At 40.5% G+C, this 124,653-nt stretch overlaps 1 protein-coding gene and 1 long non-coding RNA gene across 12 annotated transcripts; one reads left to right on the plus strand and one right to left on the minus strand.

The window, feature by feature from the left end:
• Positions 1 to 4,681: 4,681 nt before the first annotated feature.
• On the minus strand, positions 4,682 to 14,328 carry LOC120502016. 3 transcript variants are annotated; one of them, XR_005627433.1, is made up of 5 exons: positions 14,078 to 14,328; positions 13,931 to 13,977; positions 8,318 to 8,429; positions 7,389 to 7,659; positions 4,682 to 4,993 (listed from the first exon to the last, which is right to left on the minus strand). It is a non-coding gene; the product is annotated as an uncharacterized LOC120502016 (long non-coding RNA). The 3 variants fall into 3 exon arrangements; XR_005627432.1 differs by having other exon boundaries at positions 8,318 to 8,434; XR_005627434.1 differs by lacking the exon at positions 4,682 to 4,993 and adding an exon at positions 6,569 to 7,113 and having other exon boundaries at positions 8,318 to 8,434.
• Positions 14,329 to 17,550: 3,222 nt separating this feature from the next.
• On the plus strand, positions 17,551 to 120,538 carry RBM20 (RNA binding motif protein 20). Of its 9 annotated transcripts, XR_005627428.1 has the most exons (15): positions 17,551 to 18,242; positions 93,470 to 94,646; positions 96,276 to 96,337; positions 96,491 to 96,582; positions 96,927 to 97,024; positions 100,907 to 101,050; positions 101,559 to 101,690; positions 103,524 to 103,603; positions 104,409 to 105,093; positions 106,933 to 107,031; positions 108,440 to 109,106; positions 111,481 to 111,600; positions 112,294 to 112,415; positions 116,289 to 118,036; positions 118,620 to 120,538. XR_005627428.1 is itself a non-coding variant. In XM_039708948.1 (14 exons), the coding sequence occupies exons 1-14, from the start codon at positions 17,566 to 17,568 to the stop codon at positions 116,397 to 116,399; spliced, it is 4,263 nt and encodes a 1,420-aa protein (XP_039564882.1). In that variant the 5' UTR covers positions 17,551 to 17,565; the 3' UTR covers positions 116,400 to 116,532. The 9 variants fall into 9 exon arrangements, 8 of the variants coding, with proteins under 8 accessions (XP_039564882.1, XP_039564883.1, XP_039564884.1 ...); XM_039708948.1 differs by lacking the exon at positions 118,620 to 120,538 and having other exon boundaries at positions 104,412 to 105,093; positions 116,289 to 116,532; XM_039708949.1 differs by lacking the exon at positions 118,620 to 120,538 and having other exon boundaries at positions 96,927 to 97,018; positions 116,289 to 116,532.
• Positions 120,539 to 124,653: the final 4,115 nt, after the last annotated feature.

Raw genomic sequence — 124,653 nt, forward strand, 5'->3', positions numbered from 1 at the left:
ATAAATTTAAAAAATTATTATTGGAAGAAGCTTATTAGGTATGAAATACTTAGTATCACATCCACAGACAATTTATGCATTGCATAAGTGCATTGTTTATAAATAACCTGACATGTCACATCAGTCCATAACTTCTGCATGCTGTTTTTCCACTAGGGCTTGGATGATCATTTTATGAACCAATTTCCTGAGATCTCAGTACCCTTCATGCTTTGCAGTTTCTCCTGAGCTCACCTTTCAGGAGCTATACCCAGTGACTGCAGTATGGGTATGTGTATAATGGCTTGGCAGGTCACCACAGTTGTGGAATTTACAACCATTGCTGTGCATGTAAAGCTTGGAACAGCTTTTTTTTATTATTTATTTCTGGTGTATGATGAATTAGGCCATCTGTCTGCTGACCCTTCTCCCCCACTCTCCTCTTGCCTGGTATGTTGGCACTGTCACGCAGTCAGCCAAGGTCAAGGTCTGGAGGCTGGGTCTGTGACCTTCGCTGCTGAGCCCTCGAGGGCTCAGCCCTCAGTTTCCCAGGGTAATTCTCCAGTATGTTATGCACCCACTGGCCTGAGATGCCATGCAAGGAGGAGGGATCTGTTTACAGTAACATTAAGAATGCGATAATAGGAACTTCCTTCATGCACAGAGCAGTGCTTGCAGAGTACTTTATTTAAGCCCAAAGTTAACAAGAGGACTAGATCTTCAAATCATAAATGGGACACTTCCTGGTTTGCATCTAAAATGGCAGAGGACACTTGACCAAATGAACTGAACATAGGTCTTAAAATGTTAAATGCAGATGCACTTAGACATACTGAGACAGAGGCAAGCTTTGATGAAACAAAAATAGAAAGCCAAGTAAAATTATCTTGGCTTATCCCATTGTGCTCCTTGCCTGAAATAAAAGTATATGATAGTGACATAAGTATCAGCAGCCAAACAGGTATGAAGGTCAACCCTTATAAACTGGGCTAGCATGAGTAACTCTAGAACTTGATCCAAAGATTTCTGAGATTAATGGAAATTTTTCTATGGAGTTTAATTGTGCTTTAGATTAAGTGTGTAGATGCAAAAGACTTTATGTAACAGTAAAATGTCTGCAAGCACTTGAGGAATCTTTTGGAAGGTTTCCTGTAAAGAGCTAGATCTTTTGCATGAGCATAAGACTGGAAAGTTTATTTACTGCTGTTGGCAGCCCTCAAGTGCATGGGCAGCTCCTTAGGGAAGTTACTTTTGTAGTATTGCCAGTGCTGTTACAAGATGATGAGTCAAGTATTAAAAAAAAAAAGTGAGAGTGTATGGAAATGATGGGGCTTTGTTTTTAAATAGAAGCTGTAATTTCTTTTTGTTTGATGTTTTCTTTTTGGCCTTTAAAGGTGCCTGCAAACCATATTTCAAAGCAGCTATATGTATCCAAAAGGGCCAGGAACAACTTTCCCATCAGAACCTGAAATTGCCATGCAGTGATATGACTAACAGGTGGTACAGAGCATTGTGGATTTCCATTACCACCTCTGGAAGAGGTGATACCAAGCTAGCAGAGGGATTGGTGGAATGAGATTTAATGAAGTTGACCAGCAATGAGGAAGAGGAGGCCATTCCTCCATGTAGAAAGTAGATGACAGAGCAGATGTAGCATGCCTGGAAAATAAATAACTCTTGTGTTATTCTAGATCAGGATTACCTCTGACAAGGAAAAGTTATGTGTAGTGCTATGTGAATTCTATGCATGATATAATTTAACCCAACAACTCCAAAGGATTGTTAATTTTCAGCTCTTTTTTTTTTCTTTCAGCTTGACTACATGTTCTTGCATCTGTTTTGGCTGCAGTGTTCAGAGGTTTGCCTTGTGGGCCCAAGCAGTCCTGTCTGGATGTGAAGTAGCTGAAGAGGTTGATGCTGAAGGCTGATAATTGCAAATACAAATAGCTGTTCTTACCCCTGGAGAAGAGTCCAGCTTCTTCTAAAAATCAGAGCCTTCCCAGGCTCAGCTGTGTTTGTCTATTAACAGATGAGATTACTGCTCTGAGATGAGGTCTTGCTTATGCTGCACTAAAAGGTTGGTCTTAGAGCAGTCACAGGTACGTGAGGCCACATGACTGCCTGCCTTGGCACATGAACTGGATGCTGTGCCACCCCCTCACATGTGGCCCAGAGTGTACATTCACAGGCACTTGTAGGACCACACTGAGGAGAATTAGTAGATCTGCTATCAACTAATGGCAGAGGAGCTCTAGGGGGCTTTGGCCCTCTTGTAACAGGCAGCCTTGTAACAGACATAGCCTTGGTTCTTCCTGCTGGAATTTAGCTTAAAAAAACCCCTTAAGGCTCTCTCTGTGTCTTTACTGGGAGTTATTATGGAGTGAACTACAGGAAGAGAAAATGAATCCACTGCATGTAACCTCACTGTGAGGAAATGGGGGTTTGGTGGTGGAGTGACTGATAAAAATTTTAATGTGTTTTCCTGGTGCCTTTTGTAGTGTTGAAGTGTTAATGAGCCTTAGAGACAATTTTTGATCAGTTCTCAGTGTATGCCCCAGCATAAGGGATCATAGTTTCAAAAACAGAGATGGACTTATGAGTTGAAATGAAAATAAAACATTCCCTTCATTGTTGTTATAATAGTTCCTCTGTACTAATAATCCCTCAAAGACCAAAGCAAAAAATTGTTTGCTCCTTGTAAGGGAGAGAAATTCAGAACCATAAAATTCAGATTACTTTGAGACTTCTCTCTCTCTGACTTTAACAACTGGCAGAAAATTAGATGACATCAAAGAATTACTGGAAAAGAGCTTATTTAATTTTGAAACTAATTGGAAATTGTCACATGTGGTTGTAATGCTAACAGCTGTTTTCATGTCATTTTACTGCAAAAGACAGCAGCACTATGCCTGGATAAGGATATAGAAGATGAAGCTGTGAACGGTGATAGAGATAGAAGTCAAACGTAATGGGATGTACAGTCAGGTAATTCTGCTGTCTGTACTTCACCTGTTAAGTGTTTTGTTTTCTTTTGTTTGTTTTGGAGTTTTTTAAAGAGTTAAAATGAATTAAATTCATTCTTACATTTAAACAAATAATTTTACTTCAAAACCATTAGGTGGAATACGCAAATAACAATCCTGCCCTAAAAAGGAGTTGGAAAAATACCTAGTTTTTCATGGTTGTTTTTGTAAGATGGTGAAAATATCTCTATGGAGAGCTCAACCCTTCTGTAATTTCTTACACATTGATCTAGGTCATATGTCTTTAGGGAAGGAGCCAAAGAGGGTTGCAGTAAAACTCAGCTGCAGGCAAACATGGATGAGCTTTGCCAGTGAAGTCTACTTCAGTCGTTTATTGGTCCTTTGCTGCCTCTGCTTAGTGTGGCTTACTGCACAGCTATTGGCTGTCTTGAAAGATTTTTGGAAAGCAGGTTGAGGAAGTATGGTTCTAGTGAAGCAACATTTGATGCACAGTGTACATCTGAAGGATTATCAGAGGCCTTGGGTATACAGTGAGATACAAGCCTGTGGGCCAAGTGCTTTCAACCCCTATCAGTGTAATAATTAAGACAAGATGTGCCATTTAACTGATCTAATTGTAGAATTTGCAGGGAAATGAATAAAATCCAAAATAAAACTATGTAGGGTATATTAATAGCTGAAAAAGCAAAATTATTTTGAGATTTGCATATCTGCTCTGACCTAAAAACCCAATTCCTTAAAAAACAATTTAAAGCCAAATAAAACTTAATAGAGGCTAACAGTTCTTCCTGCAACAAGACTGACAGTATCCAGGGTTCATTGGTGGGATCCCAATTGTAGTTTCTGAGATGGCTTTTCTGGGTTTGGGACTTGGGTGTTCTGTTTGTTTTAACCTTCTTTCCACCAAAACTGACATCTTTATAACAGCCCCATAAACTATGTCTTTATGAAAAATCTTATCAGGATCATTCAAAAACGTTTTAAGGCTAGTTATTTGTTGCCCATTTGAAGGAGTCCCATTTATAACAGCAAAAGTCCTGTCTTCTAGCCCTTGAGCTGGTGAGAGGAAAAGACCCACTGCTTAGACTGTCAGGAAAATAGTCTGGGTTGTGGAGGACAAATACAGATTGAGAGCAGCCTGGGGGAAAGCCTTGCAGCCACACAGTGCATTTGTCATCAGTTTGTAGGTCTGCCCATAGGGTGTTGTTAGGACTACAGCTTCCCGTTATATTCGGTGAAGATGCTGAGAAAAACAACTTTCCTGAGTGTATTATGCAATCTGTTATGCAGAATTAGAGGTGAAACAGCCCATTCAGTGGGAATGGGTTTGTTTTATGTCATTCTTCCACCTCTTCCAGCACATGTTTATCTGTGAGGACTGGAAATTTTGTGTATTATCAGATTTAAGTTTTGTCAGTATATTGCAGTCTGGGCTTCCTGCTAGCACAGGAGCTTCCACTGCCAAGGTTTTCAAGCACTAATGCCTGGAATTACAAAAGGAGGAATAATAGAAGAGAATGTTTTCTCTGTTTCAGTCCTTCTGCATGACAATGACTATTAAAAACTTTTGTACTTCTCTCACTTCCCTCAAGCATTTTCTTTTAAGCTTCCCAGCTGAAACAAAGCCATGGCATTTTTCTACCTGAGTAAAATTGCTCAGTTTTTTAAACATAAAGACACAAGCCTTGGATACCAAAAAATTATATTTTTAATGCTGCTTTTATTTTCCTTTCTCCAGATTTACACATAAAATACATGTACACAGAAGATTTGAGATGTTTCAGATATAGAGTGTATCAGCTTCCTGTCCTGAGCTGAGTCAAGGACGGTTATCTGCAAATGAAGCTGAGGCAGCTGCACAGCTGCTGCATCCTCAAAGTTTGAGTTGCTTGCTGTTGCCACCTCTCTTTTGCTGGGTACAGCTCGGCACATTCAAGGTCAGCCTTTCTCATTCTTGCAGGGCATGTGTGGTTGTGAGCACTTGCATCTGATTCCTGTAGTGCTGAGACCTGTCCAGGGGTGCTACAGGTCTAATATTAAAATAGATCCACCAGATGTTTAGTATCTGAGTGCAGTGTGATTATTTAGTGAGAATTATATTTCTTTAGGTTTTAAACAGTAATGCAATTGTGCTGTGTTTTTAATTATGTGTTCATTTCAATGGCTGCAGCTGCTGCTGCAGTGGTGGAAGGCAGTGGTTTTGAATCCATGTGATGCATCACCACCACGTGCTTGGTGCCTTGCTGCTGGCCTGATCTTGTGAGGTGTTCATCACAGTCCAAAAATAAAACTTGCTCACAATGTGATGTATGGAATAGTCTTACAGGGGAAGGTAAGGGAGAGTTTTATTGCTTGTATCACTTGACATTAGGACTGAATGGAAACTGGAAAATATTATGCCACAGCAATAAACTTTCAAATTGCCTCTGTATTTGCAAGAAGCAATTACAAGCATTTATAATCCATTATATAGCTTTCTTTTCTTCATTCCATTAGCTTAGTTCCATAGAATTTCTTTCTTTTGCTAAATGCCTAGTAATCCCAAATGGTAAAGGATTTTTTTGGAAAAACTGTTGCTCACATTTCTATCTAATTCTGATGTTTTGTTAAAAGGTTATATTATTAAACAAATGATTGTTATAAACAAATGAAATTCCAGCACCTAACTACACAGACCCAGCATTTCACTGCAATCAGTTTGAGCTACAGCTAGACCTCTTCAGTCTCCCTTGCCTGAGGCTGCAATCCTCCCACTATAAAGCAATTGGTCACACCCCATTATTGAGGTTATTTGCAATAGTGTGCAAAGGACCAAGTAACAGATGTTTTGAAATGGCTAATCAATTTTTATAGATTTCATTACATTGATGCCTGCACATATTTCCAATGTGCTTTTTCACCAAAGCTAGGGAAAGGATCTTAATCACAAATTCAGTCAAGCCTTTGTGGGGCTCAGGCTTCAATGTTAGAGCATAAGTATTACTTGCATGCTATTGCAATATTCTATTTTGGCCACTTACACTGGAGATTCTTGTCTCTGAACTTCACTCTTAGAAAGTTACATTTGGACTTAGATGTATGACACTTGTTGTTTGGAGTGACACACACAAATCCCCATATACCAGAATGAAAATTCAGCCCTAATCATCAAAGGGAAGTGAGGACTAAATGAATGTGTCATGCATATCCAATTTCTCCACTGATCATCCAGAGAAAATAAATCACAGTGGATGTCCTTCCATTTCTTCTTTGTTTCAAAAGCTAGAAGGAGTTCTCTGTTAAAGTCACCCTGGGTTTCCCCAGGGAATACTAAAATAAATTAATATTGTCTAATTAAATATTTTGACCCATATTTAAACCACTGGAAAATGATAGGCCTATTTTATCATGGCAGCAGGCCAGCTTTTTTTGGTGTGCTACTGGAATCAGACGATAAAACTGGATCACGACTGAACTAATAACCAATTTGATTAATTTTTAATTTTTTTTTTGTAACTGTACTTTCCCAGATAGATATCTCACGTATCAATCTCAGCAATGTTTAGTGTCCATCTGTGCTAAGATCTCCTGTCTTCTTCCCATTATACATCAGAAAAGACTGAAAAAGTGATTCACAGGAAAAAAAATAGAAATAAAAATGGGGAAAGGCATTGTGGAAAGGTCTGGCCTGATTAAGTGGAAAATTTTAAATGGCACATATTGCAGATAGGTATCCGAGTCACATTGATTTCAATGAGAATAAGATAGCCTACAGTCCCTCATCTCTCTGAAATGTTCCCTTGCACCCTAAGGCAATTTAATTTGGAAAGAATTGTTGGGAGAAATATGATAGGTGTATAAAATGAGCAGTATAAAAAGCATGCTGCCACAGCAAGGGCAGTGCCCTGAGATTCAGAACCTGCTCAGAAGTTAATTGAAATCAATTGGAAAGACTTCTGTTGACTTAAATAAGCTCTGGATCAGCCCTTGCGAGAGCTACTTTCAACACCTAGGTCTACCACAAATGTTTTGAATGGCTCAAAGCAAGTCATTCAGAGCCATATCCAGAAAAAGGGCCAGATACTGTAATGGGGTTGCTCCAAGTGAAGAGAGTATAAAAGATTCTCTGTGCAGTCTCACACTAGGACTCTTTTCAGAAATGTGTTATGAGCTGCAAATGTAAAAAAAAAAATTAAAAAATTGTATTTAACCTGTGATGCTTACAGTTGTAGGATGCTGTCAAGACAATTTAAAATCACTTAACCTATTAGAATTAAGCATTTAGGATTTAAAAACCAGCATCTGTAGTCAGATTAGTTTTGATAAAATGTCACAGGCCACCAATCCTCATGTTTCCCAGCATAAACTCACAAGCAGCTGGAATAATGAAGCAGACACCTCAAAAGAAGAACTGGTTACTGTTAAGCAATTTATTGTACTACTTACATATTTTGTTATCCAGCTTTTATGTGGATCAAAAGGGGATCTGTTCTCACTGCCTGGAGAATGGCAGAGCTGTTTGTAACTTGTGTAACTGGGGCCATTCCATTGAGGTGATGGAAGTTCCTGGTGAGTTCTGCACCCTTCAGACCCAATGAGCTGGGTCCTTCTGGCTGCTCTAACCCTTCACAAGCTTTAGCAGTGTTTTTGGTGCAGTCAAGAAAACTCTGCAAGCACAGGAGCTGGGGAGTACTCTGTGGGATGGATCCTTAGCCATCTGAAATGAGATCAGCTCACATGGTCAGAGCATGGCATTAATAACACCAAGATTGTGGATGCAATCCCTGTATGGGCCATTCACTTAAGAGTTGGACTTTTAATGCTTTGTCCTCTAGTCATATCCTAGGAAAGGACAGACAGTTTAGCTGGAGATATTATAAAGCTCATCTGGAAGCAAACATTTCAGCCAAATAACTTCTGATCATTGTTCAAATTCCATTTTGTTTATGCTTAACCCAAACCAAATTTTATGTGAATATTTTGAGAATTGAAGGAATGTTTATGTTTACATGTTTACTCCAAAAAAAAAAAAAGAGAAAGAAAAATAATCACTGATCTTGTGAAACCTTCACCAGAGTCAGACTTAGGGAGAGGTAACTTGCATTTGAACTGAATTCCTATTGTTTGCCTCTTATATATTCACATTAGCTAAAGTAGCTTCCATACAAAAGGAAGAGACCAATCCCAGAAACTCAGAAGTCTGGAAATTAAGGTAACTTTGGAGAGATGGGAACATGCAGTTCAACCTCTGAAAAGGCAGAGGAATTTGAACTTTCCTGACATTTCTCTTTATTAAGAATTTATTTTCCGTTACTTAGAATTTTAGTGAACTAGAACTACTTATGTTTAATTTTTCCCTTTGGATTCTGTCTTACCTTTCTCCTGCCTGTCCTTATCAATGGGCTTTCTTTTCTTTTTTTAAATCACAGGTGTCTTGAGAAGTTTTCTTGCTTCTTTCAAGCACGTGACTCACTTGTAAGGACACAACTGTGCTTGTGAGAAAAATCAAGACAAATTATGTCATTCTTTCAGGAGTATTACCTTTCTCCTGGGCTGAGTTCAGCATGAGCTTATTGATAAAGTTTGCCTGAGGCTACATATTTTTTGGCAATTGATCAGCTTACTGGAAAAGACTGTGTGAAAGATCAAATTCTCTATGAAAAAACAAGTGGAAAGGGGAATAAAGAAAGAGGAAAGATATTATTTTAAAAGCTTCTTTTTCTTTTTTAGAGCTTTTAGTCCTGTTAAAGGAAAAAAATAAATTGAATAGTCAATATATTGTAACTACAGCCTAATAGATTTCTCTGTGACCTGTGAAAGGCAAGGGAGCTTTCAGTGCCTAAGATGGATTATGTGTTCTTTGGTTCAAGGAGACCACTGTGAGATTTCCAGAAATGAGCATTTCCAGAAAGCAGAATTAATTGCATATGTGATTTTAGGTAGACTTTAGGCTTTAATCTTTTCCTGGCTGAAGGCTGTTTTTGTTTTCCTTGTATCCCAAGCATGAAGTAATCAAATGGCTTTGCTCTGGTCTGTTTGCAGACTGCATGGTAGTCCTTGCATTCCAGATTGTATTTGTGCAATGTTTGGAAGATTAGTAATGATGTGCTATCACAGCCAAGGGCAGTCCAAGTAAAAACTTTGTGGACTGTGGCTGATGGGTGAGGCTTATGCCACTTCTTTAACCTTGGGATTGCTAGCCACAGTCTAATCACACGTCTTTTTTTAACAGTGGAGGGAAAAGAGCCTGTGTTTATGAGTGGATTAAAGCATCTGACTTTTCAGACAGGATTCTTTAAGTGCAAACTATCCTGATATGATCATATTTTTTTATGTTTTGTATGTAGAGACATGTCTTCTTCAAGACTCTTATTTGAACTGCCTATTAGCCAGCCAAAATATTTAATAACTTGGATTTAAACAAGCTTTAGTTAAACTAAGATTTCCTTAGGCTCTGGTTCAGGGTTTCCTGGATGGGGCTGAATTTAAGGGTCACTTCACGTGTGAAACCTTATTTTCTGTTTAGAGCCTGTGTTTGCAACAGCTTCTGTGTCTGGGAGAGTGATGCATTCATTCCTTAGAGACACTGTGTGACTTCCCTTTCACTAGCAACAAATACAAACATTCAATATATTTGTGTGATCTCTGCTTCTGTCTCTCTCTCTAAGAAAACAGCCTTTTTTTCTTCCCTACTTTGACTGTATCACTTTCAAGACCCTCTTTAGATGCATGGTCGTGCCTTTTATTAATATATATTGCTGGCCATCTTCAAGCCACCTGAACCATGGACATGTAGGGACTTGGTGGACCTGCAAATTACTTAAGTTATATTAACTTTTGCACTTCTTGCTTTCCAATGGATTTTTCATTGCCATTCCAGAGTTTGCTTGCTTCAATAATCATGGATGATAGGACACCTAGATGCACCTAATCCTTCCTCTTGACCCAAAATTGGATCATGTTTAATTCATTCCTGATAGATGGTTTGTGCAACCTATTTTTAAAGTTGCTACATCAAGTGTTTCAAAATTTGACATATTCTCTCATTTGTGATCAGCAGGTTTAATCTGAACCTCTCTTTCTGTGACTCAAGTCCACTTTCCTCTATCTTCTTCACCCTGGGGATCAAAACCAATTTATTCCATTCTCTTTAAATGTTATTTTCTGCTTTCAGTCTTTTCATTTCCTGACTGAACAATGCCCTTTCCATCATCCTTTTTTTTTTTTGTGATTCTTCTTTTGTAGGCTTTTGGTTAGTCCTGTCCTTTCTTCTGAATTTTTCAGTCAATTTCCTAGTGAAAATACCACTGCCACAGTGGATGTAGTGTTCTTACTGAGGCCTTATCACCACCAAGAAAAATAAGGGAATTACATCAGACAAAACTCCTATTTATATAGCTTAGGTTGATGGATGCCTTCCTTGCATGATATTGTTGACTCATGTTCAGCTGTGATCCTCTGTAATACCCCCAAGTCTTGTTCAGAACAACTGTTTTCTGTCTAGTCATTCCTCATCCTGTACTTTCCCAGCAAATATTTTCCTCTCCTAAGTACAGGACTTAACACCTGTCCTTCCTCAGCTGAATCCTGTGTTCTTCACAGTTTCTCTGATCTCTCCAAATTGCTCTGAAGACTCTTTCTGTGCTCCAATTTGCCTATAGCACTTTACCCCACATGCACATTTCAGACGTGTGATCTGTTCCGTTAGCCAGACCGCTGAATAACAATATAGGAAAAGGAATTAACCCTTCCAGATTTCCAAATTATACGCCTTTCTAGTTTGACAGCAGACTACTCATACCAGCTGTGAATGAAGGTTTCCAAGAAGCTATGCATTCATCTTCTTGTAGCCTCATCTACAGTATGCTACTAGTTGTCTTTTAAGATAATTTTCTATGATGGAGCTTTTGCTGTGTTATCTGTGAGCATGAGTTATTGCTCTTTAATTCATGTTTCTTTTTACCCCAGTATTTATCTTTGCTGTTTGTTTTCTATGCCCTTTCTCACAAGCTGCTGATAAAGAGGTAAAACTCACTACTAAAGTGGGAAGTAACAAAGGAGAAGCCCTCCAGAGCTCAAGTTAAAATGTTTTTTATTCTTAGTCTTTCCCTACCCTAGATGGCACATTTCAGTAAATTAATTTGACATCACAGTAATAACAGTTATGTGTTTTCCTCCATGGTTACAATAACATTTTGGGGTTTTTTCCCTCCATAATTTTCTTTCAATACCACTGTTTCATTTTTCAGTCCCTGTGATAATAATTTACAACATTTATTTTACATTCCTATGTATTGCATATTCTTCAGCTTCCTAATAGGGAAATAACTTTAAAAATCCTTGTAGATTTTCTAGGGGGAAGGAGCATATGAAAGGTTTGCAGCTGTGGTAGTTCAGTGAAACAAAAAAGAACTGTAGGTTCTAAACTGAAAGGCTAATTTTAGAAGATGACCTCAACAGGTGAGCAGATCATTTCAGGTAACTTCAGAGTCCTTTGCTTCTCTGCATTAAATGTCAATGTGCATTTCTGTGTTGACTGTTACCCTGAATATATAGATTGCAGGAGCTGAGTTAGATTCCAGATCAGCAGGATCATGTTTTCCACTGGAAGTATTCCAGATGATGATAAACATCATCAAATAACTTCAGGCTCACCATGAATGTTGATGAAAGCATATCTCAGACTTCAGGGACACATAGTCTCACCTACCTTATCTAAATGCCATGAGAGTTGTTTGAAATCACTGGAGTATCTACGCAGCAAATGCTACATGGATTTGGCACACTTTGACAAGACTTCTTTTCTTTCAGCTGTAGAGCTGGCCTCGCTGCACTAGACTGCCCATGGTTACATGGCTGCAGGTTAGAATGTCAGTGGATTCCCCACTCTTGTTCAGTCGGCCCACGGTTCCCTCAAGAAGGTTGTCTCAATGTAATGGCTCAGCGCCACTGTCTGGCATGCAGAACATTCCTGGTTTGTCTCCGGAGATCCGCACTGCAAGTGCTGACATGTAACACCACAGCTGTGCAATTTGTCAGCGGACAAGGGGGAAGGAGCCGTGCCTCGCTCCGTCAGGAGGCAGTGCAGCTCTGGCCTTGGCTCTGCGCGGGCCCCGCAGCCTCCCGGAGTCACGGCACCTCGGCCGCTCATGCCAGCAGGCGGGGCTCGCACATGCGGTCTGTCAAAAACAGTCCTGCAGAACATCTTTCACGAGCGAGAGGTCTCAGGAACAGACCACCATATCCTCACTATAACCAAACATTGTTTATAGGGGCGTAAATTGTGCAGTCTTTGGTGCTGTTCTACATAAGCAGACTTCCAGAAATCACTTGTCTTCACATAAAATGTTAAAAGACCCTGCTTTGTAATCTAATTTATACTTAGTTTGTCTTTGTGTGTCAGTAGTATTTATCATTATCAAATGATACTCAGCAGTTATGCAAAAATCAGTGTTTTACCATGGGTAAAGAAACCATTAAGTTTAGACTTTACCTCCAGCTATGCATATACCCTTAGAACTTGCATACACATAAAAAAGAGTTAGTATTTAAAGGCTTGACAAATTAAGCTTTTTAAGGTGTGGCTATTACTTCTAATATTGTATCTTTAAAATTAAAAATTAGTGAAGTAAAATCTGTCCTAAATATAGTATGGGTATTTTAATTAATAGTGAAAATGTCAGAGTTATTACCTACCACTTTGGTGATAAGAAAAACTCCTCATGCACACATTAGAAAGGAGTGGGGTAAACAAATAAATAAGCAATTATTGTTAATTCTCTTGTGCTTATGGGGCCATGAAGGATGAGAACCAGAAGTGAGGATGACTGGAAGCAGACCACTTACACCATGATATGAATGGAACTATGTAATAGTGAAGGCACAGAAAGATAAGTCAGGTTATTAACATGCATATTTTAGTTATCTGAGATAACTGAATATCAGTTATATTCAGTTATCTGAGATAACTGAAGAGATGAGAGTAGTATCAAGGATTTTTTTTCAAAAGCCCTTTTTTTTCCTCAGAGTAGTTTAACATGCATTTTTTACTGTTGCCACTATGTTTTCTTTAATTACATTCAGCTGTTCTTTAAGCAGTTGGCTAAGATAGTTAAAATGGTAAACATTTGCCATTTCTGCAGCTAGAAAAGAGCATGATACAAGCCATTAATGACATAAGCCTGTATTCTGGGATCAAAGAGTGTGTATACTTCCTGGGTATGATCAGTTGTACATTCCAATATTTTCTAAATTTATAATATGTGGATTGAGGATTATACTGTCACTGTCTTAAGGTGCTGAGGGAATACACAGCTTATCACAGTACCTGCAAAAAGACATAATTAGTTTATTCTACATTGTTCTGCATGGGGCTTAAAATTCTGCAGTGTTTGCCTTTCATTAACTGGATGTCCCAGCATATTTGAATGTCTCAGCTATCCATGACTCAGTGTCTGATAGCTTATTTCCAAAGGTTATCCTTTAGCATTTTGATCTGTTTGACTTTTGAAAGCACATGATCTGCACACTGCAGCAGTCAGTCCAGCTCCTGAGTTTTGTTTTTCACCTTTCAGAAGTCTGGAACCAGGCTGTATCTCTTGGTGAATCATTCGTGAATCATTCATTTTCTGGTTACTCATGGGTTGATTATTTTGCTCCTAACCTAATGTGTTTAATCAAATTCTTCAGGTGATTCTGTTTTCCTACAAAAACATCTGTTCTATAACCATCTAATTCTAAAGGACTAGATCTCACCTGTATTTTCCTTTCAAACTATTGGGAAACTTTATGCTTTCAAAAATTTTGAAAGAAAATTTTGTTTGTTTGCTTATAAAGCAACTTGCAGGCTTGAGCTAAATTTTACCTGGTCCTTTATAAATGTATCCTGGTTTCTGAACACCACCATTTCAATGACATGCAGTCATGAGCAGCAGAGCCCACACAGGTGCAGGAAAATGCAAAGCCAGAGTAACAGCAAAAGAACCTACCAGTTGTGGCCACCTGTTGCCATTCACTTCCAGTGAAAAGAAAATCACTGAAAAGAAAAAAGTCAAAAGTGGTACTGACTGAAATATTTTTCAGAAGAAGCTGATAGAAGTAAATAGAGACTTACCCAGAAGGTGAATTTCACATACCCAGGCACTGGAAATTTCTGCTTCGGTCTTCAGCTTCTCTATCCAAACAATGATCGGAGAGAACAAGAAAACATGTACAGCAAGCTCCAGAAAGAGGATTTGGGGTAACCTGGGAAAACCTCATACACTGGTAACCATAAACTGACTGAAGTGTTTTTCATTTTTTTAACCTGAATTTTCCTTCATTAGTTTTGGAAGTTGAGTAAGAGAGTGCTTTTCTACCTCTCTCCACAGTCTGTTAAGGAGTACGATGTTGCCATTCTTCCTAGATGAAGTCTTTTATTCCTGCAACTGGATACTTATGTTACTTCAGTCCTATTTCAGAGATGACATCTCATTCTACATGAAATCATGTTTGTATTTTAATGACTATTGCTTCTGCAGAACCGTCACAACACCATCTAGATCACACTTTATAAATATGAATTGAAGTACCTGTGCACAGTAGTAACAGTAAAAACAAGAGTTTATTCTCCATTGTGTCTGGGTAGCCTTACCCACTTTGGGAATAAACCATGTTAGACACACAGTGGTACCTAAACTGGTGCTGCTCATTGCAGCTTAAGTGAGCAGGACATTTACACTGGGGCACAACGTGCACGGCTGGGCCAGCCCTGGCCCTGAGGTACTCACGTTATCTAGGTTTTCCATCTTTCATTTTTTTCCAACTGATTCTTTTCCCTGATAATGAAGAGTTGATTATATATATTTGTTTTCAAAAGATTAAAATTAAGTCAATTAATTCTCCAAGGATTAAATTTCAGGTCACAAAATAACAGATTTAGGTATGAACCAATGAAAGGCCGTAGTCAGACTAATAGACAGATTGACGTCTTTTATTCTTAGTTGTGTTTCCTTGCTACTGTGTAACTCTACAGTTAAATAAGCTCTTAAGGCAATGAAATCATTGCTGTTTTTGTTGTTTGATGCTGAACTATTTGGGGACGCAGTATCTGTGTGTGCCTAGCTCCATCACTGTCCTACTTTATGATCCCTTTCTTTTCCTCCAGGTTCTGCCTGTGCCTTTCTTGATCTGCTCCTAAAAATGGAATATTCTGGGTGTGAGTTCATTTACACCAGAGAGCTGCATCTGATTTATCCTTATGCAAGTTACAACAGCAGTTTTATCAGGATTTCAGTTTTAGCATGCAGGCTGCTACAACTGGAAACTCCAAAAAGGCATTACAAGAGGTGAGGATTGTATAATTGTATTGGGAGATGCAGTAAACATATTAATTTCAGCTGAAATTATTAGCCAGGAGTGTTTTTTGCATAAGCTGTAATTAATACTCATGACATAGATACTTAAAAAAATCCAGCAGTTTAAATCTAAAATCATAGATATTTAATACATTCGAAGTCAGCAACGGGAAAGTCACTGTTTTGCCAACATTTTAAACAAAATTTCTATTGGCTGACAGTTACACAAATACAGAATATGTCTCTAGCCAAGTGGAAAAAACCGACAGTTCTGATTTCTCCATGCGCATAACTATTTTCCATATTAGGAGAATAGGAACTTGTATAGCTGTTAGCACTTGTTCAGTTCTGCTGCCAAACGCAGACCCTAAAAGTGTGGTTTTTGGACCAGCCACTGTTGTTTCTCTTTTATGGCAGTGCTCCAGAAATACTGTAAGGCTTGGCCAGAAAACTGCTTATATTGATTTCTTGAATAAGAGAGTCCATGAACATTGGTCAGTCTGTGCCTGCTCATACCCACCCACTGATTTCCCTGTAGGACAACCTCTGAGTGAGCTTTTGCTACTACCTTATGGTAAAGCAGGGACCAGGGGTCAGTGCTCTTGTCACACCAGTTCATGCCAAGCCAAACACTGGGATATGACAGAAAAAATAGAAAAAAAACAAACAAAACAAAACAAAAAACCCCAACAACAACAAAAAAACCGTGACAAGAAGCAGACATAGGGATGAGAACTATTAAAATAAACGGAGAAAATCTTTGCAGAGCTTTAGGACCCCATGCTGAGACTGAATGCTGAGTTGTACAGTGGATATATTAAGTGTAGTAGTGCTTAGTAAAACACACTTGATCCATTATTACAAGTGATGTAATATGTCTGTGCGAAGTAACACGTTCTTGTGACTATCCACCTCCTAATCCGGGGCCGTGCATTAGTGTCATAGCTGTGCTCCTGTTGCCCTCTGAGCCATGAGTCACCATCTTTCACTTCCTCAAATAATTACAGGCAGCAGTTAGCTGTTGCTTGGTCTCAAGGGCTTTCACTGTTACTCAGGAAATTCACACAAAGCTACTTTTCTGTGGATGATCAGTGGACACCTGGATTTGCTTTAAACCTTGGGCAGAGACGGTCCCACACGTTAAACATTTTTTTCCCATGAGTTGCCTCACCTGTCTGTGAGACGTTACCTTTCCTTTGTTGGAAGATCAGGCATCTTGTAGCTACACAGTGCTGACCACTCCCTGGCCCTCACTGAACCAGAAAACACATAATTTGCAAATTGTTTTTCCTTGTGGGAAAGGATGTGAAGCTCCATTTTTTTGTATTTCTCAGAACATAATATAAGTCAATGTGTCTAAACAAGTACTGATGGCTATTCATTTTTAGAAGGTGAATTTGGTATTACATTACCGTTAAGTAAGTGTGCAACTGAAATGTGGCCCAATGCTCCACTGCCCTGCACCTGGTTGGTGCTCTCCATCTGCAAAGTGTAAAGTACGTGATTAATGCAACTAACTTAAAATTTTCCAGTCACCGGAGGTGGCATTTTGTTCCCATTTAGAAGGCTACATATTTATAAATGACTGTGCCAGGTGCAGGGGAGGAGAACCTGACCCCTTCAAAATTTGTCTTCCTGAATTAGGATTAATTTTTCAAAGAAGCCAGGATGTTTCTGCTTTCCTCGGAGTGTATGTGTGTGTGTGGGTGCTGGGGGGAGGGTGTGTGGCAAGCAGAGGTAGTGCAGGAGCAAGTACTGAAATGGTCTTTGACTTGTCCCTCTCTAATAAACAGCACGTTACAAAGGGAGCAAGAGCTGGAAGAAACATTCTCAGTTACTGGTTTATTGCAAGAGTGCAATTTCTGCTCCATCAATCATCTGAAATTTCTTCCCAAAATGTGTGCAGGTAAAACTTATTTTGTCACGTTGTATCATCAGGCAGCAATTCCACTCCTTAGTCCTGTTATTCCAGCAGCAGGTAAAGTCTTCCTGAGTAGGTCTTGACCGTGCTAACGTGTTTGGAAGCCAGGGGAGCCCAGGATCGACATCCTTTATTAAAAGCCCATCGTGGTTGGGCCCAGACAGGGGGTCTGCTGTAGAGATTATTTGCTACTCAAGAAGGTTTATTAATTGACTCTCCTCTCCCATTTCATATCAGCCGACAGAGCCTATGTCTGATAAATGACTGATTACATTTCTTCAGAGATGCTACCAGTGAGGAATTAGAAGAGTACACACGCTTTTCCCCTTGCCCTTGGCGTTCGCTGATTATAAATTATTGCCGGAGTATGAAGGGGCTGGTACTGCTCACTCTTTGCTGTAGAGCCTGTCCTGTGCCAACTGCGGTCCCCGGGACCATCCCGGGCAGGGCCAGGTGCGTCCGAGCCACTCTGCCTCGAACAGGTGCGCCCGAGCCACTCTGCCCCAGCTCGGGCACAGGGCAGAGCCGCCGGGCTGTCGCGGGGCGTGGGTCCCTCCCATCGGGCAGGTGCGGGTGGAGGAGGGAGGGAACGGGCCCGGCGCCCAGGTGGGGCCGGGCCGGGCCGGGGGCTCCGCCCGCCCCTCCCTCCGGCCCCGGCAGCGCCTCTGGGGCTCCGCGCAGCACCGGCCGCCCCCGCCGGTGGCCGCAGCCCTCCGGCAGGGCGGGCTCAGTCGCAGGGGGTTGCCTGTCCCGCCGTCGCCAGCCCGGCGGGGGGGCGCGGGGGGAGCGCGGTTGTCTCCAGGGCCGGTCCTCTGCCCTCTCCCTCCCTTCTCTCTGCCACCCTCCCTCCCGCCGCCGCGGCCGAGGGCTGCGCGGCCACCCGCGCCTCCCGCCGCAGGGGCCGCCCCGTATGGTCCCCGCCGCTGCCATGAGCCAGGCCCCGGCTCCCCGCGGCGCTGACCCGCCGGAGAGCGATGCCCGCAGCGGGGCCCCCAGCCGAGGGATGCCGCCGCCGCCGCCCAGCCTGCCCCAGCTCCTCCACAAGTAAGAGCCGCCCCGCGTTCCGCCGCGCCGGGAGGGCGGGCGGGCAGGCGCGGGTCGTTCTCCCTCCCCGGTGGCGGTGCCCCTCTTCCCTCCCCCCGCGCCCAGACTGACAGCCGGGCGGGCGGAGGGTCGGCCCGGCACCGGCCCTGGCCCTGGCCGTGGCCGAGCGGTGCCCGGGGCTGAGCCTCGCTTCGCCCTGCGTGTGGCGGCGGGCCCGTCCCCGCTGTTAGGGGCACGGGCTCCCCTAAAGACCGGCAGTGGCCTCGCTGCCCTCAGAAGTTTTCTGGCCGAAAGGCCGCTCGTGTCGGTTCCCGACGGTGCGCCCCGGCACCGCGTCCGCCGCGCCCGGGAGCTGGGCCGGGGAAGTTTCCGAGGCTTGCCCCGCGGCGGTGTGTGCCGCCTGCCCGGCCGCCGTTCCGCCGCTGCCGTGCCCCGGGCAGGCCTGGAGCGACCGGCTCGTGGGGTGCCAGAAGCGATCGCATCTCTGCAAAACTGTCACGGAAAAAGTAACCTGTGCGGGTTTGGAAGTCTAATTAATGAGTGCAGTGATGCGAGTGGCGTTTTGCTGTTTCGTTTTCCACCCAGAAAGAGGGGAAAAAGCAGTTCTGCTACACGGATGTAGTGGTGCCAGTGATACTTATCTGGCTAAATTAGAAGCTTGAAGACAAACCGAATGCTCTGTAGCTAATAGATGAAGCATGAGTAAGGCCTAAGCTGATGTTCTGTGCTGATTCAAGGTGGTTAAGTGCACTGTATCTGATTTTTTCCCCAGTCATAACGTATTAGAGGAGGTAAGGGCTTTTAATCTGTTAACAGATACCCGGCTATGGAGCTATTAGAATTGCCTTCTATTACTTTAAGATTTGCTGCTTGAGTTGACGAGCAGGACACTGGGTGCTGCGCAGTGGTGAAGGTTGAGAACCGCTTTCGATATCACGTCCCAGACCGCCAAGTGGACTGAGCCCGTGTGCGGCCCTCAAGCAAAGCGCGAGTATGACAAAGCACTGAGGAGCTGCCACGGCCTTGACGCTGGCCTTGAGCTGCTTTTCTGCAACCACTCCTTCAGCAAAGGCGCTGGCTTAGGCATCTCCGTTATCACCTTCTTGACAAAACCCAACAATGTAATTAATGGAGGAAATGCTTTCAGTTCTCTCACATTTGCAAAATACACACATGTACAGAAATACTGAAGGGCAATGTGTTGATGTTACTGCAAATTTAAAGTATGAACGTTGAGTTGGGAATCACATCAGTTTTTATAAATATGTAAATAACTGGACTTGCAAACTTTCAGCGGAATGTGGTCCATAAATTTGATGCTTGATTTTCTTTTAGTCTGTTTGCTTTTAAATCATTGTTTGTAACTTAGTCATGAAAACGTTCAAGGTTCTTATTGCCTACATTTTTATTTCTGATTGGAAATACAGACTTGGAGATTTGCACCGAAATTGAAATACTAATTGTCTCTTCCTAAGTCCACTGGCCTGTTGCTGTGGTCCATGTGAATTATCGTGCAACCACAGAGTAATTGACACTTACTCAAAATCAGTCTTAAATTTTAAACTACAGTCTCTAAAGTTGACCCCTATTTTCTCACAATTACCAAGGCTTTGTGGCTGCTTATTGCAAGTCAGATAGGTAGATCTCTTGAGAATACTTCACAACTGTATTTCTGATGTGGTGTGTGTTATGTATGAGGGCATCACATTCTTGCTAGTCATGCTTCCTAGCAGATTATAGGTAGAAAAATTGGTTTCCATTTGACCCTACCTTTAATGGAAATATTTGAGAGAGATGCTGTGTTCTGAGTGTTCTTTGTCATGTTAATGTGACGTAGGGTGGCAAACATCGAACATCTCCATCTAAGGTCTTGCAACTTGATCTTACAGTTTTGTAACCGTGCGGCGTAATTTGGTGTGCCCCTCTTTACCTGTCAATTAATAAATGCATTGAATTGGAAATGCAGGCAAATTGTGCTTTGTTTTTCTGATAATAACTTGGTATTTTATAATCTAAACTGAATATACAGTAAATAATTGAAAGGGAGATGTTAGGGAATATCCAGAATTGCTCTTCCAAATTTATTTCTGACATGCTAGAACAGGTATTACAACTGGTAAAATACAATGTAATGAAAGCAGTGATTCTTCTACAAAAATGAAGTCATAGTTTCATTACAGGAAAGAAAACACTGATCTTGTTTTCTGAGCATTTTTTCTTGACTTTTTTCAACAATTGCCATCTTTTTGCTTTCTGAGCTGCAGTAAACAAATGTGGAGTTGCAGAATGCTAATTCAGAGCCACGTAGATCAGAATATTCTGTGGTGTTTAACAAAGCACCTCCCTGTTTGAAGTCTTTCATTATAATATCATATAAAATATACATTTTTCATTATCCCATTTAAACTTTGAAAGCTTTCTGGACTCCTTCTTTTTTCCCCTTCAGTAGCTTTGTTAGGAAGGTTTACAGATGTTAGGTGAAGAGCAATGTAATTTTAAAAAATGGCTTCCTACGTGGGCAGCTGATAAAACTTCATTGTGAATGCTGAGCTTTGAACAAGGATTAAAATTTAGTGAAACTGGAGATCAGAAATATCTTAGCAGCTACATTGGCTGAACTCATGCAGCACAGGTAGCATGTTCCAGATTCTTTAAATGCCACTCTGCTTTAACATTTATAATGTAATTCTAATATAAAAGTATTACTAGTATTCAAAGTAGGTTTGAAATTCTCTGCTGATAGTATTCAACTACAACAAAATATAAATTGAAATGTGCTGTCTACATGTTGTACTTTTTCCCCCTCAGTGGCTACGTCAGTTGCGTTGATAGTAAAGGTCCAATGATAAGATTTACAGACTTAAAGCATTCTGTCTATGCAGCTTGTTGTGATGTTTGATGGGAAAATACTTCTTATTTTCCAAAACTAAAAGCCTTATTGCAGTCAAAGCCCTCAAGCTGTAGAGCTGAGAATGAGAAATTGCTCGGAAAAGGAAACCTGAATTTACATGCTTCTGAGGATGACTTACAAAAACATCCCCTTCTGTATGAAATAAAGCAGAAGACTGACAAGAAGAATGGTTGTAATGGTGTTGGCTAGTGTTTATAACTGATTTCTGCTGCTGTTGTGTGGAAGAAGTGGAAATGCAGGGTAGGGTCTGTAGTGTCAGCAAGTGAAACACGTATTGGATATCTCTGCAAAGACCAATGTGTGTTTGGAGCTGTTTGTTGCCTTGGGGTTTTCCCCCCTCTCTCGGTAAGTCTGCTCTTATGAGAAAATTTACATGGTTTGAGAGTTTTGTTTATAATTTGCAGTTGCATTGCAAAATGTAAGTTTTACATGACACATCCTTGTGTGATGAATTTTAGTACCTGCTGTTAGATTGGCTGGAGTGACTAAGCAGCATGAGAGAGTGGAGACTCCTATTAATAATTCCAGATGTGTGATTCATTGCAGTCTGACAGAGCAACTAGCTGGAAATAACTGAGAGAAAGGACTGAGTGGTGGCTATGGGTTAACTATAGATATGTTGCATGAAGAGTGCTTTCTATGAGAGTTCTTGCTGAAAACATTTGCCATGAGTAAACTCTGTGATTATAGGAGACCTCATTGTATTGAAATCCAACTCTTTGTGTGCTTTTGGTTCTAATAATTTGTCATAGATCATATCTGTCCAGTGGAGATGGGGCAGTTTTTAACTCCCTGTTTTGATATAGGAATATACGTTTAGTTTACAAATTGAATAAAAGGCACCTTAAAACAATGGGGGAAAGGCAAAATTTATTTTTTTTCCTAAGGGGCTGTGCCCTGGAGATTTTAAGCTCCTCTGGAAGGAAGATGGAATTTCCAACATCTGCGCCCAAGTTGTCATCAGTTTGTGCCAGTTCTGGGGGCAGAGCGGAGGAAGCAGGCTGGTGCTGATTGCTTTGAGTCCTTTATTTCCCCATAGCAGCAAGGAGAAAACTTGTTGAGAAAAATTATCTCCAGTTTATCTTTTTTTTAAACTGTAGCCCATTATGTTAAACATGTGGGGTTTTTATTTGCATCATCTGTTTGCTTTGAGTAGTGTGGGATTTTCTTTTTTTTTTTTTTTTTTTTTTTTCCTTCCCCAACTCAAAGTCTCTCAGGAGAGATAAAATATGAAATGTACTCCCATTATATACATTAGTCATGGCAAATAGTTTGGCATATATGGCAAAGGCTAAGCTGATACTTAACAAGGAGAAACACTGGTTTTACTGTTTCTCTTCTTACTGTTACTGATACAGGCTTTCTATACTTACTTGCCTTTTAAAGTACATCTCCAAAAATCTCAGTTTCTTCTCTACCTGATAGGGCTCTGAAAACTCAGAGTTTGTGTTGAAAGAAATCTAACAGGCCTGACTGGAGATGAAAACAAAACAGAGCGGGCTGTAGTTGTCTTAGCTGATCAGCTTTACCAAAACAAGGGACAAGAGCTGTAAAAGCAGCATGGTGTGGGACTCGCCAGGGAATGTGGGAAGTAAACCCACATTGTTAAGCTCCTCCTTGTGTTTGCCATTTATTGTCTTTGTATATTATGAAACAGGCAGTGGGGGAAAATGCAGTTTTTCTGGAAGTGTCTGGCTTCTTGCTGTGTAATTATTGAGACTCTTCTTACACCTCACTTGAGATTAGAATCAGGACTTAAAATGCCAAATGTGTGTACCAAATGGGTGTGAATGGAGGGGATAGGGACAAATGGAGGGTGCTTCAGTTTTAAGTTTAGTTGTTTTCCAAAATCAGCATCTGTGTTTGTAATTATCTTCAAGTCATGTAATTAAAATTTCTATTTTATTTATTTCTTTTAAAATTTATTTTCTTTTTTTGATGGAAAACAATGACCCCCCCTCCTTTATATCAGCTGCGACTCAAAGATTTAAGATTACCTAATCATATGGAGGCTCTCTGTATTAAACAAAAATGACTGAAAATGTGGACTTTGGGACTTGGGTTTGTTCGGTTTGGTAGATTTTTTTCTTTAATCTCTGACTTGAAACTCAACAGCTTACTGGCAGAAAGGCAAAATAAAAACATTGAACAGAGAGCACAGAGGTACAAAAGCAGAAAGGTTTTGTTTGTCAGAACAAAAGAATTTAGAAGGAATGTGTTGCATGCAAACATTTCCAAGTAATCTGACTTTTATTATCAGTAGTCAATCAATTCTTAGTTGCCCAGAAATGTCAAATTTTAGTGGACAGAGACATAAGAGCAGTGATGCCAACTTTAGCGAAAACTTAAATAATGCGTAATTTATGAGAAGAAATATACTAAGTGACTTTTGGAACACAACACATGACAATGGAGTCCTCTTTAGTAAAACTCGGTTGCCTGGATGTTGCTTTTTAATGGAAATTTAATATACTGTTCTGATCAGTGGGAAGGCTGGAAAATATTTTCCTTTAGTTTTCCTCTTAATTCACCACTTGTCCTTCCAGAGCTGTGTGCACCTAACAGTAAGAGTTGTGTGTGACCTGCTGAGCTACTGCTGCTGCTGTGGTGCTAAAATCGTGCAGATCTCATTTGGAGGAAAGTAGAATGGAGATGGAAAAACCTCAGTAACCAGTTCTGATCCCTTCTGGGGACTATCAAAATGGGAGGAACTAGATCTTCAAAGATACATTTTTAGTTCATAGCGACTGTAGAAATTTATTTAATAGGGAAAAATGGGTTATTTGCATGAAATAATAATGTAAATCACTTAAAAATACTCCTTCAAATAGAATCTGCTCAGAAGAGTAAGTTGTCTTGATTTTTCTTTTATTTAAATGAATTCATTTCATATGATTTGCAGCTAGACACTTTATCAAACTGACTTTATTCCCCTGAATATACTCCTCCCTTTTTTTCCTCCTCTTCATCCTTTGTAACATTTTGTAGTTGATTTAAGGATGTAATCGCTCTGTTAGCCTCTGCCCCTCTCTATGTCCAGCTGCTTTCCCTTTGTCACGCTAATGACCCATCACAGTGGAGCTGTCACTTGACACAGAGGGGGAAACCAGAAAACGTCTTCCCTTGGGCTTTAGAAACGTTTAATATCTGTCCTGTTCTGACAGCTCAAGCCTAGCCTGTTTTACAAATGCCTCTTGCCTATTTAGAAGAAATGCGGAATAAAAGCATCGGGTATTCTGTTGCAGGAAGGGGGCAAAGGCTTGTTTTCTTAAAGGATCAGTAGGTAGGAGTGCACAAGCAGTTACTTTGTATCAGGCTAACTGCATTTCTGGGTGTGTCCATGCAAACTTGCGAAATGGGAGTTTAAATAATATTGACTATGCAGCTCGTGGTACAATTGTCTTGTGCATCTGAGGAACTGCAAGGAGGATGCATTTGTTGTTAGTTTTCTCCATGTCTGTGTTGGGAGATGAGCTGAACAGGCAACGAGCAGGAGCAGGGTGGAGTTGCATGAATGATGCTGCATGAATGATGAAGTTCAGATTTGCTCTTTGTCATCTCGGTTGTTTAAAGATGTGCAGCTGTCTCACCAGCCTCTGCAGAGTGCTCCAAAGATGCCATGAGCACTGCCTGACTCTGGGGGTGACAGGAATCTGTAGCTATGCTGGTTGTGTAGTCTATCTCCTCCATGCTGTTAACTCTAAAGCCTCTGTTACATGAAATCTTAATGACAATCACTCCTTGGAGAGAGATTCCACTTCTGGATTATTGCTTCTTCTGAAGAAGTGGCAGGGACAGGATAAGGAGGTCTTTAACTTGTGTTCCCTTGAGTAATACCTTCTGCTGGCCAGGATGAACAGAGAAAATGTCATTTTGGGCAGGTTATGAGCAAGCTCCCTGACAGCTTTCTGATCACCTGGTCCCTTCTCTGACTTACCAGCTTCTGACACAATAAAAGCATCTGGTGTTATCTAGTCTTAACTTTCCTCAACTTGCCATGAAACTTGCGATTTTCTGTAGATTGGGATGCAGAGTTTTAGAATTCAAGCAATGTCAAATGTCTTGAATTTGGTAGTGTCAAAAGCTACAGTTTTATGTGTCATGGCTTTGCTTTTTTCCTGGATGTGCAGACATGTGCGAGTTGATGGTGTCTGTGAGTTAGACCACTTGGGAAATGTGCAGGAATTGCAGTGCATTTTTACTTATATTTTAATATTTTAGGAAACAGGCTTTAAGTACCTCTTCAGCAAGTGGCTTGATGGCTGCATTGATTTACTGAGATAACAAATACCGTCAGTTTCTGCAGGAACAAATCTTATTTTTGTCTCTGCTGATTAACATTTTCCCTCTAAGGGAAGATGCACTAAGTAGTTTTATTAGGTTGATGACACATGCAGTTCCTTACACTGACCAACTTTTAATGTTCTATTTTTGGCCTCATTTTTAAGAAAATATTTTAATAATGTCTTTCTCACCCTTCTTTCTGTTCTTCTTGGAAAATAGAGTAAGAGCAGGTTAACTTCTGGTACAGAGAAGGTTGTTCCATCCCTGCAGAGCTGGGCACAGCTATGGGTATTTGCAGTTTGGATGCTATTCTGATGATTGTCAGAGGTTTCCTCTGCTCCTCCACATAAAATTTTGTCCAAGATTATGCACAAGTCAGACTTAAGGATGGCACTTGGAGAAAAGATGACTGTCATCTCCTGAAACCATAGAGAGAAATATTAATGAACTAGGATGAGATTTTTTTTCAGCCCTAGACTCCTCTTATCTTTCAAAGTCTTCCATTAACACATCTTAACATTCACACCCTTGCTATCCATGCACTCTTCACCATCCATTTGTGTTCCTCTCATGGCACATTCTTTTAAGGTCACCTACAATTTTCCACCGTCCTGCCAACTCACAACCAAATATTGGCTTCTTTTCTTTATTTACTGCTTCATTCAAGGTCACTGTTGTGTTGTGTAGCAACACCTTCTCATGGTGCAGACAGGGCTGACCCTGTTGTTGGCACCTTCTGTTGACTCTCAGATGAATCAGGAGGTCTGCCTCAGGTTACTCTGCCATGCACTGCACTCAGCAAAATGTCATTGTTGTATCTAGAGGTGGACATGTTTGTAAGAACTACAGAGAATAGTAACTGAGATGCTTATATAGGTACCTCTGTGGGTGGCATGGGCAAACAGATTCATAGGTAAAGTGTTGTAAAAAAATAATCAAAGTTCTGTGGTACTTGAATTCAAGTCAACTAATTTTCTGCACTTGAACGTAACTCCTCATTCCCAGTTTCTGGTGAATAAAAAAGTGCTAATTAAATATTCCAAATTTCACAATGAAATTTAAATTAATCACATGTCATGTATCTTTGGTAGATCAGACTTCTACAAGGTTTGGGATCATTATTGTTCAACCTAGGTTTTGTGCATTGCAAGTTACTAAAAGATTGAATTTCCTTCCAAATTAAAAAAATGAGTTAAGTCAAAATTTGCAAGGGCTAGAAGTAACTTCGTCATCTTGTGTAGATGGTTAAAGTATGTCTGTGCAGAATAAAGCAATATGTCTTTACATCATAAATACAGAACATAATTTATAGCATAACAATATTATAAATAACATAAATACTGTTAGGTGGCCAAGAGTTTGCTTGTCAGTGGTAAATAGGACTTGAATTCCTCTTTGGATATAGTGTATATACTATGATCTTCTAAAGCCTTATTCATACACATGAGGATTATTTATGTGTATAAGGCTTTAAAGGATCAGATCCTATCATCTAAATTTGCAAGGCTTCCTGACTCTTCAGTGTTTGTTTTTTGGGGTAATTGCTGACAGAAGAAACCTAATGTAGTAGAAGACAAAGTAAATAATAGAAAGTTAACTTACGTTGCAGCATTAAAACTTCCATTTTAAAAGAGTATGGATCTGTGCAGGGAGGAGTACGGATCCATGCTCCTTTGTGGTGCTTAAAGGCGTATTAGAGGTCTGACATGTTTTCAAACCAGTACTCTGGAGTGTTGAAGCCTCACCAGCTGCAGGGATTTGCAGAGTTGGAGGTGGAGAGGGGTCTACAAAGAGCCCATCAGCTCCTCTGCACAGCTCTGCCCTTACAGGAGGCCATCACTGCTGTCCTCTCATTTGTGCCGAGCATTTGAGAGAAATAAGGCATGGTCTTATGCCTCTCATCAAGCTGGCTACTTGCTTTGCTTTCTGTGTAAGTTCTCAGGATTTTTTGTTTGTTATTTTTGCTGCCCTTTTAAAATGGAATAACATGAAAATAGCAGATACAATTTCAGAGAAGCTTTTATAAATTTTATATCCCCATCCATATGGCAAGAACATAAAATATCAGCATATAATACTATTTTCTGGATTGCTGGCAAAATTTATGGAGGGAATCTGCTCTTAAACTGCAAGACAGCAGTTTGTAGTCTTTTCTGTGCAACATACTGTCTCTTACTGTGTATTTTGGCAGCACTTGTAATCTCCTCCTGCTCTGTAAAAATATAAGACGCTTTTATAAAAAGATACAAACATTCAGAAGGAAGCCTCTACATGGTTGCCTTACTGGTCTGTTTAGTATGATAGATTTTTCTCGTACCCTTCTCTGAAGCATTAAAACCTACTGTTTTGCTTTGACATTTCTGTAATTTCAAACTGTATTATGTAGAAGTTGGTAGCAGTGTTCAAAGCCAAGGACTTGATTGGCAAGTTTTAGCTGTGAGTAAATTTTCACAGCTGATCCATAAATCCCCAACAGACCATTAGGAGCTTCAGAGCGGCTCTGGCAAACTCCCCTACAATAATTGTAGTTTTAAGTTTGTTATATTTAGTTTTCTCACCTCTTAGCTGGATGCCAGGGGGACCTCACTATAAGTAAACCAGCTCTGTATTTACTTTTTTTCCTCCAAGCTAGCAGTTTGCACAAAATAGCACAGCGTGGGAGGAGGGCTTGCTGGTTGGCTCCTGGTGGACAAAAAGACTGACCAAGAGTGTGACTTGTGACAAATGGACCTCAGATATGGGGTTAGACATTTTAGTAATTCAAGGAGACTGAAGTACATAATTTTTAGCACTCCACCTCCAGCCCCTCTTCTTAAGAAATTACAAAACCATCAAGGAAACAAGAAAAAAATGCATCTTCAAGCTTGAGCATGACAGAGTTGTATATAACTGTGTGAGACAGAGAGGCCGCTCTTAATTTAAGTTCCCTGAGGTAATTGTACTTATTTATCTGTAGTGAAGCTGGCAGAGTGACCAGCTTTTAGGAGTCAGCACTACTCTAAGAACAGAACTGCATGGGTGGCAGTGGCAGGGGCAGCAGGCGTAGATGGTGGGAGTGTTGCTGGGTCACCTGGAAGCCTGGCTTGGAGAACACATCCTCCTCATATGCAGGAAAGCCAGTGCTGTAGGGACTGCATTGCATCTTCACTAAGTCCTGGAGAATGCTTCTTGTATAGTACTGACAGCCTAAAAAAGCCAGAGAGGTTCCTTTCATTCCCCTGCATTTGGATCCTACTGGGCAGGCTACGAAGCAAATTCAGACTTGAATGCTTGTTTGAGCAAGCAATGAATATTTTGTATGTTTCCTTCTGAAATTGGAACTGCTTTGCCAAAAATGTACTTGCCCCTTGATGGAGTCTGGTGTATTACCTTGCTGAAGAGGGCTGTGTAGAAGGAAGGTGTCTCTGCAGGGTAAACTGTTTCAAAAGGTATTTTTCCTTTTTCAGAAGATAGAAAAATAAATTGCATGTTCTGTCTTCTGCCACAGAAAACCAACCTCTCATACCTAGAATCCATGAAGGATTTGTTTACCCAGGAGGGTGAAAGAGAAGCATTCTGTGCATGATTTAGGAAGGGAAATGAAGAATTGGTCTGTGAATTTTCAATATTTTTTTAACTTTAGAGCAAGAAAAGCAGAAATCTCATTTATATTAAAAGCTCTTTCAAACAAAAATGCCTTCATATTATAATTTTAATTTAGGAGGATCAGAGGCTTTGTTGATTAAGGTCTTGTTAGGATAACGACAGAGTAACTAACTATAAATAGTGATGCAGTGAGTGATGATCTCTTCCTGCAAACTTTGTGTTGAACTTAAGCAGGAGAAAGTAAAAATATCAGCTGACAACCTTCTTGCAAGGGAGCATCTCTAAAATAGAGGGGTCTGCAGTAAAACAAAAGGACTTGGTCATCTCTTCAGTCTTTAGTTTCAAGTGCTTTAACTTCATTTGATGCAAGAAGTCAAGTGGAAGTTGTCATTCCAATGGTGGGGATAGAGTGCTCTTGATGCCTGGGCCTGTTTTGGTATCTGACACTTAAACTAGAAATGCGAGGAGTGATAAGAGTAAATGAGCTCATTTCATGTGTACAAATGAAATGCAGAGCATACTTCTGCTGGGAGAAAAGACAGTGACCTTCATCTGAACAGCATAATGGAAAATGTGTTTCTGAGCTGTATGGAACTGCTAACATAAATTGGGATTGGATTAGGTAGGATTGTGGGAAAAAAACCACATTGTGGTAATTAAAAATGCAAAACTTTGTGAAGATTAAAACCAAAAGATATTGGTTATATGGATGCAAACAAACTACACATGTCTTCCTAGGGTCAGCTGTCTAAGTGTTGTGCTCTGCTTTATTTCCTCAAGAGCTGTATGAATGGGAAGCAGGTCACTAAATGGGATGGCATGGTCCTTCTGTGCTTTTGGGGACACAGTTCACTAAGGCAGTGCACCAAATACTATAATGGCAGGACATCCTCACCTAGGAAGTACTGAGCAGCAGGTTGTTAATGCAAATTTAAACTGGCTTGTATTTCACTTCCCTGGCAAATAAGGTTTGCAAATGCTTGTTCACAGAAGGTGCTGGAGTGAATCAATGACCAGTATTAATGCATGTGAAATTTTACAGGTGGAACCTCAGATGAATGTATAAATAATGCCAAGTATAAGAGTGGGAATCTTTCTAATTGTTGCTTTAAAATACACACAAGGGAATGTAACTGTGAAAAAGGATGAGAGACTTTAGCAGGCTTGTTTTCACTGCAGGTGTAACTCGGACTCCTGTCTAGGTTTTAACCATTGTCATCTATCAAGAAAATTAGTCTTAGTTTAAAATGTGCTTTTGTGACACCTTTTGTGACACATTTGGGGGAGAATCTGACCTTCACTTGCATAGTTAACACTTTGGGAAGAGTATGTCAGAAAAATAATCTACAAGCTGGTTAGCCTTCATTTCTGTAATTCCCTGAAGGACAGAAAAGTTTTCAATGTGATGCTGTTGAACAAGAAGAATTTCAGTCCTGCCCCACTGTCAAAATTTGCCAGCCTGAAACAGTGTTGGATAGGCAGGGACCCAAAATGGGGAGCTTCTGCTGTGATTAAGTTAATCAGAGAAGTGTCAGCAAGGTGAAATGTATGAGGGAGCCATACCCAGAGGAAGAATCTTCCTTTATGTGGGAAAAGTGTGTACTTCTCCCAGCTTCTTTGGGAGAGCCTAGGCATTATGCCAGCATTTAGTCAAACAACATTTCTTCCCTCCTGCACCCACCTACCTTTCTGGTTGGTGTTGGCATTTTTTTTCCAACTCTTAATTAAAATGAGAATGTAGTTAAGGTGCAAACTCAATCATTTGCTGTTCCCTCCTCCTGAAAGAAAACTACAGCTTTAGTAATTGCAGTGGGTGACTGATGGGAAACAAAGTGTCTATTCCTGCGTGGATGTTATTTACCTGTGCAGTGGCCAGAGCAGTAGGGACGTTCTCTAACTTCTGTCTTTGTCTTTGAAAGTGAAGTGATTTGAAGAAGCAAACCAGAACTTTTTCCTGGTTGAAAGGGTGCCTAGGCTTATGTACAGCCACAACAGGATATTAATAGAACATACTGCATTTCCTTCACATAAAAATACGAAGGGCACTTTGCTGAGAAAAAATCCTGCTGTCCCTTTCTGTCTTTGGGACCAGCTCATCACCCAGCTAAAATTAAAACATGAAGTCAGGCAGTTCTTGCTCTCTATTTTTAAACTGCTTCAGCATATGAATGTGAGTGTGAAATCTTTCTTTAGGCCTCTCTTAACTTAATTACCTACTTATTCAAAATATTCTCTTCTCAAATTGCTGAGCTATAATTATATTAATCTTTTCTGTAGACACACTTTTGCTACTTGATGTTTGTTTAATTAGTTTTATGCTTAATTTGTAGTATTGTTATTATTTACAGTGATGGAAACCTCATGGTAAGTGTTTAAAATCTATTTTGATATGTTAAAATTTAGCAAGTAGATATGTTTTTTGTATATCTGTTCCATGTGTTCTTCTGGAAAATATAATGAGAAAGTGCACTTCAAAAAAAAGTATTCATATTAAATTAAAGGGAATGTCTTTTTATTCTTTCATTTCTTCACATCTTTTGCTTTGTGCGAGCTTATTCCTATTTTATTTGGTTTTATGTATTTTCTTTTGTTTGTGTGAAAGCGGTGATGTGATCCCAGAGCAGGAGGTGCAGTGGAACTACATATATACCATATATTTGTAGAGTTTTTCTGTTGATTTAGATATACTGAATTCTTCCTGCATTTCAGTGATTTTGAAAAAAATCCGTGCAACTTCCTTTCAAACTGAGCTGGTTCTGCTTGCCTAGAGCACTGCTGTTTTCCAGCCTGCAGTCTCAGCCTGCAGAGGGTGTGCTTCCTCCTGCAAACCCTCCGCTCCCAGCTCAGCGCCCATAACACCCTGTCCATGAACACGGTGTTCATGAGGTACCAAGGAAAAGGCTCTCTCTGTTCCCTGTGGCATTTGTCCCTTGACTTCTTTGACTTTCAGCTGTTTGGAGCACAGGCTGTGTGACTTATTCCCAACTGACCCCTGTCACTGGAAAGGACACTCCTGAGAGAACACAGCGCTTCTTTGCATACTCGTGTACCTGCTCTTGATCCTAACCAAAGTGGAAAATGGAAGAAACCTTCTCAGTGTTTTCCTGGTTCATTTGCTTTTGTCAGTGGGGAGTAGCTGTGGTGTCAGAGATTTTGGGAAGAGTTTTCCCTGCAGTTTCCTGTGTCTGGCAAAGCAGTGAATGGGCTCCACTGCGCAGGGTCCTTTGTGTTGTGTCAGGTAGATGAAGTTGGGTGAGGTGTTCAGTTTTAAAAGGCATCACTTTCAACATCCACCTACTCCTGCAGCGTGCACATGGGAGTCTATTTGCACTCCTTGAGAGCCGAATGAGTAAATGGCCTGCTACGAGCTGTCTTTAGGGTGGCTGGTACCTGGGCATGGCAGTAAGTGTGATTACATCTGCCCAGCAAATCCCACTTTGGGATTCAGCCTGTTCTGACTGCTGGACTTTCAGGCATCTTCTGCTTACCAGAAATACCGGAGATTTCATAGGTTTGGGTGTTGGATGACAGTGCATTTCTGTCACTGGTGAGAAACATGTTGCTATTCACAGTGGTTAGAGTCAGTTTAGTTAGATAGCCAGACAGTGATGTTAAGTAACACAAACCTGGAGTCACAGTCTTTTGGACACGTCTTCCTGTGCCAATCTTGGTGCTTGGAACAGTTTGCCCATTAATTTGTTCCAAGCTTCCACCCCCTCCCTGCCCTCTCCAGAAAACCATTGGCAAGCCATCTCTTCTGTAAATCCTCCTGCCTTGGCTGGCTGCTGTCTCTCTGTTCATGCTCTCCTGTACTGCTGCCCATTTTTTACTTCAGATTGAAAATTTGTCAGCCCAAAGATTTATGTGAGCATATTACATCCTGTAAAGAAATACACAGACTTATTCTTTGAGAAATGTAAAATTTAATTTTCAGACTTCAATACAGACCTAGACAATTAAAAAAAAATGATGTTAATTACAGTAATAGATTGTCTTGCTCCAATAGTTTTTGGAGCAACTGAGACTGTAGTCCAATGTTAAAAATGTCAAACTAATAGTAGCTGCAGAACTTCTGCTTCTGTCATCTTTGTGTGCACCTTCTGCTGCTTAGCTTTCTAAACTGATTCGTTTTATATGTTTATTTCTGTAAATGAATCAGTGAAACACATGATTGACAAAAGCATCTTGGCAAAATCACTGGGTTTTAATGGTGTTCGCATACTTTGGTGCTGGAAATGAAGCCTGAAAAATGTGTCCTCTGGAATGTTACATTATGTTTTGGCCACTGGAAATGAAGCACCTGACAGCATTAAGCTATCACAAGGATTTCAGTCATGGGCAAGCAGCCATTATGTATATGTTGATCCACAGTAGGAGATCTGGACAGCTTTTGATTTACTAGCGCTCATCTGTTCAATATGAGCCGGTGATCAGGACAGCAATTACCTTCAACATTGATTGAAGAGTACTGAAAAGGAAAGGAGAATTCTATGCATTCAAGTCTAGAAGAATTGCTGATCTTCTAGATTATCTTAAAACTGCACTTCTCAAGGTGGCAAAAAGAACTATTTTTGTAATATCTATGCCTGTTTAAAAATATCTTACCAGCTTTATCTTATTTTAAAGCAGACACTTGGAATTCTCTAATGTCCTTTTCAGTAGATGGGGTTAAACAACTGGAGAATTAGAAACTCTATCTGTTTTTTAGCAGCTTGAGCATTTATCCATTTGTTTGAATGCTGCAGAGTTCAGATGAACAGATTTATTAGCTGAGCTAAATATTTGGTTTTAAAAAGACTATAAAAATTCTAACATTTTCTTCATATTTGGGCTTTAAATAGTTGTAATAGTAGACTTAATTTGAAGAATTTGAAACATCCTCCTTTTTATTCCAAAAATGGCAAATGAATTGTATTTATTTAAGTGGGTAATAAAACTAAGGAGCCAGGTCATAAAGCGCTTTTCACTGAAATGAATAAAAATAATGGCAAAATTCCTGTCATGTGATCTGATAATGAAAATAGACTTTCTTGTGTAGCATATCATGCAGGTGGAATAGAAAACATCTATATCAGTGTTAGTAATATAGATGTGTGTAATACATTAACATTTTTACGTACGCATGGCTTTTTGGGATGTGTATGTTTGTGCACTCATGTACAGTTTTATTTTTGTAAGGATCTCTTGTTTTAGAGATTATGCACAATTTTAGCTATTAATATTCCTAACCTTTCCCAATGTATAAATACTCCTGGTCTCCCACACAGCTGCTGTGTCATCCAAAAAGGCCTGTGCTCCTTTCACCAGTCACTTGTGTAAAATCAGTGTTGGAAAAATGATGTGTATGATAAACTACATTATCCAAAAGATCTCTTGGTTTCTTACCAAATTTCTGGGGCTGCCTGAGTTAAAGCATTGACATGGTGGAAACTGTCTTTATATTTCTAGGGCATAATTCTAGAAACAAATGGTTTGCTTTTCTCTAGTTGAGATTTCAGATTAGTGCATGACCTGTCACATGACCTAATTTACAGTTACTTCTAGAAAGTACTTCTTCTATAGGTTTTACCATATTTGTAATAAATTTGTGACAAAGTTAGCCTGACTTGATTGTTTGAAGAGGTGGAGATCATGGAAGAGTTGAGATTGTTGTATGAATGTAGCTTTGTATGGAGAGTGGTTTTTTTATATATATACACACACACACAGACATAGATATATATTCTTCAACTGTGGATAATCACTCTGTTGCATATCTCCTTAGGGATACTGAAGTTTTGGAAGTAAAATGGGAATGACTGCCTGGGAAAGCCAATCCAGAGGTTTCATTTACTGAGCTCTCTGCAGGTTGCCCTGTTAAGGGCTTGGCTTTGTCTTACTGGAAAAAATATCTTAAGGAGCATGGTGGGATTTGTCAGCCCAGGGCTATTTGTAAAGGGGATTCACTGTGAAACTAAACTGCTGCATGCTGTTGACCCCTGTTGGCTTTCAGCCGTGGAACAAGTTTCACAGAAGTGGATCTAAGGGCTGCTGTGCAGACTTTGCTTCGCAGTCAGAAGCTGTGCTAGTCCCTTGCTGGCAAGGAGCAAGGCTGGCTTCTCTTGTAGTGAGAGCAAGCCCTGCAGTACGTGCATCCTGGGCCAGAAATTAGGTAGGATGCTGGACATTAGTCCTGGGAAAAGTGGGTGATGCTAAAGGCACCTATACAAAACACAGTGTCTGCTGAGCTGCTCTGTGGTGCATTCTTAGGGCAGCATTTCTCTTCAGCAGCTGACTGTGAGCAGTTTTTTCTGTCCATCAGCACAGGAGGAGTGGATAGACCAGGAATGCCCTGTAGCCCCTGGGACTGCAGTGGTGCTGCCCACTGCCAGCCTGTCCCACCCACTCCCTGAGCTGTGACCCAGCTTTCTGTGTTGTTGTCTAATGCCATCACTCTTTAAAGTCTCTCTGTACACCTAATAGAGGGCACTGGGGAATGTTCAAATCACCTTGCTGGTCCTGGGCAGCTCTGTCCCAGTATGGATTCTCTGAGCTAACTAATCCACTGCAAGAATGGATTTAACAAGAAAACTTACCAGTGGAGATATGCATTGGTGCATAATTGGTTAAGGATATAAGCTGAAAATCGAGTTTGTACTTAGGTATGGTTTTTATTAAGAACAATATCCTACTTAGGATTTCAATAACATATTTTACAAATCACTCCTCAGATGCTCTTTCTGGAACTCAAACAGTCGCATTATAAATGAAGAACGGATTCAGGAGGCTTCACAGTATTAGTGATTATATTGTAATGCTTTCCAGATGGTAGAACATGATGTAATCCATACTGCCCAGTTTGTTTCCCTGCACTGGATACTGTTATGCTCAGTAAGTAACCAAGAGACTCTAAGAAGCTCATCAGGCTGTTATGAACAATAGCTGGTTAATCCATATGATCTTTATTATGTTATGAAAACTGCAGATTAACAAATCACTTGGTGAATGCAGGAAGATTGATTGCTACTCAGAGCTCTTCGAGAACTGGATATGCAACTCGGATTAGTTTAGCTCAAGCTACACATTGGTGAATGAATTCCATTTTCCTCAGGGCTATGAAGTAGTTTGCATCTGTTCAATTGCAAATTCCCCTAGCTGCAGTGGGTAGTTTTGATTCCTCTTTGGAGAAATGGCAGGAATGTTGATTTGTTGCTGTTTACATTGATCTGAAATAAAATCACAGCATTAGCATCAGTGGTTGTGTGGGCATGGTAGCTAAGGTCAAATTAATTGCAGCTTGCAGTTGCTCATAATTCTGCCAGTGTTCGTGCAGTAATGTTGTTTACTAACTGGTGCTTTTATTAGGCTGACAGACCATCATTTGAATGGCAAACCCATCAAATTTAAGTAGGCACTTAACTCAGGATTTTCTCAGCATTAATTGAAGGCGCCAGGGGTACTGTGCTGGGACAGGTGCAGTGTTGCTGTGAAGAGGGAGGATTTGAGGAGTACATTGGGAAGGAAAACTCCCTGTGCATCCTGACATTCAGCTGTGTAGGGTTTCTCACTTGAACCCACATACAAGAAGTGTTCAAGGGAGATTAGGGCTGGGGTAGGAGGTTTCAGTTTGTTGGCAGTTATCCTGTAGAGTGGGTTTTGTAGCCACTTCTTTAGGCTATCCTACCCTTTGGTTAAATCCAGAAAAGTGGGATGGAGAGAAGAATAGCAAAAGACACAAAAATACATGATTTTAACTAGCTTTTGGAAACAAGAAAATTTCCTGAGGTGGGTTTCGTATCTTGTGGTTGTCTAAATATCCATGGATCATCTGCCCAAAATTTGCCATTGGCAGGCTCAGATCACTGGGTTAGTTGGTCTGATCTGGCATAACACTTTCTACCCTGTCTGTAGGCTCTCAGGCAAGGAGGGTTGGAACAGGAGCTGAGAAACACCAAAAAGAAGAGCAGTTTCCAGCACAGTTGTTTTTTTGATGGTTTTGTGATGCTGTTTTACTCAGTCACTCCCTCATCTGGTTTCTATCATGCATGGCATTGATTAACTGGTATTTGTTTTTATTTTTCCTTTATCATGTCTCTGGGGAATTCCACAGTTCAGTATCAGATCAACGCCTTGTAGGGAAGGATGGAAAGAGGAGAGGTTTGCATGCTGCACGTGTCTCATTTTACAGTTTCCTGATGATCTTCAGTTTGGCTGCTTGTGAGGAGCATTTGTTGTTTGCAGTCACTCAGCCAGGCTTGTTTATTGACTTCGGTTGTCTTTGCTTACTGCAGTGTTGCTGGTGATTGAAGTGCTTTGCCATTCTGATTGCTTCAGCTTGTCCTCTGAAACAAAGTTAATGACAGTGGCTCTGGGAGACTGAAGGGTAGCAGACACCTATTTACAGTTTACATTAAATATTCCTCCAAGCCCAGGGGAAGAGCTGTGATACTCAGTTTCATGTAACCTCTTTGCTTCTTTTTGCAAAGAGTTTGTGGTGAATGGGCTTAGCAGTGATTTAAGGGCTGAGAGAGGGGACAGAGGTGGGAAAAGGTCTTGAAAGGATGCTGTTTTCATGCCCTTCTCCCTTTCCTCCTCTGCTCCTCAGCAACTTTTTCATCAGGTTTTTTCCCCACTCAAAATCTTTTTAGTCTTCCTGATGTCCTGCCCTGTCCATATCTGCAATATTCCTAGTTTCTTCTCCTTTACCAAGCCTTCTTTGACTTTAGTTTTATTTTTTGGGGGTTTTTTTTGTGTAATAATTGGCTGCTTCTTCCTCAACAGCTGAACCTTGTATGTAAAGCACAAGTAGAAATATCCATTGCTTCTTCCTGTTTGTAAGAAATGCCATAGAGAACCACAGCAGATTGGACACCTGGAAGAGTTTTTGCACAGAAATCCAGGCCACTGAATTGGTTTAAGGTGGAAGGAATACAAATTCAACATTTGTTTGACTGAGAGAGACCAGAGATTTTCAGGCTTGATGAAAAGAGAAAACTTTATGTTCTGGAAATGTAACATTTATCTAAAGCCTGAAAATGCTCTATTAACAGCAGCTTTCTAGCATTACAGGGTCTCCTAAAAAAAACCAAAAACCAAAAACTTTCTTGATCAAGGGGGGAACAACTGTAAAAGACATTACCTTTCTGAGGAGGAGTAGGGAACCTTCTGTGATTCTAGGAACTCTTTGGTGTATTTTAAAGAGGCTATAAACTGAGTGGGGATCCTGCCTGGGAGGATTGCTGGTGTGCAGAGCGCTGCTGTAAGCATAGATTTTGTGTTGGCTCAGCGCACAGACTGCAGGGCTCGCAGCCGTAAGCGCAAAAGGTCAGGATCACATTTAGCCCATAACTATCAACTCTGTGATACACTATTAGTCATAGAAACTTGAGAAATTTGTTAGATACCCTGAGTTTGATTTGGATATCTCGGGACAGTTTTTAAAATTCCATCGCAGTTTAAAGTGGTACTGCCAGTAGGAAAATCAGTTGATCAAAAGACATTGTTTTTAAAAAAATTTACCTCTCTTCTGCTTTTTGTGAATTTACCATCATATTCTAATTTTAAAAGAAAAAAGTTATATGTCAGTGTAAAAGCTGTCTGTCTAGAAGTAAATTCTTTAGGCATAATATAGTTAAAATACTTTCATACATCTACTACATTCAGTTGCAGCAGTAGTACAGGATCATTTTAGCACAAACTGGTTAAAAAATTGTTCAGATAAAAGTGAGATTTTTTTTATGATGTACGTGTTCCTTTAACATTCTTAACTTCATTTTTCTTCCCACCTCAGCTCTCAATTTCTAATTAATCCAAATTAGGCAACTTTTGCCAATCAGCAGTGCGGTACCGTATTTTGTCGTTGTTTCTTAGGAGCTGTGTTTATCTAAATCCGCCATGCCAAACTATAACTTTTATAAGAAAGTTGCAGAGAAAACCATAAACCATTTATCCTGCATAAATCACTTCAGTCATTAAACATCACGTTGTGCATATTAACCCTTGCCCTTTTTCTGTTTAAAGGGAGATGCTTTTATGGAGCAGTCACAGGACATGGTCTTTTGTTCTACTTACACAAAAACCTTTTTTTTGCAGAAATCATAGAACAGGATATCAAACTGTATTGTTTCTTTATTTCCCATTGATAATATGTAAGGTCATCAAACCAATAGCTATCCTGAAGTGTTGTCCTATGCAGAGACTCTTTTGAGCAGGTTATGGAAGTGATGTACGACTGCCGTGTGAATGGTTGTGTGATGCTGTTTTAAATGGTTGTGTTTGCTGGGACGAGCAAAATGGAAAATCACTTAAGTTTATCTATCCATCAACAGTAACATACTGTGGCACATCAGACCATTTTATTGTAATTAAATATTTTCTATTTAGATTTAACAAAATAATGTCTCACATTTGTTCATATTGTATCTTATTCTTGCTTGCTCTATCAGTGTATTTCTTCCTTCCAAGACAACTGCAGAAATGTCCCATTTTTGTGCTTGTTCTCTAGATATCTGGAGCGCGGAAGGTGAAATGATTAGCTCAAGAAGCTGATACTTCTTTAAATTGTTTCCCATTCTTGGATATATATGTAGTGCAGAAAGAGAACGCATGTTTTTATTTGTATCCCATCAAGAAGACTGTGTGTCACTGAAAACACCTTCTTCGAAAAGTCAGAGTTAATTTTTCAAGCAAAAGAAATTTCTGTGGGGTTAGAATCTCAGATTGGAGACAAACAGGTCAAATTCTTTATCACTTCTAAACGAAACATATGTAATATTTAGCTGAGAATTTAGTTTCATTCATATAATGAAAGCTATTTAGTCATGTATGAATCTCCTTAGTGGTATTTTGAATTATTTTTTAGAGTATATACAGGAAAAACTTTTTTTTTCCATTGAACGATTATTCTTTTTTAGCTTAGGCTTGGATATAACTCATTAATTTAATTTAGTTCAAATTTGTGAATACAAATTTTTACATAAGAGGAAGTCACCTTCAAGAACAAATGCAATTGAATAATGTTAATTTCATTGGTTTAGTGGGTGTTTTTGTTCTGTTCTATACACTGGTACTTTTTCAAATGTTAAATACTAGTTAATAATACCTGTGCTTTCAGTTACTATTTACGCATGATTTCCCTGCTTTATTTAATGAAATTTTTGTTCTCTTTGCAACTATTCAATGTCTTAGAATTCCATTATACCTGAAGATTTTGAAAGGCAAATATTAATTATTTTCTGAAGCTTTCTGATCTTGAATTTAAAACACATTATGAAATATATGTTTGTGTATAGTATTGGAAAACAACATTTCAGTACTCAGTCTATAGAACAGACGATTTTAGAATCTATGATTATAAATAAAAGCAAAGATTTTCCTTAAAAAAGAAGAAAAAAGTTTTTTATGCAAGAGAGCCTTCCACTGGAAAATGTTTTTTCTTCTGTCGATTTGCAAGGAAATCTGCATGTCTCAGCTAAAATGCATCCCAACACCTTTTTATTAATCAAACTGCATATATCAGAATCTGGTTAATTTTATTATTAAATTATGAAATTCTGGAGTGGAGAAAGTGTGGATCCAAAATCTGCCTAGATAAAATGAATTGATTTGTAATTGGGAGCACTTAGTGGAACCTGGCAGATAATCTTGTTCAATGCATTTACTAGGTCCTTCATCTACAAATTCTAGTTTACATTAACTTACAGATTGTCCTGACCTTAAGTTCTGTTTCAAGCAGCCTGTTCCCTTTCAAAAGATAAATTTTCCGTAGGCCAGTGCTTATCTGCCTGGCTTCCTGGCTGACTGGGATTTAAGCTATACTGGCTTGGACAACACAAGCAGTTGAACCGTGTGAACTCACATGAGTGCTCAGCAAGAACATGGGGAATTACTGAGTTTTTATCAGAGGAAAGCAGATCAAATTTTATGAGAGGAGAAACGCAAAAACAAAGATAATGAATCAGAAAAGGTAGTGTATTCATTTGACTTGATGATATTGGTTTCTTTAAATTGCTTGGAATAACATTTGGTAGTTAATGCTATTTTTTCCTTGGTAGATAAGAAGGAGAACACATTGTATCTCACTGCTGTGTGTGGCTAGCCAATCTTTTGTTAAGTATTTGTGCCTTCAGTGTGGGATATTTTGTTGAGTAAAAAAGGCAGAGGGTGGTCTATGGTGTTTTGGTTTTAATTTTCAGTGGAACAGGTTAGTGGTGGTTTGGTGAAGACATCTATTTAAAGCATAATGTACAAGAGAAAGGACTTCAGGGTACGATTTATTTTTTAATTGCTTCTATTGCTCTTGAAAAACATGTTTTTTATTAAATATCATTCAGAGTTGTTCCCAAATGATTCCATAGCAGATATGGGTGCTGTTTTTCTGAAGTGCCTAATGTGGTTTGCAAAACAACTAAGAATGAGATAATTGTGGAAATGTTCTCTGCTGCTTTCAGATGCAGACAGTCTATTTTTGACCTGGAGACCAATATCAAGCCCTGGGTTTTTGTTAGGTCAAGGGGGTGGGTGCAGAAGGCCTTATCTCTTTTTTCCTTTGTTGACAACATACCCTTATCCTTCCTGGGTCCTGGGGTGTCTGCTTGATAGTGCTGGCATTTAAAAGACCTAGATAGGAGAAGTCACAAACTTTTCTCTATTTTTAAGGATGTTCATTAAAGTCTCTAGCAAGGCTCAATGAGCTTCAGGGCTGTGGGAGAATACTGCTAGTGAGACCAGGAAGCCATAGGAAGCCATGCTTCCTTAAACAGAGATCTGTTAAAAGTATGAATTAGTGTAAACAATTTGGAAGTATAAAAAAATTTTATAAACATCTTTATTTGTTTATTTATTGGTTTTGTTCAATAGGTGTACTTTCAAAGTGTATTTTTCTGGTGCATTTGGGATTTTTTTAAAAATTGAGCAGTTAATTCCTGTTAATTCCATTTAAAAAGGGACACTGCAATTACATAATGTTTTATTTAAGGAGAAGTTATTTGCGTGCATTATTTAAAAGATTTTTTGTTAAATAAGTGGTAAAAATTTAATATAGACCCTCATAAAGGTAATGCATTGAAGGAAGCTTTAGAAGGAGCACATCAAATTCTGTGCAGACTGTTAGAATACATAAAAAGGTGCTTTGTTGGTGCTGGAGTGTGGTAGTGGGCCCATTCACTCACAGTGTGTTAAATTATGGGTTTTCTTGAACCGTTTAGTGTTTTGGCTTGACACTGCCCCCTGCCCCAAAGTCTTGTTGAAAGAGCAAAGCAGCTTAACTGCAGAGTTGCTACTCTCTCTGTGGGTTAATAATAAAGAATTATATCTCTGAGAAACTTTATTTTGATTGGTTTTATGTTGGTATTTAAAAACATAGAATAGAATAATGTAAATAAACTGTAACTGTGAAAATTTATTTTTATCTATAAATAATGCACACGAAGAAAATCACATAAGAGACCATGCATTGTTATCACTATGGATAAGTATAGGTGGCAAAGTGGTAGTTTTTTCTCTGTTTTGAGTATCTGACATATTATAACAACTTCTTTTACTGGAAGGAAAGGGACAAAGACAAGAAACAATTTATTCAATATAGACATTTAACTGGTGAATGGTTCCATATCTAAAGACACATTTGCAAAATTTAAGCAGAACTTTTAAAGCGGAAGTGAAAATTCATGAATTTCTGTGTTAACAGAAAAATGAAATGTTCTTTGTGTGTGTGTTCAGACTGTATAAAATGCAATTATTAATATTATTAATTATTAATTAATTATTATATTATATTAATAATCACTAAGTTGCCTTTGTCTCTTCAGCTTAATCATACCATGGCAAATACATTACAGGAATATTTTCCTCATAGTAAATACAGAATACACTTTTGAGGGGTTGTGGAGGCTATTTTATGCCAATTGTTGACATGCCTACCAACATGAACAATTGTTGTGTGATTAGCAATAGAGGTAAAGTATACCTGAAAAAGAAAATTAAGGTGACAGATAATATATATTTGACCTTGTGTTAGTGAAATATTGCGGAAACTACTATTTAACATCTGCACCTATATAATTTTATTAGTCAGTGGGCAAAAATCTCTGTATGAGGGGAAAATACTGTTGTGAACAAAGGAAAACTGAAATTCTTTCAAAATGAGTTGTTAGAACAAACACAGTTATCATAGAGGCAATTCACACAGTCCAGTAGTGCATGTATAAGGTCTTCTCTGAACATCTTCGATGTATTAACTGCTTTCTGTCTAAATGGTATTTATTTGCAATATTAATCTCATGGACTGGGGTGAACTATTTTAAAATAGTTAGAACAAGTTTTATGAAATCTAGCTCAGAGTATTTTTGTACCGAATGAAAAAAAGTGCTGCAAGTTGATATTCAGTAAGTTTTAAAAGTAACTAGAAGAGCTGAACGGATATTTCCTTGATATCGTACTTCTTACTTATGCCACTATAGATAATTTCTGAGTGTCAGGTGAAAAACAGAAGTTTTAATTGAAACCACAGAATAAATTGTAGGCTAATTATGTCCCCGTTGTTCCCGAAGCAACAAAGGTCATATCCTTCAGGAGAAATTTGTTGGTGTATCTTATTAATTACTATTACAATAAATGGTTTCTGTTGCTGTCATCCCCACAAGTGATACTCCTATATTAACTACAAACAGTCCTAGTTATTCACTAAAAAATCCGAATCAGACAATGTGGTCACTCTTTGTCCTGGGAGTTTGTAATTCTGACTACACAGATTTGTGAAATGCTCTTATAAAAAATTACAAAGGTAGCAGCATAGGCTACTCTGAAGCACTCCCAAGTCCTATGGACTGTAAAAGTAGATTAATCCCCAGTGCCTCCTAGGACTAGATGAGCAGATACAAAAGTGTTTACCTGTTAAATACTGTACTGTCAGTTTTTCCGGTGGATTGTACGCGGCTCCTTGGTAGAGATCTGCGGAGTTGCCGAATGAAAGTGTCAAGGATTTTTAGTGTCATTTACCCATTTTGCAACTGTCAAAAAATGAAAAAAGTTTAAAAGTTAAAAAAAAGCAAAAAAAATGAACTGTGGTAAGAATGAGCTGCGTTATCTCAGCCAGGTCCTCTCCACCTCTGCAGTTGGAGAATTGGGATTATTTATATAAACCACCTATCTTCAAGGATTTAAACAGCCAAAATATTCTGCTTGACTGGTAGAAATGGCTTAACATCTGCAACACATTGGTGTTTTCTATGTTAAAATTTGTCATGGTGACTTTTCAAATTTTCCAAACCCCAGCTTTCAGGCTCTTCATGTATCAAACAGGTAATACAAGTCAGTGGAGTATCAGAAACAGATTCCTTCAGTGGTATTTTGCTGTCCTTTACTTGGAGTTTGCTTTCTAAAGCAATGACCCGTGTGTTTTTTATTTTAGCTGGAGTAAAAGCTAGAGAGGTTACTTTTTAATCAGATCTTACTTCTGGTCTTCAATATGGTTTGAGTAAAATGCTTCCTAGTAAATGGAGTGGCAAAGAAAACTCATAATCTTGCCGCTGTTGCAGCGTGTGACTGAAAAGTGGAGCTGCTAAACTGCAGCAAAACTTTTCACTACTGGCAGTGACCTGCTGTGTACAGCACTGGGAGCGTACCTGTGAAGGAGTTTAAGCTGCAAATTAGTCATTTGCACAATATATGAAATACTTCATTGATGTGACATGAAATTTGTTTATCTCAAATACTCCAAAGCCATTGTTAATGTACATTTAATCAAATCAGAATGGAATTGTATTCTGTAGGAATAATTAGTTCTGGAATAGTTCTTTCCATGTGTACTTAAAAAGTGCCTTTTTACTCAGTGCATATATTATAGGCATATAACTAAGCAAGTCATGCTGTTCTAGAACTCCAATAAATTACTAAATTATCTAATAAATTATACCAATAAATATATCCTGCCTTATTACCCTCAAAGAGCAGGAAGCACTATGAACCTTTCCATTTCAGGAGCATGAAAGTACATTTTTTATTCCTTTTATTATCTTCATCATATCTCTCAGTGAGATTGTACCAAAAATTCATATTTTAGAGACTCCTGTTCAAATCTCTCAGAATTTTAGTTTTATGTTTCCAAGATCAGTTGGCTTGAGGTTTTCTGTGTATTATTCATTAGTCTCCCTGGAGTGTGAAAACGTCTGTTTTAGAATTAGCAATTCTTTCTCTGAATCTTTGCTACAGGAAACCTCCCAGGGAATCCTCTGCATGCTCTCTGGTATCTAAGCAAAATAGGTGTTAATATCCAGTATTAAGATTGGTTAGAGAACCAGCAGAGGGAATAAATTTCTTAATAAAATGGCTAAAGAAAGAATGGGAATGTTGGCTTTGTTGTGCAGGAAAATTATCTCATTGCGTTCAATTAGTGATTTCAAATACTCCTTTATGAGTAGATGGCATGAAACATAAAGCCCAAGGCAAATTAATTTTCATCAGTAGATCTTCAATCCTACAGATGTTATTAATGAAAATTTGTTAATTTGTATTTTTGGGCTTAAGAGAAAAACAAAACAAAAAGCACCTTAAAATGAGCCAACTGTCAAAGCTGTGGAGATGTTGGTAACCTTGACCACTCTCACAGAGAAGTGCCTCCTAAAGAGCCAATGGAATTAGCAATTTCCCTTCCTTCATAACAACTGGGACAGAGAAACCCCGTTTTCTTTAGCGGGAACGCTTGGACGCCCTCCAGTCAAATGGGAACAAAGAGTTGTCTGTCAGGGTCCAGGGAGCCCCCACATCTGCTCTTTAAACAGGATGTGGGGAAGGGTAAAATCCTCTCCATTTGTGACGCTGACATGGCTTTGAGAACACCTGGAATTACTGGACCCAGCATTTGAATCTGGAGCTGATTTCTGATAGACTAAATCTCTTTAGTGGCCAGGTTTCTGTGTTGTGTAGGAGATTGGAGTTCGGGCAGATTTTCCGCAGAAGGTCCTGAACCCTAAAATCCAAACCCAGCACTCCCTTGGAAAACTGTAAAATAATTTAAACAAATAACTTCTGAGAGATGTTTAGCCTGATTCTAGATTTTATTTTTAAAGCCCCCCCAAAAATGACAAAACAAAATAATAAGCAAAATCTTTACAGTTTTTACTGCATTTCATTGTCCACTCAGAATTTAGTAAGCAAAAACAAATTTATGCTTTTTTTTGTTATTGGTTCCTTTCTGGTTTAGTTGATTAAATTTGTGTGAGTGTTAAGTGAAGCAGAGAACATTAAACACAGTCAGGTTGTTTAAGGAAGTTCTTTCTATGCTTGAAAGAATGCTAAAAAATACCTGTGCATTTTCAGTAGAGCATGAAAGTGTTGTCTCTGATCAATGTGCAGTGAAAATGGCCCAAGTACGTCATATTAGCTGTCAGCTTTTAGCAGAATGTATTTCTACAGTTTCTAAGATAAATGGCTAGTTAATAAAAGGCAGAAATATTTTGGTGGACAATTTGTATTTCTGTACTTCTTCATATTAATTCATCTGCCTCTGTTTCAAAATAATATGCTGTCAGAGAATGCTGTCAAAATTTTACACAAGTAGTGCTATTTACTTTTATTAAATTCAGGTTGGTTTTTGTGTATCATGTCAAAAAGATTTGTTGGGTATGTATTGTTTTGTTTGTTTCATTTGTGATGGGGAAGCCATAAATGGGCTTCTATGGCCTGACTCTGAATGCTGCTAGATTTAAGCAATGTTGTTAGAAAATTTTTCTGGAAACTTATAAAAACTCTACTTTCTATTTAAAAGATTTTTTTTAAATCAGTGGCCTAATTGCCTGCATATTAAGTAGTAATATAAAATAAATTTTAATATAAAAATGAAGAATCTGCTTCAGAATACATGTTGCAGTGAATTTCACAAAGCAGTTGAATAAAAAAATGTGTTACAGTCATCTTTATTTCTGGAATTTTAAAGTTTGTAGGAAAGCTCTGAAAGTTAAGGGTTGACAACCATAATTGAAATTGTGTTATTGAATTATATTAATGACTGCTTTTTGTATTCATTCATCATCATATATGATAGCATATAATCTTAAAAGTATATCAACTTGTTTTTGATGTTTTTAGTATTGGAAAAACCCTGCAATTAAGGGGGTGATGCAGTAGTTGTTGAGGGGCAGTTGGATGTGTTTGTTCTTGCTGTTTCATTTTTATGGTAAATCCCAAAATTTAAGAATGCTCATAGATATTTCAATCATCTGAGTGTCTGCTTGTTTTCTTTTCACAAGTCTCAGTGATGTGCTCCGAGTATTAAAATTTGTTTGTATTCAGCTTTGGTTCAATTTCATCTGTTGTATAGTTGTTTTCTTAAAAAAAAATCATTAAGAAGCCAAATTACAAAAGAGTTAATGCCTTAGATGGGTTTGTTACATCCTTCTTAGCAGAGAAGTCTGCAAAATACTGAAACTATAGCACTGGACATATTATAAGTTCAAATAAAGATAATGATAAGATTGTTCGAAGGACTGGTTTCAAAACTAAAAAAAGAAAGAATATTTTAAATGTAAAAAGTCAGGCGCTGGAAGGAAAATCCTGGTGACAGCATTGGTGTTAATCTGGCTGGTTCACAGTTTGCCTTCACTCTTTCTTCTGACAGTCTTAATGCCATGTAATCCTTCATAATCTAAAACTGGCTATGCACTTCCTTTTGCTGTGAAATTAAATATCACCTAGAGGTAAAAAGAAAAGAAAGAGTAAGAGTTATAAACAAAAACCCTGATGTAAATAACAGATGTTTTTCTAATTACTTGGGAGCAAGTATCATAGTTGCTATATCTTTTAGAATAATTTTCCATTTCTATGCAGCTGGCAATCGCTTCAACATTTAAGAAATTTGTTTTTCTGAATTGCTGTTCTGAAATGATTGAGTTGCACATACAGCTAGAAGCTGCTATGCTGTTGGCTTGTTGAATAAAGCACAGTGAAAATAATCCTAGGTGTTGGCTGTCATAGTAGGAAAATGTTATTCAAAACATCTCATTCTTTGTGAATGCTCTAATAAGAATTTTTCTTATGTTAGAAACTTGTTTTTAAAAAAATAGTAATACCTAGCTTGAATTGATATTTTGTTATCTTTTTCAGTCAAGTATTTTAAAACGTTTTTTTTAGTAAATTTTAACTATATTTCCCAGAAGGGCAGTATAAGGAAAGTATAGCAAATATGAAGGACCATTTATTGGTAATAAGGGAAAAATAATATGTAAAAGTAGTTAAAATGTTACATAATTTCTGTTTCGTCATTGACACATATATGTGTGTCAATACTGGCAATGAAGAAGTTTTCTTGAAATCCCCACTGAGCTCAGAAAGTTCTGTGCTGTCCAGAGTGCACAGGAAACAAGTGCAAAAACATTTTCATATTATAGTTAAATATCAGTGTACTACAAAGATTGAATAATATACGCTTTTTGTGTCAGAAAATTATTTTATATGTTTGGCATTTGATTTTTGTGGAGGATATATATATATATGTGTAATAGATCATTACATAAATATTTTTAATTACTACTAGTCCATGTTATAATAGAGAAGTCAGCTAATGGTTATGCTTAACTATTACAGTGGGTTTAAGGGTGCATTTTAAAATTTTTAAGGCTATAAATTTGTTTTTCTTTGCATGTGTTTAAATATCTTGAAGGTAGATTAGTTTTCATTCAGTTGTTTAACTGCACTTTTTCTTTATCGAGCCATTTCTGTTCTTCTACCTTAGGGTAAAGTGTTTGCCAAAGAAAAATTATCGTAGTGTGTTACCCACACACTTGAAAACAAACTGGAAATAAAGAGCAGTCATGTATATTATGAATTCCCTGTTTAGAAACACACATATCCTGTGTGATATGTGTTTCTAGACACACATCTCTTATTTCTTTTTTTCTTTGAGTTTAGAAGGCTTTCTTTGAGTTTAGAACTAACTGGTTTTTTAAAAAAAATAAAGTTTATATTAAATTACTTTCAATTTTTATATCCAAACCAACTATCAGTGCTTTCTTTTCAAGTACTTTTAAGGAACATACAAAATAAAAATACCTGACAATTATTTTGTAACTTCTGTAATATCTGTAAAAAGTAACGGAATATAGGGCAGATGGAATTACAGACATCGCAGTCATCTACCACGATACTGCAAAAATTAATTAAAAATGTAATAACTAAGCAAAAGCATGAGGGTGTTATGTTCCCCACGATGTTTAGGGCGGGAGCAGCCTGTCGGGCTAGGACAGGAGCGGGCACTGGCAGTAACGCTGCGGGGTCACCCGCCTGCCTCGGCCGTGCGGCTGCTCGCCCTCGCTCGGCGGCCCCGGCGGGACGGGCGGGAGTCCCGCGGCCACCTCGGCACCGCCACGGCACCCAGAGCTCCCCGTGCCGTCCCCCCGCCGCGTCTGGCAGCACCGGGTGCCTCCACCTCAAAGAGTTTGTTAAGGATTAGAGGGCTTTAGCAGGGGTTCTGTGGTTTCATTGCCCCGAGCGCTGGAAAATGCAGTTGCGGCTTAGGCGGGTAGAGGTTACAATCCGTTTTGAAAAATGAGCTACTAGAGGTCCCCATTACACTGTGGATTAAATAATGTGAGTTGAAGTGCCGAAAAAAAACCAAAATAAAGGTGGAGAGAACAAAGGGGAAGAATAACACTGACAAGTAAACTGGGCACATGGACTATGTCTGGAAGTACTTGGGTTGCCTTGACACAAGAGTAAATATCTTAATAGTTGTTTGCCAGTATATATTTGGCTAGTGGTAAGGCTCTGGAATATCTTGCTTCCTTTTAAATTTACATATTAATTAAAAATGGAATGTATCATTCTCATGTGTATGAACTGGGATACTCTCTGAGTGCAGTTTAAAAGATCAGTATTAAAATTTAAGCCATAGAAAACACAGGTGCAGAGAACATAAGTAAGATTGCACATGTTTTAGCCATTCCATATCATGAACTGTTTAATTATCCTTCTTTGCTTGTAATTGAATATAGCCAAACCAGGCTTGTGTTTATGAACAGCAATGGGTGATATTTCTTACAAGGTTCCTTTATGAGATTGTCGTCTTAACTGACACTCTTGACCAAAAGTCATTTTATTACCTTTAAGCCTGTCAAGATCAGTAGGTGATTCTTTTTTCACAGCTTGATATCAGATGAGACTAGTGTGGCACATGGAAATATTATTTGTGCTAAGATGTAAATGGTAAAGTTTTATAGCAGAGACTTAAGGAAGCTTGCAGCTTTTTCTTTTTAAATGGGCATGAAAAGCATTGATGTGCGTCATCAATGGTAATAGTCATCTCTAAGGAAAAAGCACCTGCCAGGAAACTTCATGGGACAGGGAAAGACTGTCTGTGTTCACACCATGGTTTTTAGTGTAAAGCCCAGTTGGAAGTATAAGCTTGGATGTTTTTGTTGACATCTGCACAGCAAGCTGATATGTCCGATTTGTATTCCCAGTGAATAAACATCTGTAGCATCAAGCCTGCCTGTTGTTCTCAGCAAATGGACACTGCATTACTTTAACCGCTGGAAGAAGTCAGCATTACCACGGTGTGGGAGCTACATGGGTTTACTTTATCTAGTTCTGGCAGTGTTGCTGTTGCTTGGTGCATCAGTAGGATGAGGGTGGTTGGGATGGCTGTATTTTCCAGTAGTCTGAAGACCTCTGGATTTCAGCTTTCTTGACAACTGGGATTATATGTGGCTTTTGGTGGCCTTCTCAAGCTTCTAAAATGGCCATATTTTGCTGTGAGCTTGGCCATCTTGATCATATAGAAAGTGTTGGACAGAACGAAAATATGAAAGAGGGGTGAAATTCAGTGTCAGAATTGCAGTCAACGTGCTTACTAGTAATTAAGAATGACACTTCAGAAATAACCATCCCCCAAAACAGACTTGCCATCACAAACAAGAAAATAAAATATCACTTTTTTTGAAGCTCACTACATGGAAGCAACATACAGGGTTTTATGTGCATTTTTCGGTTTGGGGAGGAGCTAGGTTTTTTCAGGCCAGTGTTAGGCTGGAGAGAGGTTTTCAAAGAGGTCACCAAGCTGTTGGAAGAATTACTCTGACATTACTGCAGTTAGTGGGTTTGTCATGTTGGGGCACTGGAGTGACATTGAGGCTGGTTGATCTCTTCCAGAAACATCTGAACTCTGAGAATAAGTTTAGAGGTGATTATAGTACGCTGTATCATTTACATAACTTATCTATCAGTAACACTTCCCATATTGTCAAGTGTGTGTGTTTATATATATGCCTGCTGAAAGGATTGGTTCAAAGGATAAACTCTGACAGTGATGTGGACTCTATTTGACCTTGTCAAAAGGTAAGTACCTCCTCTTTGGTTGTACTGCTTTTCATAAAAGAAAAAATAAATGCCTGCATGAGCCATTTCTTCTTCCCCTACACAGGTTATGCAGGACTTGTAAGAAAAAGGAGCAAGTCTGATCATAACCCTAAAGCTTTTGATGACAATCTATTTTAGTTTTTGTTTATAAGCATTTTATGTTGTTAAAGGCTTGACTTGAGTTTAGGATAAAGGACTGAAATAACAGGGATTTGGGTCACTGTTGATAGTCAGCAATGTCTCTAAGTGTGGCTTTTCCCCAGTTTTCATGCTATATCAGTCACAAAGTTTGAGAGCAGTGGTGGGACCTGTCTCCTTGCCATCAGTCCTCAGCCTGTGTGCCGGATGTGTCAGCACAATGCCGCTGGCAGATGCAAGAGTTGCAGTAAATATGCCCAGTTATGGTTTAAATGAAAAAGCTGTGGGAAAGGAAATACATTAATCCACTGGGGCTGGTTTTGCTTTTATGTAAGCCTCTGTAATAAATTGTGAGTTTTTTCTGGACTTACCCTTTAAATTTCTAGATTCCTTTCTTGATTGGAGGAGGGAGTAGAGTAAAAATTGAACTATAGCATTAAAAACCTCCCAAAAACCAGAAGCAACAGGAAATTAATTAGGTTGTGCAGGTGGAAAGAAGTCCTCTTCCATGTGGCCATTTTCTTGAATACACTTCAGGAAATCTTGGTGTAGCAGATAATAAAACGCACTCTTGCATACAAGTGCATTGTTTGTTTAGGTACTGTTGTGGAAGTGATGTTTAGGAAGTGCTTTAATGCCAGAAAAGATCACATCCCTGAATCTGGGAAGAGATAAACTTGATGAACAATTGAGTACAAACTTGATATTTGAAAGTATACTAAATGTTTGGTCTTTTAACTCTTTGGGGTTTTGATACTTTCTTTCTACATAATCAGGAATTTTACTGAAAGAGTGTATCTGATTCTTTCTTTGATATTTGCAGTTTTAATAACATTTAGCATATAATTGCTCAGGCCGAAAAGGAGAGGACATTGAAAATTTTACAAAACTTTTTTTTTTTAATTCAAAAGTATTTATATAGTTTTGTCTCTCAGACACCTAATTTTTGTTTTGATTCTTATGTCATCATCTTTGTTATTTTTTCAGTCACTACAATTTTTATATCCTGAAAGGACTTGGTATGTTAAGAAGGAAATTTCATGTGCCATACAAATTTGGAGGAAAATAGCTTTTCCTGTTCCATTTCCCCTTCTCCACTTGTTGTAAATCACCTTTGAGGTTCATGAAATCTTTATTCCTTACTTTTGCATTGACCCCTGCCCAGTGTGGCAGCAGTGCAGGATACCACGGTGGCTGTTCCAGTGCAGGGTCTCCAGTGTCCCCATGGGGTTCTGAGGGAGGGGTTTAGTTTCCTGCTCTCTGCAGATGCCACAGCTGCTGTTGTGGCACATGGCATGGCTGGTGTGCCTGTTTGATGCTGGTGTGGGTGTTGCTGCAAGGGCTGGTGACAAATGGCTGTGCACGGAGGACATGAGTAGCAGGAGCCTAAGCTTTCTCTGCAGAAGTGCTGCTAACATGGAATAAAATGCCTGCTCAAAAAGGGGTAGGAGCAGCAGAGGTTGGCACTGATCCAAACCTAATGTATCTGCAAGCTGTGCCAGTTGCTTTTGGTACTTTTTGGGATGGATGAAGCTGTGGGCAGAGCTCTGTGTTGTTACATCTCAACCCGTTTCTTGTGCTCAAGCCAGTTTATTTTAAGCTATCTTGAAATATCTCTATGCTGCACCATAGTGGGTAATGTATGCAAAGTCATGCATCTCAGTGCTATCAGTTGCAAATTACTCTCCTGTCACATGGAAACCTTACAAGGAAAAAAAGATAAACACATGTAAATAGTGTAAGACTCAAATTAAACTGTTGCTGACTTTTAAATATTGCTGTCTTGCTTTCCAGAAACTTTTGTGGAAGTTGGAAATACTCTAGGAAAAGGTGGCACCTAAGGACACTTCTGAATTAAGCCATGGCTTATGTGTGTTCTGTTGTGTCAGTAATTTCATATCCTCCTAAGAGCTTGTCGATCTTCTTACAAGGGTTTGATGTGAACAACGTCAGGGCAGAAGTTGATGTAAAATATGTATTACACAGCCAAGTCATGCACAGTGAAATGGGTAAACCCACATGCATATGGCCTGTGGGTGCCTCCGCACTGGTAAAATGCTATTTTTGTCAGGTCTCTCATGGTACTTCTATACATGATCAGTTTTGTTCACCTGTATGTGGCTTTTCACTGAAAGTGCATTAAAAAAATGCAAATATTACCATAATAAGCTAAAGATCAGGAAAACTGCATCAGAGATAATTTTAAAAAATGTTATTGAAGTACATTGTGAGCAGAGCAAGTTCATCTCTCAAAGCAGCTTTTTTCCTTAGGAAAAAATCCTTTCCAGAGGAAAATTTTGTATTGGCCAGCACTAGCTCTGATGCAGCTGGGGCACCTAATTCCTTTGTGAAGGAGACATTGTAGCCATGTAAAAAGGAGAAGATGCAGATGTTTTCCTTGTTCAGATCCTCTCCTCAGTTAATGCCATACTATGCACCATGTGTGAGCCGTGCCATGTGGATCCTGCAGTTCTAAGAAAGGCTTTCTTTAAACATACACTGCAGCATTCCAGAGCTCTGGCAACACAAATCCCCATCCCAACCTTTCTCCTTTTCTAGTGCTTGGCCTATGCCACATACATAAGTATCTTAGGAATTAAGTTTTACAGACTAATTGTCCTTGATGCTTGTTTTCTCATATAAGATGTCTTTTCCTGCATGAGTTGCATTTATTTGTTGTTAGATAAAAGGTACAATTTCTTGTTCACAACCACAGGATAGCAATCTGAAGTTTCATCAGTGTTTATACAACTTTCTGCCACCTTTACATTTTGAGATACAAAATGTGAATCTCCTTTACCCCCACAAGCTGATGGATTGCTTTTCTTCTTAAGTGTTTAATTGTTCTGTGACTTGTCAAAGTGAAATATCCCAGATGTTTTCATCCTACTAGAGTAGGGGACAAGTTTTCTTGACCTCAAGAAAACAGACTGAAGAACAGCCTAATGTTTTGTTCAGGCAGTAAATTGTGGTTCCAGCCTCTTATCTGAGTGCCTTGTAATCAGTGTCCCTAATGGAAATATCCACTGGCATATGTGGAGACTGAGAGGAAGGATTATACCTGTTACTGAGTCTATTTCAGCATCAAGGAAATGATCACATCAGCTGGGGGAATGAATTCCTCAGTCTATTGTGTTTTAGAAACAACCTATTTAATTACTTAAAAGCATTTTTAAAGTACCTTTTGTTGCATCAGAGGATGATGCTGTTTTTCTGATAAATGTCCTTACACAGACTACCACAGGCCACGACATTGCTCTTACCCCATCTTGATAATCTGAAAATCTTCTATGCTGGAGCATCTGCTCCAGGGCAGTTACATAGAAACATCAAATAAATTCTGTATTTTGTTCCCTGGTGGATACATTTGCCAGCAAGTTGTACAATAAGATTGTGTGAGAAAAAGGTGTTACATCAAATCCTAATGGGATCTCTTCACTTGGAATAAGAAAATTAAAAATATATTAATGACAGTGCATAAAGGTATTGGTGACTGGAAGAAACAGGACTGACTCTTGAGGTAATTATGTTATCTAAGAAAGAAATCTTACACTAATCTTCAGAAAGAGTATTGAAGGCCACTGTTTAATCCCTGTACATTATATCAGAACCCTAGGTCTGCTGCTCTTGAGCTGGAGAGTTCCCATTTTCCTGGGTTTGTAGCAGCTTTTATTGGGCTGTCCTGAAATTTGGGGCCTGACTGCATGATGGGATAAACCTTCTAAATTTGGGGATTATCTGCTGTTTTGTTTCCCAAAACACATTGTTTCTCTACCGTAGTTTTAATTCACGTTTTACTGGTTTTTTTTGTTTTTATATGCACATGTGGGAGTACCACTATTTTTCTGATCCTACCCCAAAAGCAGCAGGAGTCGTGCGTGTTCACCTGTGTAGCATTAAAACCCCTTTATCTTTAGCTGAGCAAAACAGAAAGCTTGCAAATTAGTTTAAAGGGGATAAGAGAGGCAGGAATCTGATGTGCAGGAGATACAGATTACCCTACACATGCAAAGGTCACACTGCCAAAGGGGCTTTTAATCCTTCATCAAGACATTGTGAGAGTCTGAGGGATGTATATTGGCCAGTTGAACATAATCTTTAAAGAGCCAATTTCAGTTTCTTCCTGTTGGTTATCTTGGTGTATTTTAGCATGTTCGTCAGAGGGCTGTGAGGCTTTCAGCCTTCCCCTGAAGAACTGATTATTGCTGACAAATGTGGTGGAAGGTTTGTTCATCAGTAAGTGAATATTCATCATAATAAATGACATTAAGTATGCTGATTAAATAGTAGTGGCAATCAGTAAGTTCTAACAAAATTAGCACAAAGTGCCCTTTTTTCCTCTTGATGACTCAGATCTCTGAAAACCTGTTAGAACTCAATCTCTTTCTAAAGAGTTTCCCTGATTGTTTATTAAGGTGTACCTCAAGGCATCGGCGACATCTTGTCCTTGTTCACCTCCCCTCTGCTCTGTTACTCTTCAGAAGCTCTCCAGAGCCCAGGCATGGCTCTTCAGGGGGTTGTTCAAGCGTGCTGGAATGCAAAGTGACCTTTGCTATTAACCAATGCTATGGAGATCAGTGGGAATGCAGCAGAATATCCCAGTGGTAAATCTGGAATCCTTAATTTCAGTTGTGTGTGTTTTTCTAAATCACTTGTGCAACCAGGCTGAAGTTTGGGCTCCATGTGGCTCAGCAGTGTAAGCTAATTCAAGAATTGTGAACAAGTGTTACTTTTCAAAGTCTTCTGCAGTTCAAGCTGCATTGTCAGGAATATGAATTGGGAAGATAGTTAATGGCATCAATAAGCAATTGAATGAAACCTCATAAAATTTAATTCACTTCAAAGATTTTTGTAACGAATTTGACGTCTCGCACAAAAGCTTCATAGCACAAAGTATGTGACAGTGATGCATAATGAAACATAATGTTGTTGCACAATCCAAAGTGTTTGCCAAGGAGCAGAGAACTATAATCTTCACAGAAGAAAGGGATAATAAGTTGTTAATCTATTTATTGTTCTAGCTACTACTATGAACAAACATCAGATTATTTTGAGAAATACATATGTATGTGAATATTTGTAATAAATAATTTCTCCCACATTCCATTCCAGGGCAAGATTATTATAATGTGCTGACTTTGGCACGGAATGTGAAATCATTTAGAAGATAAAGCCAGTGCAGAATGTGTCAGCTTGCTTGTTAAAGCAGTGTCCCTCTATGAAAAAACACAGCAAGTATTGTGTGATCTTAACTACTGGGCTGCTTCTTGCAAGCATTGAAGATATAAAATTTCTGACTTCTTATTATTTAATTCTCAAATGAACCAAGTAGGAGCTCCTTTTTGAGAGAGGCACTGGCTCTGAATCTGTTGCTGCATAGCATCTGAGGTTTTTGCTCAGGAGGCTGAGCTGGAGGAGCTCTTTACAGAGAAGCAGCTTCCTGGCAGTTTCAGCAGCATGTGCCTGAGTTCCAAGGATGGAGCCCGTTGTGGAGCCAGTGTTTCACGTTCCTGCATCCACAAATGCAAAATGCAGTCATGCACTGCCCAGCACCTTACTAAGATCCAGCAGACCAGCCCCAAAAGCCCTGTCCACAGCCAGCTCTCCCAGGGCCTGCCAGGTTTGTGGGTGATGGTGGAGGGGCAGAAGCCCAACCTTGCAGCCTTTAGTGGTCTGGCAGGAAACCCCTGGAAACCTGCCAGGGTTGCCTTGCCCTGTATTTTTGCAAAGAATATTTTAATTGCAAGTTAATTAATGACTCAGAGGCAACATTTTTTAAGCCATTAGTCTGTAATTAAAATAATATATTATTTTTGGAAATAAATAGAAATCTTTCTATTGGCTTCATCAAAGTTTGGAATAACAGCAGGATAGTTGTTTCTAATTGCTGTGAGTGTACTAAGGACTGACATTGAGGAGGTCATGGTAGTTATTTACATGATAGATAATCACTGTGTAAAATTATTAGTGTTAGTATTCATCTAGGCATGACAAGTGACACAGACTAAGCTTGGGTTTTCGTGGACATTAATTGCAAGAAGACTTGTGTTCACCCAAATAAGAAATGAGAATTCATCCAGAATAATTTGTGTGGTGAACTGGAGTTGATGAGGAATGGAGTGATCATTCTGTTTTGAAAGTCAGATTTCAGATTTGTTTTCTATGCTTAGAGGATGGATTCCAGGTGACACTGTGCACCTGGTTTAGACACAAGATTATTTATGCATTATTTTTCATTAATTGATTATAAAGAGGAGAAAAAATGGGAATCCATTTTGACTTCAAAAGCTCTATTCTATTCATTAGGCTTATTAAAACAGTACTAAACTTGTTTTTGTTTATTGGGTAAGAAGTCATACAGAAATGTTACATTGTTCCCAATCAGGCAATCCAAAATCCAGATTATAAGCATCGTGTGATTTTATTTGTTGCCCACCAGTTTTATCTGCTGACTGTAGAGGAAACCAGGGGTGATTACAAATCTAAGCTTATCATATTTGTATTGCAGTAGGTAAATATAATAATGGCAGCATTCCCAGGGAGAACTTCCTTGATTTGAAAAACCATTAATTCATTATTCCATCCTTTGTATTATTACAGGGCTGAAATATAGAGTGGGTTTTCTGGGCTGAGATGCAGCCACTGTTTAATAGAGCAGAAAAGAGCCACCATAGGACAACTGGGTCCTGATCCTGTAGATCAAATCTGTCTCTGATCAAATTCTTGTATTTGTCTAAACCTGATCAATTAACATCGTGTTGCCCTTTGCAACTTCCTTCAGCCTCCTACCCTGAGCAGTCAGCAAGGGAGGGGTGGGCCAGGAGACTCTTTCAGAAACATCTTCAGGAAATTGCCATAGCTACATGGAGTGACAGTGGCAGACAACCGGAAACTAATACAAACACAATAGGTAATAGAGGCAGTAGAGATAATTGACAATACTGTCAAAGTGGCTTTGCATTTCATATCTGAATATTTCACAGGGACTAATTACCTGCAAAGTTAATTTGAGATGAATTAATACTGAAATTGATAAAATGTGAAGTGGTAGATATACAGTACCATATGCAGTTCTCAGGTCTGAGTCCTCATGTTCTTTCCACTGTCTTCTGCAGATGGGCTTGTTTTGCTTTCCAGATAATTTGCCTGATGTTTCTCAGAGGTTTCCTGAGGGATTTTGGCCCTGCATGTCCAATTGGGGCTTCCCTTTTGATCTGAGCAGTAAGAAAAGCCTCTAAGGCTGAGGGCAGAAAGTCCCCTGTTTGTTTCCAGAGGCACAAGGATGGAAAGACACACTTGAGAGACACACAAAGGTCACTACTGCAGTGTCCATTCAAGAGCTTTATGGCTGATAGAGAAGGGTTAAATGTATTTGCCTGTTGGAGAGTAATACACACTTGTCACTGATCATAAATAATCTAAACTGCAGGTGGTCTTTGGTATCAACAAATGCAGACTTTATGACCTATGTTCAAGCTAGTAAACACTTCGGTGCATCTCTGTGCTAGTTGGGCTAAAAATAGCCCCTAACTCCAGTGAAATCTACTTTAAGGATTTCTGTGTTTAAATAACATTTCTGCTTACTATCTGCACTGCAAGAGAGAATGAGTAAGAGGCCATGATCAAAATAAGTAAAATCCTTATGGAAAATAAAACAATTTAGGAGAGGAGTGATTACAGCAGCCGAGCGTGAAGGCTGAAGGCCAACACCATAAAGATGAGTTTAGATTTGTGTCTTAAAATTATGACAGTGCTAGAAGCAAGAAAGCAATATTCTTGCAATATCTGAAAAATTTCAGTCAGCAAGATTGCCATTTGCTTGAAATTGTTTCTCTGTGTTTAGATTAATTTTATGCTGCAGGATAGTTACTTTTATATGATCATAATTCCAATTAATTACTAGAAATCAGGACTTCTGCATGTAGTTATGAATTGTAGCTGCAAGACAGAGAAATGCAACAAATCTTAGAACAGACAAGCAGTGCACCCTTCCTGGCACATTTCTAGAATTTGCAGTTATTTAATCTGTGCATTGTTTTAAACAGTAGCTACCTAAGATCCAGTGAGCAATGAACCTCTCTGCTGTAGAGCACTATTGATTTAACTTGTGGAAGGCTTACTGAAGTCATGTGTGTACACCTCCTGCTCATTAAGTATGTGTGTTAATCTGTTAAGATTTATTTAAGAAAATGTCAGTGTCATGGTCCTGCTTTGGGTGGGTTTGCTCGATTCCTGTCTCCCTTCTCCATGCTCAACTGTAAAAAGTAGATTGCACTCAATAGCTGACAATCCAAAACAACAAAACATCATTAAGCAGATGTACTAAAGCACATAGAAGTTCTTGAATAAAGAAAAGATTTTGCAGATTGAAATACCAAAAGGTAATTATGGGGAAACAAAACCAGCCAATTGAAGTCTTTAGTGAGGTAAATCCAGATTGAGGTAATTTCTCCAGCTCTTACAGTGTTGCAAGATGGATAGGGAGCTGAACAGCAAGAATTGATTCTGTATACTTTTGCATAGTGCATACCAAAACCTCTACATTTTGGGGTGGTTGCCAGGCAGTAAGATATGATGAAATATTTTGCCTGGAATTTGTAGCACTGCAAAGTGCTCTCCCCATGCAAGCAGACATGCTAGTGGAAGGGGTGGGATTCACTTGGCATAATTTTTCAACATCTTGAGGCTGTTGCTTATTCCTTGGTGGGAGTGGAAGGAATTATGAATTATGAATTTAGATTTATCAAATTGTTTGGCCTGACAGGTAGGGAAGGAAGAAGGAAAATTACTAAAGACCAGTATGGAGAAGTGCTAAGAATATTTCCAAAAAGGTTGTTGGTTTTGTTTGTTGTTGGTTTGGGGGTTTTTTGCATTATTATGAATTTAGATTTATCAAATTGTTTGGCCTGACAGGTAGGTTTGTCTACTCACACTTATTCTGAAAACTCTGTAGCTGCTAAATTGACATTTTATTCATTCTAGTGCCCAGCAGAACCAAGTAGGAGCTTCCTTTTTGAGAGAGACCCTGGCTCTGAATCTGTTTAAATCAGATATGATTCACAGTGCCTTTTTCTGAAAGCACGTGTGCATATCTGCTCCAAGAAGGACTTGTAAGAGAGGTTGTGGTAATAAAATTATTCCTGTGTTTTTATCTTCACAGGGTCTGGCTCTTAGTATTGAACCATTTGCAAATGTGTTTAAAATAACCCAGAGGGAAGGAGGGAGGTAGAGTGTTTCTATTGTAAGGTTGGCTACAGAGTATTTTTTATTAGGGTTACTCATACTAAATTGTAGCACACAGAGTATTTTCTCTTTCTATAACTACTCTGAACGGGGAGATGGAGAGAGAGGAAAAAGGTTCCTTACATACATTATTGGATTTATGATATTTGGTGTATTGAATTAGGTTCTGTGCTACACTCTGCGTCTTGTAACAATCACCCCCTTCCCTTCATGGAGCAATGTACAGCCCAGTTCTGCCGGAACTGTTTTGACTCCTGGGAAGCAAAAAACAATTTGCATATTCACACATAAATGTTGCAAACTGCAAATTGCACAGGAGCAAATGAATCTCTTTTTGCATCTGTTTCTGTGAAAGGTTTGATGTTCACATTTATTTATATTCCGCAGTCCTTGCCAAGTGTATGATGTAATTTCCTAACTTGTGGCCTCATGACTACTTGCTGATGTTATTCCATTTCAGAAATAGCATGAATGAAACACAAACTTTGTACACCTAAAAGAAATGTTGTCTTGTCTGCTTCTCCCACCTGTCATGTCTCTGTATCTATAGAAGATGCTGCTGCCATTGCTGGCTTCAGAGATCATGTGGTGAACTGCTGCTCCAAGGACAGTTCCTGTCTAAATCATTCTGTGAGAAATACAGAATACCTTTTCTCTTTTGTGCATAAATATATATGTCATAGCTTCAAGGTTCAAATACATCCCGAGACACTGGTGCATATGGTTTCATCCATTTACGTGTGCATTTAAGTTGGTGCAATAGCCTCTCATTTCTTCAGTTGAAGGGCTTACGCAATTTTAAATCCACTGCCCTTGTAAAAACAATAATTTTATGGTTTGTAGCTGTGTGGCGTGTGCACAGTAGGCTAAGCTGATTGGTAACACCAAGGTTTCCCGTGAAGCTGGTGGGATTGACAGCCACAGCTTGATGAAGAAGACAGATGGAAATCTGCTGTGTCTGCAGGCTGGCATGCCCAGTAGATCTTAAGGCTGCAGCTATGTGAACACCAGTCACAAAGCAAAGCCAAGGCCCCAAACCCCTGGTCCCTGGAACTGGTGGGATAAGGAGGAATGAAGACAGTTTTCCCTAAATGCCTGTTGTTAAGCTTCTTGGCTTGCTGCTTTGGAGAGCTAATGCTGATATTAAGACAAGCCATGATTAGTGCAGCAATCCCATGGAGGTGAGGAGCTAATCTATGTATATTTCTCATGCTTTCCCCAGGGAAGGTCTAAGCAGCATCTACTTCACTGGTGTTGTTGATGCATCTGCTGAGTATGTGTCAGGTAAAACTGCTGTCACTTGACATTGCTTGTGTGGAATGACTGTTCCCTCCCTCCATCCAGGGCAGGTGATGGCCAGGGTTAGTCAGTGGCTGGATTTGGCCTTGTATTGTGGTTATCTCTCCTGAGACACTGGGATCTAAGTGCCAGTTTTAATCACTATGAAGAAGGTTTCCCTTACTTCTCTGTATCTTTTATGTCAGATAACCAGAAATTACGCTTTTTTTCCAACCAAATATAGAAAAAAATTTGTTTCATGCCCATCACTCATCTGCAAGAACATTTAGAAAAATATGTTATTCTCATTTTTCTTTATGTTTCACATACTTTTGTTTATTTTTTCCTTTTTACCAGTTTTAAATCCAGATATGGACTATGTAAATAGGAAATAAGTGTTTAATTCCTTTATATTATGTCTTTTTTTTAATCATGCAGGTGTATTTACTAAGTATGAGAGTGTAATACAATCGTTACCTTTACACACTAGTATCCATGTTTTGGTAGCTGGCTTTAGCCTCTCCATCATAATTTAAGTTTGCAGTGTGGACTTTCTTATATTTTTACTCTTACTTGTACAAGATGTATTTAGATGTAGTTAGGAAAAATACTCCTTGTTTTAATTTTAGTTTGGAGCTATAACCAGAAAGCAATTTGCAAAGGAGAAAGGAGGAAAAGTAAACAGCACCTTTATGAGCTTTTCTTATAAACCAGTAGAATTTACCCACAGCAGAGCCCAGGCACAGCTCTGGGCTGTGTTCCAGGGAGCTGCAGAGCTCTCTGCATGCAGCAGCCTGTACCTCACAAACTGGAAGGCAAAGATGTCTGACATTACAAGAAGCAGCTATAAAGGCACTGAATTAACATTTAATTTACTGCATTGGGTGTTATTGCTAAGTCAAGTGCACAAGCTGAGCTCAGTTTGCAGTGAACAGATTGATCCCCTAATACAAAATATGCGTGCTCACATAGCTCTGACGGGCTGTGGGAGACCAGCAGGAGGGAACAGATATTCTCAGTGATTTTAAGAAATGTGTATTACTAAACCCTCGGGGAACTATTTGTGTGATGAGGGTCATAAAACTCATGGGATACTTCAGTGGCTGAACCAGTGCCAGGTCAGGCTACTGTGAATGAGCAGCAGCTTTGAGTACTCAGTGCAGCTCTTGCAAGGGATCTCAGCAGCCCCAGTGGAAGCAGGTTTACAGAGCTCTGTCACTGTGCTTTCTGGTCTCTGCCTTGCTCTGTGGTGCCTGTTCACTTCTCATGCTTTCAAAGGCCCTGGTAGTGCATGTGTGTAGTGCAATGCAGTTTGCTGGGGGTGTACTCTGTGACTTCCCTCTCTGCTCATGTGCTCATCCAGACTCTTAGAAAGGATGAGCACAAAAAAAAAGAAATCAAGCTGGATGTTATAGTATTAAAGAATTGATGAGTAATTCATATCCACTGAGTTTTGACTGCATGAGGATTAATTTGATAATCAAGGTCTGGAAAAGAATCCATTAAATAAGGCCAGAGACCAATGGGAGCTAGTCTGTTGTATGGCAGTATGTGGGAGGAGAAGGAAAGCAGATATGGAATATTTAAAAATGGGCCATTCAATGTGCCAGAGATCTGATGCAGCCAATAATAACTCACTTAGCATTGCTAAAAACAGATAATAATCTTTTAATGCAGAAACCACAGCACACAATACCAGCTGAACCCATTTCAGACGTCATGAAGAGGGATGCAGATGAATTGATCAAGGGAGTGAGATTTGGTGGTTGCCTAGGGACCAGTGAGCCTGACCTACTTCCCAAAGAAGAGGCATATGCTGGTTTGCATGGCTAACACGCTGATGTGGCATTTCAGAAATGATGAATTTCATCACTCTGGGGAAAAATCTTCTGAGCAAACTTGATTGAGAAGAAAAAATTAGAAGTGAATAAATTAAATTGAGACTTTGTAAAGAAACCTTGCAGAATATTTACTGCACTCTTCCCACTCATATGACAGAAAAATCAACAGGGACATTCTCTCTGGGAAGTATAAAATAAAATCTATGGCTGATGGAAGAATTTAGATGTTTCAGAAGAATGACACAAGAAAGGACTGAGACCCAGTAGCACATAAAGACTGTAAAGGAGCTAGAATTAATGCAAAAACATGTTTGAGAAATATCTCGTTTTCCAATAAATACTTCATTTCTCTTTGGAAAAGAGCAGGATAACCTTGTTGTATCGAATCAGAAGGATACAGTACACTGAAGTCAATATTTAGTGAGAATATGGTAATGTTTTTCCAAGTAGAACCGATTTAAAAATCAGCCCATCTGGTTGCCTGCACCAAAGAATCTGAAGTTGGATCCAGAAATTCCCAGACATTTTTGCCATGAGAATTTAATTAAAAAATCGTGGAATGTGGCAAAAAAATTCAAACTGAGGAAGAAGGGATAAGTGTTGGAAAATGATGGGTAGAATTGTTTGTGTAGCTCTAGTGTGATTAGTCTGATACAAGCAAGGAACAATATTACAGGAATTTTTAAGGTGAGTAAAATTGATAAGGACTGAAGAGGGTAGAAGTGTAGCTGTTTCTGTCAGTGTAATCTTCTGTTAAAAGGAGTTAGTTGATTGTTTTCCCCCCAAGATTTTTAGTTTTCTTTGTTTATGTTTGTCTATAGATAATGAGATTTCATGTTTGCCATGTATTTTGTTCATATCTCCCAGGTCTTTTATTTTTAGAGAAGAACCATGTTATCTTTACATCAAATTCTTACTGTATTAAAAGCCCCAAACTTCAAAATGCCTGAGAAGCATTGGCAGTAGTAAATTTCCTTCAAATAGAAATTTTTTCACAGAGACTTGGAAACAGTCTTATTCAGCAATTCCACCAACAGTTTGGAGTAAACCTAGATGCTGTTCACGAGAGGCATTTAAATTGCTGCAGTTTTGAATAACAATGTTGTAACCTCAGTTTGTGAAACAAGCTGGGCCTTTGTTAACACAATATCTTCTAAAGCCAAATCCAAAGTAGTAAGTTCAGAAAAGGACATTTGAGTTCAAATTGCACTGCAATAGTAAGGGAAATGAGATCAAAACAGTGGTGTTTTGCAGAAAGTCTTGCTTCCACTCAAATACATATTACTGGGTTAACAAGGTGAAGCCTCCCAGGCTGTGGCATGCAGGGTAATGTGGGGTGAGCCAGAGGCATGTTCAGACTTGAACTTTGTAAACCTGTGATTTTATGCAGCATAGTAAGAGGGGGAGTTCAAAAAGGCAGATGAGGCAGTGTCAGGATTGAACCAAAATTTGCAAAAGGAGAAGATTGAAGAAGCAGTTTTCAGGTAAAGATAAGAACTCAAATTGCATTTTTCCAGTAGGGAGGCAGTGAAAGCATTAAAAAGCTAGAAGTGGTGAAAAGTAAAATCTCTCATCATTCCCTACTGCATTGCTCCCTCCCCCGCTCTGATTTCTGGCTCATGAGCAAACACTTTTGCTAAAATCCTTTTTCTGTTCCTTTATGTGTCATGGCAATAATCTGATCACCAGCAGTCAGCTGTGAGTACTGGCTCCTCATACCACGGCATCATTTCCTTTTGTGCTGCCCATACCTGTGTTAGAACTAAAACCAAGGCAGGTTGAGGATAACCCTGACTTGTCTGTCTTGCTAGAGCAAGCTGAGCACCATGTGAGGAATGCTGAGATATTTGATGGTTCAGGCATGCTGGGCTCCAAGCTCTCAGACAGGGGATAACTTGCAGGGGGTTGATGATGCCATAAATAGGGTTGTCCACATGCTGGTGAGCAGCCTGTGATGGGCTGTGATAAAGGTCACAAGTCTGTGAGTGTCTGGATCCTGTGTGTTCACTGTGGCAGTATCGCAGGATTGCCTGTAGTTCTCACTCAGGCTGAAGATATTTAGGCTCTGTAGGGGCATTGTCCACTGCAGAAGTGGACATCCTGTAAATACTGCACATGACTCAGCTGGTTTGTGTTGTTTTTGATGTGAAGGAGGCTCATAACTTACTGGAGTGTGAAGAGATGTTTATCTAGCTCATTTGGTTCATACTGAAAGATTATCTTCTCCAAAGTGAGTGTGTACATTTCACCACTAGGTTTTTTGCTTTCTTTTCTTGAACACTTCATCCTATGGTGAGGGTGAAACAAATGCTCCTTTGCAGTAATGTGTAAATATAATTCCATACTACGGGGCTTCATTGATAGTAGTGTTTGGGGCTTAAACTGACCAAAGAATTCCAGTATTGCTTATACTGGAAGCAACAGAAATAGTTCATTGATTTATTCCACTGCCTTAAATCCACCAATAACCCACTGAAAGTTAGACATATGCTTCAGTGGCTGGGAAGAATTAGTGGGTAAGAAAAGAATGACATAGTGTCACTCTTTTATAGTGTATAGCCTTTTCTTCAGCAAGTTTTCAGTTCTAATCATGGATGCCACTTTGAAGATACTAGATTATCTTGTGAGGGGATTTTATCAAAATGTGACCAGGAAATCTTAAGTTTGTGGCCTGTTAGGTGTCCAGTTCAGCATTTGAGAAGGGAGATGTTAGTACACTGTGAAACATCAGATTACAATTGATAACATTCCTCTGTGTGTCACCTAAATCATGTTATATTGGGCTGAATGAGAGTCTTGGGCTGAAATTGCTCTGGTGGTGTAGAGGATCCTGTGCTTTTGCTGAGGATGTAGATGCTGTGAAATAGTGTGAAGCCAGTGAGCTTTACCCAGGGGCTGGAAGGTGAAGCATTTGCTGTTGATAGACCAAAGAGGTAAATTTTAATTCAGAGCTTTGAAACCTTTCATAGGTACAACCTCCATGTTCTTGTTAGGCTTCTTGAAAACACTGAGATTTTTCATACCTCACTAAATTGTTAGATTTAAAGCAGGTTCTTCCTTTCTTCTTCTAACAATGCTGTGAGCATCTAAAGGAAAATTTCCTCTTAACTTTTTTTTCCCTGGGTTCAAGCAGTTTCAGCTTGAGCAGATACTGCATTGCATCCAGCTCATCTCTGTGGTGACTGGTGTTTGTAGGCAGCTTTCTCTTTGCCTTCTCTTTCAGCAGTAAATGGCTGCTAGGCCTCCCTGATGGGGTCTTTTAAAAAGTAGAAAAGATCAAATGTGTGTACAGAGTACTTCAAAATTACAAGAGAAATTAATATACAGCATTATTCTGTTGAAGAAAAGTTGTATTGTTGGTAAGCATTCCCCACTCCCTGCAAGAAAGTCCCACGCTGGAACAGAGAGGGTACAAGGGCAGTATTGTTTGTGAGTCCTGGCATGAATCTCTGTCCTTGCTGCCCCAGCACACTGAAGCAATGCAGAGGCAATTGCTTTAGTGCAGCAGGCAGATTGCTTTGTGCAAGCAATTCAGCTGCTGCTCATGAGAAACAGAGCTGCAGGAGCCGTTTGACTGACTTTCATATAAATGAAGCGTGATCAGAAGATGTTTCTGGTGGAGTTTTGAGTCCCAAAGATTTCACACTTCTGCGCTGCCCTGTGCAGATGCCAGGGTACTGATCTTGAATGCTAGCCCAGAATTCCCAGAGAGTCAGTGTTCAAGTGCTGGATGCAAGCTAAGAGACCTCCACAGATGGTTGCAAGGTGGTTTTTTAAAACACTTTTGGGAATGTGAGAGCTGGCACCAAAATTATTTTGGAATGCAGTCCACCAGAAAGATGTGATGTAAACCAGATTTCTGTGTACTGTTACAAGTCAGTACAATATTAATCTGGTTGAATTAGTATCATCATTGCTTTATAAAGAGAGACTATTTTATGGCTTCTCACTGATTTTTATGGAAGTCTCTGAAACACGACAAGGCATAACAATATTTTTTGGAGATGACCTGAATTTGTACACTGGAAGAGAAGGCACTTAAAGGGCTGCCTTCCTCACTGGCGTGAATTTTACAATTTCACTGGAAAAATGGCCACTTAACTGACTGTGAACTTGATCAAAATGCTTGTCTAGCAAATCTTCATTCATTTTGATGATGATCCAAGAACCAAGGCAGGGAACTGGCAATACCTCTGCCAATTCATGTTCTGGATAAAACCCTCTATGAATACAATTTCTTGGCTCAATTTTTATGGCTTCCTGTGTCCTGTAAATTACTCAGACATATCTGTAGCTGTAAAATATTTAGCAAATGTATCTTTTGTGAACTGGGACATGGAGTGTTTTAAAACTTGAAATAGCGCCTTTGGTAGAAGAGGTTAAATTATGAACATTAGAGAACTTAAGGGAGATTCAGAGCTTTGCAGAGGCTTGGCAGGAAGAGGATGCTCTTTTATGGCACAAAATCTAAATCAAGATGTATTTCTGTGTCCCAAGGTGCCATCCAAATCACATGCTGCAGCTTGTCTCTTTCCGGTAATGCTGTTTGACATATTGTCAGCAACACCGAGTATGTTTTTTCCCTTCCTCACTCTCTGTGTGTCAACACATTTACAGCTGTGATTAAGAATCCTCTGTTTAACGTTTCATAAGTTTTTGGGTTACTGTACACTGAAATAGGCCAGTCTTCATCTGAGAGCACTAAACTGTGTGTACATTTGCTTTTTCAAAATAAAAGAACTGTTGAGAATGAACCATGTGTGAAATAACAGAATCATGTGTGTACACCTAGGGAAACGGTTGGTGAGAAAGCTGAAGTTGTGTAGCTGAGTGGGAGTTTACTTCTACAGTATGTTGAAAAATGTCATAAATGTATTCATAAATTGTTTAAATTCTTAAGGGAGGCTGGAGGGTTTCTAGCATGGCATGTGAAGATTTACTGCCATCTACTGTGCAGTTGAACACTGATTGTGCGTAACAGATAAAACAAAAGGAATGAATTGGGTTAGTGTACATTTTTTGGAAGGGGGGCACGGGTTGGGATTTAAGGTATTATCCCAAACAGACTGTGGGGTTTGAAGTTCTGGCTGAGCAAGGGCAGGGTGGTGATGCAGAGCAGAATCCAGTGCATCAACTTCCAGACTGTGTGTGTGACCAAGTGGCCAGGCACAGCCCTGGGCTTTCCCACCCGGCACTGCAGCTACAGATCCGAGGGGTTTCTTTAAAGATGCCCTGCAAGGGTTAGAAGAACCTGCAGCTGTTTCCAATGGATCTGACTTTTGTCTTCATAAGGTAGGTACTTATTCCTAAAATCCCTATTGAAGGTGATACCTCTTAGCACATTTGTGTGAAATAGACTCTTAACCAGAGATAGAGATTTTTAAACCCCAGGTAGGGGGGTTAAATTCCTTAAAATTTCTGCATGTTTTGTTGAGGTAAAAGGCAAAATGCTGAGTGAGAAATAGTTGAAGTGTCTCAATGCTCTGGCAGGGAGGGGAAACCTAGTAAGTGGATTCTTGTTAGTTACTGCCCTCCCACCTGTAATAAGGAGCTTTTGAGCTTCTCTCACAAACATTTTTGCCATGATTGTGACTTTTTCCTCCAGTGTGAATCTCTCCTGAGTACATAACTGAACGGGCTTCTGAGCTCTTGCATCCTGCAGCTGGGGCTGTAGGTCCCTTCATGTGGGCCAGGAATGCAGATTACTGAATTCCTGTGTCACTCTCAGGCCAGCTGTCTGCCTCCTTAAACCTGCTTCTGGCTCTGCCCTGCCTCCTGTTCATGCAGGCTTGTTCCAGAGTTTGGAAGATGCTGGTTAGGTGTCTGTGCTGGCTGCTGAATCCATAGCAGCTTGGCAGTGGAGGGAAGCAAGCGGGTGTTTAGATGTGGGTGCTGCCAGTGAGACTTTCCTTTCAGGATCATTATTGTGCTTCAAACTTTTGCTAGACAAGTCTTTGTAAGCTAAGACAGAGATTAAATGGTCCTCCAGCATTAGTGTATCTTTTCTTTACATCAAAGCCATGCATTTCTTTTAAGAATTAATTAAGCCTACAATTAGAATTGCAATTTAAGGCAGTTCTAGGCAATGAGGAAGCTGTAGTGAGCTGATCAAGAAACTCAGGCTGTTGTTAAATCCTTTTCTCTCCCAAGCAGAAAAGTGCCAGGCCTTCTTTTCATGTCTTCACCTATTTAGATTCAATGTTATTTGGGATAAAAACTTAAAACTGAGCTTAATATATAGAAAACAAATCCACACAGGTTTGTATTCCTGCAGTAGAAGGAATAATTTAGGGAAATAATCAGAAGGCTTCTTCTACCTTTTACTTCTTGCAAAATTGTAATTTTTTCTGAAAAATTACATACATGTGGGCTTGCAAATGTGCTGTACCTCAGTGCTGTACCTTGTAGTGTTTTGGCAGTGTGAGGAGTTCTAATTTTCTGTTGTATAATTTTCTTCTCCTACTGTATAGGATCAGTGTTGTTGGTCTTATTACAGCTGTGTACAACCACAGGTCTATGGCATCCAGTTTTATGTCCTTCACTGTAACAGTGCAGTAAATTCTGATTGTAATAATGCTGATTACATCAGGAAGGAAAACAAACAGGGTGGCATTTTCACACTTCCAACACTCCAACTTTTTCATACTTTCATTACAATGATCTGAAATTTCTTATTAAAATGTCTGGTGAAAAATTGCAACTCTCTCCTTTCCCTCTTTCTACCATGTTGTATTATCTATTCATCATCATTTTTCTTGCAGTTTGCTACAGTTAGGAAAGATTTCCAGAAAGATAAAATTGTCTGATCTAACTGAGGCTTTTCCCTTCTCCCTGCAGAGAGTTGATTGATGTGGATATATATGATCTTTGTAGCTCTGTTGCTGAATCTCTGACAGATACAGGTGCATGTTAGTTGTTAATTTATTTTCTCTGAATTCGCTATCAAGTTTCTGGATAGATCACCCCTTAGGCCTGCATGTAAAGCATATTTAAAAAAATACCACTGCTTATAGAAAACGGGTCCTGGGAGACTGATGACACATTCAGATCATTGTGAATCGTGATGTGGAAAAATAGATTTTTCTGGATTGCTTTTAAAAGTTCTGCTCAGCTTTATCATAATTAAGGTTTTTCACTGTAGTGTTGGAGTTCAGTGTGAAACTACACAATAACTAGTATATTATTAATGCTGTTTGCTCTTACTGCATCAAAAGAACACCTCATGGTGCCTACTATAAATGAGATCCTAAGATTGTGGTAGGGTTTGTGCATTTTCATTTATAACCGTGAAGGAACCAGATGTACTAGAAGTGCCAGTGTGTATTTTTTGCTGAATGGCTTAATATTGTGCTACTTCAAATAGTGCTACTTAAAATTGATGGGTATTTTTAATGGCATTTTGGGTTTTCACATTTAAAACACAGCAGTGTGGAATTTGGTCATTTGTGGGGAAGATCTACAGCATGTGCTTTTCTTTTCACCCTTGCTGTGCACCCTGCTGCTCTAAAACCTGTGATTCCCTGGAGCAAATTGGGGTTGTAAGATCCAGATGTAGAAAAGGGACAAGGATTCTAATCCCGAAGGAATTTGGCTTTTTGGCAGTCGTTATAGGCAGACAGGTGTGGATGACTTTGGAGCTGGCTTTAGGTCTGTCACTCGATAGGGCTGCTAATGAGCTGTTTTATGCTTCCTTGCTGTAGTGGATGATGTTGTAATTCCGAGGATAGAATCAGGTTTCCTTTCGGGAGTATTGTCTGCAGCTCCTCAAGAGATCTCTGCTCAGGATCTTTCATGGAGCTGTAGTTAAAGTCTTTTCTTATGCACACATATAGTTATTCTTTTAGTAAATAGGAGTGCCCACCCAGATACTGGTATGCTCAAGCATAATGCAGTGAATTACTTTCTTCATGCCTGATGGGAGTGAATTCCACAGCCTAATTGGCTGCACAGAGCACTGAGCAGGACCAGAGCATGGGGAATGCTGTCTTGCAAATGACAAAATTCTCCTTTACAGTCAGATGCAGAGCGTGTCAAAGTCTGTAATGAGCCTGACTGAATGTTTAGCAGTGCAAAGGCAGGGAAGTTTTAGAATTACATTGAAAAATTTAATTCTGTCACTGTGCTGTGACAGAATTGCATTGTAAATGCACTGAGGCTCCCATGTGACCATTAACAGCATTTCCTCAGATCTCTAATCTGTTACAGCAAATGCCCAAAGGAGGCTGAGTCTGTACTGCTGAGATCAATAAATATTTTATCTTTGAGTGAAAAAAATGGTAGTGAGGAATACAGCCTGCAGTGCTTTTTGTATTTACCTTTGCTTTCCAGTATTTGAAAGCTCTGACAAAGCATACTGGGCATTGACTATTTCTTTTGTTTGTTTACTCAAGAGTTTGAAAGCTTGACTAAATGTGTGTCATCTGTGAAACACAGCTTTAGAAATAAATCCAAGATTTTGCCCCTTAAGTTGAAGGAAACTTTTTAATTTTTTTTTTCATTTTGTGCCATTTTTCACTCTTACACAACAGTGTTTTAAAAGGAGATGGCCAGCTACTTTCAAAGCATTAAACAGTGGTGTTTTGTTTGTAACCTTTTACCTTGGGACAAGAAAAAGCAACCAATGAAAAGTTTAAAGGGTTTCATGTGTTTTTTTAATGTGAATAAATATCAACTAGAAACCTTTTATGTGAGAACATAGTTTTAATCTTTGGAAAAAGGAAGATTCAACTTATTTGGAATAACCCCAAATCTGTCTGTATTCCTAACAGGGCTCCCCAAGTGCCTTCTGTAAAAGAATCTGACTTCAGAATGAAGCCTTTTCTTGACATATACTGGAATTTTCAAGTGATGTATGAAATATTTAAGTATCTCTGAGTAATCCGCCACTGCTCTGTGATTATTTAGCCGCTGGCTGGGGAGGAGGGTGATTTGAAGGTGGAAGAGAGGATTTGAAGGTGGAGGGAAAAGGGACCTTGGATTTTAGTGCAGAAGACATTGCACTCACAGGGAGAAAGAATTGCCTGTGCTGTGAAGAGTTTGAGGGTGAGGACTTTTAGGAGAGGCTTCAAGCCCTGGGATCTACTGAACCACTTGAAGACCTCTGTCATGGTGGAAGGGATGAGGGCCACATCTTATGAAGCTGTGGCTCCCATTCATGGGAGCATATTCAATGCATATTGAAGTTCTGGCTGTAACCTGATGAAAAGACATGGATGGGGGACTGGCAGGATTTGGCAACCAGGAGGGAAGAGGAGAGGATCCATGTGAATCCAGGGCAGAAAAAAGGACAAGCAGCTGGAACTGCAAAAGATCCCTTGCCAGAGAAGAGAGATGGTCAGAAGTGGGAGAACCTACTAGAAGTTGGGGAGATACACCAGCAGTTTGCTCTTACCTGGATATTTGTTGAAACTATTTTCAGGTCAGTTTGGAAATATCCACATAGATCTGATACTGTTTTCTACCTGTTTTCTCTTGTCTTGTTTATCCCTTGCACAATATGAATCAATTCATGGTCTTTCACTCAATCCAGCAAAAGACATGGAGAAGGCAATTGCATGTGTTCTCTGTTCCTCTTATTCCTTTTTTTTTCTTTCCTGTCAATACTCTGAAAAAGCTTTATTGCAGGGTTTCTTACACTGATTTTAACTCTTGTCTCTGTAACATTCTGAAGCCAGACATCTCCATCTAGTGGTTATTCCACCTTCACTCACCAAGTACCACTTCAGGAAGAAGGGTGCCCTGTACACACACACGGAGCAGGAAGAGCAGCTCTAGCCCCTCTGTTACTTCAGTGCATTCCTTGGGTGTCTTAAACTGCTGTGAGCCCAGAACAAAGTACTTACATTTTTTTTCCCAAAGGAATTCTTTTTAGTACTTAGTGGGTAAAAATTTGCTGATATATGGAATGGAGTTATTTTGCTACTGCTTATGACACAGCAAATACATATGAAGATGCTTGTCATCATAACTGCGTGCAGAAAATAAAGCAGGATCAGTCTTGTTTTTTAACAAGAAAATGACAAGAAGAAGTACTTACTAGACATTGCTTTGTGAATCAAATTATTGCATTAAAGTAAAATTGTTGAGACCTTGTAGCACGTATAATAATGCAGAATAATATTTCTGCTGCATGTAACCGTTTTTAACCTTTCAGAGAAAAATAAAATCTCTTACTTTTCTTGTTGGAGTCCTGCTTCCTGAAGGTCTGACCATAACTCCCTGTAGAGTGGCTGCTGGTGGTGGTGGTGGCTGTGAGTCAGGAGCAGTTCAAGGCTGGTCTTTGTCTGAGAGGTGCCCAGGCTGGGGCTGTGGTGCAGCCATCTGACCCTCCTTGGCATGAGGGAAATGGTGCCAACCAATGCAGTCAGCCTCACAACCTGGGATGGGGAGACATTTTCAGGACCACTTGGGATGGGAGAAAGAAGGGAGTGCCCCTCTTATTCAAAGACAAGGTTAAAGGGTGCACCAGGTGTGCACTCCCATCTTCTTCCTCACAGGAAACTTCATTGTGCTTTCCCCACCGTGGGGTCTCCTCCACCTGTGGGCAAAGAAATCCCTCATGGACTTTGCTGCAGGAATGGAAGCAGAGTTTTCTATTTCTCCTCAATCTTTAATTAATTTTGCTTCTCTTCTTGAAGGCCCTTTTATTTTCTCTACATGCATACATACATACATATTCAGAGATCATAAGATAATTTGTTGGATCCCTCTCCATGCCCTGAATTAAAAAGTTTTGAGGGCCAGTAAGATTTGCTTTATCTCAGGAAGGGCTAAAGTGTAGCCAGAGCTAGAAAGCCAGAAAGGAGAAGGAGAAAAAGGCTCTTTATCCCTTCTCCTGCAGTGGGGGAACATCTTCAGAAGTGCCTGGCTGAGGACTGGGTGCAGAAGCTGCTGTCCATGTCAGCTGAATAACTCACCCATGTTTATTGCTGGAGATTGTAGTAAGAATATTCAGCTGAAATTCTGAGAATTTGCTCCATTTCCACCATCCTCAAATGAATATTTTTAACATGCATTTTAACTGGTCATTTTTCAGAAGAACTCTTTACTGGAAATGTCCTACTATGAAGGCGCTTTCTGTTCCTGTCGCTGAAGTAGAGCTGGTTCTGCATTACATCTGCTTTAATTGTATTTTTTTGTAATCTGTTAATGACTAAAGAGCCATTGGGTGGCACTATCAGCCAGTGAGCACCTCCAGTAGTTGCTGAGCTAAATGCAAAAGTCTGGGTAGGAAAGATGAGAAATTACACGTTTCTTAAGATGGAAAACGTACATTGGTTTCTGTTTGAAGTGGTTGTGTTTAACTCCACACCACATGTGTTTTGAAAATCTTTTAAAGTTAAGTATGATCTCTTTGCTCTACTTTCTTCAAAAGTAGAAGTCTTCATTTGTAATATCAAGATTTTTTTTTTTTAAGAAGCATCTATGAATGGAGAATAAAATTAATCCTATGCTAAGAATAAGGGAAACTGCAGTGCAAGACTTCAGGTTGGTGTGTGCCTTTAGAGTTTGCCTACACAGAGGCTTAGATGCTGTTTGGGCTTGGTGTTCCTGAGCTGAGCACACACATCAGGGTAATAGCATCTGGGATTCACATCATACATTTATTTCCATCTTATTCAATTTTTTGGTTAATACAAAGTTTACTTGTGTGTTCAGCTTCATGACTGGAAAATAGCATTTGTGGTGACCTGCTATTTAATTCTGCATTTGGAGGCAGTAGACTTAAAATACCAATGTATTTGTGATGATGTAAAACTTGCAAAACTGACTAAGAGTGCCTGCTTTTAGGTTCTATTTCTAGCTAAGTCTGTGTTTTCTGTGATAGGAATTGTAGTTATTTTTGTCATGGAGATGGTGTCAGTTCCATTATAGGCATTTTCACAGAATTATTGTTTTGTACATTCATGCTGCTAGCTCCCAGCACTGTCTCCTAAGTTCAAGGCTGGCAAGACTACGAAAGCTGCAAGCAAATTTTAACTTGTTCATAATATCCTTCACTTCAAAAACACCATCCTGATCCTGAACAGGAGCATTTTGAGAGGTACCAAAAAAAGCCCCCATGATCATGTTGTTCACATCTTGCTTTCAAATGCACCAGATAATGCCACTTGTTTAAGCTTAGTCATGTCTGGGGGAATGTCAGGAGTCTGCATCACATGAGCTGCTCCTCAGATTTCCCAGCCTGCATCAGCATGTTTTCCTGGGTAGAAGCAGAGTGGAGATGTTATTAAAATGGTTCATCCTAGATGTTAGTATTAATATTAAATCTCAGGTTTATTCTGTGATTTTCATGCAATATTTCACATTTACATTTAGCTGATTTATGTGAAAATACTTTAGTAATCTTCTTTTTCCTTAAGGTATGTGCCTCAGATGGAAGAACATACATTCTAACCAACCATTCCTTTTGTGTTTTTGCTAACAATTTCATCTTCTGCTCAACTCCCAGACTTACCACCTTGGGGCATCTTCGAGCCAACATTTAGCTGAATTTTAAACGTGTATCTTTTCCATTATCAGTTTATAGCCCTAGTGTTGCTTGTCCTCTTTCCCTCCTTGGAGGCCAGAAGGGCCATTGGCATGTTCTTGCTCATGCTGCAGTCAGCAACCTTCTCCTGAGCAAACCCAGCATGCGACAGACAGGGAAGCACCCGGTGCAATCTGGGTTTGTTCCCTCCTGCCTTTGCAGTGCTGGTGATAAATGCACCCTGCCTGGAGATACTCCAGACTGGTGAGATCTTTGAGCCTTTTCCCCTGAGCATCACTTCCGATGCTCCAGGGCTGCTGTACTCACCACACCAGCTGTGCAAAACCTGGAGAGGGTGAGAGATGAGGAACCAAAAAGGCTGGCAGCACCAAAACGTTGGGTTGTCTTATGCCTTTCCATCAGGTGACTCATATTCAGGACAAAATCTGCTCAGTGTGTTCAACTCCACTCCAGGGCTCTGTTCCCAGGGTCTCTGATCCTGTTTCAAGAGTCAGGAGTAGATTGGCATTGCTTCCTAAGGCTTCAAGCCTGTGTTTTGTCTGTCCTCTCCCTTCAGTCCCTCCCCCTGGTGCTCATGGAGTTGGATGCCCCACATGTGCCCATATAGGGAGGGGTGTAACTATCTTGTTGACACTGGCTAATCCAGGCAGGCATGTGAAGGGGCAGCAGAGTGTGATGCTCACATGTAGAGTGGCAGATGGCACTTGGGACTGGCTGTCTCCATCACACCCCTCAGGACAGACATATAAGACAGGGAAAGAGCTTTTTTGCGTACCTCTGCATGCTCCTGACAGAGTTGCTGAAGAGCTGGGCTGTCCAGCTCCATGTACTGAGCCACACTCATTCCTAGAGGAGAAAATTAATGAATCTATCCTGTGCTGCAAATTAATGGCAGTTCTGCTATAGTTTTAATTTCCACAACATCAGTGCATTGTGTTAGGTGAAAATAACTGAGCAGGATCAGATATCTTGCAGAAAACACCATCCTGTATTGGTGAACGCCTAGCTGACCATGCCCTTTTCCAAATGTATGACCAAATAGGACAAAACTCAACTAAATTATTTGTTACTGAGTTTTCATCAATGACATCTAGGTAGCCCTCTAAGTTATTTGTATGTTAATGCTAGAGTGGGCAGCTGAGCTTATTGTGTGTATTATTCTCTTTGAAGCTCCAGTGATGAACAAAGGCTTTGCTTTCAGTAGACAAGTCAGATGGTGAAAGTGTCTGAAAGTATTACCAACACAGAGAACTCAGGCTGGATCATAGCTGGAAGACCTGACTGAAGGCTTACTAAATGTCACAAGAGACTTTTAGACTGATCTGTTGTGCAGGAGGATTTTAGGTAATCCAATTAAGTAACTGCAAACCAATGCACCTATGGAAACTGCTCAGGATCTCTTTATAACAGTGCTGAGCACTGAACACTATCTTCACCTGCTGTCCCATGCACCCAGTTATTTCCCTGTGTGATAATGAACCACTGCATTCACTGTGGACTACAATACAAAGCCTAGTAGTAATAACAGAAAAATAGGAAAAAATATCTCTAAAGCAGGTGACTGTGCTCTGCCCTTAGGTGGAAGCAGCCAGCAGTAGTGCAGGGCGCCAGCATTTCTCTGCAGTGAGAAGGCTTCAGCCTGTGTTACACGTATGGATGGCTGGGGATTTATTGGTCCCACTTAAAGTATAACTATCTTCTCTTCTAAATTGTGTTTTATGTGCAGCAAAAATACTTGTTAGATTAGCACAGTCTTTGGACTTTGGACCAGGTGGAGAAGAAGGGTGAAGGCTGGACACGTGAGGAAATCTCATCTTACTAGAGGTTTTCTTAGCTAGAAAAGACCACTAAACAGTGGAGTCTGACTTCAGGTGTAACACAGCTATTTCATACTGTGTGATCCAGAGGGTCCTTTATCACCCCAAACCCAGGTTTTACAGCTCATCCCCCCTCATCCCAGGATTGACCTGGACCCTGGCAGCAGTGCTGCACTGTGATTTCAGTTGTATACATTGGCAGATAGATTTGGTGTTACCAATTTTTGAAGCTTCAATCTCTACAGGCACTTAAGCATCTAAAAAAAAATCAGAAATATTGATGTGGGCCTGTTTTATTATTGAACAGTGGTTGCACTTATGGTCTGTCAAGTATACATTGGCAGATAGATTTGATGTTGCCAATCTTTGAAGCTTCAATCTCTACAGGCACTTGGGCATCTAAAAAAAAATAAATTAGAAATATTGATGTGGGCCTGTTTTATTATTGAACAGTGGTTGCACTTATAAACCCAGAAGGCTATGGTCTGTCATTGTTTCTTGATGTCATGTTAAAAAGTATTTATGAAGTTTGAATGGTCTTGCTAGTGGTTGTTCAAAAATGTCAGTGTTCAGATACCCAAACATTTTGGAATCACAGTTGTGTGGAATATTTCTGGTCTTCAACTTACTTGTTTAGATATAGACATTCAAGATATATGTTCAGTTTTCCTGTCTATCATAAAGAAGTTGTAGATGAAATTGTCTGATTCCAGTCCCAGTAAGGAAGGTGGTTTCTTATCCTAGTCAAATTAGGCTGTAATGCTGGGTACAAAAAGAATTGTAGCTTTCCTTTTAAAAATAATTTGTTTGAATATTGCTATATGGAGCCAGATGGGAGCTCTGGAGGAGTGACTGTCTCTGAGTAAAAGCAAAAGAAATACATATGAATTTTCTGCATGCACTGTGAAGACAGCTTTTTAAGGTTTTTTCCTTGGGTGAAGAAGATAATCTCTGTTTTACTGTGCATTACATTGTAGAGATTGAGATGGATGAAACACACTTAATTGAAAAAAAATTTGATTGTTTTAGAAATATGGGAATTTTTACAGCAGATCCAACCACAATTCTGTCTGCCAGCATCTCATTTCTTGGGTATTATAGAAGCATGACTCTAAAGTTCATTTTTGTGGAATATGGAGATAAACTTCTTCCAAACCCCACTCTGTAGAAGGTGGTTTATGCCAAGAGACTTTTAGGCTCATATTCCATCCAAATATCAGGATATGTTCTTTATTCAGTAGTCTTCTCTGAGTGTGGATGCTCCCACATCTGGAGATCTTGGTCCAATTCTTTTTCTAAATTCTGCTGTTTAAATATTCAAATTGATCCGTCACATTTCTGCTTGGCTTGCGTTGATGCATCTGACTTCTCAGGATGTTTTCAAAATGACGTACTGATGGTTTTGTAACAGTAATACTATGATCCAGAAATTCTGGAGATAAGGGTAGAGTCTAATTTTTTTGATGCTTGCTGCAATAAAAAGAGATTTTTAAAAAAGTGAAGAGACTTCGGAGCCCAAAACTTATGCTCAGGTGATTTATATAAAAAGATTGTCTGCTAAATTACAAAGTCAAGTCTAAACAATCCCAAATTAGAGAGTTAGAGAGAAAAATTTTCTGAAAAGCTGCATCACAGGACTTACAGCTCCTCATCAAATATAATCTTGCCTTTGACTCAATATCTCTCCGTGTGTGCCAACTGCTCAGCTAAAATCTGTTCTCAGCTACATTGCTTCATCTACGCTTTTTCATTTTTTGATCTAAATGGTTTGAATGGTTATTTTCCTTACTCTCACTGATATTTAAAGACTGCCCGTGAGCCTTTCTCATCTCACCAGCCCCAGAGAGCATCATATTACCTTAGCAGAGAACATCAGACAGTTAGGAGGCCTTGCATGTGCCAGAAAGGTGGGTATTGGGACTATCTGAAAACAATGAAGATGCTCACAGCTGAAATTGAACCAGCTGAGAAAGACTTCATAGTCTCTCTCTGAAGTGCATCCACTTTCAAAATTAATGGGGGTTTTTGATCCCTTCTGATCACTTTTAAGGTTGCAAAAAAAGCTCAAATGGCACATAATAGTGACTTTTAACTGATTTATTCTGAACGGCACATCTTTCCTTGTAGGCAAGAAGGGAAAGGACTATCTGCTTGTTTTGTTCTCTTTCTTCTTTCCTTCTAACTTAGCAGATAGATGAGGTGAGGACATGCCACAGGGATGAGACTTGCCAGACTGCCTAGAACACCACAGTTTTGGGGCACGTTCTTTCTCTGGGTGTGAAGGAAAACTCAAGTATCTGATGACAGATAAAAATGCATGACACATCTTTCCTTGTGGGCAAGAAGGGAAAGGACTAGCTGCTTCTTTTGTTCTTTCTTCTTTCCTTCTAACTTAGCAGATAGATGAGGTGAGGACATGCCACAGGGATGAGACTTGCCAGACTGCCTAGAACACCACAGTTTTGGGGCACGTTCTTTCTCTGGGTGTGAAGGAAAACTCAAGTATCTGATGACAGATAAAAATGCAGGTTGGGGAAAATTGTATAACTGAGAGAGTGAATTTTTTCCCTCTTTGGAGAGATCAGCAGCCGCGCAGCCTCTGTGTCAGGCAGTGTTTTCTGAAATCAAGCTGCCTGTGTTCCTCTCCTTGCTTTCCTTCAGCGCTGGCCTGCTCTGCCTCGGTGGAAAGAATGCCAGTCCGCCTGCTGACAGGGTGCAGTTGGCTGGGCCGGCAGCTGCGGGCAGGGAGAACCTGCAGCGCTCAGTCACATGAACCTCGTGCGGGCAGCGGTGGGGATTAGCTCTGCTCCTGGCCGGAAAGGTCCCCGTGCGGTTCCCAGGCTGAGCTCGCCATATGTGCTTCACGTGATTGTCCTGAGGGTGACACGAAGTGGAGAGTTCAGATCCGAGTGAAAGTTGGTTTGTGTTTCCTCACCCCGTTTAATGTAATGCAGATGCAGAGCAGAGCATGAGGGCGCCTGTGCCGGGGGGAGATGTGACAGGCTGTAGAAAAGCCCTGTAGCTTTTATTAATTCCTTCTCCTTCCCCTGAATTTTACGCTGTTTCCTGATGGGAGTTGTATGTGTGAAGGAACCCCCTTGGACCACCTGTTAGGTGCCTTTCCCTTTTCAGTCATGGTCTTTGCCATCTTTTAAACATTGGGGGTTTTGTATTTGGAGAAAAGCCAAAGACTTGAACAATAGTTTTCTCCTTTTGAGGGGCGGGGAGAGCTCTCTGATGCGGTGCAGGAAGGAAGAAATAAGGCAAGAAAAAAATTAGAAAATATGGATGGAGAACCTCCAGTCTCCACTTAGAGCGAGTGTGAAGTATTGCAGGATTATATACTTTTTTAAAGGTAAGAGGTGTGTACTCACAGGCTGATTTAATTTGTGGTTTGCCTTACTGCAAGGTAATTTTGGAAATGGCATCTTCCATAGAAGGATCATGTCACATAGAGAGTGCCAGTGCTATTGCGAAAGGTTTCCAGACTAATGCTGGAAAAAGGAAGTTTAACAAGCTCTTGCTGTAAGAAACATTGTCTGAAGAGCTGAAGAGGCTTGTGTCCATGTGGCAAAATAGGAATATTTGCCTTATTTTGATCTTTAGATATGAGAGAACAGCTCATTTTTTTATTAATAATAGAATTTTTTTCTTAATTGACGTATATATGTCAATTCATATTAGAATTCTCTGCTTGATGTTAGAAGCAGAGACAGCAAAATAGACGGTTTTCTGTCTGTTAATTTTTTAATAGTGTGAAATATGGAAAAGATCATTGCTTTTGCCACCCAGATGTAAGGTGTAATATATTTGGGTTTATGAAAGTGCAAAATTTGTTCTTGGAAAGCTTTGGTTTTCAAGGAGAAGGTGGATCAGCAATAAGAGGAAGCCTGCTGAGATAACTTGCCGAAGGCTGCATGCGGGTGTGCGGGCTCTGCGCTACCTCTTGCTCTTGCTTTGGGGTCACAGCAGAACCTGTGGCACAGGTCAGCGCTCGTACACTTTTGGGGCAGTGGAGTAGTGCTGGATGATGAGTTTTTCCTTTCGCTGAATGTTTCTGGGTGGGCGGAGAGCTGATTTGAGCGAGAATACTGCTTGAGCTAACAAATATCAGCAGTGTCTTTCCTCAAAATCTCAACTCTCCTTAGGAAGCAGCCAGCCCGAACATGGATAAATTGCTCAGGGGATAAGATGTGATGTATTTGAGTGTGTGTTTTAAGAAACTGTTAAAACTTCAGCTGGGTTATGCCTGTTGCCTTCCAGAGTAAGGGCTTGCTTTGTAAAATTCAGTCTCCCTCAGTCTTCATTAGTGAGCCGTGTTTTTTCTGCAGTTTGCCTAATTAGACTGTGACGCTCTTCCCAGTAGGATCCTGTGGTATTACACTGTACAGAAACAGGATTTTGGTGCTGATACTTGAAGAGATCGAGAACATATGGCATAAACATCAACCGATATTGTTTGCCATCCACACTTGCTGCGTGTAATGCAACAGGACCGGCTCCTGGTGGCCACGTGATCCGCCTTCCAGTCCTCCATTTGGGGTGGGTTTTTTTGTTCCTAAAGTTGTGACTTTCTGGAAGGAAGCTTGTAAATAACTGGGGTGCAGAGAGCAGGTAGAATGTCAGTGGGATGTTACTGGGAGGCATGTGCGCAACGCTGACATCGGCTCCTGGCCGCGCTCCCTCCGCACCAGCTCGCTGCTCCCGGCAGCCCTTCATGTTGCAAGAAGGTAAGATCATGTCGTGTCACCCGTGTCCACCCACCGCCGTGCCGAAATGCCTGTGTCCCCGTCCTCTCAGCAAGGAGGGACACTAATATGCCAAGTGGAGTATCTTACCAATCTTTAAAATTTAATTTTCAAGTTCAACTCTTTCCGTAACGAAGGGAAAAGACAGGGAAGTGCAGCTCTGGCGGCAACAGCTAACTGGGATTTCAGATTAAAGATACGGTCTGCTTCTTATCGTGCTTAGATTTTTGTAATAAAGGGCTTTTAGACTTTAAAAGACATTCCACACCCAATTGTATCCTATTGATTTGCCATGGTTAACCACCCGGTAATAAGTCTCATAGTCTGTGTTAGTAGGCACAGAGCAGAATTACATTAGTGCTGTTTACAACCAGTGGGCAGGAGTTATTTGCAAATCGTGGAAGAACTCAAAATACCAAAATTTTTCAAAGATGTTTGAATTTGGAAATTCCTTCATTAGTGAGCTATGAATAGAGTTCTTTGGAATAAAAAAAAGAAAAAAAGAAGAATCAAAGCATTATTATTTTTTGTTTGTTTTGTCATGTTATTGTTTGGGGGTTTTCTAATAACTGATACTTTAAACTTCAAGATGGCTTTTTATTTTCAGAAGTAAAGGCTGGTAAATAAATACAATAATATTAAATAAAATAATTTTTTTTTAAAAAAAAGGCAATAGCAGTAATAACTTTCTTGGATGTCTTCCACACAAAAATGAATCTGGTTCCTAGGGTGTTTTGCAGTTAAAAGATACACCTTGTGTTATTGATGTAACATCTACTGCGCAGGCCAGTGGGATAAGTAAAAACTTATTTTTCTTCAGTCATGTAAGCTCCATAGACATTTAGACAATAGCTATTCAGCAGAGCATATGCATTATAGTAAAAATGGACAGACCATCAAGCAAAAATTAAGAGGAAATAAGGCAGTGCTTCACCAAAAAGTAGTGGCCAGCCATCTCCATTGACAGTTCTGTCAGCAGGACTGGGCAAATGCCCAGCTCAGTGCTGGGGACAGGTTAATATCTTCACACTTTTTCCTTCCTCACAGCTACCATATGCAGTGCTCTGAAACCTGATATTTTTCATCAAAAACTGATTTTTATTTTCTGTCTTAGTATATTAATCAATTTTACTGTGCAGAGCTTGGAGCATATTAACTGTCAGTTACTCCTAATTAATACTGAAGGCAGACAGAAAGAGAGAACAAAATAATTGATGTTATTTAATACAAAATGCCTCTTCCAATTTTATTTCCTTTGTGGAAAACTCTTTTGGTTCCTGTTCAAGATTTAAGCACAGTCCTGTTTTATGTTTTGTTTCACAAGGTTGATTGAATGGCAGTTTATTATTCAAGACAATAAATTAAACTTCTCAAAGCCAAAGAGTTGAAACAGTTCTGGCACAGGCTGTTTTCTGCCAGAAGAAACATGCTCAGGTCTGATTCATACAACTGTTGCCCTCTAACATAAGAAAATTAAAGAAAACCACTTATATATCTTTTAAGATTCACATTAAATTTCTTTAGCATAGAAATTGGAATTCACTAAAGAAAACAGCGAGTAACATTCATTGCAAAACAGATAATGAAAGCTTCTAGGCTAATATACACTGCGCATTACTTCAGTGTAACAGTATGAATACTGTAGCCTGGTATTAAAGGCTCATTTCAAAGAGATCATGGAAAGACAGCAAACTTCTTTGATGTTTATGCTTAAATTAAATATAACTGAAAAGGGATAAAGGAGCATTGCTCTTGTTACAGTGAAATCAGGAAGGCTGTGTAACATGCTTCAGTAACAGTTGATTTGGACTGGGGCTTCACAAGGTTCATGTATAATTTATGTACACCAGTAGTATGTGTGAGTACCTAAACAATAGGAATTTATAACATTTATGTTGTTTTAAAATATGCATGAAATGAAAACCAAAAAATAGGCTAAAGTATATTGTCATGTTATATATATGTGTGTGTGTGTATATATGTATCTCTTAAGAAATTCTCAGAGGTTCTGGTTTTCTAATCATAAATCTGATTGAAAAATAGCTGAAGCTTCAGGGGCTTTGGGGTTTTTTTTGTGGGTTTTTTTTTTTACCTTTTTTTTTTTTTTTAAAGTTTATTACTTTAAATTGCCAACATTACAACATTAGCAGTAAAGAGAAAGTAAATCATCTGGGCCACTACATATAGGAGCTATTCCAGCATTTCTGCTCCTGCACTCATGTGCTATGTTGGTTAGTAGCTGATAGCATGTAAACAGCTTTTAGGGGAGATGGTGATACTAGATTAATTCTGACATGATTGTGATGTTCCTGGGTGGCTTGTGGTCACAAGCTGTCACTTTTCAACTGACCTAGGGTACAAAGAGAAGAGCTTAGGTCTGCATACACAGATTTCTGTAGCCTGTGTCGGTGGTGTTCTGCTAGAAACTTAGTTTACTAATATGCTTTTTCATTAAACTTTTCAAATGTATCATTGACAATAATATTTAAAAATAGAAGGAGAGTTTAATTTTTTTCCCTCACAAATGGCAATCTTTTCTTTGAACACAAATGAAGCTACTTTAGAAATAAAAATCCTTCTTTGTACTCTATGCTTTCCACAGTTATATGTCATTTTCCTGTCTACAAACTGAAGATATTACCTTGGTAAAAGGGCTTTTATATTGTCTTATGTTACTGTGAAATAGAAGTAGCTTATTCAAATGAGGAATTATCTGCCTACCACATTATGGCTCCTACTTTCAACATACACATGAAAACAGCTGTGCCTCCAGGCACTGCAAGATATTGATACATTCAAACTTATTATTATTGTAGTGGTTAACAATGTCATGCAGAGAACACATTAGCAGGAGGTGTGGTGAGATATTGCTGTAATATCTCTTGTAGTAAATACTATATGTCAAGGATTATTTTTCGGTTGGGCATTTGTCTATGCGCTCATGTAAAAACATTTAAAGGGTTTCTGACTTGTGGTTTTTTCTATTTTAAAGTCTGCATTTTGTTTTCTTTGTTACATTCAAATAAGCTTTCCAGATCCTTTCCCCCCAGAATTCTGTTCTTTCCGAGGGGAGGCCGGGAGCAGCGCCGGGAGCGCGGAGCCGAGGCAGAGCAGCCGCGCTCCGGGGCAGGGGTGCATCTGCTGCAGCCCTTGCCCTGCTCCCGACAGAGTTACCTGGCCCTGCCTTTTTGCTCACCCTATGGATTTGCATTGTGGTCCATACCACCTTTTCTCCTGCTTCTCATCCCCCAAAACACCTTCTGTGCTCCTTGGCCCCAGGCAAGTCCCCAGGGCCACTCTATTGGCAGCCTGGGGCAGGAGCAGGAGGGGTTTGAGCACTTGGCACCCCAACACCACCCTCTGCACAGGGCCTGTGGCTGTTGGGGTCCTGAGTTATTGGGGTCCCCCAACACCCCTCCTACAGGACCCCTACTGGTTTGCAGGGATCATCCAACCAACCAGGACTTTGGTCAGTAAAGGGTATTTGAAGCCCAGTTGATAAGAGCTGTTGCAGGAAGGGTGCTGGGGAGGGAGGCACAGGCAGCATGGCGCTGCCAGACTGTCATAGCAAGCCCTGAAAGCTCCACAAAACTGTGACAGGATTTCTCTGCTAATTTAGAACTTTGCAAAATGTTACTGAGAGCACTGATCTGGTGCTACAGCTATTTCTGAGAGATTTTAGCGTAAATTTAAAATAAACTTTGATAAATATTCTTCTTTAATTTCAGTAAATAAAGGATTACATTTCCTTGGGAAGCAGTTGCAGCTAGATGCTTGCAGTATAGCTAAAGGAATTAGTATGGCTGCCTACTGAAATTCAAAATATAGACTATTGCTCAGAGACATCTCTGACATATGGTGGCACATCACCAAACCCAAACATTTAAATATCATGAAACAATACAATAACTTTCCCAGCTTTTAGAAATAATGACTTAGAGCCTTGGGTTTATGTAGTACCTTTGCTAGACTATGTACCTTACTTGAAAAGAGCTGAACTTTACCTAAATATTTATGGAGAGATGCATTGCATGGGGGAAAGCAGAAAGAGGCCCAGTATGCAATCTGGAGTTCCACACAATATAAGAAACATATTTTTAGGATAAAACCTGTACTGAGTAACATATACAGGAAATGTGATGGCCAGTGTAGACCTCAGTGGTACCTGGTATTATTCTTCTGTTGTAAGTGCCAACTGTTTTCTATGGCACTGGATTCAGCAATTGAAAGCAGCTAGAAAATAGAAGCAAAATGTTATTGCAAAGAAAGCAGAACATGTGGTTGATTTTAAACAACAATCTGAGATAACTTCCCAGAAATACAGAGCGAGAGTTGTTAATAAGAAATCAGTCTCACCAGAAGTGATCCACCCTTTTATTCTTGCAAATGCAAATATGTTTTGTTGGTTTGTTTTTTTTTTTTTTAGCAGAAGTGACTGTCAGGGAGGAAAAAACATGGTCTCCTAAGCATGCAAAGCAGAGTTTCAATGTGGATAGCATGTCCTTGAATTACTGATGTTTGGAGAGCAAATGGAAAGCGTGCCACGCTTTCCTTATTTGGAACATCCTTAGTTTATTTGATGCCTTCATTGATAACTTGGGTGAGCAAAGTGTCCATTAGATCTGCAATTGGTGCCTAGAGGACAGGATTTACAAGTGCTCTGGAGCCCTTGGGCATTTAGAGTAATCCTGACAAACTAGATCTGCCTTAATGTGGATGCAATATTGATGAGGATAAAATGAAATTGTGATACAATTAATCCTTTGGACAGTCAAAAGAAGCAAGGACTGAGCTAGTCCTTGCTGTTGGGAAGTCAGACCAGCTGAGCTCCCAAGATTCCTCCCAACCAGCGTATCTGGGCAATATCCCTTCAGGAAAGGGGTTGGGTGCAACAGGGAACCACAGAGCTGTGCTGTTATAAAGAAAAGCAATCAGCCTGGGATTGCCAACAAGTGCAGCACTCAAAATGTGTAGAGAAAGGAGCTGGGGATTGCAGAGAGGATGTGACAGCAGCAGCTACAGGTAAGAGAAAACCTTCTTTGTGGGCATGGCATGATGGGCTTAGGGTGTAAGCAGACAGCCACCATAGGCTTTTGATGAGTTTTATAAAATTAAGGGGATTTGAGCAGTTAATTATCCCTGGAGGTCATGAAATATCCGCCAAAGAATCTTCCTAAAAGCAGATTAAACAACTATGCCGTGAGCAGTTGAGTTCAGCTTGATCCAGCTTCAGGAACTGGTCTAACCATCCTAAGATCACTTCCATTTTTATTTCTGTGATCAAAACAAAGAACTTTTATCCAAGACAAAGCTACTGTGTTTTGTTCCTTTATCTTGTTCCTTTCTCAGTGAAAATTGCCTGGCAAGAGAACCTTTTGGCTTGAAAGTTTCACAGGAGCAGAAGGACTCTTGGTAGGAGGCAAACACTTAACTCCCATTAGCTTTGTAAACATCAGGGTTAGCAGCTCTGTGATAACATTTTACATTTCATCTTCTAGATAACTGTTAGGCTGGATAATTGTCTGGTTAGTAGAGTTTAGCATTGCCAAACATGCAAAACTCACTTGGCAAAGCACATGTATACATTGGCTGATGTTTTATTTTCCTCTCTCAGTAGTGTAATGGAAGGCTTTAGAAATCATTATTTGGGATAAGAAAGGTTTTACTTGCAGCTTATACATGTATTAAAATAGCTTAAGGTTTTTAGTGCTCCCCGTCATTAGCTGAACTTACTCGGAAACATGATCTCTTTTTTTTTTATCATTTTTAACCAGAACTTAGGAAAAAAAATTGGTGATAGATGATTTCAGAGCTTAAATTATGAAGGTGAAGGTTTTCTTCTTTCAGCAGTCTTTCCAAGCTTTTATAACCAAGAAATTCATTTACTTAAAAAAAAAAAATCCCCCAAAAACCAAAACAACTTCTTATGGAGCTGAAGGGAAAATGAACAGTTATTTAGTATCAGCCAGAAACAATCTAATGGTATAGGAGAAAGTTCCAGAGTTCATTTTTTAACCAGTGCTCCAGTATTTTTGGTAAAAGTGCTGGACTTATTCAACAAGCAAAAGTGAATATAGACCCTGTATTATTAATAAGATCAGCAAAACAGCATTGTATTAAATGTAATTATAATAATTAATTTTTATTATATTAAAATTTTTTAATTATATTTCATTTATGTTGTGGAGTTTGCTGAACTTTGTCTTTACTCCTAACTGTGTTTGAAATATGACATTGTATTTCCCTTGTGTTCAAGAGGCTGGATTATGTCCTCACATACAAACATGCAATTTAAATGAAGTACTGTCAAATTATGCATTTTAATTTGAAAACTACATCTACCCCTAATATCTTGCCAACTTCATCATCAAACAGTTGATTTGTATATTTTTAAGGCATTTTTATTTTCTTTTTTAGTATGGTGTCAATTGTTTTGGATGGGTTTAGAGAAGGCAGCCCAATATATTTCGCATAAGCAGTGCATTACAGGGAAGGGATATGTTCACCTTTCTGTATAACAGAATTATTTTGTGCTTGCATAATTAGGAAATGGTTCTGTGTGATGTTTTCAGGGGCCCTGGATTATTAATTTAAAGTTTGCTAACTGAATCAGAAGGAGCTTTAGGAAAGCCAGCATGCCACTGCACACATTTAAATCCAATACTGTACTAGTGCAGAGTGATGTAATGTTTAAGACACTTGGGCACATTAACGTCCTTGTCATTTTAACATAGTAATACAGACTGCTTGGGGAAAAAAAAAGGGCACACTCTGGAACAAAAATAATTAAAAATTTCTCATGCGAATATTTTGACAGGTAGGTGTAATTATATGTAAAGACATGTCTCGGGGAGGGAGTGCAAAAATCTTAGAATATATGAAAGATTCATGGAAGATAAAAGAAAAATTCTGCACTGCTATGAATTAGGGGTTTTTTTTAAGTATTCAAATTCACACCTTATGCAGCATTTCAAAGATTTGTGAATATATAAATAGTTGCAACTCTGATCATTAATTTATTAGTCCAGATTTTTTTTATTTCTTTCCTAATTTTGAAAGGTGCTGGACAGCATTTTGAAACCCTTTATTTTGTCAGTTGAAAATCAAGTTCCAGATTGTTGGTCTGTTCTAATAGACATGTTTTGTGGTCAACCTTTTCATCACTCTTGTAGACAGGATTGCTCAAATAATCCAGCCATCTAGATACCTTACCTCTGACACTGTTCCTGGATACTAAAAGCATAATAAAGATTACAGGGATAGCAGGTGGGCTGAATTGATTAATGGTGATATGACCTTGCCAGCGTTTGCAATCCCATTGTGAGTGCTGCGATATCAATGTACAATTTCAACTCCTGTCTCTCAGAGCTGTGTGAAAACTTGTCCGGGCTATGGATTTCTTTGTTCTAACTGTGTGGCAGCACTCCTGCCTGTCATTATTTCAGCAAGAAAGACCATTTCTGGCCTTCCTAGTGGTGCTGGTGTGGGCCAGCTGTACAGCGGGTGTTAAATAAATAATTGCAGAGGACAACTTCTGTTTACTTTTTACATTGCTGACCTTATAATCGGGAATGTTTTGCACAGGATAGAGCTAACTCTGTCTGACGTAGGTCAATTCCCTGAGCGCTTGATGGAGAATGAGAGCTTCATTCAGCTGCTTTCAATCATCTTGTGGCAGAGACCCCCCACGAGCAGGTGGGGCTGCCTTTTGGTAACCTGAGGATGAGCTGGGGGTGGGAGGTGTGTCCAAATTGGGAATGGCACCCACAAAATACCTTAGCTGAGTGCTATCCCCACCTTGTGTTTGCACTTTCCAGTATGCAGCAAGATTATTTACAAAATTATGTTATCAAATACATAAACATTGGGGTAGTAGAATAGAAAGAAACTTTCAAAGCTGTGCATGCTGGCCCAGTGTTCCTCTTGTACTGTGTATTTCACAACAGAACAGAAATCCTCAAATTTGGGTATCTCTCTAAAAGATGCTTTATGTACAGCTTTTCTCCAACCTTCTGTCTGCATATCTGCTTTCCCACTGACCCAAGAACAAGCACTTCCTTCTTTGCCTTGGTTAGATAATAAAATATTCTGTTTCTGCTGGGGGAGGATAACCTTTCCAATCCAAAACACCCTGAAATCTGGAAGTTCATAATAGACATGGATTTTGAAGGTTTGGCCATTCCCAAACCTATTGGAGCATGGGAACCCTCTTATTCTGTTCCTCTCTAAGTGGACTGGAGGCTGTGGCTTCTTCATGCAATGTTCATTTTCAGTAAGGTTTCCTGCAGCCCCAGTCTTTCCTTGGTTTGGACTGCTGGCTTGCAATCCAGGGATGAAGCCAGCAGGCACAGGGAGCTGGTGCTGCCCTGCTCCACAGTAGGGTCCAAAGGCTGTTGGTCTGAAATGGCCAGAGCATTTCCAGTGTAACAGTACAGGGCACTCCTGGCCTTGCCTTCCCCATACCCAGCAGCAGATCCCAGGAGCAAGCACAGATCTGGGGAGAGCCAGCACCCAGAGCATTGCCCCAACCAGGAATGCAGATCCTTGGAAGTAGTGTTCCAAACTTGGTCAAGTTATGAGGAGGCTGAGGCCGCTTCAGGGCTTGTGGCAGTGTCAAGTGAGATGGTTTGGAGAGGGATCCTGTGCCCATGTCCAGCAGGTAGCCACCAGAGCTGGGAAGTGGCTGCAGCTGTTGGGATAAGCACACTGCTGCGTAGGCTTACAGCACAGTGGAATTAGATTGCTGGGAACAGGAGTCATCTGTGGCTCCTGAGCTGAAAACATTATATGCTGCTGGCTTTTCTTTTTGAGACCACTGGGCAGATCTTATTTGCCTGTTTTGTAAAAGTTTTTTAAAGAGTTTTGCAGCTCCTTAAAGAACAAAGGGTATAACTAGCTATAAAATTAAAACAGTTGTCAGGACTGTGGTAAATGCCAGAAAATGCGCCATGAGTCAGGACACTCCAGGTGCTGGTGGCACATACAGCCTAGGGACAGGGCCATGCCATGTCCCCTGGTAGCAATGACAGTGCTGTGGCATTGTGGCATCCCCTGCTCGTGCCACATGCACTCCTCAGCAGCTTTTGTGGGTCCTCAGGATCTCCTGGGCTGGGGTTTGTGAGGCCTCCATGTTGTTTTGACTGTACTTGCGCCTGACTCTCATCCATAATCAAATTTACAGCAAACTGGGTTGTAAGTGCAAGTCAGAGAGTAAGTGATGGAAACCACATGGGGAAACAAAAGGCACCTCAGCTCTGAAGCTGAGCACTGGTGTCAGGCTGTGCTGGCAGGGAGTCGTGTCATTACATAATGATGGATTTATCCAAACGGTGTTTTGTGTTTTGGGAGACAGATGTGCCTTGCAGTTGCTAGTGGAAGTTAAATGTTAAATATGAAACCCATTCATTTTCTCTTAGTCATACTTTGGATTTAAGCAGATGTTTTCCTAATTTGTGGTTTTCAAATGTAGCATGCTGACAAGACATTTATCATTAACTACAGCTTCATCCATGCAGTTTAGCAAATTGGCCAATTATTAACAGTGAGGGTTGCGTGGTGGTTGATGCATAGTTCCTGCTACTTTGAAAGGCCTCAATTGAAACTCAATACATTTTTACAATATAAATTAATTGAGCTTTGGACCACATCCCTGTTGTGTGAGTGTTCTCTACTCTCACTGTCAGAATGAACAGCCATTTGTAATGCAATGAGTAGCTGTGCTGTCTGTGAGCAGAGGTGGAGGAAAGTGAAGGATAACATTTTTTCAGTAGGAGCATGAAAATGATAGTTTGGTGGTGGTGCTGTGAACTGATGAGATGTCTCAAAGGTGTTTCCCAAAGAAAGGAACCACCATATGCCTGAAAAAATCATCTCCTATTTTCCCAACTCTAGAATTCAAGCAGGCAATTCAGTAATTTATTCATCTCATATATGAGACTTGAAGGACAACACTCAGTGCACCTCTTATTTCTAGGAAGTATAAAGACCTTGATTTTCACCAGCTGGCACTGCAGAAATTTTGTCTTACATTCCAGCTGAACAGGGAAAACTCTTGAGGACAGCTTGTTTGTAGTTGCTTCTCATTCAGTTTTTTTCCTCCTCTATATTTGCATTTGCAAAACTATAGGCTTTGTTACAGAGCAAGCTGCTGTGCAGATGAATAACACAAGGACTGTAAACAATGTGGAATATTTTCTCTTGTTTTATGCAGCCAGATGCAGCCAGGTGGGAAAAATACCTGTGGGCCTGACTTTAAAATCCTATTTGATGTCCTCTTCTTCGCATCTGCCTGCTTTGTAGGAAAAGGGAATAATGATGGTATCACAAAATCAGTCAGGATCAGTGATGTATCAGCAGGGAGGCTGGAGGTTGCATGAAGTGCAGAAAATGGGGGAAATTTCTGATTCGGGGATGGTGTGGGAGGGCCTGTATGGCCTTTGCTTTCCCTGAGTTTGGACACACTAAACCTCTGGCAGTGGGTGTGTATCCCATGCTGGGCTTTAACAGGAGGTGAGCGTAGGTAGGCATGGGGTGAATTTGGCTAACCCAGATGCTGATCCTTTGCAGCGCTGCCAAGCTCCTGGAGAAGAGTCCATTCTCTGTCGGCGCCCCGAGCCCCCTGCTCCCCTCGCCGGCGAGCCTGCAGCTGGCGCAGCTCCAGGCACAGCTCACGCTCCACAGGCTGAAGTTGGCTCAGACTGCTGTCACCAACAACCCGGCCGCTGCCACTGTCCTCAACCAGGTGCTCTCCAAAGTGGCCATGTCGCAGCCCCTCTTCAACCAGCTGAGGCACCCCACGGTGATGAGCGCCCCGCAAGGCCACTCTGCAGGCCCACCCCAGGGGCCCGGCATCGCCGGCACGAGGTTCCCCTCTGGTGGCATTGCCTTTCCTGCCCAGAGCCCGGCCTTAGCTGCCCCAGGGGGAGGTCTGGGAGCCGTCCAGGCCCAGACCAACGCAATTGTCATGAGTCCCTTTGGAAGTGTCATGGCTCCGACCTCCGGCCAGCAACCCGTGGTAGTGGGTCTCAACAAGGCAGGTGCTTCCACATCTACTGCTGCAGGAGGCTTTTATGAGTACAACAAGCAGAACGCCATCACTGGCGCCTCTCAGGCATTCGCCTCGGAGGGGGAACAGTCCAGCCAGCACGGCTTCCTTGCTGGTGGCACCCACACTGCCAGCCCAGCAGCAGGGCCACGCTATGAGAGTCACTTTGGGGCTCCCGGCCAGCTGCAGCACGAGGCAGCAGCAACATTTCCCAAGGAGTCCTACGGGACAGCAGCACAGCATGGTGCAGCACGGGCCTTCCCCGGCGATCCACACACGGGCTCCCATCCGAAAGGAGATCCTGGCCCTGTCTTGCATGGCAGCAGTACAAGCAACCAGTGGGAAAATATCCCTAATTTCCCCAGCCAAAACAAGCCTGACCTCATGCCCGGCGACAGCCTGTGGCCGTCAGCGAGTCAGCAGCAGTATGAAATAAGAAACGAGCTGTACAACCCCGAAGAGCCGACACCTGACACAAAGTTCAGCACGGCCGCCCCCCCCGCCTTCGGCCGCCTCAACCACAGCGCGCAGAGCTTCGGCAGCCCTCGCATGAGGCAGAAGGAGGAGCGCAGTGGCGGCACGCCCGAACTGCCCACCCGCTCCCTGCCGCCGCACCAGCTTGGCGACCTGCGCGGCGTGGCCCCTCTCCACTTCCCCCACATCTGCGCCCTGTGCGACAAGAAGATCTTCGACCTGAAGGTGAGTGGTTTGAGGGCGTCCCTGGGCACGGTTCAGACCCTTGAACAGGCTGTTAAGTGACTGATCTGTCCACCAGCTCCTGCCACCCCTCACTGCCAGTGTCCATCACCACAGAGCTGCCCTGAGAGACGCAGAAACAAAGGGCCATAGTTTTGCTGAGGGCATGGTACAACATCTGTTTCATGGCAGTTACTGGGGCTTCGAGATCCAGTTTTGTTCCACATGCTGCTGTGAAAGACGGTGAGATTGCAGCACTGATGTGGGAAACGTGAGGTCTGAGCCGAAGTCCTAGCTCACCTCATGGGCCTGGAGTGAGGTGGGGAGGAGCTTGAAGCTGATCCCCCGATACTCAAGCCAGTGTTGCAGCCCCAAGTCTGTAGTTTCATCTGCTTCTCTTTTTCTGATCCCAAAGGCTTCGTCCTAACACAGCCTCATGGAAACAGCTTGCTTAAACAAACCAGTGCATTTTTTGATAAACTTATTTTAACTATTCCTCTGTAGGAATTTTTTCTTCCTTGTGTCTCACAGGATAATTTAGGGCTCAAAGTCCCCAGGGACTTTGATCTGAAAGCACGAAGCTGGTCAGCTCATGTGGTACAGACTGTGCTCTCTCTCACTTCTCTGTTCTTACTGCCAAGGGAGCTCCAAATTCAACCTCACCCTCAAGAAACAGCTTCCCAGTTTCCTAGGCAGTGTGTTGGAGGTCACGTTATTTAGGTCAGATCTGGAGAATGCCACTGAAGTGGCCCTCTGAGCCCTACAGCCATCCATGGTTGTTCTGGCCTCCTGGTGAGCCCTGCTCAACAAGTCCTTATGACCTTTTCTGTCACATCACAGGACCAGCACCTAACCACAAAGGCATGTGTTCTCATGCTGATGGTGGCCTGACAATAAAATTATAACAGCATGTATGTAAGAAGGAAAATGGCCAGCAGATTAAATAGTACCTGATCCCTACACACCCTGGGGATTTGGGATATTTGAATATATTTGCTTTCATGTTTACCTTTCACACTTTTAGCAACTGCTTGCAAAAGGTTTTGTTTTGGTTACTGCTGCTTGTGGGGCTGGGCTGAAGCAGACCCTGTCAAGGGCATGCTGGGCATTTCTTGTTTTCATTAAACACTTAAAAAGTGCAGGGGGAATGCCTGTGAGTTTCGGGAGATCTGTGAGTTGGTGTTTAATGCGCTGCCTCAATTGGAGTATAGAAATGTAAACAGCTGAATGTACTTCAACAAATGTTGCTGATCTAGTGAAATAATAAGCACTGTCCTGGCTGCCTTGAATACTGAACACATTCTTTATGGACATTGCAGGAATGGAGGGTGCTTAGCACCTTGCAGGATGAGGTCTTGTCAAGAGTGAAATAACTCCCTTACTAAAAATACACTGAATTCAAAAGCTAATACAGAGAATGTTTCCTTTTGTAAAATAATTGATAATTTAACATTCAAATAATGAACCAGTAAATGCATTAGTTGAAGGTGTGCTTGGCGCTGACATCATATGGTTTGATCTTCAGCATTTCAGTATTGTTTTTAAAGTAAGGTAAACTGAATGGAAGAATAATCTTTAGTAAATTTGTCTCAGGATTTTTCCTGTGTTCATTGTCTCTTTGTTTCAACATAGGACTGGGATCAGCACATTAAAGGAAGTCTTCACATTCAAAAATGTATGGCTTTTTCAGATAAGTAAGTATTATTTTAAAGTGAATTCTTCAAACTGAATTGCTAACAGAGTATCTCTTCAGTGGTTTTCCACTGGGAATTTACTGACTAACAATGAAGCTTCAATATTTTTGGTATGTCATGCATGTCCCTAAAGTTCTTTTCTTTCTTTTCCAGCACTGGTATCCGGTGTGTGTTAAGCTCAGCAGATGGAACCTTGCATTTATCGCCAAATAATGCAGCAGTTTTCAGTCCATCTGGTATCGAAGGTGAATGGTTGTATGTGCAGTAGTTAAAAACATTTCTTTTAGTTGAAAGGGAAATCAGTCTCTGAGGAGAACTGTGTTTTTAAAATAAAATGTGATAAAAGTTTCCAAGGAAAAATTTTGAGAAGTTGTGCACAAAAAAAAGAAAGCCAATACTGTGCTCTTTGAAATATGACTTTTTTTCTTTCAAACAATAGCTTGTTTCCATAATACAACAAAACAGTGCATAATTTGGTGTAGAGACTATGAAATTATTTACTATGTAAATGGGGCATTGCTTACTCAGCACATTAATGTAATTAATATGAGCCAAGATTTTAATGAAATGTGTGTAATCCATTATTTAGATTATCCACCAAATGTTGGCGCATCTTTTATTGCTACACCAGCAAGATCCTTTGGCCAGCCAGGTCCTACATTTTCTTCTCCTCCGTCAGGGGTAAGAGTGAGTACCTAAGCAAAAGTACTTAAGTGTCTGTGTTGAGATTCTTGTAGAAGCCACTTCTGCTTACTGGAATTAAAACTCTGAAGGCTTTTTTTTAGACAGTAGTCTGAATATTCACTCTGTAATTTCAACTTCCCTGCATTTCTTTTATGCTTTTGATTTTGGCTGAATATGAACTTGGTTGTAGTTTTTGTTTTGCCCTTTTTTTTTTTTTTGCCTTTTTTTTTTTCCCCAGTGCTAACATTTGTTTCCTTGTCAGAGTTATTTGGGGAGGTGGGTAAATAGGTTTGTGTGTGTTTTCCATTGACTTTTCCCCCCCATTGTCTTGAGTCTTTTTGACCCAGGAAGGTCAGCTCCAGCTTGGAATGAAGATTTGGATTAATTTTGAGTTACCTTCAATATTGAGCCCATCAAGCAACATTCTATCTCTGGTTATTTGTAGTAATTGCTCTCTGCTTCTCTCACACTGAGATCCTTCTCCCAGATAGCAACAGTGGCAAAGACAGTGGCTGCAGCTTCATTGTTGTTCTCCTGGAGGTCCCAGATCAGTTCATTATACTGGATTAACTTTTCCTTAGTTTATTTTAGTGTAGTATTTATAGCCTCTGCTGTCACTGGTAGCCTTTCAGCAAGTTTGTTTTGATGCAGAGCCTTCCATGGTTTAAGTTGATTAGTCCCTGCCCTGCATTCAACACAGGTACCTAGTTACATTGCTCTAATGCACACTTGAGTTCCTAGCTCTATAATCAAAAAAAGCCAGAAAAAAGAAACAACATTAAAAGGAGTTCTTACACTGAAAAAGCAGGAGCATTTTAAAAGGGGGGGATAAGGGAAATAAAAGCAAACCATATTCATAATGAAAATACAAAGTTGTTAGGGTTAAAATGAAACTCATCACATATCAGAAAGCTACAACTAGAGCTGGACACACCAAAGACTTATGTTAGGGCGTTCATGGAATAGCAGCAGTAATCCAGGGGTTCAACTTTTCACCTTGTTAACTTTTATGTATATATCTCTCCTGAAGTGGTATCAGGCACTCTGAAAAGCCAGGCTGAGTTGTGTCCCTGTGGCACTCCAGTTCACATCAGGCACTGCTTGCAGAAAGTTCACCCAGATTTCCTTAATCCAACCAATTTTCTACAGTGCTGTTTTACTGTGCAAGAGGTTATTTGAAGGGGTTTCAGCTTCTGCCTGTCACAGACACTGTGAGTGCAGGCCAGCAAAGAGCAGAGCTGCTCATGACAGCTGCCTCCAAGGTCAGAGGTGGACTAGTAGTGGGTGCAGAGGAATGTTCCTTTTCATCATGTCTGTCAACTTCACAACAAATGAAATCACTGCTAATACCAGTGTCATTTCTCTTTAGAATCTGTCACTATTTATCATTTAAGCTGCCTGAAGAAGTCCTCTTCTGAATGACCTGCAGTATTTTGAGACATAAAAGAAACAATAACTTTGACTTTCCTGGATGCTGTAAATCCCTTTTTTCTTCAGAAGCCTATTGGATGAACAGGGAGCTATATTAGAGGTGTTAAGACTGAGTTTGCCAGCTGTCATTCACTCTGCAACCCAGGTGGCTTATAATTTATTACACCTTTGCATGGTAGTATTCACTTTCAGCTAAGCTGCTGCCATTTAACTGAGCAGTAGGAGATTACACTTGACCCTGCGTGTAATCATAAACAAAGTGTTCAGATTTCTGGAAGAGCTTGCTCTGTGCTGTCCATCTGCAAATAACTCTATCCCTCTGTAAAAGGCAAGTGCTACCAGTCTTCACTTGGGCATGGTGAGCCATTAGCACAGGAGGGATGAGATTGGCAGTTTTTTACTATCTTTAGAAAAATTTCATGTTAAGCTCAAGAAAGGGATAAAGAATTTGAAAAGCAAGAAGCAACAACAAATGTAAGAAAGCAGCTGTAATAAAAAATCACCAAATTGGATGGGTGAAATAATATTGTAAACAATATGAGGTGCATTTTGCTGTTGTACATAATTTTTTTTAGACTTGTTTTTTTTTAATAGCCATGCAGCTACATTGATAACTTGTAGTAGACATTGGTTGCCAAGAAAGTTAACTTTGAGTCTTACTGGAAATTATATTCAACACCTGTCATACAACAGCTCCTCTAACTTCCTGATTGTAGATATGGAAGGTGTATATTCCTTTTCTGGCCATGATTTACAGCTCTGTTTAATGAATGGATCCAGTTTAACTGCAATCAGCTGACAAGATTATTGCTTGGTACAGCCTGTTGACTTCTGGCATGAGTATGTGACCACTTCTTAATCAAGAGCTACAGCAGGTTTATGGCATAACATTTTAATTCAAGCCATTGCCAATTGTGGGGAAGTGGCAATGTCTTACATTTGTTTGATTTAATGTGCTGAGGGCTGTGTGTGGGAACATGGGCTCTGCAGCCAAGGCAGTGAAGAGCTGAGCCTTTCTAGTCCAATAGACTCTTACATACCATCTTTTAACAGATCTAACAAAACAAACAGAAGGTGACTGGTGACCTGAGGTGTTCTTACACTGGGACTGTATTTGATGTTTCCTTTTCCTTTTCCTCTAGCTGTAGTAGTGTTCTTCTGTTCTGTGCTACATGCTGCCTTGCCAGATGTGTGCAGACATCACTACCTTTTCTGTTCAACTGGTGTTGAATTGCTTCATCTTTTTTCCAGGATCAGGTGTTTTTTATTTTTCTGCCAGAATAAAAACCTTACTTTTGGACTTTTGCACTTCATTGACTTACCTTATGCACCTGAGTGCGCTGTGTGAGATGCAAGCTCAGTAGCTGATCACTGTGTAATGTAGGGTTCTAATGCAGCAGAAATACACAAATGGTTAAGTGGTGAAGTCTGGAGGGAAGGCAACAGGATGGAGGTGTAAATAAGATAACATTAGCTCTGTAACTTGTGAACTTGCTGACAAGCCAAACATTTGTGATGGCTCTGGTGAACTTGATCCCACAAGATTACATGATTTGCATCTTCCCTTGAATGGCACAATTTTAACCGAAGGTAGAGTTACTTCTTCAGTAAAATCCTAATGCAGAGGTCACAAACATGGAGGTAGTCTGGAAAGATTTAATCCTGTGTGAGTGACGTTTTTCTTGTCATTAGCTATGGTAAATTAACATTCTCTCTGGCTGTACCCTGATGCCTTTGCACAGGGAGTGTAGAGGCTGCTTCCCATGCCAGGGAGATGGGCACCTCTTTCAGAACTGCCCCAGCACTCCAAAATAGACTTCCACCCTTGGGAAGTGATCACCACTCCAATGCCCTGTGTCTGTGCCAGCCCAGTTTGGGAGCTCTGCCTCTCTGCATGTCCAGTGCTCACTGTGCCCCCAGAGGGAAGTCCTTCCTCCTGTGTGTTGGTGCAGTGAGAGGGAAAAGTAGCAGGTTTTCTAACCCCAGGTACAGCTGTGTGTTCTCTCACAAGTCAAGTGGGATCGCTTTTACCCCAGGCCCAGTCCGTTCCATGAAGAAGGATTTAAATTTAGTCCCTACTATCCTGAACATCCATGTAGTCACATAAACTGATCTCCTATATCCATAAATTCAGCAAGGACTGCAGTGAGCAGTTAGTTTTTGCAGGAGAATTGATCCTGTTTGCAGGACAGTCTCCCTTCTAGAAATCCTCTCTGGACTTTGCAAAGTCCAGGGATGGAGACGGCATTGCAACCTGTACTGCAACTAAGCATTTCCATTTCCATTTTTACTTCTAAACCTCTAAATTGTAAAATGCAAGTTTTAAAGAATATTTTTTTCTTAATAGCAGGTGAGAAGAGCATTTAATTTTTTTTTTCAGAAATGTAAGATGTTATCTAGTGAAGAGAATATCTAACATAAAAACATGGTTTGAGTTGGGCTTTTTCCCCCCAGTTTCCTCAGAGGAAATCTACACTGGGTCGAGTTGTTCACATTTGCAACCTCCCCGAGGGAAGCTGCACAGAGAATGATGTCATTAACCTGGGCCTCCCATTTGGAAAGGTCACCAACTATATCCTCATGAAATCTACTAATCAGGTACTGTACATGTGGGGTTACCAGTGTTGACATCTGTTGGCATAAAGACATAAAGATATGAAGACATAAACATAAAGGCAGAGTCTTTGGGGGAAAACCTCTTATTTAGCAATAGAAACTTTAACATTATGAAGCCTGCTCTTGAAGTGAAAAAAAAAGTTGGTGGTCACTGAATTAGGCGAGGATGTAAACATGACCACATCTAAACAAGTTCTTGTTTAAAGGAAGATTAGATACCAGTCATTTAGTTTTTAACTGAACCATCTTCTAAGGTGACATATTGGCTTTAATAGCTGGTTTGAAACCATTATTGTAGTTAAAGAAAGAATGAGAAATGGACTGAGTATTATAATTTCAACTTCAGGCCTGGAAAGCTACCCAGTTTTGTACTATCAAGACATTTTGCATGAGAAGCATCCAGAGAAAATGTATTGTGCTACCTTTTCTCTCTTGTACTTCGTATTCTTAATTATGTCATAGATTGTAAAGTTCTCTCAATTTGTGCTAGGCCTTTCTGGAAATGGCTTACAGTGAAGCAGCTCAAGCCATGGTACAGTACTACAAAGAAAAACCTGCTATGATAAATGATGACAAGTTACTTATTAGGATGTCTAAAAGATACAAGGAATTGCAGCTGAAGGTAAGATGGTCATTCTTGATCAATTCATATGAGTTTCCATGACACATCTGGAGAATGCATTTTAAAAGATTCTTGCTAGTTACTGATTTCTAATTAATGCTTTAATATGATGGAAAAAGAAATAAAGATAAACTAAGGACTGTGTATTATCAATATTTTACACTTGCTCTTATTCTAAATTGTAACTCTTGGAAGAGACTTCATTTTCTCTGATCCTTTCAATCCATTATTTCAAAAAATCCCTTCTGAGTTTCCTTGTGAGCAGGCTCCCTACATCGCTTGGTCTAACAAAGGTCTAAAACACAGCCATGTGTAAGATACAACATGTCAGCAAAAATAAGATGGGTCTATACTTTTAGTCAGGCATTAAGCCCAGAACAATGCTTTTTTCACTGCTTCCATGCTTGAGACATAGTACGGTCTTGACACCAAGTAGTGGTAACAGGACTAAGCAGCATACTGATTTCTTTTTATTTCTTGTGCATTATCTAAGTTATAAAGCAAGTTTGTGGGTTTTTATTTCATTTTTTTCTTTTAACACAGAGTCAAAACAGAGCAATATTCTTTAGACTTTCTGTAGAGTGTGTGACACTTCTGTTCTGGACACTTGAGTGATGTCCAGAGATCACTGCTCTTGTGAAAGTATTTATAGAGGCTTATATACTGCCATGTAATGCTAAGAGAGTAATTTTATTTCATGGTGACTTGGACCAGAACTGACAATGCAGAGCTTAAGAGCTCCATATTGTATTACCTAACACAGCACAAAGTTATTTTGTAGAACAGCTCTGTAATGTTCCCATTTAATGTTAAGAGTCCCTTTATGAGCCTTGGGGAAAAAAAAAGTAAAGGAACTCGGATGGTTTGGCTTGACCTTTGGAAAAGCCTCTTTCTCTCCTGTATGTGTATACTAGCTTAAGGAGACTTAAAATGAGCTGCCAAAAGTTCATAAATCAGGGCAGACTTTCCTAATGTGGTACAGGGCGGGGTTCAGATGTTAGGTGGTGGAGATTGTGTATCTTGACAGAGAGGCAGGCGTTACCCAGGAGAATTTGGTAGTGTGCCTAGATTCCAGGAAGATTTTTCTGCTTTTCCAATGGCAGTTTGTCAGGTCATGGAATTATTTTGCTTACAAAAGAAAGCAAGAAAAGAAAAATAAAAAGAGGGAAATATGCATGAGCTAACATATACTGCTACAAACTGCTGAGTTCCTGCACAATTATGTTGCTCATCTGTGTGTGCTCCAAGTGTTTGAGGAACTGTGAGCACTGCAGCCTGTGTAGGGCATCCTACCTAGGAGTAATCAACACCCCAGTATACATCTTGCACTTAGCTTGTCTGAAGCTCTCCTTTACATAGCTCTCCTAAACATAGTCCTTTAGAGCTACACTCCAGAATGAATAACTCTGAGATCAAGAGAACGCAGTTCATACCTAGAGGATCAGAGATAGGCTGCTATACATATTTGATTCTGTATCAAAAAAGTTGTCTGGTTTGTTTCCTCTTAGATCCAGTTGCTAGAAGATGCTCTGTAGTGATTGTGTAACAAGGTTTGAAAACAAGCTAGTTTTCAAAGCCTGTTAGAGCAGCCAAATATGAGATGAGAGTGCTACAACGTAATGGAGCACATTTTCCATTTGTATCATTTTACTGCTTTGATCGTGCTGTTGCGAAGACAGCTACAAAAGCAAGTGTAACCACAACACTGAAACGAAGTATTTCTAGTTAGAGTATAATTGAAGGAAGCATGGATACTGTTTCTTGAAGGGCAAATCACCTGTATCAGTTTGAAGAATAGCGTGGCATGCTAAACAGTGTCTTTGTTTTTATTAGAAACCAGGTAAGAATGTGGCTGCTATAATCCAGGACATCCACTCACAGAGGGAGAGGGACCTGCTGCGTGAAGTGGACAGGTAAAGTGTCTCCAAAGTTTGGAACTGGAAGTCTGTAAACTTACAGGTAGAAGGAGCGTTATCTGTGTGCTTCCCTCTTGTATTTAATTTGTTTTCCTGATTTGGATTTCACTTATAAAATAGTATATATTTTCATATTGTTCAATAGTTGGTACAGGGCCTGTATAATGAGATCCAATTGAAACTGTGCATCTTATGAAAATAATTCTTTCCTACTGATTATGTCTTAGAAAGTATGTCTGGCATGTGAAGAGCATAAAAATGAAACTGTTCCACTCTCCTCCCTGTTGACTGAAAAGCATAAATGCTGAGGGTGCTTTGAGACCTAATGGGAAGGAGGCAGTTCAGATTAAAATGTATTTGGGTACGTTTCTGTTCTCTCTGACTTCTGGAACTTTCAGCAAAATTGGAGAGGAATCACAGCCCTAAAACATCTCTTTTAAACAGGTGGCCTTTGTCACTTTTGTGTCAGTGATGCCCTAGCTGAGTGAGTATTAAGGGTATACACATTAGGGTCATTGTAAAGGTATTAAAATATTATGAGCTTTTAATGCTAAACCCCTATGAGATGCTTTTAAGAATGAATGAATATATTCTTGACAGTTCTGTAGGGATTTAGTTAAGCTCTGTGGCTATGACACTGCCTTTTCTCCTGTTCACTGTTTGCAGCTGTGCAGTGCATGTCTGTGAAAGGCCTGGGGTCTCAGGTTCGCAGTCCCCAGGGCAGTCCCCATGAGCTTCCAGTGTACAAGAATTGGTAGACAGCAGTGGGTCAGCCAGTTACAGCTGCCTTTTCCCCCTACAGCAGGTATGGCCCTGAGAGGCCCCGCTCCCGCAGCCCCATAAGCCGCTCGCTGTCACCTCGGTCCCACACGCCCAGCTTCACTTCCTGCAGCTCACCACACAGCCCGCTGGGGACCAGCAGGACCGACTGGGGAAATGGGAGAGAGGCATGGGATCAGTCCCCCTATTCTCGACGGGAAGAGGAAAGAGATAGCAGGGAATGGCGAGAGAATGGGGACGAGAAGAGGGACAGGACTGACACGTGGGTACACGAGAGGAAACATTATTCCCGACAACTGGACAAGTTTGATTTGGATGAACGGCTTGAAGGAGGCAGAGGACACCGAGAAAAATACTTAAAGACTGGTTCCCCTGGATCACTTCACCCTTCATCTGGCTACAAGAACAGGGAAGATGACTATTACCGAAAATCCTCTAAGTCAAAATCTGACAAGTTTCAGAGGCAGCTGCAGGATTTACCTGGGAGATCTAAGAGAAAGGAAGAGGCAAAGTTAAGGGAACACAGGCATTCTTACAACGAGGACACTGCCAGGGAGGAGGCAGCTGAACAGAAGCACAGCAAAGCATCTGAGGGCTCCAGGCAAAAACAAAGTGATAAGAATAAAGTGAAGAAAACTGAAAAAGACCAAGAAGATGCTACTGCTGAAGGCAGTGATGTAAAGGAAACCAAACCTCCTGAGAATGAGGTAAATAGAGATCTAAAAGTATATGTAAGAAGAAGTGTAAGTGGTGAAGTAATACATTTTCTGAAATATCTTAGAGAATTTGTTGTAGGTGTGATGCCAGCAGTATGAAATGTTTTTCCATTATAAAATTAGGGAATGTAGTAATAGAAGAAGTCTTGGGAAGCCATCTTGTCTGTGTTTTTGCCCAGACCATGCAGACCTATTACACTCTTGTGGTGTTGGGTATATGGACATTATAATTTTGTGTCTATAGAACCTTTGGGTAGCAAATGAGGGGATGGGGTCAGACAGCTGGAAATGAAACCAAGTGACAGTCTGCTATTTGCATGCAAGTTGTGTATGAAGAGGCAATTGTCCTCCTGCTAACTCTGTGCAGAATGCCCCATAGCTGCTCTTTCTGCATCCATCACCTGCTTCCGCTGCCAGTGTGGAGGATTGAGTTATCTGGAAATTAAGTGATACTTTACAGAGGTGCACAGTGTCTATACAGGGAAGTGGTTGCTATGCTTTTACAATGGGGAATGGACTTTTAATGAGAAACATTTCTTTCTGGATAACTCAAGACAGCAATTGTTTCTATTAATCATATATCCCTACCCTCAGCTGTGGCAGGGATAATTCACACCACTCCCTTCAGTGTTCTGGCAGAAATCTCTTCCCATGACAGAAACCACTGAATCAGCTCACCTATAAAATTATGCAATCTCTGGAGAAATACTTCCAGTGGTAAAGTGGCAATGTTTGTGGATTTCTGGGAAGAAGTAGGGGGGGAACCCATCCAGATGCCTCATTTGCTCAGTCTCACTACAGCCCATACTCACATCCCCACCCCTTGGGGATCTGGTTACTGGCTCTTGGCCACCTTGCTGCCCCCGGAGTCCCCCAGGGATAGCTGCTGCCATCCACCCCCAGGTCTCTTGGCACAGGAGGCTGCAAAGGTGCTTGGCTGACCAGGGCTCCATCTCTTGCTTGTGCCTTTGTGCTGCCAGGGCCATTGTTGGTTGTTTCCAGTTGACCTTCTTCTCCTGTGGGGCTAAGTTGGTGGAATTTCCTAGATTTGTAACTCACTAGTCTGTAACCACTAGCAGCACTGCCTCATACCATAGATAAGCATGTTTGTACCACATTTTATCATCTTTTTCCTTTGGCTGGTATTTTACTATGATGTGTGGTTCCTTGGGAGGAGACGTCAGAGAGAAATGTCAAGATAGCATCCTAAATCACACTCCTCTGCATGTTTTCCAAGTTGTTTTACAGTGGCTTTGCTAAAGACATACCTCTCTGGGGACTATTGCTAGTAATTTATTTTAAAAGGAAGAAATAGTTTTGTATGTCTTGGACTCACTTTTGCTTTGTCCTTCTTTTACTAAATATGAGGTAGTACTGTGGTTTTGTTCTTCCCAAGTATGAACTGTACAACCAATTCCATTTTCAACTGATCCTGTGTCAATAAACAAAACAGTCGAGGTCTTCTGCACAGTTTAACACTGCTGCTCTTCTTACCACATCTGAGCCAACATAACAAATGTGGGTAGAGAACAGAAGAGTGGAGGCTGGAAATTTTAATGAATTGACATTCTCCCCCACCTGTCTGTCAGCCAATTCGGTGATATAAATTACACCTCTAATTTTGTTTAAAATTCTTTTTCTTAATTCTTATTTGTACAGCTCTGCTAATGGAATTTATTGTTGGGTCTTTTCCCACAGCCTAGTTGACTTGCATAAACTTTAGAAATAAAGAATGTGACCTTGTGAGTGACTTTGCTTCTCTAAACCCAGAATAGAAACATACTAGAGCACCACTGTGTGTTGCTATACGTGTATATGTATTTATTTTAGCTTGAAAAAGAGGAGCAAGTTCCAGTGAAGAGCTCACCTTCAGATAATAAACAAGGAAAAGAATCTGGAGATATTCTGGAAAACACAAGGAAAGAAAAGGTTGGTGACACGTTGTTGGTGTAGTTTTTTTGAGAAAATGATTGAAACCTCAGGTTTGGTAGAACTTTCTCTCAAATGAAATACTAACTCCTCATGAAAAACCACATAAAGGGGTTGGAGAAGGAGGTTGTCTAAATTAGCTTGCCCTATCTTGACCTCTGCTTTAAGGGACAGCTTTTCCTGAAGTCTCCAGAACTCTTTTTTTAGTTACTCTTTGCTCATGTACGTTGCTTCACATACGTAGTGCTTGGCAGTGGCAGCTGTGAGGAATGTATGCCCAAGTGAACTGGGTAACTTTGCAAACCGTGCCCAAAAATAGGAGATGTGGTCAGTTAGTGGGGAAAGAGGGGACTATCATGAATACTTTTTAGAACGTTGGCCTTATGAACTATAGATGGCAGTCTCCTGATTGTTTCTGGTTTTAATTAAATAATGCCTTTACAGAGCCCCTGCTGCTGCATTGCAATTGGGGACAGCAATGTCCCTGGAATTCCTCCAGCTTCATTTCTGTAGGGTCATGGGTTGATGGTCAAATATGGAAGATATTGATATCTGTTGCTGCAGAAAACTGATCTCCTGGCAAGACCAGTGCCAGCTCACAGAGTTTTCATGCTGTTTTAGGATTCTAGGAGGGGAAGTGTGGGAATGGCCAAAGAGGAGGAGAATACAGATTATTAATAGATTATGTGTACACAAGGAGTCTGGGAGTTGAAATCTAAGATGCAAGTGTGTCTTAAAAGTAAGATATACCTTTTAATTCTAATAGTTCTCAAGTCCAGTATTAGTGCCCAAGTCCTGTAAGTCTGAAACTGCATGTATGATGTATTTCAGAATATGTGCTTTGGCTTACAGTTGTAAGCCTGCTTTTTCCTAAGGTTTAGGCCAGTGGCTCCCAGCACAGTCCCTGGCAGAGGGATCTTGCTGGTGGAAGGAAATGACTGCAGAAGAAAGCCATGTTTTCTCAGTCATCCTGTGAATTTAAAGGACCTGGTCCAGGAAAGTGAAAGCCACAGTGGCTCAAATGGGGTTCAATATACTTTCATTGCACTGAGAAGGAGGCAGAGGAAGGGGATCACATCGTAGCATCAGTTGCATAATAAAGTGTGACACATTGTGCCTTGCTCTACTGCTTACAGAAAAGCAAGAAGCGGGGGACTGGAGATACTGCAATCCCCAAAGCAGTTACAGAATCTTCACAAAGACAAGTTTATGTGATAATTCAATAGAGGGTTTTTGTCCTTGTGCATAAGGTATAAAATCACAGCACCAAGGCATATCACTCTTTGAAACTAAAACACAAGAAGAGTTAGACATGGCCATATCAAGGTTCTTCCTGGTTTCAAGGACCAGTTTTTAACAATGATTATCTGTAATCACCAATCTCTCAAATGTTTTACATCTGTGACAGGACCGAGACTGGGAGAGTGGAAGTGAAATAGAAGGTGAGACCTGGTATCCTGCTAACATGGAGGAATTAGTGACAGTGGATGAAGTGGGAGAAGATGATTTAATTATGGAGCCTGATATAACTGAGCTTGAAGAAATAGTCCCAGTTGATCAAAAAAATAAAGCTTCTTCAGAAATATGTCCCTGTGTGTCAACCATGTTAGAACTGAAAAATGATCACAGCCACTTAACAAGAAGTGAAGACAAATTTGCCCATAAAGCTTTAGAAACAAACTTCAGAGCAGCAAAGGGCAGTGCAGCTTCTAGTGGCTGTCAGGAAGATGATGAGGATGATGATAATGATGATGCTGCAACTGAAGCATCAAGCCTAAATCTGGACCCTGAACAGAAGCCAGAGGAATTGAAAGACCAATCTGCTAAGGAGTCTGATTGCCAGCAGAAGGAAGGAAAAATTGATAAGAGCTCTGACACTCATTTGGAGCCTGAAGATCACCATATACCTTCTGTTCATCTGAAAGAAGAGACTCTCCAGCTCCCTGATACGTTTATAGATGATTACAAACAGATGGGATCACAAGGAGCTGAGAGCAGAGAAGTTACGGAAACGCTCATTAAAAACGCTAGCGAAGAAACAAGACATGGAAGCCAAGAGTGTCCAGAGGCCAAGGGTAACTACTGCTTTTTTCCCTTCAGCCTGCAGAGAGCCTTGCATGTTTTCTCTGAGGGTAGACTGAAATTTATTGCTAACGAGAATAAGTGTCGTTAATAGTATCAAGGCTTGTCCTTGGAGCAGCTTAGTAAAAGAACCCCAGTGCTTTTGGCCAAGCTAAATCATTAGAGCCTCTTAGATGAATAGTGTAAAGGAAATATGATAAGCAGCTTGCAAGCTTTCTGAAAGGCATAAGCTGCTATAATTGTCATGTCAAGGTTCACATGAGTTTAGCTGAAGTCTTTCAGTGCCTTGCTAAATTTATTTTGAATTGTCAATGAAATGAGTGACAGTCTCTGAAGGTCAACAGAAAAATATCTGTAATGTCTGGCTGGCTCCTGGACAAGGTGGATATTCTTACACACTGTACTGAAGCATTATTAACATGGATATCATGCATAGATTGTTGCTTCTCAGTCCCTGTTCATGCAAATATATGCCTTTTGCAAGGACTTGCCTTATCATGTCCTGTTATCTACTGCATGCTGCCTTTAATATAAGTGATAGGATGTGCTGTGAGATAATGTCAATAAATGTAATCATAGCTACCTATTTATATTTTCACCATCAGAAAAAAAGGGATCTTGAGGTCTGAAAGTCAGTTCAGTTCCTTGTCATGATGCTTGAGCAAATGGGCTGTGCATAGTGAGATGAAGTGAAAAACTACATTGAGTATATTGGTCAGAAATGCTCTTCTTTAATTGCTGCCAGAGCCCATGTGATGGACAAGGGCTTTTGAAAAGAAGCTCATGGAAGATTTTTGAGAGTGCAATGCTGGAAACATTTAATGTGAACATCTGATTTTGAGCTAACTTCTTCCTGCAGGACAGATTTGAAACTCATTGGTTTTTAATACTTACCTGATTGGCCTGAAGACACCTTGCCAGGCTTTGCATGTCTGGAGATAATATTGCCATGGGACTGGGCAGGGCAAAGTTGGCTCTCCTGGGCTTCCTGGGCAGCCAGCTGATGAAAGAGTTGGGTGTCTCAAGAGCATATTTACTAGTGTTTCCAGCATCTCAGCTTCCAGCTTGTCAGCAGGGAGCCTGGAAGCTCTAGGGCCTCTCATGCTTCCTGGGTTTCTGACATGGACTCGTTATCTGGGATCTGCAGTCCAAGGCTCTAGGCCCTCTACAAATGCAGCTGCCAGCTCAGAAGCACAGAGATCAACTCAAGTGGGACTTTAGTTGCTGCAAAGGCCCTGGGTGTCTTAAGAAAAGCTTACCAGCTTACTGGGGGTTTTCCAGGTTCTGTGCTGCAGTATTGGAATCCTGGGGTAGGTTTAAAGTTAAATTGAAAGCCAACCAGTTAGGATTTTATATTATTTTCTTTTAAAACATGAAATAGACATATTTAAAAGTGAAGAAAAATTCATTCTCATAGCCAGAAACTGCAGATCTTTGAACTACAGTCTTGAAAGACAGGAAGGGTTTGATTTGGGCAAAATATGTTTGTTTTATAAGAAAATATATCCCTTATTTAGGTGAAATTTGCAATGCAATAGAAATTTTGTCAGGGCAGGTGAGGTAGTACTTTGATGTAAGGGCTGAAAAAGAGGAATCAGACCAGTTTATCTGTAATTCTGTAGCTCTGTGATAGTAAATTCCTCTTCTTTTTAAATAAAATTAATTCATGTGGTAGAAATCATGGAAAGGGACATCATCTGTTCTTTTGACTGGCTAGATCTACCTCAGCAAATCAATCCAGTGTTTCCACATCTTGAATCTCCTGCTGTGTCAATTAATGTCAGCCAGCAGGGACCAACCATCCCATCCCTACTATTCAGAAACTAAAATCTTTTAGTGGCTGGGAGCCATAAAGCAGGAACTATCCCTTGGAGAGATGAGGATGGGAGAAGAGTGGCTCCAGGGAGAAGATTCCAGTGATGTTACAGGGATCCTACAAAAGGCAGGTTTGGAGAATTGCATTCATCAGGTCCTGCTGCCCCAGGACCATCTCAGCAGCCCCTGTGTCAGCCCAGCTGCACCTCTGATCATGCAGTAATACATGTGGCTACAAAGCTGCAGTCAGGCCCTGCTTCTGCCAGAGGTGTGTGATATTATAGCTCTATATAGAGATTAAAACACAAAAGCCCCTCCAAATATAGCATTAAATTAGAAATAGAAAAATGGTCTACTGGGAGAAATCAGAGTGACTGCATGCCATTGTACAGCTGCTGGAGTTGCACTAAATAGGCCTCTGATTAGAATGGAAAATCATTTTTTTCCTGATTTTACTTCATTTATAGATCCACCCAGAAAGTGTTCCCAAGAAGCTCACAAACGTCTCTTTAATAAACTGTTTTCATTCAATACATTTATTCATTTGTTAAGCAAATTCTAGGTACTTGGAAATGAGATCTCTGGAATACCCGGAGGTAGAGTCTAAACAAAGGCCCTCTGCAGCAGGCTGGGAACAAGAGGACGTCTTCACCGAGCTCAGCATTCCCCTGGGTACGTTGGGCCGCCCACTGCAATACCCAGGGCTTACAACAAGATGTCACTTTAAGGCTACTTGCTATATTTGTTTTTCAGAGCAGATGTGGGGAGAGAAGGAACAGAGTATCTGACAGACGGGTAGCTGTTGAAAGAAACAGCCTTTTGATTCTCGATCATTGCTAATTCATTCCAAATGAATGGCAAAAGGCAGCTGATGAGATGAAATAAGTTCCCTTGGACTATATATGAAATACAGATGAAAAAAATAGTAATTTAAAAGTCTTTGGCATATAGTGTAAGCAAAAGTATTGGCTTTACTGTGTAAATACTGATTATGAGCAAAACACCTGGAAGAAGTACATCCTCAAAGGCAATCTGTGTAACTTAAACATTCATTTACTGCTAAAAAGTATTATTGCTTTTCTAGCCCTTGATGTTACAGAGTGAAGTTTCTAGTCAGTATTATGACAAGATAGATTTTAAAGCCTGTATATCTAAGAGAAAAGAGAAAAGGTGTGTTTTCAATGTACAAGATTTAAACTGCAGATCAATATTGCTAAATTAGGGAAATAGAGAAGTGAATCCAGGATTCAGTTTCCTATTCCTAATATTTAACTAAATAGCATATTTTTTCTTTGAAAACAAGTTTGTTATGGGAGGGATAGGATTTAAACTGACACTTTAATGTAATTCAGAATTTCTCAATAGGTGTGGAATTTGTGGTGCCTAGAACTGGGTTTTACTGCAAGCTCTGTGGACTCTTCTACACAAATGAAGAGACAGCAAAGACAAGTCACTGCAGGAGTACTGTTCACTACAAAAATCTCCAGGTAAAAACACACCTGAAGCTACCGAACAACAAGCTTATGGAGTGGTTTGTGTGTAAGGTAGATGATGCGATAAAAAATTAGCTTTTAGTCTGTGGACAGAATTCAGATGAAGTGAAATTCAGGTAAACGAACTTTTCAGTGGTTCGAATCATTAGCATGCTAATTTCTCACTCTCAGGTCCTTGAAATCAACTTCTGGGCTGCAGGTAAAATGAGGCCAGGTGATGATTTCATCTTCTCATCTACATTTGGTCCTTGTCACTAGCACAGCATGCAACTCAGATCATTAATTCCCTGTTTCAGAGGGTCCCAGATGTTTCTGTCCCTGGGAGTGACCCCAGCAGTAGCAGTGTTCAGTACATCTTAGTTCCAGGAGCATTAAACATGGCATTTGTCTGATGTAGCCAGACCCCTTTCTGTGTTGGTGTGGGTTTCTCTACGTGTTTCAGTTCACAGCTCCCTGTGACATGTGGGCTCTGCGAGGCATTTCCTGTGACCCACTGAAATCCCCTCCCTGTGTGCAGAGCACCACTGCTGAGTAATTTCCATCAGGATATGCAGGAGCATGTCAGTGCTTGTTGCTCCATAAGAATGTAACACAAACATGTCAGCAGTTGATAACAGCACAGGGAGACCATGTGTGCCTGCAGTTCAAAGACCTGCCTTTGTCACTTTTGAGACACACCATCAATAGAATCAGTCACAACAGCCTGTGCCGTGCTCAGGGCTCCTCAGAGGAGCTGGCCTTGGCTCCCTACCTGTGAGCAAGGTGTGTACATTACACACACACTTGTGCTGGCATTCTCATACTCCTAGCAAAAGTCACGGCAGAGCAAAGCAGAGCTGCTTCTCCTGTCTCTGTTCCTTCCCTCTGCCCACAGTAAATGTGGTACCTCTGCTCTTGTTCAAGTAATAGCTCTCTTTCCTTAGCTGGCTAGTAGGTATTGACAAGTAATTTCTCTGGGAGAATTTTATTCTTGGCTTTCCTGAAGTTCCATAGCTGTAATTATACAAAGGCCTCTGGCTTCCAAAGGCTTCCTACAGAGCTCTGATGCTTGTTCATAATGGACCCTCCAAGTGCAGGCTTGAAAAACAGGTGCCCAGTTTGCATTCCTTTCTTTGCTTCATACAAAAAAACCCAGAGGGATTCACCAGAGGTGGCACCACTCAGTGCAGGTTGTGTATCCCATGCAAGTCTGTCCCTAAGAAACTCCTACTAAAGAAAGATTGCAACTCCTGCCCATGCCTCTGGAAACTGGTTCCATGTGAAGAAGAGGGATTTTTATTTTTTAATTTTCTAACTTATTTTGTTAAAGTTATAAGAAACAGGCCCAACTAAAACTGACTTAGTCTGCAAATAACCTGTTTTTCTCCCTATTAAGACATTTCCCATGAGTACTGTGGTAGATATCTAACACTGACTTGAGATAAAAGAACAAAGACTATAAAAGCTGTTAAAATTAAATCTGCCAAATGCAGTAATAAAAACAGGCTGTTCTGTCAAGCCATACTTCTTATCTTACTACATACAGGAAGTAAATGTCTCGTCCAACTTTTGCCTCCTCAAGTGGAAACTTAGCAAATTTCAAATCATTGTTCTGTGTTGCTAGAACCCTTTTTGTTGCTATAGTGATAGTTTATGCATTCTGCAAGGAATATGAGTCTTCTCCTGTGATGATGCAAGTTAACAAGAGTATCCACGAGGGATACTAGGGACTCTGTAGTGGAGCTCTGGGAGTGCTGCTGCAGTGTTCCTGTTCTCCTTCCTGAATGCCAAATGCCATCATCCAGTGACAACAACAGTGTCCCAGGTTGTGTCACGAATTTGAGTCTTTTATAGTTGATTTGCTACTTGTTGTCTCTCATGTGATCTCCTTGAGCCACATCCAAAATATATGTTCAGTGTTTGGATCTGAATGTGACACTGAACAGCTTGTTTGCCAATTTTCTTCCAAAAGCCTTGTTTATATCATGATAGTTTTGTCTTGAAGTAAGTTTAGTCAACTTTATCTAACTATCATGCCCCTCAAATAACATCAGTCCCTGATTTAAAAAATCAGCTGTTTCTTTGTCAGCCTTGCAGACATTTTGTAATTTTAAATTTTCTTCATTGTAATAAATTATTTTCCCAGATGGTATTTGTATTTACAGAAACACTGCAATTCCCACATCCAAAAAAAATCCATATTTTTGCCATCCCTTCCTCCACTTCCTCCAGCTACAGAAAGCTGTCACCATTCGTCTGGTGGAAGCTACCTGGGCAACTCAGTACAGTATTTCATCCTGTTTTCCACTGGCTTTATGCAGTATTTGTCAAAACTTATATTTAAATGAAAAAAAAATACATTTTTTGCTTGACTGCCATTTTTCTGTATATCAATCTGAATCTGCAAATTTCAGATCTGGTATTTGTGGTACTCATGATAGCTGGCAACATCAGCTAAAGGTAGTGGATGAAACTCAGTCTTGTTTTGGTCGGTGCTCATGAAAAGCCCCAAAAGCTTGGGTTATATGATCCAGGCACAAGTGTTAGTGATTTATTACAGTTCACGCTGTACAGAACATGTCTCCCAGCCTTTATGGTCCCTATATCTCTGTATCCTACTGTAACATTTACTCTGGCTTTTTGCCACGTGGAGTTTTGCACCCAGAGATCAGGACTGAGAGTTGTGTAATTTCCACAGCCCAGTCTCTAGTCAGAGTAATAAGGGTGCAGTCCATGGGTATGCCCATTCATTACCATTGCTGAGTAACTTCCAGATGAACCTCTTATGTTCAAAACTTGTATTTATCTGAGAGAATGTGGCAATTCTAACACAGCCCTTAGGATTTTTACAGCCATTTCTCATTTAATCTCTTCCTCATGGATGCCAAAGAGTAAACTCTACTCTGGGGAAATCCTGCGAGTAAAGAAAATTTTGCAGTGATGTGAAAGGGTCTTTTCAAAATAAATCAGAATGAGTAAATAGCTAGAAAACAAGTTCTATGACCCTAATAATGTGTTGATCAATTATTCTTGAGTGTGACATATGTGATGTGTGTAAATCATTAAGAAGAATACCTCTGCATTATTATGTTGGAATTTCCCAGGTGTCTCTGCACTAGCTGCTGCTGAAAAAGCTTCTTTCCATCCATTTCTATGTCTGCTGACCTTGAATAAATAGTTTGAGCACTATTTTGAGACCCATACCCATTCATCATCCATTTTGTGTGCAGCTCTGCCAGCCAAGAGCACTGCCAAAAGGCTGAAAGCATAACTGGCCATGTCTGCTCTTTTGAATCTCAGTGAGTACCCAAAGCAGTGAAAGGCTTTATCTTAGAGAAATACAATAAAGGTAAATACTCTAGCCAAACTGCTAACTTGTGTTAATTATTACTGAGTGTGATTATTCCCTTCAAACAAAATGTTCTCCTACAAAAGGTGTATCTCTGAACTGGACATGCTGAAAATATAATATATAAACTTTAAATCAAGACTCTGAAATCACATTTATGTTCTGACACACCAGTGCTTTCCTGGCAGAATTCAGTTGACTGAGTGGAGTTAGTTCCTGCCCTGTAGCACAGGGGAGAAGAGAGAAGGTGAGGTCTGGTTGCACAGACTGATGGGGAGTAGAGTCCTCCTGTTCTGTCACCAGTTCCCCCCTGTGGCACACAGTAAACCTCTGAACTTCTGAGGCTCTGCATGTATTCAGGTAGTTTGTCTGACACAGCCATATTTTCTAGCTTGAGTTTTCACCAAAATGAGGCTTCTGTGTGCTTTCTTCCCTTTTGATATATTGGAAGAGCTAGAGCTCTGAAGAGGCATAAAGAATCCTCTGTTGAATATTTTCAGTTTTGGTAACAATGCTTTGGTTTTTTTATGTGATTGCAGAAGTATCTATCCCAGCTTGCAGAAGAGAGCCTGAAAATGAAGGAAGAAGGCAGCCCTCTGCCTCAGGATGACACTGGCATCGTTCCTCACTTTGCAAAGAAAAAACTATGATGCAGATGAACTGGAAGAGCTGTAATGAGTGAATGCTGATACTTTATTTTTTTTTATTTTAAATTTCTATGATATAACTGTCAATTTGCACTGTACAGAGGAGGGGAAATAAAGAGCATGTTCCATGCATCTATGCCCAGAGTGCCATTAAAAACCAAAATGCCTGAAACTGTTTCCCACGGTGAAGCAATGCTGGCATATCTGTTAGAAGTGGAGCAATTCTTTCTCACACTCTGCGTGCTGGGAGTGGTTTCCTAGATTAAATCAGAATTCTCAGGGATTCTTAAAGTTTTAGTTCTGATGTAACATGTCAGGTCAGGTGGAGTACTTAGAAGCACTCAGCATCCTCCAGTGGACGCTGGAAGGAAAGGAGATGTGACTATTTATAGGCTTTAATGTTGCTTAAAATACCTTCAGCCATTTCACTCATTGCCCCAGTGAGAAGTAGGATTTGCATAGGATAAAGAGATAGGTATAAAGCCATTTTGCTAAAACTAGTGAGTAGATGGCATAATGTAAACCCCATCAGCACCCACCTCCATGTCTTAGAGCTTGGTGAAATGACAAATGTTTGTGTTGTCAAGAACTGACTGTACACTGCCAGTGTTGTGTGAATTCTGGGGGAGCCACAGTCTGTCCCAGGGACCTCAGAGCCTGAACCCAGCTCAGCAAGAGCAGTTCAAATGCACGTGCTGACAGCCAGCCTGCTCTGGTTTCAGCATTTTCCATGGTGTGGTCAGGGTGTTCTCCAGGGACCGTTGTGTTTGAAACTCTTCTTTTTGATAATTCTAAAGGGTGCCAACTTTGAGTCTTACAGACTTGAAACTCTCATGAGAGGCTTTTTAAAGTGCCACATGTTTGGACCATGTCTCTTTTAGACATTTTATTCAAGATCCTTGCTTTTGGGGTCTTTTTGTTTTCTTTAAAGCTTGCTTTTCCTCAGCTTGGCAACGTTGAATTTTCCTGGTTTTTATGGAAAGACGCCAGATTTCTAATATTGTTTTTGTATTTTATTTCCCTGAATTTTTTAAGGTGAATACAACAACTGATGGCTCACGGAGCACTGCACTGAGAACACAGGATGCACCAGCAGCTCTGGCATTATTATGACCTATTGTTTCTGCACAGTTGTTGCTTAGTATTTTGCAAAGTCCCTTTGAAATGCACTGTACAAGTTTCTGGTTCATTTCAATAGGGCTTTGTGTACTAAAGTGAATACGCATGCAAAGCATTGCCAGGATTGATCCCAGAGTTTATAAAATGGCCTGTGCAGTCTGGGTAGATGGGGATTTGCAGGCATTTCCATTCTTTGCCTGACTCTAATATTCATCACAGTATGTTCTGTAAAAATTGCTGGTACTGGATGTCCTCTTTAGATGTTGTGCAGAGGAAACAGTTTCCCAGAAGGTTCTAGCTTTCCCTAAGAATGACGGGGATGTTGCACAATACTGCAAAGTGGCTAAATTGCCAAAACTGCTTCCACCAAAGTATTTGTTCCATTATGTCTTGTGCCAGCAGCTGTGCTCGTTCTCTGAAGTACCCTGTAGCCAGGCAGTGTCTCTCAGAGGTGCCTGGTGTTGTTGCCTGAAGCCCTGTTCCATTCCATGGCCTGTGCTTTCCATTCATTTTTACCAGAGGTAGGTTCAGATTTCATAGTTGGAATTCCTGCTTCTTGCAAGTTAAGGGATTCTTTGCATCCCAGATTCAGACAGAGCCTACCAAATGACAAGGGGAAATGAAAAACATTACAGCCTAAATCCTCCTTTGTCCAGGCTTGAAGTATGCTAAGACTTATGTCCATCTGTCATTTAAAACAGCTAGTTTAGTTTTAGTCTTGGGGGGTTGTTTTTTTTGGTGGGGGATTTTTTGATTTGGTGGGGGCTTTTTTTGGTTTTTTTGGTGGGGTTTTTGTTTGGGGTTTTTTTGGGGTTTTTTGTGGGGTTTTTTTTTTGGGTTTTTTTTTTTTTAGTTTGTTTGTTTCTTTGTTTTTTGGGTTTTTTTGTTTTCTGGTAGGGGGTTTGGTTTTTTCCCCCCATGGAAAGAAAAAACCCCACCAATATTGCAAACCAGGTATTTTTCCTTCAAGGGTTGGGTTTTCCTTTGACTGTTTGTTTTTCACATTGCAGTGAAACTTGAGCGCAGGGCTATTAGGACAAGAGCTTGTATTGCAGGCTGTAAGATGATGAAAATGGCAGTAAAGATTGTGCAATTGTCTTCTAGAGTGCAGCTCTCTAGCTGGTCATGTATCATCTGAATATGAAGTTCCCTTCATGCCCTTCAGCACAAACTGAACACAAGGGAAGGAAATCAAGCATCAAATCTTTGAAGCTAACCCTGCTATCAAACTGGGGCTCTCACCAGCCTGATGGGAGCTTGTTAGACCATGTGGTTAAGCTTAATTGGATGTGAGACATAGCTGACTGTATATCAAAGTCATATGCCTCCAGCAGCTTTATCCCCAGGTAACCTCAAATGAGAAAAGTATCACTGTTATTATTCTTTATTTGTAGTGCAGCAGAAGCTACAGGTCCACTGCCTTTATTATAGGCAAGGCACAAATCCACAACAAAGACTTTCCCAGGCCAAAGAGCTTTAAATCACACTTTCTGAAAACAGACAACAGGTGGATACAGGCAGGCAGGGAAAGCAGCAGGTAACCATGAGATTTTGACTGGCAGCAGAAGAATAATTAAAATGAGTATTTACCCAGGGGCTTATTTTTGGATTTATGGGAGATGATTCAATCTACTTTCCCCCTCCTCTGCTTCTGAACCAAGTTCACTCCCTTTGTTCACTGCTTGTATTTAACCTTTTTTCCCCTAGATAGTTGCATTAGGAATACAAAATCCCTTCTTGATACAGTGGGTCTTGGTATCCTTTGGTCCCCAGCCATTTAAGTTTCAGTCTCCAGAGGTAGAGTCTTGACCAAGGCTCAGCAGGAAATGTCCTGGCTCCAAGACACCTTGTTTGGGTCACAGCTACAGGCCCTTGCTTGCCACTGAGGAAGGAGGTGGCTCTAGAGGGCATCTCTGCCCTGTGCAGTTTCCTCTTCTGGAGGGAGGTGACTCAGGTGAGCAATGCAGGTGCAGAGCCCAGCCCCACAGACCTGAGCAGAGCCAGACATTTGTAGAGGTGGTTTGGACACCCCGTCCCTTTGGGCTCTGTCTGACAAAACAGCAATCTGCAAAATCCTGAGATTTTGTGCCAAATGGGCACTTCTCCTTCTGAGAAGGTCCTTTCTCCCCAAAACCTCAACATTTGAAAGCAATCCCAAGTCTCAATTAGCTCCTAATGATGCCCATGATCAGTTTTCAGCCCAATGCACTTTGAGAACTCAGAGATAATCTCCTTCCCTCTCTAACAGGCCATCGTGCAATGCTGACAGGCACTCCTCAAATTCTCTCTACTACCTATTCTGCTGAGAAAGAATTCTGCTGTAGGCAGCCCCTTACCTTCCTCAGCTGGTGTAAAAATGTGTTGTTTCTTTTGGTTTATTATATTGAACTCTTGACTTTTTTTAGTTGGCATAATTCATCATCACTATAATCCACACTCTTTATTTATATATACATATCTATATATATAAGCAGGGAAAAGACAAAGCAGGCTCAGGTGTAGCCAAACAAATATTGATATTTAAAAAGGAGCTTCCTTAATATATCAAAACCATTTCAATACATCTCAACCAAAGATTGCACTTTTATAATAGGGACTATGTTTTTAATCTCTGTGAAATCTGCATTGATCTCAAATAGTCTTTAATGTCAATCTGCAACCTACTTCCTTTGAAGAAAAAAATGAAAGAATTAAACATTTGCCCCATTAGATCAGACAAAGTTCCACATTGGCTTTAACACTAAATTAGTGTTAGGCTGGTTATATTCAGGGGTTTTTTTCTACTCTCTAAGGATTAAGGCTGTGATTTGTTGAATTATACTTGAACTGGACCAGATGTACTATTTATTGAGCTTATATAATCTTGTTAATTTAAGTTTTGGTTTGTAAACAGTTGACATTTGTTAGTACTTGTTTAATTATGTAGGAACTGTCACCAATATAACTGATCTGTGTAACTGATTGCAAAGTGTTTTAATTTGTGTTTCTTAAGAAAGATTTTAATAAAGAGAATTATAAAGCATCCCAGAAACAACATGCTTCTAGTTTCCCAGGGGATCTATTAAAAATCAAAATTAATAAAAGATAGTTTAAGGAGTAAGAATGAAGCAGGGGCACAAAAGGTTTGCTGTTAAATATAATTTTTACAAGTTGTGGTTCGTGGTTCTTACCCAGGGAGCTCCCACTGTACACATTGTGAGTGATTGCCATCAGCTGGTGCTGAAGTTGAAGTGAGCACATCTCAGCAGTTCACTCTGTAATTATCATTAATTGTTATTACCCACTCCTGTCCCTCTAGATATGTCCTTACTTCCCTTTTTATTTCCAAATGAACTGGGCAACCTGTCTGTTCCCACTGGCTTTTTGCTGTCTCTATCATCAAGGTCTTCTCAGCCTTCTGAAGCTTCACATAAAATATTGCCCAGCCAGGAACTTTCTCCATGTCATCTCAACCTAAGTCACTTAAATTTACCCAGTTCCTCTGTTTCCCTTGTGCTCTCCCTCTGCCTTTCCTGATTCTTCTTCTTTTCAGCAGTGTCCTCCCCAGTGCCACCCCAACTATACAAGGACCTTTCCCACTCTGGCCTTCTCCCTGGCTCACCACCAACCAGAGCTCCTGGGAGGAAATACTCAGCCTCAGCCAGGGTGACCTAAAGACATTCCTGTACTAAATATTTAAAGACTACAAAGAGGACAAGAGCTGAGGGGAGATTTTACCACCAGATCTGATGAATTCATTCAGTGGAGAGCACTGGGTGGAAAACTGAGACACCAATGTCTGGTGCATGTGCAAGGCATGGCATGGGACATTAGCAAAGCTTGAGCTACACCTCCCACCCCCCTCTCTGGGAGGAAATAGGTCCTGTCTGCCCCACTGAATGGCTGCGGAAATGGGCAGAAATGGGCAGTCAGTTTTCTGACTCCAGCTTGTTAAATCAGTGTCTTTTAAGTAACTGTTTTGCAGGTGAGGCACACATGCCATATATTTTAAGCACAAATGGTTTCAGTTCTTCTGTCCTGGATGTATTGAAACTTTTGTTTGTGTAATACCATCTAATTGGAGCTGTGAATCTCTCATTATAGAAATCAAGCAAATAAAATCATACATCCATACCACAGAAAAAAATCCAAACTGTTGTGTTCAAACACAAGGTTTCTAGTCCAGGTTTTGTCATGCTTAATATTCTTGGTGGAAAAGGGAACTCTGGTCTGGAAAATTTCACAGGTGAACAAAACATCAGCTTGGCCTTTTGACACAAGGCTGTGACTGACCTCACTTGGACAGCCAGGCTGTAAAACGGCAGGGCTGTCCAGCCTGCCCTGCAGTGCAGGTCAAGGCTGTCCCAAAAACGGAGCCCTCTGTGGGAAGCTGACCAGGAGGGAGGACCAGGGCCTGCAGGGAGCTGGGGGTGCTGCTGCCTGCTTTGGGCCAGGCTGATGTGGGGCTTGCCTGGGGGACACTGCCCTGGCACATCAGCTGGGCTGGCAGGCACTGTGTGGAGCAGCCTCCCCTTTCTGCTTTTTCAGCCCTGGGACTGTGCTGTGTTTGTGCAGGTGGCAGCGAGGGCAGCCCAGAGAACAGGTTTGCCTTGGCTTACGTTCCCACATCAGCTCCACCGGTCTGCACGGATCTGTGTCAATAGGTCGAGCTCTCCTCACGTGCTTCTCTCACTGATGCAATGCTGCAACACAAGGCCATGGAGCATGGGGTATGTATTTGTGGAGGGAAAGTTCCCCTGGTTGGGGACGAGAGAGGGACTCAACAAGAGACAGGGATTCTACCTAACTAGGCAATGCAGCAGTGAAACACAAAATACCTATGAAGATCAGCTTTCAATGGCCTGAAGTTGTGTCAAGGGAAGTTTAGCCTGGGTGTTAGGAAAAGGTTCTTCACCCAGTGGGTGGCTGGGATCTGGAACAGGCTCCCCAGGGAACTGGTCACAGCACCAAGCCTGACAAAGCTGAAGAAGCATTTAGATAAAGAGCACATGGTGTGAATTCTTGGACTATCCAGGAGTTGGACTCAAGGATCCTTGTGAATCCTTTCCAGCTCAGAATACTCTGTGATTCTGTGGCTGTCATTGCAGGGCCTGAGCTGGTTTTACTGACCTGGTGGTCAGCAGTCCTTCCCAGCTCTCCTGCCATGCCCCACCTCCCCTTTCCTTGCCTTCAGCAGAGTTATGGTGCATTACAGCACTGGCAATCTGGCTCTTGTACTAACCTGTACATACTCATGGTGCCATGGGAACCTCACTCCCCAGATGCAGAAGTGAAAGAAGCAGAGGTAGTTTCCATTTTTTTCTGTCCTACCTGTCCCCTTTTGCTGACAGTGAGGGTCAGTAGGGTCCTGGTTGGTGTCATGAGGGTGTGGGAGCAGGCAGGGGAGCAGTGGGGCCACAAGGATCCATCTTCCACCCTGTGAAGATGGTTTTCTTAGGGCTGATCTGCACACAGTTGCATCAGCCTTCTGCAGGGTGAGATTTCTAATCAGCTACCCAAAGCCAGCAGCCCTCTCAGTTCACATCAGGCCTGTTCTGGTTAAACGGCTGCCTGTCAGGAGCAGCACTCAGCTAGCTACCTGAACTAGCTTCCTTCAAACTGAAATAGGAGCACACATCAATTTTTAATTAACTGGATCATCTGAATGAGTGGGCACGTCCAAAAGCTTTTTGTGAACTAGAAAGCTGCATAGGGCATGCTGAATTCAGCCTATTAAATGTTTAAATAATTGCCAGGCAGAGTCTTGGACACTATTCCTCAAGGTAACACAGTAAAGTATCAGCAGCACAGCCCTGGGTCAGGAGGCAGCTTTCTCAGCCTAATTTCTTCCCTGTGCCTTAGAAACAAAGGCTCTTGTTTAAAAGCTGTCCTCCCCTTGTTCCTGAGCCTTGTTTGAGAACACACATATTAGTTCCACCTTCCTTAAACACTGCCTTGGTGTCTTTAGAGAACACAGGAAGCCTGTTTTGTTTGTGGGTTTCTTCTCTGGCTGGGCTGCTTTTGCATTGCAGCTGGTTTATCTTTGGCAGATAGCAACGTGTTCTTGGCAGCACATTTTCACCTTGAGCTCATGGGGTGTAGCCATACTGTGTTTTGCACACCTGTGGTGGAGAACTGGGAATATTTTGCCTGTTTGTGTCAGTGCTGAGATGTAAAAACCAGTTTCAACAGCAGAACTGCTAGTGCACTGCAGAGGTCCTGGATCCCAAGGCGTGGGCACGTTGGAGGGTGGGTGTGTGGGTGTGTGCATGAGTAAGGCTTGTGCTGCCTTGCATGGACTTCAGCACTGAGCAGCTGGCAATGGGACGTGCTTCACCATTACAATCACAAGTAAAGTTGTTTTGGTGTGCCCCAGTTGAGTTTCTGACCGGCTTATCTGCCCTGTTCACTGTCACCTCCCACAGCACTGTCTGTAGGTGGAAACTGTGGTGACAAGCTTGCCAAGACATGGCTGCACAAAGACACTCACAGGGACTGGTGTCAGTGTTCCCCACGGTGCCCTTGCCACAATCCACAGAGTCTCTGGAAAGAAGGGAGACCTCAAACAGGTGTGCTCAATAGCAGAGTGAGAAGAAAGAACACTGAGACCAACAGCAAGAGCAGCCCAGGTCTGTCCTGATGCTAATGGGGATCAGCACCATTCCAGCTGAGCTATTCCAGTGTGTGATTCCAGCTGGGAAAGATTAACTCAGCCAGGATGGATATGCTGGATATTAGTCTTCCAAGATATCAGCAGGCTGATGTCCCTGTGCCTGCTTGTTCACAAGCTGTGAGTTACATGCTCCTCTGTTTTCTCTTCCTGCAGAGGCAGGTACTGTTTCACAGGCTGCTGCTGTAGTTCAGCCACCAGCACATCTCTTCCCAAACCCCTTCTGTGGGGTCTGATCTTAAAACCAGCAGTGAGAGAGCCTGGTTGAATTGAAAACTACTTGAGCACTAAGGTAAGTTAAATACTTGTTTAAAACAGCAGGAGATATGAGCAGTGTGAGGGAGCACCGGGCTCTGCCAGCCTGGTGAAAGGAGGGAAAAACCCAGAAGAAACCCCTCAGAAATATTGTTTGGCTATGTTCCTTCCAGGAGCTGCTCCATCTCTCTGCATGTGGGGCATGTGCACACCATAGCAAGGAATGGCATGAGC

The sequence above is a fragment of the Passer montanus genome, unplaced genomic scaffold (assembly GCF_014805655.1).
Source record: "Passer montanus isolate IOZ18808 unplaced genomic scaffold, ASM1480565v1 scaffold21, whole genome shotgun sequence".
Lineage (NCBI taxonomy): Eukaryota > Metazoa > Chordata > Aves > Passeriformes > Passeridae > Passer > Passer montanus.

Bases quoted from the DNA above. Each gene is read 5' to 3' on its own strand.
- RBM20 (XM_039708948.1), top strand. From the start codon at position 17,566: ATGAAGGGGCTGGTACTGCTCACTCTTTGCTGTAGAGCCTGTCCTGTG. The intron at 18,243-93,469 runs GTAAGAGCCGCC...GATCCTTTGCAG, and splicing joins CTGCCCCAGCTCCTCCACAA to CGCTGCCAAGCTCCTGGAGA. The intron at 97,025-100,906 runs GTGAGTACCTAA...TTTTCCCCCCAG, and splicing joins CTCCTCCGTCAGGGGTAAGA to TTTCCTCAGAGGAAATCTAC.